We start from the raw sequence: 104,445 nt of genomic DNA on the forward strand, positions 1-104,445 counted from the left end.
GATTATTTTTAACAACGACTATAAAATACGTAGAAACAAAAAACTGCCACATTACAAATCCTTATGACAGGACGAGTCTGTCGGGTCCACTAGTAATTAAATAAGATTAAGTCTATAAAAAACATTTTTTGAGTTCGATATCAATGCGTAGCTTTGCATACTCTATGGGTAACGCAAGTTACCCATTATAAAATCTAACGCATTTTTCCACTTTTTTTCATATAACTGGTCGTATTTGTAACAAAAAAAGAACTCTTTCACGTTCACGGTGTTGGAAGTCTGGTCACAATAGCTTTAGAAAAGTCATTGAATAGTGTTGGAATTAAAGTACACAAGGTACCTTTTGTATGGATCGTACAATAACGTTTGTGCCACCTTATCGGTTGTGTTTTATCCGTAGAAACGAAAATCTTATCGTCGTCGTAAAAATGACAACTTTCATATATGGCTCGTAAAAATAATTGTTTCATAGCGTGTATTCATGGGATACTTTTCAATAAAGGATGAAAACTGTGAATTGCTTACCTTCTAAAGTGTATGTCACAAGCCAAATTCATCTTTGCTAAGCCCATATTGAACTTATTTTACTATTGCCAGTTTTTAATTTTTATTGTCAAAATGGTTCCTAATATATTCTTTTTATTGCAACATAACTTGTATCTTATTTTTATTTCTTTTGTAGCAATGTTTTGCCAAATATTCTTTTTATCTCAAATATTCTTTTTACTAATTACGTCGCTTCACATTTTTCATTTTTTTTTCCTTCTCTTACTGCCATTTTTACGAGCGCAGCTTACGGCCGGCATAAGGGGGGTCTCTGGCGGTAACATGGATAACGGATTAAAGTCGTGTTATTTAAACGCACAGAGTCTTTTCAATAAATTAGGGGTGTTAAGATGTGGACTCGAAGATACGAGTAGATGTCATTTCTGTGTCTGAAACCTGGTTTCAGCCAGACAGAAGTGATGACTTCTATTGTTTGAAGGGTTTTTGGGCCGAGCCGATAGGAGGTTTTCTTCTGGTGGAGGCGCCACAGAGTGGGGCACCTTGTATGGGAGAGCGGACAAAACTCTATAAAATCTAAAGTTATGAACCGATTTTGATGAAATTTTCAGGAATGATAACGAAAATTCCGCTCATTTCCACACCCACTTAAAGAGAAAATAGCTTTTTTGAGAACATATATGAAAACAAAGAATTGTTTACCAAACTTAACGTATGTATATTACGAATAAAATAATAAATAGCAAAAAAGGCATTGTAAATTACTTAAAATTCAGTTTTAAAATGCTTGAAAGTGGATGGTTCTGTGTAAAACAAATGTTTTCCAAGGATAAAATATTGCATTTATAATGATATAGATAGTGTTGGCGTTTTCAACGCTTATCGTTTGATTTATTAAAGAATACATACAAAATAATTAATTAAAAAAAAAAATCATTTAATCTTAATAAGCTATCTTATCTTAAATAAATTCAAATTCAAATTAGTTCAAATAAACTTAATTTGATGTGAGCAAATCTATGAACTTTTAATGGAAGGTATTTCTGATGGACATTTATTTATTAAATCCCTGGTACCATTAAAACTTGTTCAACGAGAAAATGAAGAACGAATTTGGAAAAATATTCGACCATTCTTAACCCATCATTGACCAGCTCCTCAAATTCCCCATATACCAAATCGTTTAGAGAAACATTGGAAAATACGTATTGATATTGTCTTACAAAGAAGTGGGACTGCAAACTCTTGGAAATAACCAAAATAGATGAAAGCTAAACTTGTTGATATAATTCTGTTAACTCAGTGCTGGGTTAATTAAGGGTTTTTTCACATAAGCGTCGTTTTACCATATAAGATCGTCAGAACTGGTAAAAAGGCATAAATATAAAATTCCATAATCTAAATTATTAATTTATTGTTATTTTTTATATGACTTCCCAACCTAAAATTACTCTAAAAACCGCATCATGACGTATCCGGATGATATTTTTATTGGAATATGTTGCTGAGACCTAACACTATCTATTGAAAAGTAGTCAAAACCTTATGCGAACTAAAAAAATCACTGAAATAGAGTGTTTCTTCTTCAAAAAATACCTTATCCAATTTTTTTTTTCAAAAAATAACATACGGTATTATTTTACTATTTATTTCAATCATGTTAACAGAAAAAATTGTTTAAAAATTTCAAATTTCACAGTATACTGATCATTTAAGGAATACTAATATTTTATCATTTTTCACGACATTTGAACATTGAGCGAAAATCTACTGGTTTACAATTTTTTTTTTGAAAAATGGTTTTCATTTTCTGATTCTACAACCAATTAACTATAAGAAACACTTTTTGTTTTAAAAAAAAATCCTACTTTCAGAAATATAGGTTTTGTCCGCAATTTCCCCACTGTGCACCGTGCTATCAATTAAAAAAAAACTTGTTTTAGGCTCAAAAAATGCAATACAAAAAAACTAGGGTTAAGTCCGAAAAGGAAAATACTTTTTTCTATGACTTAAAGTTGTGTCCTCGCCTTAATATTTAAAACATGTTCTACTGAGACCCCTACCTAGCTGTAATAAAAGATCAGAAGGAAATTCGTGCTGCGGTAATAGAAAGTCGCCCCTAAAAGATATTTTAAAAAGATCGTGGCGAAATGGATAGAGATCTATTTATCTGGGTATGTACACTAATTATTGCTTTGGAATTATTGTTCTTAAAATACTAATAATGTTATTATTTAGGAGATTCTGGCCTTCCTCTGCAGCCCTACTTGTTAACAGCATTCAGAAATTCAGATGCCAATCCTAGAAAAACATTATTCAGTTTATTGCACGCAAAAGCTCGAAACATTATAGAAAGAACCATTGGGCTTTTTAAAAGCCGGTTTCTCCAGAAAAGGCAATAATAATAGTGAACGATGCTTTTGCCTTGCATAATATCACCCGTAGATACAACGTAGCTCATCCGGAGACGATAGAAATAGAAAATATTAACTTGCAGGACATACCAGTCAAACCATTTCAAAATGAAATTTCCAACAACAGCCAAGAAGCTTCTAGAGTCAATATAAGTGATTGAATTATAGAAAAAGTATTAATAAACAAAGCCTTTTGACTTTATTTTACTTTATTCATGTTTTCATATAAAGGTACACTTGGGTAAAATTAAATGATAATTTATCACAGCATCACATTAGGTATAAATAGTTGTGAACTTTTCAAACATAAATACAAAAAAAGATACATATGTATATATCTACATATGAATATTGGGTCACATTTTAACTTATAAAATAATAAATATAAATAAATAAGATAAATAAAAAATCACTTTATTAAAAAAATAAGATACATAAATAATCAAATAAAGCAAGAACCCAAAACAAATGTAGAATTAATTTCATACAAAAGAGATTAATTATAAACTTACTTCAAACAGCCTTTTACATTTGTAATAACTTTTTAAGCTTTATTTCAATGTTTTCTTTGTGACGTTGATTCTTTCAATATTTTCCGAAAGATTGTTTTTAATTGATTTCGATACCTCTAAAAGATCTGCCTGGGTCCCAGTCTGAGTTTGCAACAATTTGAATCGTTCAGAGTCGCTTGCATTGGAATTGTTGATTCCTGATGATCTGTTAAAACTTGGCAGGGAACTTTGTTGTGCAGTTTCCAACAACAGCCAAGAAGCTCAGCGAATCAGAAATGGATTGCTAGAGTATATATAAGTGATTAAATATATAGAAAAAGCCAAACCAAAGGTGCATTTAGGTAAAATTAAATGATAATTCTAATTTTCTATTTGTATGTAATGTATCTATTTTGATTTCATAATTTTGTCTGATATACCTAGCAATTTCTGAAAATACTTTTAAATTGATAGCGATACCTTGAAAAGATCTGCCTGGGTCCCAGTCTGAGTTTGCAACAACTTGAATCGTTCTAATCCCTTGCATGTGAATTTTGTATTCCTGTAGATCTGTTAAGTCCACTATAGACCAAATCTTGGAAAAAACCCAGGAGCTTCAAATCGATACCCACCATTTCTTTATCGATTTTAAAGTCGCGTACAACAGCGTCCGTAGTTTTGGCATACCTGTCAAACTTATCCGTTTGTGCAGAATGACGATGGAGAATTCACGCTGCTCTATCAAGGTCGGAAAAGATCTCACCGATGCATTTGATGTCAAAAAATGTTTTAGACAATTCGATGCACTGTCATGCGACTTCATTAATATCGTTCTGGAAAGAATTGTGCAAAACTCAACCGTCAACACTAGAAGCACAATTTTCCAAAGGTCCATCCAACTACTCGGATACGCATATGATATTGACATAATTGGAAGATTAAAGCGTGATGTCAGTGGAGCGTTTTTGAGCATTGCGACGGAAGCGAAGAAGATGGGTTTAGTGGTCAATGAGGGCAAGACCAAGTATATGCTGTCGTCAAAACAAGACATTGAACAATGACGTCTTAGACAAAACGTCACCATGGACAGTTATAACTTCGAGGTAGTTAATTACTTTGTCTACCTAGGCACCGCTATGAACACAGACAACGACATTAGCACTGAAATCAAACGAAGAATAACTCTTGAAATCTTGAAATCGCTGCTTCTTTGGACTTAGAAGGCAATTGAGAAGAAAAGTCCTCTCTCGAACATCTAAAAGCACCATATATAAGACACTCATCATCCCGGTTCTCATTTATGGAACTGAGGACTGGAATGCTTCGAGAGAAATATTCTTCAGGTACGTATAGATGGAGAATGGAGGAGAAGATATAACGACGAACTGTACGGGCTGTACAGCGACACTGACCTAGTTAGCAGAAATAAAGTCCAACGGCTTTGATACAAGTCATCATGTAAATAGATGATTCTTGGCCATGGTCGCCCTCCGTTACACTTTGCACCAATAAGTTTTGTTCAACGTGTTCACATTCCCCAAGGTTATTACTAATCTCTTGTTGAAGTTGTTCAGAATTAGTCGTCACATCGTATGAAACTGAAACCTTTGAATTTATGCCAAAGCAATTCCCTTGTGGATTAACTACTTGGCTCAGACTAAGCAGACTGTTTGCTCCAAAGAAGACAAAGGTATCTGGCAGTAGCTGTGGTATTTTTTTTATTTTTGTTTAAGTTTTAGCTTCCAGCAAAACCAAACCTATTTTCAAATATATAATTTTAATGGAAACGAAAAAATGTATCAACAAACCTTATGCCAAACTTTTGCTAAACGAAGGTCCAAGAGTGTTCAGTTTTTCTGCATAACTTTACCAGTAATCTTTGTGATTCCTTTTTGATGAACCGAATATTCCTATGCACCTAGCCATATCGGGATTCGTTTTCATCCATTGGACCAGCCTTATTTAATTTGTAATTTCTTTTTTACTAATAATATAAAAAACTATTTTAATCATTTATTTTAACAAACAAACACAAGACTCTGAATTCGATAAAGTTATCACTAAATATTTTGATTCGATACAATTTGACGTTTTGGGCCTTTACATTGGTCGCATTCACAAAGCTATTGGCTACGTTGTCAAGGAATGGGTAAATCTAACTACAAAAGTAGTTGAAATTTCCCCTCCGACGTAGTGTAAAAAATTCGTCTACAAAGTTAGTGGAGAATGATTTTGACGTTTCAGAATCAATTCAGAATTCAAAATGAAATAAATTCAAAAATAAATAATTAAATACAAATATAAATCATTCAAAGTGTGTCTTAAATTTGATTTTAATGAATTTAAAAACACAAAAGATAAGTTAAAGTTATCAAATCAAAAATGTTTCTTATTTTATATATTTGCATTTGTTCCTGATTGACTAGCTTTGTAGTGTAGTTTTGCATTCACAAGTTGAATTTTGACTACGTAGAACGCGACCATTAGCGAACATTCGCTAATGATAATTCAGCGAGAACCATGTTCGATAATGTTTTGACATTTGCAGCGAATTTAATTTAAGCGAATCGATACTCACAATACAAAGTTATCGAATTCGCAAGTTTTTAAGCTCGCTTCGCTACCCATAGTGTGTGCCTATTAAGGCCCAACTATAATAGGCATAGCAAACATAAGCTTATGTCAAAAACCCAACGAAAATTCACTTTAGTTTGTGAAATTACTGCGATAGCCATAATGCAATTTTGCTCACGTATCTACAAGTCAGATTTTACTTATTCGGCGAGCGACTGGGATCGCTCTTGCTTTAATTAGCTTTAGTTAACGAAACTGAGAAAAATTGAACGAAACGGAGCTAGACTTCATTATGTTCACTCGTATTGAGATTCTTTGTATTCGCACGTTTACTTATGCGCGCATATGCTAACTTATGCCTATTTTAGTTGAGCCTTTAGAATTCTTTATTACCCTTCGTTTTTCCCTGTCATTACATTGAGCAATAATAATAAAACCAATGCATGCCCATCGATACCTTCAATGAAACCCCTCCTTGTTCTCTCATGCTCCCACTTGACTTCATGGCATATAGGAATACAAAACCCTTTTTGGTGCTTGTTTATAAAAAAAATCAGCATCAGAAGAGGTAAAAAAAGTCAGGACTGAGGGTAGGAAGCTTTTTTAAGAAAAATTATAAGGTATGGTATTTAAGATCCATGATATGACCGACGCTCATACTTACTTGCAGGGATATAAACCAATACAATTATTGCATTAACATTGTTTTATTTAAAGCACAATTTTTTTTTATTGTAAGTTGCTGATCAACGAATCTCTTTCAAACAATGAACCCGTGCTGCGATTCGTAAACAATGTAACCTATTTTAAACCACGAACAATTTCTTACAGACTTTAACCTAAAATACTGTTTACTTCGTTACAAACCAAACTAAATAATCAATAATACTTAAATTATTTTAGCAAAATAACTTAAACAATTTTGTATTAGAAGAACTCAAATAATAGTCCTAAAGTTAAATCGCTAAAGTAGTTTTCCCATAACTTTGTCATCTCCCACCAGTACCGAAAACAATAAAAATGCAAAATAGCGATTTAACAAGTTTTTTTTTTTTAAATCAGTTGATATGATTTAAACGATGTTGGAAAAATTGGCGAATAAATTAGTTTTTAAGCTTATATAGGTTTGTAGAGTGATTGGTAGGAGATGCACCAAGAGGCATAGATTTGTTGGTTACGTTAATATAAGAAAAAAAAAAAGTATATGAAGGGAGAGAAGGTAAGGCTAGAGGGGAAAACAGACTAACAAATATTTAAAAATAACGGTAACACTAACAGAGTCATGTTTTATTATTTTTAAAAGCCTGAAACAATAATTTTATATTTAACATTTTTCTATATTTATTTTATAAAGTTGGTTGAGTGAAAAGTTTTTGAAAAAATAAATGCAATCAAAACTAAAGAAGGAAAGGGAAAACAAAAAAGGTTTTGTTTTTTAGGAAATAGTAGTTTATTTTTGGTGCAGCTTATACCAATAGCCCCTTATTTGTACGAGTAGTTATATTTTGTCTGTGTAGCTTGAAAAATAATATAAAATACAATTGTAAGAGACTTCATCTGATAAGTTATTTCTTTCTTCTGAAGAAGTACGTATATTTAATAAGTTTCATCCTTATGCTAAGAGATACAATAAAAAAAATAATCAAGTTTAATATTTTTACAGATATATGATCGTTTTTATTGCTAATATTACTGGACTGTAATTTATTAAATTAATGTGTAGAGATACATTCATATACATACAAATTTTCACATTTATTTATATATGTTTATATGCGTTTATATACACACATGTATACAAATATATAATGCATATATATAAATACATATGAATAAATTCATATTATACACATACGCACACATAATATACTTATAGCTGTATACTTATTTATATGCATTTATTTATGCAAATAAGAATATACCGTATGTCCTACTTAGAATATGGTACTATTTTGTAGTTATTCTCCACAGTTCTTGTCTTGATTTTTATATATTTTTTCTTTATAATTAAATGAGTTTGTTTTCTTTTTATTAAAATACATATTCGTGTTTTAAGCTTACTATGCTTTAGTTTAAAATTTGAAGATTTTTTGTAAAACACATAAATATGATACGAAAATGTATGCACATTACACATACTTTTAATTTATTAGATTTTTAAAACCAGTCTAATATTGTTCATTTATCGTTTAAAATGCCTTTTTGTTTTTCATCTACATATTTTTTATATATCAAACTTTTATGTACAATCTTTAAATTAAATAATTTTACATTCTTGTCCTGTTTTAAAAAGGATGAATACAATAGGCGATAATTTCTATGTATAGTATACATATATTTAGTAATTGGTACTCGGTGCACCTGCATCGAAAAGCTAAAGGGAGTAAGTTGAGTTAAGATAATACAAAAATCATATGGGAAGAGCCTTTTCCTCCGTAAAGGAGAGGTGAAATTTATAAACAATTGATTTAGGGCAGGCAAACAAATTAAAAAATGACTGCAGCACCTTCAAAGAGACATAAGCAAGAGACAGATTCTATAATTTTGGTTTTAAATAAAGTAGTTTGAGTAAAAATTTTGTGAAAATTATTTTTTAAATTTCAAACTACATATTAAAATTTCATGTTATTAAGTATAACTTTTAATTTTAGAATGAAATTCTAATTGATTTTAAATAAAAACTGAAAACTATTTTCTAAATGTATCCTTGTTGTTCAGAAATAGAAAACAATAAAAAAAACTCTATATGTGTTCTTTCATAGCATAGTATACGGTTTTTTTAAGCAATACAAAAATGTCAAGTTTAAAAATTTATTTTTCACAAACTATTCACTGAAACTACTTGATGTAAAAAATTAATTAATTAGGAATTCGTTTTTTTCTTTTAAAATCTGTAGATGTTACCGTTATTTTCAAATATTCTTTTTTTTTAAGTAATCCCTACCTCCTAAACGAGGAGGAATAGACCGCCTCACATACGATTTTTATTGTCTTAACGCTAAATACTCGCTCTAGTCTTTTGGTGGACCTTACATCAATCATTATGTATAATATGTATGTTGATACAGTGTTACAAAATAGAAGCAATCTTCGCCTACAACTTCTATTGCTGTTTACGGAAAGAGTAAAAAAAATAAAAAAAAATACTTATCTACTCTCCATAGTTCAAGAAAAAAAAATAACACATACAACTGTCAACAAAACAACAGGAAGTAATTATAAAAATCTTAGATGGAAAAAATATTGAAAACGAAGGGGATCAATATAAAAAGTCATCTTAAGGTTTATGATTACAAAATTAATGGTATTCTTCACTTTTCAAGTTATATGGCAAAGGGGCAAAATGCTTCTATGCTACCAAAAATAAAGGATTTTAACCATATAATAACTCTATTAAAAAAAAAATAGTACCACTCCTGAATTGTTTCTATTATTTTTTCAAGAGCAAAACTGTAGAAAATACTTTTCAGAATTTTAATAATAATTTCCGTTTGGATAAACAATTTTATATCGTATTCTTTCCTTAAGATATAAAGAATTGTTAAGTATTCTTTTTTGTTGGTACTCTTCCCGTACGCTTTAAATACCAATAGAAGTTGTAGGCAAAGGATGTTACTATCATTTTTATTCAACAGTGTATATACGAACGCCACAGAACACAATAGGTTCCTGAGGTAATTTTTAGCCAAAAAACATATCAGTAAAATTGTTCGCTTCCTGTTCCTTTTCGAGTTATAACGGTTTTTTATGATTTTTGGAATTATTTTTTTAATTGGCTTTCTAAACTATTTTGTTTTACTTTTAAACGATATATTTTTACTTCTAATTACATAATTTTTGTAAGATCCTTATTTGTTTTCTTGTTAAAACCATGTATTTTTTAAAACAAAAATTCAATTTAACGTACATATTTTATGAGAAGAGTTATAAACCAATTGATAAAAACGTCACAAAAACAAATGACAAAGTTGTCATTAATTTTATTGAAATAAATTCTGAATCTATTTTTTTTTTTGTTAATATTATGTTTTAAATCTGTAATTAACTTATTGTAAACAAAAATTGAAATAGTTCGAGCTGGAAAGCACATCAAAAAAGGGTTAAAACTAGAAAAGGAACTGCAACGATCTCAGAAAATCAGATCTTCTGTGGCGAGGACTTTGGGAGATCCTGTATATAGACGGATTAAAAAAAAAAAACATAAGTCTTGAATTTTAAGTGCAACTAGTCTTTTGATTTGAACTTAGTGAAATAAAACACCTTAAAAAATTCAGATTAATATTAAGACTCCACTTATTGTGTTTTTCTATTTTGCATTTAAATTGTATGTAAGTTTAAAAATGTTTCTTTTCGTCTTTTGTCTTAAGAAATTAAAATTGTTTTCGGAAAGGTCTTAATTTTTTTCAAGAAAACTTTCTAAAGTTATAAAAGGATAAAGTGAAGTTAATGAATAATTCTACTTTTTTTGCGATTAAAATCTTGAAATTGTGAATGGTAATATGCAACTAGATAAAGAGACTGCAAGTGTCATGTTAAATAAATATTTTCACCTCATAGGTTTTATATTAAAGAAAAAAATATGTTGTGATTAAAAAATGAAAAATAATTATGGACTCCACTTTAATTAAATTTATTTAAGAAAAGGTGACACTTATCAAAATGACCAAAACACCTGTTAAATTGTGTGCGAAATAGAAAAACACAATGAGTGACCAATCTAAAAAGCTGAAATTTGAACAGGTGTCAAATCATCAAACCGTTTCCAAAACGCTATTAGCAAGGCATCTCAGATTTTTTGAATCAGTGCAATCTATACACATGTATATGTTTAAATATATTTTATTTTTATAACTAATCCATATACATGTATATATTTAAATATATTTGTATATTTATATATAAATATATATATATGTATACGCAGTGAAGAAAAAGTAATTACTTTTTACATATTTGGATTTTATATAAAACTCACATATTTAAAACATTATCTGTGATTAATTTACATTTTATAATTCCTTTATCTGTTTTGAATAAATCGTAAGAGAAATTGTTTAGTAAATAGGCTTAAAAAACTCTATATAAAGGCTTTGCAATTGAAGCCTACTAAGACCCTAAAGCTTACAAAGAGTAAAGTCAGAGAATTTTACATAGTGCATGAAGTTGAAATAGTGCAAGACATGCAGAGTCTCATGTTTGAATTCACCCCTATCAAGCTAACTAATTGGAGAGGAATTTTATCCGATTTTTCCGCATCGTACGAATGGGTATGATCGTAACCGATACACAAATCGAAGAAATCTCCGAAATAAAGTTTAATGGTGTTTATATACAATTTTTGTTCCAATTTTCGCTGAAAACAAAACACTGCGGATATTAATTAATTCCCTATGCAATAGAAAGATGAATGGTAATGGTGAGCAAGTGTTGCAGAGAAAAGTTATGTTAGTTTTCTTTGAATGTATTGTTTTTCGTGACTTTAATTGAGATTATTATAAATATTCTGGAAATAGAAAAAAAGGTCTCGACCGGCAGTTGATGCTCTGAATTATTTGTAATTATTTATTTTTACATTTTATTTGTTTTTTTAGTTTTTTGTGTTGAGTGTTTATGCAATAAGTGTATTTTCAGTTTATTTCTCTTTGAATAATTTGTATTTATTTTTTATCAACTAAGTTTTTGAAATAATAAAATTAGGCAATAAAGCTTCTTAGTATTTCATTTACGCTTTTGAATTAATGAAAAAAATAATCTGATTTTTAAGTCATGTAATCGTTGACAAATTGTAAAATGTCAAATTATATGTTGGTAAAAGTCAATATTTATTCTCGGAATCAGTTAGCAAGAACGCTCAAAATATTCCGATTCCGATCAGACCTTTTTCCACGATAGGGGGGTTTTAAAATACCCAACATTCTCCGAGTGCTGAATAATCTAAAAATATAAAACAATATAGAACTAAAATAAAAAACATTTAAAACAAACCAGTACTCTAGAACGACAGGCTTCTGCCGATGTGTATTTCAAGAATGTAAAAATACTTTTAATTAATAAACTAGGCTTCAGTGTGAAAAATTTAGTATTTTGCTATAAATTAAGCCATTTAATACTTAATTGTGAACTAAAGTCTTCATATTCTTTTGTACGGCTCTTTTAACAATTTATTTTCAAATATCTTATTTTTAAGAAACATTATCTTTTCGTGATTGTTTTATTTATTATCTTCAGTTCATGGAATTACAAAATATAAATGTAAATGATTTACAGATAATATTTTGAATGTATATAAATAGAGTGTTTATATAAAATCTTAACATATAAAAAGCGTTCATATTATTTTGTTCGTCACTGTATGTTATGCATGTATACATGTTTAATATAATCAAGAAAATTGATAGAACAAGGAAATATAATTGCCTTAGTAAAATTGGTTTGAAAATTTTTCAGAGAACATAATTATAAATACCTAGAAAACGATTGTATTTAAGAAGTAAAATTAATAAAAAATCATAGATAAGATAGATGGACATTTTCAGAATGAAATTATACTGTTCATGTAACTTTCCTTTTTTGTGGAAGAAAGTAAGCGGTTTCGTAAAGTAAAATATTTTTCGTTTACAAAAATATCACAATATTAAAAAAACTTGTAAAAATAGTATAACATAATTTGTGAGTAAAAACCAAACATACTTTGCTTATATTTTGTTTGTGTGTTGCTTTGGATGAAAATCAATTCTACTTAGAAAATATTTGTATTTTTTTCTTTGTTTTTGAATTAATATGATAAATGCTAACAAATACGAGATTAAAATAAGTGTATTGTAAATGAATAAATACAAAATAAATCAAAATAGAATTCAATTAAAATTTTAAAACTAAACATTTAAAATCGGCAGAGGTTCTTAATTGATCCTTTATGGCAACGGCTACTCCAGCATTAGATGATGTGTTGTACATGTTATTGGGAGCTGACATTAAGGGAGTGATCTCAATCAAGCTGTTGTTGTCATTGTAAATAAGATTTAAGTCTAATGTATCACCTGTCGAAGGAATAATTGTTAGAAGAAAAAATGCGTATTTTTAATTGAAAAAAAGAAGTCTACTAACAGAATGCACCGTCATCCGAACCAACTACAATAATCGGACAATATTACAGAAACTGGGAGTTGTCAGAGATAACACAAATATATATGGGATTTATACTTTCAAGAGCAACGCGAGAAAAGAATATAAAATGTAGTAAGCTCTTTTCAGCACTTCTCATCAAAAAAGAAAGCTTTTCTAAAATGTATGTGGTGGCACGGTAATATTTTGTGAATATACATACACATAGTCCAAAAAGTCTCCGTACAAAGTCCATGTTTGACAAATATGCTCGAAGAGACAGTCACGAATGCCGAGGAAACTTTAATTTTCTATTCAGTTATGTCTTATTTTCGAATTTTTTTCACCAGCCTATTTTAAAGAATTAATGTTTTGCCAAATTACTTTTTCCACTGCATTTTACAAGGCATAGAATAAATAAATAAACAAAATCCACTGTTTGATATTTTTTTTTCAAATCTTATTAAACATCATCATTACTAATTGATTTTTTTAATAAATTACGAGTTCCGATCATTGTCGTATTCATGAAAATGTAGCGAAAGATTGAATTTATATTTTTTTTAATCAAAATCGAAGTACTTGCATTTTTACAAGTACACAACTTAAATTTCTTATTATTAGGAGTTTCGTCGAAGTATCTGTTTCTTTTGTTTTAATTTTTAATGACGACGTATTCTGTAGCAGTATTGGAACATTTTTTATATTTTTGATTTCAGTATAAAACAAATATACAAATATCTTTACCCGAATTATAAGTTTGATGTCAGCAAGCTGATGTTTCTTCTCCATCTAAAGTGCATGCGACATTCTCCAATTTGTGAGCTAAATGCATTTTCTTACAATTGGCATCTACTTCCAACGTATGCATTATCTAGCAAAATCATTGATTTAAACAAATGTATAAATATTAGAAGAAATTGTCATACCTGGTCTCTATACTTAGTGACATATATATAGAGTTCCTTTAGCGCTGCTATCGTATCAAATTCCTCACTTTGTTGCACGGATAATTGCTGCATGGCTGTGTTCATTTCTTGGTCGCTTATCTGCGGTAGTCTTGCAACTTCACGATAAAATTGCTTAACCATTTTACGATATTGTGGAATATCCTGAATGATAAATACAACAAAATAATATATTTTAGGTAAATGATAAATGAGTAACAAACCTTTGCAAATAATAATTTGTTAGATGGTGAATCTTTGCCCAAACGATGCTCTGTTGTCGAACAAGCATCAATAAATGTATGCGCAATAACACTAAGGCAGGAATCGACCGTTGTCGTTTTATTTACATCGAATATGAAATCAGGATTTTTTATGAAATTCACCCAAAATCTCAATGGCAAACTATTTGACTTCCAAGCATGAACGATTTCTTGATCGCTTATATCATGACGTCGTGCAGCTTCGTCAAGTAAATCAAATAACCATTTGACTGCAGGTGGTAGCTCTTCATTTACTGTTAGAATGGTTGCAAAGAAATCATCGACAAATTTTTGTATTGTTCCTTTGGTTGCTAACAAACGTGTTAGATAAACTTCGGGAATTGTTTTATGAGTACGCTCATTTGAGCCAGCTCCACCACCTCCTCCTCCACTACACCCAACTCCACCTGAGATGGCCGAGTTCTTCATGTTCATATAGTGATCTGGTACAATTGGTTTGACGAGATGATAAAACCGAGGCTGTTGCAGACCAGATTCTAAGTCACTATTAATTATAATATGAGATTGAGAATTGTTGATATAGTAAACTAAAAATAAACAAAATTAGTTACTCGGCATTCTTAATTAAGAAAAACAAGTATTTACAATTATGGAAATGCTGTTGTTGTTTGCTATAATTAATATTATATCCATCATTTTGTCGGGCTATTAGTGACATAACTGCTGACTCTTTAACACCATAATGCGCAAGTGTGTTGAGACGTTTCCAACCAACTTTTGTTTTCGTAGTTAAATCTTCATCTTGCAGAGTTAAATGACCGCCGCGCCCATGTCGCCATTCTAAATCGACTTCATGAATGGATGGGCGCATAGAGAAAGGCGTGTTTTTAAAAAGTGCATCCAATATTTTTGATTTCACTTGCGAAATAGTATCCCAATCTAAAACTTTACACTGTACTTTTTCGTCTAAATCATCTTGCAGTATGTGTAACATAACAACCGAATGATCAATTTGTTCATGTAACAAATGCTCTTCAGAAAGCGAATAACGGGCCGCATGCGTTACTGCGTCAATAAGACCTTTTTCAATTTGATGTTTGATTGCTTTGAAGAGCAAAAATAAACTTGACCCAGCATATTCTTTTAAGTAATCATACATGCATATGGCCATGTAATTTGTAAGCATTTTCTCAACTACACTCTCCGTTCTGCGAAGCATCAATTGTGGATGTTTGCTCAGCACAGACTTGTCAATAAGGCGCAAAAGTAGACATTTAAGTATTTCTGTAGCGTATTCCATTTTATTCATTAAAACTATCATTAACAAAGATGCCACATTTACTCTGTATGAAAAAAGATAAAATTATTACTTTTTTAACTAAGAAATGCCAAATCATTTACTTATCACGAATGTTGAAAGACTTTTGAGCTTCGAGGGTCTCGATGAATGCCAACACAAAATATTTATTACTTATCAATTGTTCGAATTGTAACATTGCCGTATCATAATTTGTATGAGGAGTATTAATTCGAAGCTGCTTAAGAGAAGAAAAAAGTCATTTAAATTAGTTTAATATAGATTAATTGAAATCAATTTCAGTATAAACATTAGATACACATATTGGGCTTTCGTAAATATCAGGATTTAGTTGCTTGTAATTTAGAGTGATTTTCACAAATTAAATGTTCCACAAATCGTTCTAATTAAAATATACACATACGTTTTGATTTAAAACATTAATACAAAAATACATTCAAGCAAATCGGACTTGAAGAGAGACATTATCTTCAAGAGCTAATATCAATTTTTTCAAATATATATGTTTCTAAATGTTATCGGTGGCAGTTAGAGAACTAGGGCCTAGTGACTTACAACTCTCAACCAATCCTGTGTGCGATTAATATAAAGGATGGATTTGACTTACATTTTATATGCCGAATCCGAAAGCCTAATTTGAGAAAAATCTTTTCATGGCAATATTTATTCTTGGAGGATTTGTCAATTGTCACAGACAAAAAAAACTTTTGATGGCACAGGCAGGGATTGAACCAAAAACACTGGCACAATAGTCGTAAGCACTAACCATCACACCACGAGTACTACATATATACAATACACACTCTATATTCTCTCATTAGCAAATCTTCAAAAGTTTTTTTTTCAAAAGAAACAAACTTTACAACAAAGTATAGGCTTTTTCTATTATTTACGGGCTATTTTAAAATACTAACATTTGACATAAACATGTTACTTACCTTTGGAGAATTTAACACAGGATGATCAGACACGCCAGGGAAGAAAACTTTCATTATATAATTGACATGATCTAATGTTGGGATACCAGAACTTTCTAAATCCGCTGTTAGATCTGTCATATCAGTCTGGAGTTCAGCAAAAGCCTGTTTGCACTCAAGGCGCACATTGCTTTCCAACGTAATCATTTGAATTTGAATTCGTTTATACTCGCGTTCCGCCTGCGTACTTTTCCTTCGATAAGTGATTATCACGACAAAAAATATCACAACAACTACAATAGCAAAAGCAATACCAAACAATGCATGTGAAAAGGAATATGGTTTAAGTAAATCATATTTCAAGTAACCAATTTGAAAACGCAAGTTTCGGCCAACTTTTACTACCACTAATGGTAGATCACTATATGTTTCGACTCCATTTTCATCGGTCGCAGCGGGTTGTTGTTCAGGTGGTATGCATACAAGTTGAGTCAAAGCTAAGCTAGTTATATTACACTTGACAGTACCTATAGTCACATTAACATCATATTCATCAGAAGCAATGTTTAGCAATTCGCCTTCAATGACAAGTGTGTCACCTTTATACAACTTCTTTCCATTGGGAAATGAAAAATAATTCGGATCACCAACATACACAATAGTGCTACGTATATTTTGAAAATATTTGCTAAGATCCCTTACGATTTGAACGTTATCCATTATAAATCCAACTTGCAGGCTTAGTTGCGTTTCATGAATTTTCAAAGCAGCCATGTCACTAGCACCGCCGCCATAGCTCGTGGTGGTAAAATAAGAATTGTCTTGAATACTGCGACGGCGCCGAAGATTATGGAAACTATGGTACGACGAGCCTTGATACGAAGAATGACCTTGAATCCTTTCTATGGACATTTTGTAAGAATTAAATTTCGCACTCACTGATGGCGAAGGACATTCCATTTGGTTAGAATTTATTACAATACATGCAGTTTTATTGACTCGTCCATCGTCGAAGAACACCTCGAGTTCTGGTCGCTGAATTGAGTGTAAATTTGTGCCATGAACAGTTAACATACGACCACCACTTGCAAAACTTCTTAATGGTTTGATCTGCATTATTCCTGGATCTTGAGTATAGTTGTAGATAGAGCAGTGACCATTTGGACTATATCCATAATTGCCTCTTTGATCATATGTGCTACATCGTTCATAAGTTCGATTAGCTCCGTCTACAATCAGTCTTAGACGACGAATTGGTTCTGGTTGAGTTGCTTCGGATGTGATACACATCAACCTGTTGCTAGAAGCTTGAGTAATATTTATATGGCACTCGTATTCATCTAGAAAAGCTCTTATATTTGATCCAATATTGAGGTATCTACCTATCAATGTAACGTGGGTTCCTCCACTACGAGGACCCATAGCTGGATGAAGCCCCTCTAGTTGAATGTCCTTGTACTGAAATTGGACGATTGATTCCGCTACCCCTGCTTCGTTAGCTACTTTGACTGGAGCAATTAACTCATGACCAACTGGGCCAGTTCGACAAACAATTTTAACCGATATCTCATAGTTGACCAACTCACAGGGTATGTTACCAATACTAACTTTACCTCTTACATCTTCTTCTCGTATTCCCAAATTGCTGCCTTCGATAGTTACTAAAGTTCCTCCTTCGATAGGGCCACTCATCGGCCTTATCATATCGATTCGTGGTCTTGGACACTCATTTGAGCGTTGAATATTACACGTTTCATTATATACACACGAGTCACCACACCATGCACATTGATATTTCAAGTTTCTTGTCACGCACAAGCTGCAATCGGCATGATCGCGATGCGATCCTAAAACATCACATTTATAGAGCATTACAGTTGCAGTGTCAATGTAATGCTGTCGATTCCAAGTTATGTCAACTTTGGCCTCATACTCATGGGCATTGCTTTCATAGAAGTACTAGGACAGTGGAAGAAAAAGGGAATTTATTTTAAGATATATGTTATGTCATTTTCTAACCTAGTTTTTAAATCCAAAGTAAATCTTTATATGATCTATTTTGATTATTTGTACTAAGGCAAATTCGTAGTATTGAACAAACAAATGATTAAAAAAAATATAAAATTGAATTTTATGATACTTTGTAATCTGAAATGTTGGGCAAGCAAATTATTAAAAACTGAAACTGCCTTGGTATCGCAAAAAAATCTCTCACACAATTGACTGTTCTCATTAAGATATTACCTAAGAAAAAAATTAACCTTACCGGTGTTTTCTCACAAACAACTATTTTATTCGCCTCGATTCTAGCAGGAAGCAACATGTGAGCTTCTTCAATATGCACCGTACATAAGAAACCTGAGTGAGCACTTTTCGGCTTGGGCAAATTTTCAATCTCAAGTCGGATTTCTTTTGGCACACGAACGGGCAGCAATGTAGGATTCCGCTGTCTTTTAAGATGAGGACAAACCTATACAAACACAACAAATTTAGTAAGAAAAAGGTGAAGAAAATGCTCGAAAAAAGCTTACATCTGCAGAGCTTATAACATTTTCCATATTTCGACATTTCTCCGTGCGATGCACACATTTATTATCAAAAATGCACCAATTACAACTCCATTGGCTTTTTACACATTTCTGGCATGTGTTGTGTTTCGAACAATCGAAAAATGCAAACGACCGCGATACAAAGTCTTTATTGGTTTCAGAGCTTCTTACAGATAATGGAACTAAAACATGGTCTTCGTTTGGTTCGATCATAGGTCTCTGATCTATTGGTGGTGTCATACAAGACAAACCATTTTCAAGAACTTCAGCATCGATTGGCGTTGAATTACCAAACACGCAACGATACTTAGCATTTAATGGTTCAGGCAAAGTTCTTATTATCAATTGAACGTGACTTAACTCTTTTATTGGAATTTTGTCAGGAATTATTGACTCAAAATCAATGCACTGTTGCCCACTGCCTAGTGAAAGCCATCGCGCCGCACTGGTATCCTTTTGGCATGTACTTCGAACTGTACATCTTTTTTCCAGTGAACACCATCCGCAAAAAGGATCTCGCGATTCCAAACAAGATGAACAATTGGTATAAATCGAGCAATGTTCCACTCGGAGTTTAGAAATCTAAAAATAAGAAAAAAAATATTAAAAAATTCGACTTCAATTTTATTACTAATACGAAGAAAAGCTGAAACAAACCTTTTTCTTTGAAAGTACATAAAGAAAATCTTTCTTTGGTGACATCATTGTATCTTGAAGTATTCGATTTCCTGGGTCAACAACAACTTCTTCATATTCACCCAGTTGCTGACCCGATATCAAAACTTTTTTAATCGAACCAGTTTCAGTTCCAAGAAACGCCAATGAGTGGGGACCTGTTGTTGTGGCAGTTACTGATGTTATAGAAACATTATCAAAATGAAATAATGCGTGAGCTGTGATGGGGGAGACTCCACTTATTTTTAAACCCACCGAACAGAAACTAAATATATTGCCCAAAGACTATAAAGAATAAAATAAACAAGTTAAATTAAACAAATACATGAAGAACTTATAATTCGAATAAATGGCGTAAAAGTAATTAACTTCATTCTTTAATGAACCGTTTACAAATTTGAAACAAAGTATTAATCCAAAAATAAATATATATAAAATATATTCCATTCTATTTAAATAGTAACAAATTTTGTATATTTGGAGTTCATATCGATCAATACCTGAAATTTCAAATTAATTCGAAGTTTTTAGTATTTAAAAATAAGAGCTTGCATTAACTTTATTTAAGGTAAAGAAAAATCGACTCACGGGCACAGATGGAAAATTATCAGTGTGGGTCGCTTTCCAGCTTCTTTTTAAATTGGAATTCACACTTCCGGACGTAATCGTGTTCTCTTTTCGCCCTCTTCATGAGATCCTGAAGATTTTAAATAGGATTCAAGTCTCCACAGATTCTTCCCATTCAAATACGTCCACACTATTCTCCTTCAAAAATGTAGTCACTTTTTAGGTCTTGTAACAAGGTGCAAAATAAACTACCCGTAAATGCTACCCCGCTTATCGTTTGTCTAGACGCTTGGACCATACCACCATAATTTTAAGCGGCGGGGTCACAACCGAAAATAAAAGTCAACCGCACACTTCAAAGTCAAAATTTATTGAAAGTTCTTCAATGGAACATGAAAGGATACTCAAATAACTACGATAAGCTTAATATTTTTATAAAGGAAGGTGAATACCTAGTTTTATTTCTTTGCAAGAAACGCACAGGTAGCATTTTACTATAGTTTACTAGTCCTTGCTAAAGAAATACAATCCGCTGTTGGCCCACGCATTTATCAACCAACAGTACTTTAACACACATCGATATTAGCTGCTGCTCTGACTCTTTGCTACCAAAAGCATCTTCCAACACTTTAGACGACCATCACAATACCACTCTCCACTAATTACAACCTTTGCTTTAGGAACATTCAATACACAATTTATTAAACTCCTAAAATTTATAACAGATCGAGTAAGCTGGCCTAGTTTTGGCTTTAATATAAATAAATACATTGCAAATAAACCCGCATATTCAAACTTAAACAAGGAAGTCGCATCACTTATCAATACAGTAATCTAATCCTAAAATATATAAGAGTTGTACCGTGGTTGACTCCGGAAATAGCTTACCTTAGATTAGTTAATGTAAATGCTTGGAAAAAGTTTAAAAAAAACCATAATCAATCAATTAAATTTAATTAGTTATTAAAAGCAAATGCCGCTTTTCGACGTCAAGTTAAAATAAGCAATGCCAAAAATGTAAATGCAATTGCTTTATCAATAAATAGAAATTCAACCACATCAAAAATATGGAGCAACATCCGTTGTTTAACAGGACATTTTTTCGAAACTAATAAGATGTCACCCCAAGGCCCCATCCCCAATCCATCTGAAATTTGTAATTACTTTGCTAATATTCGGCCTGAAGACTCAAGTGATATTAAACTCAAAGAACTTGAAAGCTGCCTTACTAAACTAACTCAAAGGCAAAACCACAAGTCGGGATAGAGTGTCTTACCAGATGCTGAAATTCCTTCCCCTTGAAAATATAAAATGTAGGCTACTAAAGTTTTATAAAAAAATTTTTTTTCAATTGGAGTTAAACCTCTGAGTTGGAAAATTGCTTGCGTCATTCCGATTCCAAAATTTTAAAAAGACAGCCTCCATAAGCGGCTATCGTCCAATTCTCTTATCCCATGTATTTCTAAAATCATAAAAAAGATAATCACGAAGCGTCGTCAAAATCAAAGAAAAAATTTAATTAGCCCCAATCAAGTTGGGTTCAAACCAGAAAAGGTTTGCATCGCTGCACTTTTACATATTGATAACTACGCAAAATTGGGATGCATCTTGTTCCGAACAAGCTACATTCTTGGAGGGAAGGTTCTAAAATAATTCAATATGTAACATCATATTTAACTAGCCGAAGATTCTGTGCAAAACCAACAATTCCTAATCTTCAACATATAAGTTACAGTACGGGATTCCTCAAGGCTTTCCGCTATCAGTAGTCCTGTTTGAGTAAATACAAAGATGTAGACAAAGCTAAAAAAGCATTAAACTGATAAATTAAATTCTTGTATGGTTGAATACATCTGGTGGAAGACTTTCGCTTGAAAAATGTAAAGTATTGCATATTTTCCGAAAGCTAACTTGTTCTCAAACACTCACACTGAATATAGATAATACTAAAAGCAACTCGTTTGATAAACTAAATATTCTAGGACTCACTTTTAATACAAAATATAAACAGAATGATCACATAATTAATCTTAAAAAGAGCCTAGCTGACAAAGGAAATATTATAAGTTATTTACCATGCAAAAAAGTTGTGCACATAATAATACAATATGTAACGTTGTCCTAGCTTTTTTACTTAGTAAAATTGATTATGGTCTTTATTTATACGGAAGTTGTCCTTAGTCCGCACTAAAAATCATAAAACTGATGTATCATCATGCAGCGAGAAGGAGTATCAACGCTTTTGCCCCCACTCCAATTAAAAACATACTAGCGGAAGCAAGACTGCCCTCAATAGAAGAACAAATTATAATAACAAGATGAAAATGCTTTGTTAAACTCTCGTTCTCATCCGGATCTATAGCAGAAAACTGTTTCAAGTCTGCAATTCGCCTACCTATTCCTAAAAGAATAGCATCCGCAATATCAACAATTGTTGAAGTTATAACTGATATGAAACTTCCACTGAGACATTACTCCAAATATAAGGCCTTGTATCCACCTTGGACAATCAAAGAGTCTTCTTTTATTCTAGACCTTAACTTCAATCGAAAAGGTATTACTGACAACAGATACTACTGTCCTATCTGCATCGACATCTCCAGCGAACTAAAATCAAAAGAATGGTCTTTTATTTGCAACAATTGTACAAAAATAAGCGAAAGCGTCTCATTCACTGTTGTCGAAGAGAATTGATTGCTTATTAGCACGGTTCTACTGTGCGAACAAGCTTCTATTTTCACGGCATAGGCTCATGCTATATTGAAAGCGGCCAAAACTTCTTTAAAAAGAAAGGGAAAACACATTATAACAACTGATAGCATATCTGTTATAAACGCTATCTGTAATGATAAATACAATATTTCCGTTATAAACAATAAATACATGTCAAAACGTTTGTATTAAATTTTTTAATTTTTCATTTTTTCAAAAGTTAAAAACAAGTGAATTTTTGGACACTTTTTTACGGTTATGTTTTCATTAAAAAAAAAACAACTTAACCACCACGTTTAATTAAATTTGTACTAAGCAATTGAAAATTTATTCAACTCCTCGCTTAATTTGTTGCTTTTTTTATTCCTTGATTATTTACCTAACTTCATGTTAACACATATGATAGAAAAAAAGTTATGAATCTTTTAAAGATTATCGAGCAATATAAGTTACTAAATAGTTAGGTATCGTCTGCTATTAATTTCCATTGATAACTAAGCAAATTGAAGTAAAAAAGCTTAGGTGTAGTTTAGTTTTGTTACAACATGAAAATAAAAACTCAAACAAATACAATTCTCTTAATTGTTAAATAAATAAAACAATTGTAGTTTTGGAATTGCAAAAGAGGACTTTATGAGATCATAAACAATAAATTTGCCCGACGGTTGTCGTTCTACATACATAATGTATTCACCTTTAATAAAATCATTTGCTGTTACTTTTGAAAGTTTGAAGCGGAGGAACATTGGTATATTCAACAGTAAACGATTTTAGTATCGCTCTTGCACAAAGCACTAATCCAAAGTAGTTTTGGAAAAACAAAATATTTTTGAAGTCACGTTATGTTCCCTGTGGATAAAATGAAGTCTTCACTTCCTTCCTCTGGACAAAATTGGGTTTATTACTGCAGCTGATTAACAAAAATATCAGACATTGAACAAACAATTTTGTATATTATAGTTTTATCTTTGGCGGCAACAAATAAAAAAACACAAAGAGTGACAACAACAATAAACATCACAAAATAGTTGGCATGTTTATTAACAATACATTTTTTGCAAATATTCAAAATTTCGCAGAGAGAAAAACCAAGTTTAATAACATTTTCAAGTTATCGAACAAGCATTATCTTTCGTTGAGTTTATTTTGACATTTCAGTTATATAATACTGAAAAAGATGAACGAGGCAATAGTTAGAAAGTTACGTGAAGCAAATTATTGAGTATATTGTTAATGATAATCGTTTTGACTATTATCGTTTTAAATTACGGAATGACTCCCTAGGGTGTCCCGTAAAGGACATTCCAATATGATGATGATGGTCTAAGTTATAATATTGTTTATGCCGAATCAAAGCGAATTTCAAGTAACGGCTATTTAATGATATTTTGGAAAACACCTACTTTTAGTCGGGCTTTTACTGACCCTTTTTGTTTTTGGTATTTTGGAATAATCAAAGGTCAGGAAAATTATTTTTTTGTAAGGAAAAAAATACTGAGCGATATAAATCAAACTTAACTTTTGCATTTCAATCTTTGAAGTAGTAGCTGAAGTAGCTGACAAAAATGTGTAGCACTTGATGTTTGCTTTTCATTTAAAAAATTTGTTCTTACAATTTTTACAAATACAATTAATTATCTAATCCATTAAAAAAAATAATACAAAAATGCTTTGAAGTGAAAAAGTTGTTTTCTTATATTGCTAGATTATTACCTAAGCTAAAAATAAAATAGTGTTCAATATTAAGTCGAACTATTAATTCGATAACCAAAACACCCGTCATAATATTAGATAAACAAGTTTCAATCTTTCTATATTTCTAATCAAAATTGTGTGCAAACTTACCCCGACCATTGGACATTGTCCATCATTAATAGGTCCAGATATATAGCCCAAATTACGATCCTTTATAGATCCATTAAAGCATGTGTGGATATTTTCAATGAAAACCTCTTCGATTTCCTTCAAACTATAAATGCACATAGCCGATTTTGATTCTGGTTGCTTCGTAATTTCTCTAGACGGTGAAAAGACTGTGACCAATACATGATCGTCCTTTTTAATTCCTAGCTGTTGAGCTAATTTTTGTCCGGCTTCGGTGATTTTTGCATCCCTTAGTATGTTATAATCGATATTGTCATGTGTTGCTTGACATTGTATTGTTATCTCCGTATAACTATCATAGTTTGAATCGGTTATGCAAATTCTTGCCAACCGAGTAACATAGCCAGCCTCTTCGGCTAAATGAGATTTCTTTTGTACCAGAGCAAAATATGCATATTCGGATGAATTGAATCCATACACATAATCGACGAGGAAATGATCACGATATTTAACATCAATATTAATAATAGATTGTTGGATTGAGAATTCGGCGTAGTTTAAGTCTTCTAGCTTGCGCGAACTTATGGCAGGAACATCATGGCGATAATCACCGACATTTGTGAATGTCGTTCCAACATAAAGAATATCTTCTTTCTTCCAAGACTGATATTGTGACGGACCAATGAATGCGTAGGTTGAAGAGGTTTCGTCATTTGCGGCCAGTGGAATCGCTATGAATTGTGATGATTGAGGAAATTTGGAAAGATGATAAATCTCACAAGAACCTTGTCGTATACTTCCACAGGCTATAAGAATGTCATCTACATAGTTGACTATCAGTATCTTATTATGATTATTCATTTGCTGGGTTTCAACTTCCTCGGGACAACCACCAGCATGACACTGTGGACTATCATGCTTGGGGCCTGTTACAGCTTGAGTAAGTACTCTAAGATTTTCATTTAATTGCAGAATTTTATTGGTGGCTCCTGCATAGAAAACATTTCTTTTCTTATCGTAAGATAAATGAGTAAAATAATTTGTGTATGACAACGATAATATTGATGATGAGCTGGTATTTGCTAACGTAGATGCAGTTGATGTCAATGTACTTCCGGCTGAAGATTGCGCCAACGAAGACGGCAAACAAAATTGCGCAACAATATCATTTTGAACATGATTAGTGTCATTTATGCAAGACAAGGATCCAATAATTCTGCTGCGACCATTATTTACGTTACTATTACTGCTAACAGATTTTTGTTGCAAGCTTATTGCACTCAACGTTGTTTTACTTAGTATCAAGCAAGCCATCACATGCATAAGCAATAGTTGCCTAAGAACGGTTTTGGTCATGGTGGATTTCCTTTGTATTCGCTTTTAATATTAGATTTCTGATTTATTCGTAGTTTTATTTAGTTTGTATAGACTATTTTAAGCTATCTTTCAATTCCGAGGCAGTAGAACGTTAACTACAGTCTAATTGACCACATTTGATTTTTCAATTATGCCCATTTGTGTTTTAATTTTTTTGTTTAATGTAAACTTAGTTGCTTTTGCCTTCTTTCCAGATTCAACTGACCTAAAAAAATTAAAAATTAAATTAAATTATTTGAAATAGGACTATTGGTTTTTTGTAAGATTTTTAGCGAGTTTGCAAAATTCACTTTTATAGAAGTAATATTTTTTTTTACCACATCATCATATTTATTTCTAAAGGGACATATTTTCATCATACCACATATAATTATATTCTTTATTATTTGTGATAATACATTGCACATTTGAAAAAAAATTCCGGAACAGGAACAACTATAACAGATTTGATAAATACCACTTAGAATACAGCAAACTGAGTGTTGTTAACTGCGATGGTACAGCTACAAAAACTGGCTGTAGAAATGGGAATCCAGCTTATTGAAATGAACTTGTGTACACCGTTGCATGGTTCATATGTCAACTACATGCCAACAAATCGACACTGCGTCATTGATGTTTCCAATTAGATGGAGCTACATTATGACCTTAGCTTTATTCTGGGCCCATTGGGAAGAAATAAAGAAATTGTGATGACCTGCCATTGCTGAGTTTACACCAATTATATATAGGTAACTTACCATCTTTACCCATAAATGTTCAAGAGTCCCTAAGCACGGTTCAAAAATATTTCTTTCCACTCGAGAAATATTATCTTAATATTTATAAATAAATAACGTGTCCCGATGTTTAGTGCGATAGACTCCTCAACGACTTAACCGATTTTAATCAAATTTGTACACCGTATGTAGTTTTTTTTTTTTTTTTTTTTTATAATTAGCAAACACTAAAAGGGTTTTTTATACCTTTAATATGCCAAAGACACAGTGTGAGCATTAGGAAAAGAGGGAAGGGTTGGATAGGAGGTGTCGGTGTACATTGGTTTTAAATTTCTGAACATTGCAATGACAGGGAAAGATAGAGCGTGGCAAGGCGTTCCACATTCGCGTAGTACGGCTAAAAAAAGAATCTCTGTACTTCATAGTACGTCCGAAGTTGGGCTCAAGGGTAAACTGATGGGCATTCCTAGAAGCGCGGGTATTACGGTTAAATTGTTTAAGGGGAGGAATGCAACTGGCTATTTCACTAGAGCATAGTCCGTTAAAATAACGGTAAAAAAGGGTGAGGCAAGAAACCTTGCGTCGATGTTCGAGTGATGTAAACGAGTTTATGATATTAATGTCACCAATCATTTTAAAAGCTCTTTTTTGAATACTGTCCAAGAGGCTTAAATAAGTTACTGGAGCACCAGCCCAGAGATGAGAGTTATATTCAAGTTTCGGACGTATATAGGTTTTGTAGATTGTAGCCAGATCAGACGGAGAAAAAAATTTCTTGCAACGTCTCAAAAAACCTAGACATCTTGCGGCATTTTTGGCAACATCGCGTATGTGATCGCTCCACAATAGGTGGTTGCTGATGCACATTCCGAGGATGTCAAGATTTTCTGTTTCGTTGATGCAAGTGCCACTCATAGATAGTGGCAAAGACGGTTTATCTCGCTTTAACGATGCAAGACAGCATTGCGTTTTCGAAGCATTAAATTCCACACGATTTTTTATTCCCCATTGTACAATGCTGTGTAAGGATAGATAGGATAGCATACATCTCAATCAATGATCAATTTATATTATAGTAAATATATTACAAGCAAATACGCAATGCTTTAAACTGTCAGACTATTTCTGCACTGTTATTCAGGAAAAAAGTGAATTGATTCAGAGTATTTTTGCGGCTATAGTAAAGTAATTACTTTTTTTATAATTTACGCTCAATAGGTTATTAGTAACTCAGAGTTGACCATACTTCCACATTCTCGATGTGCTATTTTAGAAATAATCTCTATACTTGATAGAACGCCCGAAATTGAGCTCAAAGGTAAACCGATGAGCATTCCTGGAAGTGCGAGTATTACGGCTGAATCGTTTTAGGACTGGAATGCAACTAGCTAATTCGATAGATCATTGTTTGTAAAAGTATCGTTAAAACAACGAAAGGCAGTGTTCTAGCGATATAAATGTTTCATTTTCATCATTTCATATTATTCTTAAAGCCCTTTTTTATTTCTATCCAAAAGATTTAAGAGCCTTGCACATGAGAGCGAACAAACGTGATTTTATACATTTCAAAAAGTCAATTTCAAACAAAAACACATTTTAATTATAAGAAATCAATTTAAACTTATGTTAGGATAATAAAATTTGCATTTTGTTCTTTATAATAAGAGAAATTTGTAAAAACAATTTGGTAGTAACGAATTGCAGTGTTTGCTACGAACTGTCAAACTCTATTCGCGTTCCACATACCATCCACACTGCAACGAATAAATTGTTCGCTCTCAACTTAACCTCAAAACTATACCACTCTTGTTTTGTTTGTTGAAAAGGGTAATTATAAATTGACAATTCGTCGCTGTCTGCGAATAGATATAAAGCTCATGTCCATGTGAAAGGAATGTCAAAATATGCGAACATCCACAGTTCGCAGTTCGTAGCTCATGTGCAAGTTGCTTTAAACTTGTTTTTGGGGCACCTGCTCAGGAGACAGCATTGAGTTTTCGAAGCATTAAATTGGACACTGCTGCCAATATCAGAATTTAATGAACTTATCCTTCGCATGTGGAACTTTAATGGTAGGGTATGATAAACATATATGAAAAGCTGAGGCTACTATCATCGACGAAAAAGTTTAATGGAATAGAAGTGACAGAGAAGAGATGAATATAACGAAGAGAGTCGGGGACAAAACGGAGCCCTAGGAGACACCAGCATTTATTTTATAAATTTCAGACTTTAAACCATTCTTACAACTTGTGTTGGACGGCACGCATTTTCTATAAACTCTATTAAATGCTTTTAAAATATCAAGATTTGTTTCACTGTTCGGCGAGATTAACCATGAGATCACCAGTGGGCCTACTGCTAAAAAAGTCCTACTGTCGGTCATTAAGAAGATTCCGTTCTTCGAGATGTTTTATTAAGCTGGTAATTAATCAGCGTTTCCATGATCTTAGAAAGAAGGGACGTGAGTGCATTTGGACGATAATTGGAAGGAGGGGAGGATTCGCGTTTTTTAGGGACAATCTGGACAAATGCTATTTTTCATCTGCTCAGAAAGAGACCTGTAGAGTAGAAAAGATGGAAAAGCCAACGCTGTGGTTTTGCCAGAGTTGAATGTTCCTCTTCAGAACAATAGGGGGGAAACAAATGGGCCAGCAGATTTGTGTCTCTCCGGTAGCGACGAATTAACAGCAAACTGTGCTCCAAGCAATTTGGCTTTATCAATAGAGCTTATATAGGGAGTGTCATTGTGGATGAGCGTTGGATGATGTGGTTTTTCATACGTTTGACCAGCAATTTGTACTACCATTGGGGCATTGTACTATTTTTCGACATATTTTCTAATCGAATATGGCCATTACAGGTCTTTCAAACGTGTTTGAACTTATTTCGGTTTTCCTCAGTGAGATTAGCTCTATAACAACTGAAACTCACAACTCTGCACCTAATACCCTCTTTACAACTCGAATCAAACCATGAGTTCTCTTTGGGTTTGATAGATTTTACCTTATTCCGGATAAAATTTCTCATTCCACAAAGAATAAAATTTGTAACCATATTTGCGCATTGACACTATCGAGGAAGAATAGTGCCTAATTAAAGGCTTTCTCATATTGCCAAACGGTTCTCATCGGAGTGTTTTCTTAACTAGGTTTTTTTGTCATGAGAACTTTGCTGATACGATACAATGGTCTGATGTGCCCATAGGCGGTAATACACTGATTGTGTATTTATTAGAGTCAGAGTTAAGAAACAAGTCTAGAGAGTTGTCGGATTGGGCTGCAAAGTCAGGTTGGCTCGCCAACAAACTGAGTTAATTGGTTTAACTCAGCATAGATTTCAACATACCTTCCTTGGATTGTTGTGTGGCCAGAAAAGCGAAGCCAAAAAGAATTGTGCACATTGAAATCGCCCGCAATGAAGATTTCCGTGTGAGGTTAATTGGCAACAATTATGGGTTGTGTTAAAGCACAACCCATATTATGATATAAATAGGGCTAATCCATGATAGGAAAAAAATAATGGCACTACGCTATCGCCATTTAGATTAAATTCCAAATGATCGGAATCTTCGCCTATCTGTGTTTCACTTAATGCCGACACAGCGGGCACAAAGAAATTCGCTCCAAGACTACGAATGTTGTTGAAATCCACTCTGAATTCACCAAACATTCCAATATTTAAATCAAACAAAACTCAATTCTGACAATTACCTATGATATACGTTCTAACTAGAAACCAAATTGAACTTCTCGATAACAGATCTCCGCTAGTTTTATGCCTTAGTAAAAATCTGTGTACTGATCCGATCCTGCTTAACAAAATATCACATATACTAATCTATTCAAAAGCACGTGAGCTCAATTGTTGTACACCGTACGCAATGCCTACAGTAATTAAGCTAATATGACTGTGTTAAGTTGAGGGAAGAGAGAGACGGGTTACCCATTGCACTTATTTTTTATTTGCCATTTCTTTGGAACGAGGGTATTCGATTTTATTATTGGCGCACTGATAAGGTTTTCTCGTTGGTTTATTTTGATAGTTGGTAGGTATTGTTTTTTTTATTTTTTATGATTTTTTACGGCACAACACTGCACATGCATTTTATTCAAAATGAATAATTTGAATTAATTGATTGGGGTGGACTACATTTGTGTATTTATATTTTTATACGGGGTCTGTTTTAAGAACTTAAAAAGGTAGAGTAAGGACAAAAACAAAACAAGAACTTGGAGGCGCGACTCTCGCAAAACAAACAAAAATGCGTGCACTGCGGATAGAATGCAGATCAGGACTGGGGAGCAATGTATTGGTAGTCCGTTGGACCGATTAAAAAAACTAAGGATCATATCAAAGTCTTTTAGACTGGTCGTTTACAGTCCGGACCAAAACCCAATAATAGGATTTGGTTAGCTATACAACCAGAAGACGACATTGTGTAAATGATAACTGCGGTTATTTGGCAAAATGCCAAAAAATATAAATGTGTGTTACTACCTAGCCCTACAAACCAGTTTCGTTTATTTGTCTAGCTTTTTTATAAATAAAACAAAAAACCAAACGGCCGTTTCGTTTGGTGTTTGAATATATAGCTTACTAGTTTAAGTAAGTAATATTTAAAGCGCAACCCCAATTTAAATTTAATGTGAAGTTAATTTATGCAAAAGCTCAATTTTTTGTAACCATTTAACATAGAAAACGTTACAGGAATTGTATTAAATGCATTAGTAAGAACAAATTCTTTGCAAGAGATATTATAACATACACGAAGAATATAGTTAAAAAGAGGTAATTTTAATATCTAACTCGAGTACCACGGTGAAATTTAACATAAAAGTAAGTTTATGTAGTAAGAACTAGTTAGTAAATTCAGTAAGTACAAATTATTTCATTAAATTATTAAATGTTTGTATTATTGAGAGGAAATTTAAGATTTTAAGATCAAACAGCAAACAAGTTATTCTACTTACTAAAAAACGAACATGCCATTGCCTGTTTATTTTTCAAAAGTTAGAATTCTACAATTTAAAATAAATTTTATAAACAGTTATTTTATCCAATAGTTTTTGAAAAATTGAGTTTAAAGTCAAATGTATAAAAACAAGTCCAAAAAATTATTTGGAGCATTATTTTTCTCATGATTATAGATATCGATAGTAAAGTAATAGATTTAGTTAATTGTTCCCATTATTTTTTTAACCTTTCTTATATGTCTATACTTTTTGAGAAACCCAAAATTTTCTTTAATTTTAAAAGAAACTTTGCATATAATAAAATTTCCACCCACACCAGAGCTTATTGTAAGCCCAAGCAGGAGGCAGCATCTCATTGATTGCATCGTAAATTTCATATGCACTTTTGAGATTTTCATACACACATTTTTTCAGTTTTTTGGTATTTAATTTCAGAAGCAATTTTATTGATAAGTTAACCTTTGAGATTTAAGTAAAGAAATTCATTTATAGATAACCAGAAAGCACCACGAGGAGGCATTGCACGTCCACCTTACAGTCAGTCAGTTTTTAAGTAAGTTAGGAGTTGGTAAATATAGTCACGTCAATTTTCAATGTGTGAAAGGTATTCAAGTCTCGTCAATGAATTTATCGTCCGTACCAGTGTCACTGTAGAGTTCGTAAAGTTCGTCATTGATGGTCAAGAGCGTAGGTTGTTTTGGCGGCCGTAACACATATTTAATGTGTTCACTGCGAACGTCGGGAGGGTCGAAGTATATTAGTTGCAGACCAACACTTTCTCTTCCATCAATTATGGCTATACTTTTTTACTTCTTAAAAAATGTTCATTATTTAAGATCCAAGTTTATATTCTATAAAATAAAAGTGCCATAAAGTGATGGATGTGGAGGGTTGCTTTGCGCCTTTGATTTTGTTTGTTACTTAATGACTCGTAGAACTGAAGAAAATTACAGATACGACTAGTGCTGTTTTGGCCAAATACCTGACTGTATATTTAGAAAAAAAAGAGATTGAAATGGATATGGCATAAGTACATTCGTTTATATGCATAGTAACAAGCACAAAAGTATTTTTTGGTTTTTCAATTTTCTTAAAATCTAGAAAATATAGAAACGAATAGTTCAGAGTTTGATACAAAATTAATTACAGCAGCTTTTTACATCAATTAAATAATTATTGGTCGTTATGATCATTAGAAAAATAATGCTCAAATTTTTATTGTTAAGTCAATAAAATCAAAAACTATCGATTGAAACAATTTTGTATTATTTATAACTGTAAATGTTGCCGTTGTTTTATAATACTTTTTTTTAGATTTTAAGTCAATTTTTATAAAATTTCCCCTCTCGCTTAAACGAAGGAAAATAGACCCCCCTCCCACACTTAAGTGTACTTTAGGTAGGAAGCTTAAAGGAATACAATGTTTTTAAAGTATGTTCTATAATACAACCGCTTGAATTTAAAGGTATCCTATGAATTTAAGCATACTAATTAAAATAAATAAGTACCGTTGCATACCGTTGCCACCTAAAGTTTTTTTCTTCTCAAAGAGTAATTCTTGTCATGAAAAGTACTCTCTCAAATTTGCCGTTCGGATTCGGCTAAAAACTGTAGGTCCCTTCCATCCCTAACAACAATACTCGAACACAGGAATGGTTGAGAGTTGTCAGTCACTTGGCCCTAGTTCTCAAACGGACTGTTGCGCCACACAATTTATTTTTTATCTTTTAATTAAAATAAATGTAGTACCCGTGGCGTGATGGTTAGTGCGTTGGACTGTCGGGTATTTGAGCGGCAGTGTTTACGACGCTGTACCGGCTTATATCGAACAGTCGAATCTTCTTATGTGCATTACTATTCCAACGAGGTCCTATACAACAAGGCTCGAATCAACAGAATTGACAATTTCGTTATAAAACTCGTTCGAGGTCACATTGCAAGAGCTATGTCTTCGACCTACAATTTAATTTTGGGGCGTTCTATCCGACGAGTATTTTCAGAGTGCACGCCTGAGCGGCTTCATTCCCCCAGAGGCATTCCTCTTTTAGATAGATGCGGTCTGATACAGGATAGATTGGCAGTTCCGTTAATCTACCACGTCAGACGACGAACCGTGCAGAGCTCCTTCGGTTCAGTAGGGCTGTGTCCGAACGGGACCGAACTGATAGAGTGAAGCAGGAGAAACAGTTTTGGTGGCTTCAATCGGCACTTGATAGTGGGTAGTCGGGTTGGGGTTTTAAGCCTTGGCTGACTTACATACTTGTTTAATAGTGTTAGGGTTTAGTTTTAAGTATAATAGGCATGGTGGCACAAAAAAAAATATACAAAAAAAAAAAAAAAACATAAAAAAAAAATAAGAAAAAGACAACAAAATATGAAAAACAAAAATGTTAGATAGTTAGATTTGCTGCTGTGGTTGTTCTAGTTTTAAGTAGTTTATAGGTAGAATAGGTAGTTTAAGTAAGTTTTAAGCTTTATTTAAGGACCTAATTTTAAGTAGTTTGTAAGTAAAAATAAAAAAGGATATTGATATTAGTTTTTTTTTTTTAATTTTCTAATAAATACAAAAATAAATAAAATTTAAATGAAGTAAAATAGATCTTAGGGCCGAAAGGCATTAGTTTTAAGTGTCATAGTCTAACTTAGAGTGTTAGAGTGTCCGTATGGGACCATTAAGATAGTTGTAAGTTATGGTTAATAAGCTAGTTTTATGAATTTTTGTCTAGCTTTAAGATAGGTTTAAGAATGAATTAATAAAAATGATTTAAAAAAAAAGTGCGTTGGACTGTCATGCCAGAGGTCTTGGGTTCGATCCATGCCTATGCCATCTAAAGTTTTTCAACGGGTACTGAATCTTCTCCAAGAGTAACTCTTGTCCTGAAAAAGTGCTTTCTCAAATTTGTCGTTGGGATCCGGCATATAAACTGTAGGTGCCCTCCATTCCTGACAACATTACTCGCACACAGGAATGGTTGAGAGTTGTAAGTCACTAAGACCTAGTTCACAAAGGACTGTTGCACTACCCAATGTATTTTTTATAATTAAAATAAATAAGTTTGGTGGGGCAACGGTCAATTTAGAACTACGGCCTAGTGACTTACAACTCTCAACTATTTCTCATCTAGTTTTTAGCCGAATTCGAACTCTAATTTCAGAAAACACTCTAGGAGGATTTGTCAGTTTCTCGCAAGAGGTAGTACCCGTGAAATAAACTTAAGATGCCTTAGGCTAGAATTAAACCCAAGACCTCTGGCATGACAGTCTTACGCACTAACCACACACCACAGATACTACCAATTTGCATGTGAATATATGTATGTGGCGAGTATACAATTTATTTTGCAAGTATTATGTTTTATTTTTTTATTCGGAAGAGATAATGTTTTTGAAGTTAATAGAAATACTAAGGAATGTATTTGTTTGGAAAACTTTAGTAAATGTAAAGCATAAAAAAACTCACTTAGTTAGCAAGTATTAGTTTGAATAGAATTAATGTAGGTAAAATTCAATGAACATAAATGCTTTGTTATTGCCTTACTAATAGCCTCACTTGAAATCATAATATTATACCATAATAATAAATAGTAATTTTATAATAAAGTTACCAGTCAGTTCTTTTACTAAGTTCTATTTAAACTAATTCAAGTTTTTATTTAATATATGAAGAACTAAGAAGTTTAAAAACAAAAATGTTATAATTCAAGAAGGACGTATCATATATGTATACCAAAGTAAATTCCTACAGCTTGTTTCTTGTATAACTTACCAATTGGAGAAGCTTCAAAGGCAACAACCACTGATCAAAATAAGGGGGAATGGCTTTGAGAACCCTCTCTGTCAATCACGCATTTTCTTACGATTTTTTAAATGCAATTTTAATTTATTTTAAATTTTATTTTATAAAAAGACTTCAGTCTCATACTCGATTGAGCCAACACAAACTATTGTCCTTTTTTAATTTGTTTTCGTTTATCTTTGAAAAGACTCATACATTAACCATTCCTTCATGCCGATGATGCTCGAGATTGCACCAAATTTACCACCAAACTACAAACAATAGGATTCTTGCTTTATTTTCATATTCGTTTCCAAGCACAAAAAAAAAAAACAAATCTTTCCTTAATACTTTTAGGTTTTTAACTCACTGAAAAAGTCTATTTTGTTCATAAGCATTTAACAACTAAATTTAAAAAGAAATACAAATGACCTGTTTATATTAGAAAAACAATACAATTATGATGTTAGTTTATAATTTATTTTTGAGAAACAGGGTAAGCTATTGAGTGTATCCAGAATTATATAAATTAAAACACAAAACGACAGAAAACATAAAACTACATGTTTAGACTTGTTGTCTCGTTCTCGAACATATGATAACTTACTACTTTCTTTTATTTTGTAATATTTGTGTGGTGGGGCAAGTAATTCTGAACACAATTTTTACCAGAAACACTTGATTCGAAGATAAAAACCCAAGGTAGCCATTTTGTTTTGGCCTTAGCTCACCAAACAGCTGATTTAGGAGTTTCACTGCGGAGTTGTTTCTGTTCATCAAAAACATTCCAAGACAACATATGGTGTGTCTATGGTATAAAGAATACATGGTCGTACATGATGTCGCATGCATCTAGATTCATCATGTAATAGCAGACTATGCTATTCACGAGTTGATTTTTTTTGTTCTACGCCTGTACGTCACAGGTAGACGAAAGGAACAGCCGTCAACTGTCAGTTGAACAAATTGAAGGAAAATAATACCTAACAAAATTGAAAATTGCAAGTCTCAAAATTTGTTAAATCTAATTTTGTGTTTGTGTCCTAATAAAAGAAAAACAAAAAATACACTAAAGAGTTTTTAATTGATTATTTTATTTAATTTTCTCTCTTTTAATTTAATTCCTCTATTTTAATTTTGAAGAACAACTTGCATCGATAAATAGTTTTTTGTCTCGGGTTCAAGGAAATAATATTTTTTGAATTGGTCAATAACTGGTTAACAACATTTGTACAAGGCTTTAGTTTGTTGCCATTAAATACATCCTCCTGCAATTTTAATTTTTGAATGAAGATTTCATTTGCTTTGTAAAGAACTCCTTCAGACAACTGATTTGTCCAAGAAAATGAAGTCGTTGGCTGTGTCGGCGAATATTTTTCAAACATATCTGGAACTTTGGATTTTAATCGATGGATTATATAACCAGCTACGTGTTCCAGTGCATCGTATTCAACGTCGCTCAATTCTTCGGTTATATGTTGCCAATTAAACTCAGTTTCTTTAGTGATCTCTGAGATTAGTTTGTGAAGGGATTTGATAAAAATCCAGGGAATAATTAATGAAATGAAACGCTTTTAACTTTGTATTAAAAAATATTTTTAATCGAATATAAAATGATAGAGACAAATCTAGATCATTCCAAAAGCGAGCAGCCCAAAAAAGTGAATGAATAAAATGTAAATGTAAAAATACAAAAGAGTGTGTTCAAATAATAGATACTAAACTGCTTAAGGGTGATTTGCAGTTCATAATTTCAACACTCTTTCTTTTACAAAAATCTATAATTTAAAGAATTCCAAAATTATTTTTACAAAAATTAAATTTGTTACTACATAAGGGTTTCGTTAACACATTGACTGCCAAGCGATATGAACATTATGGCTTATGCCAGGCCAAAGCATTTTTTTTTCATTTTTCTGTATCTTAGTACCTAAAAAGAAGTTTCCAACTAATTCCTACTTTTTTGTCATCATAACTGTGAAATTTCAACGGTATTTGTGTGTCGCACGTTTTCGTACGACGTGGCCCCATAAAATAAATTATACTAGTTGGAGCCGCGTCGCACAAAAACGTACGACAGTAGTTTCTTCGTGTTGTCTCGTATTATCTCCTGTGTTTTTAGTAAGTGTTACATAAGTGATTGCGCAAGTTGTCAATAATATTCGTATAATAGGTTTCTGAAAAATAAGCATTTGAAATGCAAAGACAAAATTTGAATGAAAATGAGGTGGATAGGGAACCAGAAATGGAAGAAAGTGACGAAGATTTTTCAAGCGACGATTTGGACTTTGATGATAATTGGCTACCAAACGATGATCCTAACTCAGATACCGACTCGGAACATGAAGAGATTTGAACGCGGTTGATGCGGAAATTCTAGAAGGTGATGAGGAAGAGATGCTTGAAGAAACCGAGGAAACACCAACCCACGAAATTTAGACCAAAATATTCACCAGAAACCACACAATCCGAAACCCATACAAAATCGCATATATTGTCGCACAAAAACGTACGACATGGCCTGAACTGAAGTACTACTTGTCGCACGAAAATGTGCGACGTGGCTTCTGGGGAATTATGAGGTGTCGCACGAAAACAAACGACATGGCAGTCAAAGTGTTAAGGAGTCTGCGACCATTTGCTCCGTTGGAGGGTACTGTACAACGAAGTTCTGATTTTCAATGTGATCTCGAAGAAAAGGGTGACTAATGTCAATGTGTTTTGTGTGCGGACGAAATCCAGCTTTTGATGCAAGAAGGAGTCGTCACTAGTTTGCATTTGGTCATTTTAAACTTTTTGATAACTGCAGTCAGATAATAGGATTGGTCTACCCAGACTTTTCCTCGAACTAGATCCCTCGTAATCCTCATACACAAGCAGAATGAAATTTCGCCTGGATCTTTTATTTTTAATGCTGCCATCGCTTATCCTTGGTATGCTTCATTTGATCGATATCATCAGCGAGAATTAATAGGTCATCAACATAGACCGCAACTATTTGAATATTTGTACTTGATGTCCTGATATAAACACATTGATCTGTACGCGTCTGCATATTACCTACAGACTTAAGAACGGAGTCTATCTTCTTGTTCCATTATCTGCTACCTTATTTGAGACCATACATCGCCTTGTTCAAACTTTATTTGTCTGCGATTCTACGACGAAAGATTCAGACTACTTGATGTAGAAATCCTCATCTAAGTCCCCGTGCAGAAATGTATTCTTTACATCCATATGGTGGAGGGGAAAATCGTATCTAACGGAAAGAGCGAATAATAATCTGATTGCGTTAGTTCTTACCATAGGCGCATAAGTTTCTTGGAAATCAATGCCTTCGACTTGTCTACATCCTTTCGCTACCAACATAGCCTTGAACTTCCTTATTTGTTTGTCATCTCCGGGTTTGTTTTTTAATACCCATTTTGCGTTGAGTATCTTTCTATTCGGCGGGGGATCTACCAAGATTCATATTTTATTTTCAAGAATTGCGTCATACTCATTTTGCATAGATGTCTTCCAACATGACGCATTCGGTCCACTTAGAGCATCTTCAACAGAGATAGGATTGGCAGGATCATTTGTCACAGTAAAATTCATAGAGGAAATATATTATCTAGAGTCCCGACTTAATGGGTTTGCTCTCTTTCGGCCTACAAGCTAAATTGGGAGGATTTTGTCCATAAGGATAAGCATGTGTTAGTGGTCCCGTGCATTTCTTATGGGACCAAGCCATTAAGAATGTAGTTGTTATGGAATTTGTGCCCACATTGCTCGACCGCGGGGGAAAAAACTTTGAGGTGAACTTAGCCGTTCAAAAAAGAGATCCGTTGAATTCAAAAATTGAAAAATAAATGCAATATTTTAAGAAAAATTAATTTTGCAACTCCTTTTTAGTGAAAACAGTGCTAAAAATAATATTTAACTGCTTTTGGCAAACAAATTCTATCATTTTTGTGAAAAGTTTAGCTAAAAACAGAATAAATCATGCTGAAAGTATAGGCGCACCCTAGAACTGCAATGCGAACGTGGCGCAATTTGAGTTGTACCCAGTTTTGACACATCAAAAGCGAGGTAAGTATTTTGACAGCGAAAATTAAATTAAATAAATCAAAACAAATAAATCAAAACAAAAGTGAAAATTAATAAAACAAAGTTGTTAATAGTACTGCTGATTAAATGTTTTATCTATATTATATAAATAATTGTATACAAAATGATCCAGAGTCAACTAATTCATCGATCTAAAAAGTGACTTCATCATATCCGAAGAAGTATTTCCCTACGTAACTTGGCTCTAGCTGATAGAGGATTCTTTCAGGATCTCTTTCCAGACACCGCTGGGTAAGTTGTATATTGTAATGAATTATATTCTGTTCTTCTTAAAACGGTAGTCCGGAAATGGCAAAACTTTTCACAGGTAAACAACAATCAATCTACGCCGGCTTTGATCAAGCTGCCGATAGTCTAACGTTGGCAATCTCCTGGTAATAATTGGACTTCTGCATGGCATCGAGAAAGACACAATCCAATTGCGTTAGTTGGAATACGGGTCTTATCGGTAATCCTAGTGGCAAAACAAAACGAAATAAACTAGGGTTGTCGGTCATTGAGACAAATTAGGTAACTATAATAGAAACCTAATGCGCTTTAAAAACTCAATCGTTTTGATAATCATTTTTCAGAGTCGTCAACAATGCATCATGGTAAGAAAATCTGAATGTAGAGGACTTTGTTGCCAATATGGGAAGACACTTTCGAATGGGATTACTGCTCTCAATATCGTCAGTCCAGTCGCGACTTAATAGTGCAGCTAGAATGAGCTATCCGTGGCATGATGGTTAGTGCGTTGGACTGTCATGCTAGAGGTCTTGGGTTCGATCCCTGCCTATGCCATCTAAAGTCTTTTCACGGGTACTGCCTCTTGCGAGGAATTGACAAATTCTCCAAGAGTAACTATTGTCATGAAAAAGTGCTTTCTCAAAATAAGCCGTTCGGAGTCGGCATATAAACTGTAGGTCCCCTCCATTCCTGACAACATTACTCGCACACAGGAATGGTTGAGAGTTGTAAGTCACTAGGCCTTGGTTCTCAACGGACTGTCGCGCCACCCAATTTATTTATTTTTAGAATGAGCTTTACCGAATTCACATAAAAAATTTTTCAGGGTTATGACTTGTTGCATTTGCTTCAGAAATACAATTGTCGCTTTCAAATGGGAGGCAGTGAACAAATGGGTAACTTAATGACTGGCCACGAACTATCAGCAGAGTAGAAAAAAAGAAATCAGTATTTGGATTGACACTTCCAATAGTGATCAACGAAGGAGAAGACAAGTTCGGAAAATCTGCTGGCAATGGTATTTGGCTGGACGAAGAAAAAAGTCGCCATTTGTTCTTTATCAGTTCTTTTTGAAAATGCCAGATTCTGAAGTCGAGAAGCTTCTCAAGTTGTTCACTTTTATCCCACAAAGAAGAAATTGCATTTCTCATTGAAGAACACAAAAAATTACCAGAGAAGAGAAAATCACAAAGAAGATGTGACGCTTCAAGTCTATGGAGGTGATTTTTAATAAACAAATAAATCACTTCTTTTAGCTATTTAAATTTTTCTCATTCCAGAGGTATGTCTAAAACAAGACGAAAAAGTCACAGCGGCGCTCTATAAGGGAAATGTTGAAGGACTAGGTGAACTGAATTACAACGAAATCCGATCGTTGAGATTTTTTCAGAGCCTGGACTATCCATTCTTGATCTGGCACTAAAAGCTAAATGTTTTACAACTGAGAGTAAGTGAAAAGTGTTAAGTTTTTGCTTCAGGTAATTTATTTTAAAATTAAAATTCTTCTTTCAGCTGATGCGATCAGAATCATCACAACTGGAGGGTTCTATATCAATCAAAAGTAAATGTAGCTTATGTGTTCCGTTCCCATTTTCATATGTTTTGTATTTTATTTATTTATTACATCAATTAGAGTTAAGAGTATACTCAAATAGACTAATGAATATGACAAGTTTTATTTAAAATATTATATTATAAATTAAGAATGTAAAGTTAAAAAAAATAAACTAAGCATACATATATTTGAAGGTATTTCTATTAATATGAAAATTAAAGTCAATATTATTTGATAAGTTATTAATTTCTCTAACACTTCGAGTTAATGGTTCGTTGAAGGCATAGTTCATTCTATGAGCGTTCATTTATTTACTGTTGGTGCTGTTAATGCTTTGTTGCAGCTTAACTTCTGGCTTTTTGGATTTTCAAGTTGTTAATTTCTTATGTTTTCTTTTGTTCATAGTTTTCGATTTTGAATCGATCCGTTCAAAATGGTTAATGTTCCATTTTTGTTGGCAAGGAAGAGTATATGAATAAAAACAATTTGTTTAGATTATACAAATAAAATTCACATAAGTTAAAAGTCCTTAACAATAATATTGTATTCTTTTCTGTGATAAGGAATTATTTAAATCATGTAGACTTTTTAATCTAAATTCATGAAATAGCTTTTTTCAAAACAAAACAATTAGTTATGTACGTTTTTTCAAACCTACAAAATTTTTCCTCAGTATTTCGTTCAAATTTGTTTCGTACTTTTTATTACGAATTTGTAGTCTTAGGATAAAACATCAACTTCCTGTAGTAAATTGAAAAATGACAAAAATAATGTTGAAAAATAGTTTTTTTTTAAGCTAAAATCGAAGTTCGTATTCGTAATCAGCATCAACAATAAACTCACGAACTTTTTAAAACCATAAAAGTATTACAATTCAATACTTTAGGTAGAATCAAATGAAACTCATGAGTCTGTTAACCACATGGAATCGCGAAAGAATACACACGAACGTGATGAACCAAAACATAAGAAGAATAAGTATTACAAATGTTAAATTTGTATTCCTCAATAAAGAAAAATATACTTTATACAGCTTATTCGTTTTTCCAACGAACATTTAGTTATGTAAGTCCTCTGAAGCAAAAAGCACCAACATCTTTGAATTCAAAACAAATTCCTTTATTATTAAAGTAAAGTAAATCATAAATAATTTTGAATAAAAATGATCCTAGTCAGCAAAGAAACAATAGAATATACAATATATACAAAATTACAGTATAGCTCAAAATAAATAAACAAGTTTTTTGCAAAAAAGATTATTTTCTAGATATACATAGAAATAAATCTAGGCTTCAATTTGACCAACTTTTACAAAAACTTTCGATGATAATGCGTGTTTTTGACATTCTTTCTTTTCGGGCGTGTGTATGTATTCACAAAAGTATATTTCATCAAGAAACTAAGGGTAACATCATCGCCTGGTTTCAATCCTTCTTCAGGTGTGAAGTTCAATTTAATTGTTACGTTATTGGACTTTCTCCAAGGGGTGAATCTATAAAAAAAAATAAGAAAAACAACATAGAATAAGAATTTCCAATTCGATTTTTTTTGTTTTTTACTTTGGTTCCTTTCGTTGAACTTTTATTCGAAGTCGATCATTCGCCGTTTTTCTTCCTTGGTTAGCAGTTTCATAATTGTTGTGGTCATATGGTACATCGTTGGATTTGTTAGCTTGAGGATCAATTCAGTGGACGTGCCAGGCTTCAGTGGCTTTTCACAACGCACAAGCAGAACGTCTGGCATGGTAGTTAGCAAACAATTGAATGCGATACTTGATCGATCCTGGATGGTACTCCGGCTTGATGACATTGTGTTCGCATTGTCGACAACGCAGAGATCGCTTCTGCTACGAATAGAGGTTGTTCACTGTGAATGGTTGATCGGCAGGTTGACCATGACGCTGCTGAATTGTCGTGACTATAAAGAAATTAATTTTCATTATATAAGGAAATCTGAAATGGAAGTTGACTTACTTTTTTTGATGTTGATTTTCTGTGTGAAAATCGATGGATTTAATTCGCCGACATTGTCAGTAGCTGCCGAGAGACTGATCTGAATCTGTTTGGCTTCTTGGGGGATTCTTGTCGGGCCAGCTCATTTGCCTCCGAATGATTGACACCGTTAAGCCAGTGCGATCCTTAGGAGCAAAATGAATGGATTCGTTGTAGATTTAAAATTTGAACTCACTTACAGTCAGGGTTGGACATTTTTTGGAGTCTTCCTGCGATTGTATTCTTGTTTTGTTTGCGTCTCTTGCAGAACTGCAGACTGGTAGTACTCTTTACACCTACAAGATGAAGATTAAGCTAGTTGACTACGATATGAATGTTTCGATACGTACTTACACAATTGATGGAGAAGAGCGTCAGCGGTCGACTATTACATGGCAAAACTTCCACTTGCATCATTGACTTGGTCGTGTTGTTTCTAATGGTTTTGATGGTGACACCTCCGCCGTCAACACCTGCGGCAGCTATTGCAGTTGAGAAGTACATACAAAAACAATGGGCAGTATCTGTAGTTAAAAACATTGATATTATTTTGTTAAGAGAAATATAATATACAAAAAACTTACCTGCAAATCAGCGCCTTGTTTGGTTTGCTTTCCAAATTACTTAAAGGAAATTGCTTCCTGCATTTTGGCACTATCTAAAATGAAAAGAAAGAATATAAAATAAATCCATTATTGTTGCACCTCCTTCACTGCAATTTGACTTAATTTTTATTCAATGAAGTGAACTTGTATATACCCTCTTCATTATAAAGAATTTTGGTCTGAAAAATATCAAATTATATTAAAAATCAAAACAATTAACAAAAACTTACTCTAAAAATCCGAAACCCATTGTTTTGTTTTGCAAAATTGATTGTCATTTTTGACAGGTCACAAAAATTCCATAAGTTTCTTTTTAGCCCAATCCCCCATTTTGCTTTTTTTTCTCCACTCACATGTATTCACAGATAGAGAATTTGTGAGAGTTCACCTCGAATTTGGGAGAGTTCACCTCGAATAAAATTTGAGGGTGTTTCAGGTAGGACGGGTACCGGTCGGGACTCTAGATAATATATTTCCTCTATGGTAAAATTAGTGATGTAATCCGGAAATGTCTTGGGTTTTTGTGGTCCTCTTGATGACCTTTGTTGATTTTCTTTTTCTGCTGGTTCGCTTGTTTCGACTATGGTTCGGTCTTGATCATTACTGTCGTCTTCAGTTGAACTGTCTCTTTCTTGCTTCAAATCATCTGTACTGGCTGGTTCGATGTCATCTGGTACTATCATCGTACTGTTTTCAATAATCGTGTTATATTCTTCATCATAATTTTCATCAAATGAATCTTCACATACAACATTTATCTTCTCAGACAAAGTTTGAGTTACAATGGATTTTTCGGGTGTGTGATTAACATTTATATTTTCATTTTCGAAAAAAATGGATATCAAGAAATTCCATTGTACATAGCAGCTTTCGCTCCGCTCTCCCCTACACGCTTTTATACCTTTTCAAGATCCCTACTGCTATTTTTATACACAGGTATCTTTAGAAAATGTTCCTTCATGTCTATTCAGGTAAGATTAAACATATAAATACAAAAAGATACTGTTTAAAGTGAAAATACATTTATGGTCAAAACTTTAATTGAATGAATACAAAAATGGAGTGCACGCAAAATGTTGGTTAAACATTGCAATTTATAGTTAAAAAAACAATATCACACATCGATCATATTAATTCATTCACTATAACTCTAATCCGAGGGAAAACCCCAAGGCGCTGCACTAAAGATGTATGCCCCAGTATTGGTAGCAAATTTTCAGGAACTACTTTGAACGTCAACAACTCCAAATTATTTTTTATTATTATTTTTATTATTATTATTATTCTTTTCCGCTTCAGTAGATTCATGTTATTTATCAATGCTAATACTTCGAGGCTGATACAAGGCTTGAAATTAGCTGTCTATATTTCTTCTTGGTTTCGAATTGTTATTTAACGTATGAAAAAGTAAAAACTGGTTCGAAAGACATAATTTTGTTTATAAAATAACAATACTTCAAATCAAATCAAATGGGGTGGCGCAACAGTCCGTTGTGAACCAGGGCCTAGTGACTTACAACTCTCAACCATTCCTGTGTGCGAGTACTGTTGTCAGGAATGGAAGGGACCTACAATTTAAGGCCGAATCCGAACGGCTAATTTGAGAAAGCACTTTTTCATGACAAGAATTACTCTTGAAGGAATTGTCAATTCCTCGCAAGAGGCAGTACCCGCGAAAATTAATTTTTTAAATTAAGGTGGCACAGGCAGGGATTGAACCCAAGACCCCTTGCATGACAGTCCAACGCACTTTTTTTTTTTTTATTTTAATTCATTTTTATTAATTCATTCTTAAACCTATCTTAAAGCTAGACAAAAATTCATAAAACTAGCCTAATTATCCATAACTTACAACTAACTTAATGGTCCCATACGGACACTCTAAGTTAAACTATAACACTTAAAATTAATGCCTTTCGGCCCTAAGATCTATTTTAATTCATTTAAATTTTATTTATTTTTGTATTTATTAGAAAAGTTGAAAAAAAAACTAATATCAATATCCTTTTTTATTTTTACTTAAAAACTACTTAAAATTAGGTCCTAAAATAAAACTTAAAACTAACTTAAACTACCTATTCTACCAGTCCAACGCACTAACCATCATGCCGTCGGGTACTACAATACTTACTGACATAATATAAGACCATAATTCAGCCTCTGTGATTTTTTTGAAGGCAAACAAATCGCAAGAAAGCAACTCTTTTTATAAGTATTTATTACTGTTTCAAGAATCAAATTGATATCTTTTAGTTTTTACTTTTTTCTTGAGGGAAAAATGTTCAACGTTATATAGGCAAAATTGAAGATTAAACACGCTGACTGACAGCTGCCTTGAATCCAAGTCTCAATTTGTTTGTAATTATTTCTTTTATTTTATTATATTCTAAATTTTTCGAAAGCCAATAAGCTCACCACGGATCTAGCATCCAAAGCCACTAGGTGCCATGTCAATAAAGTCTGCTCGGGGTAGAAATGTAATTTTTGTATGAAGAGATGTTGTTAACCAATCCATTTTATGATTGGGTGCTAGAAACAAATGGCTTATTTAAAAAATAATGTCAAATTTTTTTTTTTTTTTTTTTTTTTTTTTGTAGTACTCGTGGCATGATGGTTAGTGCGTTGGACCGTCATGCAAGGGGTCTTGGGTTCAATCCCTACCTATGCCACCTTAATTTAAAAAAAATTAATTTTCGCGGGTACTGCCTCTTGCGAGGAATTGACAAATCCTTCAAGGGTAATTCTTGTCATGAAAAAGTGCTTTCTCAAACTAGCCGTTCGGATTCGGCATAAAAATTGTAGGTCCCCTCCATTCCTGACAACATTACTCGCACACAGGAATGGTTGAGAGTTGTAAGTCACTAGGCCCTGGTTCACAACGGACTGTTGCGCCACCCCATTTTTTTTTTTGAATGTCAAATTTTACATATTTTACATGGAAATCAGAAAATCCTTATTTTAATTCTATTTTGTTTTATAAGACAAATAAGCTGTCAGTTAAAATGAAGAAAAGTGGAGTCATTCAGATATATAAGCCAAATTCTACTAGTGGCAACTCTTTTTACTTTCCTTAAAATACTATTTCTTTTTGACAGAGCACTGTTGTTGCAAGCTTAAACGAAAGTGTAATAAAATATAAAAACAAAACTTATATAAATATATGATAAATTAAAAACGAAAAACGGGGTTTTGAATTTGGCACAGAGTATAATTGTTGCTGTCAGTTAAAATGAAGAAAAGTGGAGTCATTCAGATATATAAGCCAAATTCCACTAGTGGCAACTCTTTTTACTTTCTTTAAAATACTATATCTTTTTGACAGAGCACTGTTGAAGCAAGCTTAAACGAAAGTGTAATAAAATCTAAAAACAAAACTTATATAAATATATGATAAATAAAAAAAGAAAAACAGGGTTCTGAATTTGGCACAGAGTATAATTGAAGGTATTCCTAATTTGTATATGTATGTGAAAAAGACATCAAAATTCAAAAAAGTGTTTTACTTGTGTAAGAAAAATATTGCAATTAGTTACACAAACCTTACATTTAATTTCAAAAAAAGTGTAACAAAGCGTACAAAATATAGCAAAGTTACAAAATGTAAATATTAAGATAAATGGAAATTTTTTTTTTTAATTGCAAAATTCTGGCAACACTGATGCATCGGACGAAGATGCTCTAATAAAAATGAGCAAATTCGTCTTCACTAAAATCTGAGCTGTGAAATTTCTATCTCTCAAATAATAATTTTATGTTTGGCATTCTTTTTTTGAGAGAAATCAATTGCAGATACATATAAATCAACCATAAATAAGTAAAAGTTACCGGTAACGTAGTTGATTCGTTGGACACTTTTAAGTTGCTTAGTGGGCGGTAGGCCTTAAGAATGCCTGGTGAATGTTCTTCTTTATTGTGTTTATGATGACCGATCATTTGCATATATATTTATTTCTTAAGGTTGGTGTTATACCAGTTTTTCATATCTTAAGGTTGGCATCAACTTCATTTAGTTTTACTTATACCATCGTCGGGTGGGTTGTGTCCTGTTAGTAAAGACTTAAAATGTCATCCAAATTATTTAGCAGGAAACCACATTTTTTATTATAAAATATTGAAAAGCACTCATAAACTTGCTAGTTATAAATAAAGATGGGAACCCAAGAATTGCAACGAAGATGAACACTAAAATTTTCTTGGCATTCAAGCAAAAAATAACATTGATAATGTCTCATTTAGCATACAGACAATACATTTTCTTTTCGCATTTAAATAACTGAAGAGTGGGAAGTCTATCAAGAAAATGTATGGCTGCTGCGAAGCATTACTATTTGTCGATTTAAGTCATAAGTCAGCACATAAGACTTTAGTCATTCTTATATTATTGTGCACGCACAAATCAATGTGTTTTTTGTTAATAAATTATACTTAAATAATAAAAGAATGCACAGAACTGATCAAGTTTAAACTATGTATAAGGACAACGAATTTAGCTGTCAACTTATATTTTGATTTAAAAATAAAATAAAAAGCGAACTATTGTGTGTTTTGGTATGGGAGAATAATCTGGCAGGGTTATAATTATAACTTTATAACGAGAAACTTGAACCAAAATGTTTACAATGCAATAATCAGAAAACGTGTGTTAAAAACAAAAGAAAAACTAGAGAAATAGAATGCATAAACAAATTAGTGAATCCCAAGCTGCGACATATTTTTTTTAATACAAATTTGCATTGCAGCTTCAAGAGAAATCGGATGTTTTTTTTGTGATTTATTTTGGTGAGTTATTTTTTGTCATTTATTTTGGTGAGTTATTCTATTTTACAATTTTTACAAACGATTTATTTCATTTTGTATGTTGTTTGTATAGATTAAGGGTACTACGTTGAAGGGATAGAATGTTGATAAAATAGATTGTCAGAAAGTAAATATAATGTAGTAAACATGCTCGTCAAATTTGTATTTGTTATTCATAAAATACAAATAAACTGGATTTGGTTTCAATACAACTGTACTTCGTATAAAAAGATCTGTTGCATTAAAGTTGTAATTATATCTTTCTTATGTGCTTGAATTGCCATAACATTATTATAAAATTTCTATAATAAAGTTTTTTTTCTAACAAGGATTAATTCATTTATGTAGCGAAAAATTTGATTAACTTGTTAACTTAAATTTTGGGGTAGGTCAAACTTAAATAGATACTATTTCATTAAAATGTATTTGTGTTTATAAAGATATAAAAATAAATTGAATGGCACAACAATCTGTTGAGAACTAGGATCTAGTGACTTACAACTTTCAACCATTCCTGTATGCGAGTACTGTTGTCAGGGATTGAGGGGACCTACAGTTTTAAAGCAAATCAGAAAGGCTAATTTGAGAAAGCATGACAAGAATTACTCTTGAAGACTTGTCAATTCCTCGCAAGAAGCAGTACCCGTGAACAAAATTTAAATGGCATAGGCAGGGATTGAACCCAAGACCTCTGACATGAGAGTGCAACGCGCTTACCATCATGCAACGGAAGCTACAAAAAGATATAGCCCTTAACAAATTTTGAACGTCCATTATGCCAAAACAAAAGATTCTGAAGTTCATAAACACTTACAGGCAAAAAAAAAACTTGTCTTCAAATACTTTTTTCAAGTAAATAAATACAAATTAACCAATAGACACCTGCTGTCCCGAATAATTTTTACAAAGAATTGTTATGTTACAATGAAAATTTTGAGCAGTTTAAAACATTGTTACCATTTTTTTGAAAAATAAATACCAAAAACAAACCGGTTTCAAGCTGAACCTCTCTACGACACTATGCCAGAAATATCTAAAGCTGGTTTTCCTCATAATTATATAATGGCCAAAATAATAAGAGTGAAAACAATTTTTCCGATTAGTTTGCTATACCTAAAAACCCATGAACAAATTTAACAAAATACTTCTGTCTTATCGTCTTCAATAACTGAAAATCCTGTTCAATTATTAAGTTCAAAGTTCATTTGTATTCTGGTTAAAAAAATAATATTGTAGATTATCATTCACCTAAAAATAAAAAGTTTAAACACCATTTTTCAAAAGTTTTAGTATGTGGGCCAATATTTTGTAGAGTGTCCTATTTTAATTGCGTCATTAAGGAACTATATGTTAAGGGTTGCATTCGGGAACAAAATCGCGTTTGAAATTTTAATCATTTTTAAATCAAATGTCATTAAAATTTGTACAGGTACATTTTTTAACTCTCTTTATAAACATGTGCAAGTTCGTGCAACCCAGCCGTGCATTTTATTTGAGTACAGCATCACCTCTTTTTGTCATAGAGTCGATGAGACTTCGGCATGTTTCTACCGGTGAAAAATACCATGCTTCCTGCATTTGATTCTAAACGCCTTTTAAAAGACTATTGCATTACCGGCAAAATTATCCACTCTTATTACTTTGGCTACTCTATGTATATTTGGCACATGTCTCCACGGGTATGGAATTCCATTCACTTTAAATTTTCGACCACAACGAGTCCTTATTTTTGGATTAACAATCTCCGATCCTTCCCTTTAGGATGACCCATAAGTGCCCATTTGGGTTTAGGTCGGATTGTATTGATTTTGTCTTGTAAGTATTTTTTATCCAATTTAGAGGAATGCTTCGGGTCATTGTCCTGTACGAACTCCTATTTAATTGGCATCTCTTCAGATAATGGTATCATGACTAAATTTAACATGTGGACATAATCCACAGCGCAAATCTTATCTTTCATCCAAAATATTGGACCTACTTCAGACGCAGAAAAGCATCCCCAAATTATTATATTCCACCACCGTGTTTCACTGTCTTCTTTTTGTATTTTGGGTTAAATTCCTTTTTCTTTAGACTTCTTACAATACATTTTTCCATCGAAACCAACCAAATTTATCTTATTTATCTGTCGTTGAATTTTTAATCGCTTGCATAGTTGATTTTAGATTTTTGCAAACTAACTGTAAGATTCCAATTTCCAAAGTACAAATATTGAAAACTCATAGTTGAATCATACTCAGCAGGAACATATGTAAAAAGGGGTAGTTGTTTTTCTTTGAATCTTAGTCGAACGTCATTCAGCTGTCTTCAACTCACTCCACACATCATCATCATCATCAGAATGCTGTATTGTAAATAATACTGTATTTCATAATACTTTACAACTTTTAAACATCAACGAAATGCACAAACACGTTAGAGTTTTGATAGATTTATTAGTTTGGTGCAAATGTTTTTAACACTGTTGATTATGATTAAAATAATTCATGTACAAATGTGATAGATATACATGTACAAATGTGATAGATATACAATACAATAGTAGAACATTATGCTAATGAAAAATAATTATTACGTATTCTCTAAAAAGGGATTCCGTTTTTAGGATTCTGCATTTCAAAAACATAAAAATATATGATAATATAAAAAAGTGCGCACAATTCAAATCTGGAAAAAATTCATGTATGAAGTAAACATTCTGTGAATGCATCAGTTCTGTTTTTCCATCTAAAATTTTATTTTAAAATCTCTGGATCCCTTTTGCCTCTTTTATGTACAGTCCCTGGCCATATTATTAGACGCACTTTAGGTTTTATGCAAAATCTAAATTTTCAGCTATTTTAATGAGGTTTTTGAATATTTTATACATTAAAATTATTTTGTACGCAGAATATAAACTATTTCCTACTTTTTTATAAAAACAAAACAACAGATTTATAGAGTTTTTTTTTCTATAATATTTAAAAACATTGCGTATAACTTCATAGTTTTAAAAATTCTGCAGTGCGTCTAATAATAGGCCAGAGACTGTGTGTATGTTAAACAATAATAATAATACAAAATTAGGAAATATAATAGTGAGTAAATTGTTAATGCACCTTGAAATGTTTTTTCTGGCCCATCAGGATATAAAATGATTCCATATTATGTTGTGTGTTTAATTCTTTCAAACTGATTGTATGGAAATAAATCAAAAACTTTTAAATTATTTAATTAAATAAGTTAATTCAATATTGAAATATTTCTACAGTTTAAAAACCTCTTCCTTATCATATAACTTCCTATAAAAAGAAATAAAATATTATTTGCATTCGACAGATGAGTTTTATAGAAACTCACTGGGAATGACATCAAAATCTAGGGCGCAAAATTTTTCATTTCAAAAACAGCAAGTTCCACTTCATCAAAAACTATTTTTGAATGATAATGAGATATTTGTACACCATACAATGGGTTTCATCCAACTCCCACCAAACATTTTTAGAATACTTTCACTTGTTTTCTTATGAAACTAAACGTAAAGAAATCGCAATTTTATTGAATATCACACATTATTCCCCCTATCCGCATTACCACGAATATTATTTCTTACTGCGGAAATGTAGCTTCGAAATTTATATTTCAAATTAAAAAAAAATGAACTAAGTACTAATAAAAAGTATTGCAAATCTAGCATATTTAACTTCATCTTTATATACATACATGTATAGAATACATGAAAGAATGTGTCCTTTTTCAATTGTGTCCCCGAATAATTAAAAATAATCCAGAGATAAAAATGTTTCATCTGGCAACTTTGGTATATAGATGTTTTTATTTTAAAGACCGTTTCTTGTTAGAGAAAAAATACTACAGCAAATCTTTTCTCTCGTAGTTAGTTTTGTACTTGTAGTGTTTTCCTTTAGTTGGTTAAAAAAAATGAAGCCAAAGAAAAACAAAATTTTGTGTCTGCATCCATTATTATTCTATTTGAATTATATATATTTGCTCTATTCTTTTTAGATGTTTTTAGGAAGAGAAAGTAGAGAAATTATCTGAGCTATGTTTAGAAACATCAAAATATTAAAAGCGGTTCGAAACTATTCGTCTAGAGAAAAACACCCTACTTGGAAATATTGAGCGGATTGAAAAAAAGAAGGAAATTTATGCACATCTATTGTATCAAAATAGGTTAAAAACAAGCAACTCGAAAAAATTCCAAAACGCGGATACCTTGAGGTGAGAAAAATTGATATTGTACATATTTTCACAAAAGGGTGGTCGTGAAAAAAATCATCTTGAGATATACCTCAAGTATATTCAAAAAAACAAAACTAATGTAGAGTCAAAGGACAATAATAAATTTCGGACTGTACAGGTTACGAGCATAAAACATCATAAGAAAAAAACTAAATATAAAAAATTATTAATGTATTAATTGTTGTCGTTTTTTTTCATAACATTAGTTTAATTAAAAAAGTATGCTCACTCTAATTGACCGCCTTCAGCTTTGCATCGGAAGTGTTTTAATTCACAACTTTGTGAGAGGGGCAAATAACATTAAAAAAAATAAGATAAAATATCTTTAAATTTCAAAAAAAGTTGTCAAGTTCTTAAGGTGAACAGTTTTCTACAAAGTTCATTTAACAATCTAAATTTTGGATGTGAACATTTAACTTAATTTCCATGTCCGATATTTGAAGGATTTGTGACATGACAGTTTCTGAAAGAATGCAGAAACTAACCTTGTTTAAAAAAATATATTATGTAGGGTCCAACTTAAGGGGTGTTCTCTTTCGTTCTACTAACTGTGTTGAAACAATTTACTTTAGTATAGGGTGCGCCATCTTTTTTGACAGATAATTAATTTATACTTTCGCTGAACGAATTTTTGTTGTGTATAAGCTCGAACAACGCTTAGAGAAGATGCCGCTTTTGCCAAAAAAAAATCATCTTTTCAGATGAAGCGGGTATGCAAACAAGCAAAATTGTCGCCTTTGGGGCATAGCGTCACTGTTTGGTGCGGATTTTGGTCCTAAAGCATAATTGGAGGTAGTTATCGGGCCATGTTGATAGAATTTTTATTCACAAAAATTGAAGAGGAGGATATTGGCAACATTTGTTTTCAACAGGACGGCGCTACGTGCCACACAGCCGAAGCTACACTCGATGTTTCAAAAACAAAGTTATTTGACGGACCTTTTATTTGTGTTTAACTTCTTAAATCAAATGTACAAAATAGATATGCGTAAAATTTTGAAATGAGTACATTTTTTGATAAGATATTTGTGTTTGAAAAATGTGTTCAATATAACTTCATATTGCTTCTGGCATATAAATTCGTAAAGTTTATCCCAAAAACTGACAAAACGAAATCGAAAAAAAGATCAGACAGGAAGAGTACCAGTTGCGTATTATATTCTCATTTTAACTAAATTTATAATACTTAATACACTCAAAAATTTAATAAATCAAGTGGTTACAGTGACCTTTGAAACATGTATTTTGATTTAATAGCTGCAAAAATGTTTGTTATTTTAAAATATATAACTATGTATACGAATAGTTGTATATACAATTTGTTTCTCGCCCATGTACGAGAATTGCAAATATTCAAACAAATGTAGATCCAGAAAAAAACAACAAAATATTTAATTTTTTGCTTGTTTTACCCAATTATTTTATGTATTGTGTGTCCCTTCATTACCGATAGGCATAAATAAAAAAAAAACATATTATCAGACCACCCTATATTGTTAAACTTTTATATTCATATTTCTTAACAATATTCTAGGCAAAATGGCAAGCTTCATGATGTCTTCTGGAGACGGTGGTGGTAGCAACAAAAACAGCAGCTGCAATTCAAATTCCAATGCGAATGAATCAATTCAATTTACGATTCCTTCAACATCTGCTATCGCGACTGATTCTTCAGGAGCAGGAGTGTTAACAGCTGCGGTAACAATAGTGGGAGGAATTAATTATGATAATTGTGATGTAACTTTTCCGAATGCTTTAGCTTCTGTGCAAGGGCAAAAATGGAGCGAATACTGTGACTTTGAGAATTTGATACTAAATGTTAATCGACATCATGAAGAACTGCATAATTTAAATAGTTCCAACGTCACTGATGATTTGTCGACTATAAACGCATCAGCGAATTCGAACTTCAACACAAGCTACAAAGGTGAGGTTTTAAAATTGCCTGGAACTGATATGCATCATTATGGCATTGCACCGAAAACAGAAGCTCTAGTCTTGTCGATATGTAATATTTGTAATGCAATTCTAAAGGCCCCTGGTTTGGAAAGGCACATGAAAGCTCAACATTTATCAAATACATTCGGTGCTCTGCCTTCAACTATGACAATGAGTGCTTCTTTGGCACTTCAAAATCCTACAACAGAACTTGAGACAACCAAATCATCTTCATCATCTGGGCCTTCTTCATTAGCTAATATGGTTAATGTTTCTGAAGAAGATTTCCAAATAGCTTCTACAAGAAGCACCTTTGCAACAACATCGTCTGGGACATCTTCGGCAGCAGCACCAGGTTCTCCAAAATCAACACCAACACCAAACCGGTCATCAGCTACAATTGCTCGATCACCAACCGCAAATCGATCTCCAACTTTGGTTCCTTCTACATCGTCCACTAATGTCGTTGGCCCAATAATCCGTGCTAAAGGGCGTGCAGTTGGGCGTTCGCGTTCAAAAAGTGGAAAGGGCGTCAAAAGAAAAACATCCACAATCTCAGCAGTATCATCTGAGTCAACGTCAGTGACGTCTCCAATAGTTAAAGTAGTGACAAATGCCGCATCAACCGTATCAACCGCACCATGCGAAATTTCTTTAATTTCTGCTAACTCTAGCAATAATAATTTAGTAAACAATCAAGGCTCAAGTTCCTCTTCGTCGATTATCTCGTCGACGTTTCCGTCGCCATTATCAGTGTGTTCCTTATCGGCTTCGCCCCCTGCAGGATCGTCAATTACGCTAAGTCCATCTGGTAGTTCTAATGCTACAATCATATTAGATGTCACTTCTACGGGTGTTCAAACTTCGCCCACTGGCATTCCTATTAATAGTACTTGTCCAACACCAGTCACATTATCTCAACTATCGCTATCATCATCTTCATCATCGCTTTCGTCGTTCTCTTCATCGTCATCCTTTTCATCCTCATCATCATCTTCATGTTCTTCGGCTTCTTCTCACTCATCCACCTCAATGAGCTTACTATCTACAACTGTCGTCGTTGCATCATCGTCATCACCAACCGTTGTCCCATCACCAGTAGCATTTAGCAATCCATCAACTACGGAATCGACGAATACCTGCAATGCTATTACTATTCCTTCAAATTCTTCAAAGAACCAAATCAAAGCTATAGCTGCCACAGCAACAAAAGTTACAACACAATCCTTTTCTGCTGCCTCGCCAAACAACAGCTTTAAAGCAGCTATCAATGCAGCCACTCAAAGAGTAAGTGATTTTCATTTACAGCTAATATTTTTTGTACAGTTATTGTTCAATAAAGTTGAAAATTATTTTAGATTCCATTGCATTCCAATAAATTTCTTATATGTTTTTTGTCTGTTTTTCTATCCAGACTGTACCCGACTTTGATTCTTCCAATTCCGGCTGCAGCATTGATTCGGATAGACGTACAACTAATACCAATCAATCTTCACAGAAAAATAGCATTAACAATTCGCAGCCTGTTCAAATTGAGTGCAATCTTTTAAAGTCAACATTATCCCTCCTCTCTGCATCCTCGTCTGGAAACAATAGTGGGATGGTTGTAGCTCCTGTTACAACTTCACCTAGTCCAACAGTTGCTGGTACTGCTAGTATATTACCAAATATAAGTCTTATTCATTTGGGCTCACTACCACATCAACAAACAGAACAACAAGCATCCCAGCATCAACAGCAACAATTACAAGATCAATTGGAACCAAAACAACTTATGCATCATCAACCAAAAGAACAAAAACAGCAACAACAAGAAAAACATAAACAAACACATCAAGAACAGCATCAAAGTCTACAACAAGAAAAACAAGAACAAGAAAAGCAAGAAGAACATCAACAAAACCAACAAGAACAAAAGCAGCAACAACAACATACGCAAAACCAAAGCGAACAACTTGAAAACCTACAACAAGAACACCAATCACATGAACAACAAAATCAGCAACGTTCTCATCAACAGCAAATACAATTACAACAATCGGAACAAAAACAAAAAACACTAGAACAAGAACAATCACAACCGATACAGCAAAAACAACTGCAACTTGAACAGCACCATTCAAACCCACATAAAAAACAAGAAGAAGAACAACAACAACATAAACAAAAGGAAACTCAAATAGAACAAAAAGAATCGCAACAGGAGTACCAAGAAGAAGAACAATTAGCACAAATTCTACAAAAACAAGAGCAACAAGAACAGCAGCACCTTCATCTTCAACACCCAGTAGAACAACAACATCAAACAGAAACACACCAATATGATCAACAAGAGCAAAAGCAACAGACCCACCAACAAAAATCAAAATCGAAGCAAAAACCACAACCGCAAGATCAATTAAAAGCCACAAGCATTGACGATTCTAACGCATTGCCGGCCTTGTCCCTTGCTACTGGACTAAGTAATAACCAGACAGTGAACTCTCAGCAACAACAACAACAAAGATTAATGCACTTATGTGCGACTAATTTAGTTGATATGAATTCTCGCTCATTGCAACAACAACAACCACACCACCAACAACAACACCCATCTGCAGATTTGCAGTTTGATAGGACCGTAACTTATCAGCAACAACAAATAAATAACACAAATAATGCTACCGTCGATCCCAATTCTATTCTCACATTAGTCGATGGTTATTTCGACCAATTTTCCCAGCTAGACTTTTTGAATGATACTAAATTCCTCAATGAAATTCTTAACACAACAGATGCAGACGTTGGTGACAGTGTAGGGTGTAATAGTGGACAGCCTTCGGCAAAGAAACAACGTTTAGAAGAAGACTTCAGCAATTTGGCAGCAACTTTCGAAGTAGACACAATATGCCATCAGAACATGTCAATAAGACATTTGAATGGCGTTGGTGATTCAGCTTCGTCATCTTCATCATCATCAATATCTAGTTCCTCGTTGTCTTCTTCTTCTTCTTCTTCCTCCCAGATTATACCGACTTTACAAGTGCCACCATCAGCACAACAAACGTTGGAGAGTTTGCAGGGGAGTTCAATGTTAAGTGATATAAGTTCATTGTTGGGTGCTGCAACGGGAAACATTGACAACTCAAATTCCCAATCAATGACTATGATATCTACAGAAATATTTAACAATGGTCCTCCGGTTGTAAGTTGTGAAACTTCTCAGGACATGATAGGCTCGAGTATGACTTCATCGTCTCAAGTGGGCACTAACTCCAGTGAATTAAGAAATTTTACAAATATAAGTGCAACTCAATTTCCGGGGGTCATGTATCAGCATCAACAAGAACAGCAACAACAGTCTGAGAAACAACAGCATTTGGATGATCTATTGGGAAACGGGTACCAAATATATAATCTCCCAGCTCAAGGTTGCGAGAATGAGGAGTATGCTCAGCAAAATGTTATTGTACTACCTGGTGGAAACAATGGCAACAACACAACTACCACCGAAATGGTAGAAAGCAGATCCATCAACCAACACCATCAACAAATTATCTATGAAATAGCTAATAATAGTAATGAAAATTCAAATAATTGCCTATTTGATTTGTTTCAATCAGCCAATGGGGCCAATGCATCGCAACAACAAGACATATTTGCGGTGCAATACCCCCGACCTTTAATAAGCGATGACAATGTCAACATAAATTTTAGTGATATAGAGATGCTTAATGGTTCAAGTAATTGTGATATGAGAGTAATCCAAAGTTTCGGTCCAATAATTCCTACGGAGGAATTGTCTGTAGAAAATTCGGGAATACAAAAAATGCCACTTGCAAAACATAATTTTGTAGATTCGGCAGAAGAAACACAACAAATTGATGACGACACATACTCCGACCAAATGCAAGACATTTTAGATAAGTCATTACTAAGTTCAAATCCGGAAGTTGTAACAATAATCAGAGGTGGAATAACGTTTTTCGATACCACAAACAAGTGCAAGGAATCATTGGCGTTCGACTTGGAAGAAATGGAAGATGACTCTCAAGGGGAATATATCGAAAAGTCATTAATCGAACCATTGGAAAAGGAAAACGACGATACCGTTGTTTATAGACCTGTTTTCATGCAATCGAAGCTTTCTACATTATGCAGTAATTCATATTCAACTATACCTAAGCCTGTAACTTTGAATGCTTTTGGAATGCTAAGAACATCGTTTGATTCAACAGAATTTCGTAAGGATGTTCTATGCACACGAAAAACCAACAATTCTATTCCACTCGCCAACGGAAGCTGTTTAGCAGATGGTCGCATTAGTATTACATCTGGAGGCAACCCTTTAGTTTCTATGAATTCTCTTACCCGCCATACTGTTGCTGAAAATGGTGATACATCTTCTATTACTAGTGCTGCATCTTTTTCAACTGCACCGCTCGGATACAAATTAGAGATGGGAAAAACTCAACCTAATCAAGCCATTGTCAGCAATTTTATTAAAACAAGCAATGGTAATGTTTCTACTCGGGGACCGATTCGCCCAATTAATACTACTGCTACAGGTTCTGTAATTGCTGGATTTACTAAACCACAACCAAGGCGCATAGTTTCTTTAAATGCCTTAAACAGTTCAACTGGCTCACTAAAATGTCGTCAAATTGCCATTGGTAGTACTGCAGGAGGCGTAACTATTACACCAACAACGACGATACCACCTGCAGTCAATATAACGGCAACCACCAACGCAACAATTATGCGCTCTGCTACAAATAATGCCATACCTACCAATCTCTATTATAAATCAGTAATTGGTAATGTAGGAGTAGTTGCCCCAAGTAATAATAACATAAATACTATATATAATAATAACGATCATAACATAAACAACAACGTGAATAGTAACAATAAAAGTAACGGTAGTAATTGTAATACCACGAGCAATAACAATTACAGTGGTGATTCAAATACAACTAATAACAATAATACTAATAATAGTAATAATAATAATAATAATAATAATAATAATAGTAATAATAATAATAATAATAATAATAATAATAGTAATAATAATAACAGTAATAATAATAATAGTAATAATAATAATAGCAACAGTAATAACAATAATAATAATAATAATAATAATAATGATAATGAACATAAAAATATTAATACTAATACAAATACTAATACTAATACTAATACTAATACTAATACTAATACTAATACTAATACTAATACTAATACTAATACTAATACTAATACTAATACTAATACTAATACTAATACTAATACTAATACTAATACTAATACTAATACTAATACTAATACTAATACTAATACTAATACTAATACTAATACTAATACTAATACTAATACTAATACTAATACTAATACTAATACTAATACTAATACTAATACTAATACTAATACTTATAGTAACAATAATAGTAATAATAATAATCATAATAATAATAATGACAATAGTAATAATAATAATAGTCATAAAAGTACTAGCAATAATAATATTAATTATACTAATAATAATAATAGTACTAACAATAATAATAGTAATACCAATCCCAATAAAAACAGTGATAATAGTGCAAGTATTAATAAAAAGACTAATACTAATAACGATATTGCTTCTACTAACATTGATATTAATACTAATTCCAACCATAACCCTGATTCCAATACAGATGATATTAAAACTACTAACTTTACTAATATCACTAATACAAAAACGAATGCTTACACTCCCACAAACGCTAATGATAGTGATAATATCACTACTTCTAACTTCATTGCTAATAATGATACTAATACTAATATAAATAGTGAAACTGATGCTGATGCTAATACTAACACTAGTTCTGATACTAATACTAATATAAATACTAATACTGACACTAATATAAGTACTGATACTGATACTAATACTAATAGTAATACTAATACTAATGCCAATACTAATACTAATTCTAATACTAATATTTATAATAATACTAATACCGATACTAATACTAACACTAATACAAGTACTGATACTGATAATAATACTAATATTAGTACTAATACTTATACTAATACTAATACTAACGCATGTGCAAGTACTAGTATTAGTACAAATACTGATACTGATGCAAATAAAAATACTAATACAAATAGAACCGATAATAATAGTAATCAGAACAAGGATACTAAATTTAATAATGATGAAAGCACTGCCAACAGTTCTAATACTGATACTGATAGTGGCAATTCTAAAACTAATACTGATACTAATATTAATAATAATGATAATACTAATTCTAATATTGTTATTTATACTGATAATAATATAAGTAATAATTCTGGTACTTATAATAATATTGACACTAATACTGATATTAATACCAATACTAATGCTAATACGAGTACTGATACTAACACTATTATAATTAGTGATAATGATACTAATACCAATAATAATGCTTTTATTTGCATGAATACAAATACTAATAACAATACTATTGCTAGTACTAATACTGATACTGATACTAATGCAAATGCTAATATTAATACTAATGCTAGTACTAATCATAATTTAAATAGTAATACTGATATTAATATCAGTCCTAATGATAATACAAGTACTGATACGGACGCTAATGCTAATACCAATATTGATAATGATAGTATTAGTGATACTGATACTTGTACTCATATTAATATTGATACTAATGCTAGTGACAATGTTAATACTACTTCTAATACCTTAATCAGTACTAATACTGATGCTGATATAAAAACAGATAATAATTCTAATATTAATACTAATGCTAATACTATTACTAATACTAATACTTATGCTAATACTAATACTAATACTTTTACTAATACTAATACTAATGTTAATGCTAATACTAATACAAGCATTGATTCTGATGCAAATAAAAATACTAATACAAATAATACCGATGAAAGCACTGCTAACAGTCCTAATACTGATACTTATAGTATTGGCAATGCTAAAACTGATACCGATAGTAATGCCAATGCTAAAACTAATACTAAAACTGAAACTAATACCATTATTAATGCTAATACAAATACTACTAATGCTAATATAAATACTTATGTCTATAGTAATACTGATAGTAATACTAGTACTAATGTTGCCATTCATACCGATAGTAACACTGATAATAGTATTTCTAAAAGTAATAACAACATTACCAATACTAACTATAATGATAATAATAATGATGACCATCATCATAATGATGACCATCATCATATTGATGAACATCATCATAATGATGAACATCATCATAATGATGAACATCATCATAATGATGACGATGATGAAGATGATGATAATGATGGAGGTGATGATGACGATGATGGTAATGATAATGATAATAATAACAATAATAATAACAATAACAATAACAATAATAATAATAATAATAATAATAATAATAATAATAATAATAATAATAATAATAATAATAATAATAATAATAATAATAATAACAATAATAATAACAATAATAATAATAATAATCATAATAATAACAATAATAATAATAATAATAATAATAATAACAACAATAATAATAATAATAACAATAATAATAACTGTAATAGTAATAACAACAATAATAATAATAACAACAATAACAATTATAATAATAACAATAATGATAATAATTATGACAACAATAATATCAATAATAATTATAGTAAAAATGATGATATTGATAATGATGATGACGATGATAATAAAAAAAATAAGCATAATAGTTATGATAATAATAATAATGATACAGATAAAAATAATAATAATAATTATAATAATAATAATAACAACAACAACAAGAACAAGAACAACAATAACAATAATGATAAAAATAACAATAATGATAAAAATAATAATATTAATTATAATAATTCTTTTGTATTATTTAAAAATAGTAATTATATTAAAAACAATGATACTAGTAATGATATTAATTATAATAGTACTGATAGTAATGAAATTAATAGTAATAAAATAAGTAATAATCATAGTGATAATGATAACAGTAGCGATACGTATAATGAATTTAATGTTAGTAATAATAATATAAATAATTACAATGATATCAACATTCAGAATGAGAGTTATCTAAATATTTACAGTGATAATAGTAGTAGTAATAATAGTTACAATAATTATTGTTATAATATTAATGATAATAATAATATTAATAATAATAATAAAAATAATGGTTATAATAATAATAATAACAGTAATAATAATAAAAATAGTAATAATAATAAAAATATTAGTATGAATATTAATAATATAAACAACAGTTATAATATCAACAACAACAAAAACAACAATAATAATGCCAATTGTAGTAGTAATAATTGTTCTTATAACTCAAGCCATCGATTTAAATTACATAAACGATCACTCATAATGGGCAATAGAAGTTTATCAAAACCTGGTGCTACTCTTACATCAAGAACTATTAATATAAGTAATGAAATTATAACGGACCTTCTAGATTCAGCTAGAAATCGTCTAGACATTGGACGTAGCAGTTTAAACTTTACAAACAGTACAGGAGCAAATATATCTTCATCACTAACTTCAGTTATGAGTGGTGAAAGCAGTTACTGCAGTTACCAAAATTTAGGTAAGAAATTGTCCTATATATATCATTTCAATATAAAGCAATTTCTTTGAGGCGGATGTTTATATAATTTGTTAAATTTTGTTTCTAATACTTCAAATTAATTTTAAAATGGTGTCGTTTTCATTTAGTTATATATATTTTCTTAAGTATACAAACTTTGCGTCGTTACAGTACGGACCATAATATTGTCCGCATGATATTTTGTACGACTTTTCGCTTTTTGGGCTTTATGTCATTTTTCGATTTGGTTTATGTGGTTGGGTGATAAGTAACAACGATCGATAGAAACTATAATTGTCCTAATGCCCAGTATAAATGTATCAAAGCCCAACCCCTATGTTATCATTTTATTGTTTTAAGATTATTTTGTTTTTGTCTTATTCTTTTTTTGTGGTTCTTATTCTACTGTTCCAACCAAATGCCGCCGACCATTTTTTGCAGGTTCTTGCACGTGTTCGATTTTTTACGAATGCACAACTTGTCATATATGTAGTCCCAAAAAAATCCACTATACTTCATATCATATCATAAATAATTGTATTGCTGGCTTCAAATCGTTTTTCATTTAGAAAAACTATTTTTTTATATTGAACTCTACATGACTTAACTAATTACTTTTATTGATTTTAAAAAGAAAATTGTATTCTAATTAAGTAACTACTTTATGAACATTTTTGAATGTGACCATTGTATGCTAAATAGATAAAAAAAAACGAAAAAAAAACTATTTCAAAGTTTAATGTAAACCTGATTTTTTTGTATTTATTTCAATTTTTTAAATCAAAATTAATAACAATATTATAAGATATATTTTAGTCAAGCACTTATAAACTAAAAGCAATGTTATAATTAAAACTATTAAAGCATAGGTTCTTCAAATCTAAAACATGGGTTGATAAGAAATTTGAAAAACCTTGTTAGCAAAATATTTCTTGCTTCTACTGTTTTTTAATGGAATTAACCTACATTAGAGAGATACATTTTTGTAGCTCACTGATAGGTTCTGATAAGAAATCATGTATAATAGTTGTTACAATCAATATAACTCTATGGCTACAAGTAGATTATGTATCAGGAATTGAATACATTTCTTTAAAGCTGCATCAAAATAATTGATCATATCTTCCATTTGTAGAAGTAATTCGACCTTAAAAGCTAATACAATTCCTTATTTTAAATAACGTTATTTTTTTAATTCCAAAACGACTTTCCCAACTAAAAAAATATTTTTCTTAATTGATTTTATATTTTATTTTTAGAAAATTGGTGTAGCAAGGCCTCTTAAATAAAGGATAAACATATCTTCTCCTAAAACAAAAAACAAATTTGCGAAAACATGAAAAGTATAAAACGGGCAGTATAGAATTAAATTATAATAGTTTACCCAACAACAACAAACTTAACATCTTTATAATATGTCTAACCATTGTTTTAGTTTAAAATATTGTTTTCATAAAATTAGAGCTATTTTCTAAGACATGCATGTGTGAAATTTTTTAATATTTTAATATGTTAGCGTCTAAATAATGTAATTTATTCTGTGTTATTTTGTTTAGCTTGTAAGCTTTCTGTGTATAAAATATTTATAGTTTAATTATAATATTGAACTTACAATCTGAAATTCGATGTATAAAAATTAATATCTTATATTCATTTTTATTATTATAAACGATAATGTATTCTACAAACAAGAATAAAAATACCAATACCAATTAATTGAGAATTTTGTGTAAAGATCAAGCATGTGTGTAAACACCTTTATATAGTATAAGTATATAAGTATAGATATTTATGTATAGCATGATGCATAAAAAAAAATACATTTTCCATTGTTGTTGTACACACAAGTACAAGCTTAGCACTGTATAACGCATCTCTTCGAAGATGCAAACTTTTTTATATTTTAAGATTGTTGATTTTTTTTATACATTGAAATTACAAATTTAATTATTTAAATTATCTTTGCTATTTGATACCAAAAAAAACTATGGAAAAATGTTTTAAAAACAAGCTTTTGAAAACAAATACTACTTTTGATTCGAATAAAATATATTATAAAGTCTTTTGAAGGAACATTTTATCATTTAAAAAAATTATATTAATAGGATTTATAGGTATATACAAAATTAATATAATTTATCACCTGCTTTCACTTAACACACTCATGCATATAAATATCAATAGAGAAAGTAACGCTACATTCGATTCATTTGTTTCATAACTTTTTAAAAACCAATACAAAATTAACTATGAACAAAGAAATAAGAAGATTAGAAAAGTAAGAAAGAAATTAGTGTAAGATTGTGATAAGGATTATTATTTATGTGTAAATATGTATTAACATGTATTGTAAAACAAATTTACTGGCAAACAAATCATTATATTAAAAGTAAGCAACGAATAAACCAATTTCACTTCGATGTGCATCATAATATTCTGTTTTTGTTTTCTTTAATTTGGGTGCTTTAACTTTATTAATATGATGAACAGTCTACGTATAATAAGACAAAACTGAAAAACTAAATTTATAAAATATAATTAAATACATAAACATTTAAAAAAATTGGAAAATGGTACTTTGTATATTAAAAACATGGTACTCTTATAGATTTCCCACAAGCAGCCAGCAAAGAAGGGAGATAATTAATTTACCAGCCAAAATGACAACAAAATTTCCCTCGATCTATTTGATTCCATCTTTTAACATATCTATATATATACAAATCAATGCCACTTTTCGTTGTAATGTTATAACTCAACAATGCCTTTACCGATTTGGCTAATTTTCTACAGAGAAGGTTTGTACGTAGAGAAAATTAAAAAAAAAAAATATTGAAAAGGCGTAAAATCAACATCTTTCTATACTCCCATATACAAACAATTTGTACTAATACTTAAAGAATGGTAGTACCCGTGGCATGATGGTTAGTGCGTTGGACTGTCATGCCAGAGTACTTGGGTTCGATCCCTGCCTATGCCATCTTAAGTCTTTTCACGGGTACTGCCTCTTGCGAGGAATTGACAAATTCTCCAAGAGTAACTCTTGTCATGAAAAAGTGCTTTCTCAAATTAGCCGTTCGGAATCGGCATATAAACTGTAGGTCCCCTCCATTCCTGACAAAATTACTCGCACACAGGAATGGTTGAGAGTTGTAAGTCACTAGGCCCTGGTTCTTAATGGACTGTTGCGCCACCCAATTTATTTTTACTTAAAGAATTTACTTTGGAAATGTACAACGAAGCTGTAATAATAATTGAAGGTATGTGTCTAACGATTGTATATAAAGCATTAAAGCAATTGGGTATGACCGCACCAAATCTTGAGATACATGATTGTTTTGATAGTGAATTGCAACGTGAGCAGGAGTTCAATTCTAATAATTTACGTTTAATTGTACAATCGAATATAACCAAATTGAATATTCAACAAAAACATGTGTATGACACAATCATGCAAGCCGTTTCCAATAATACAGATTCATTATATTTCTTGGATGCACCTGGTGGTACATGCAAAACTTTCGTTGTTTTATTGAATTTAGCGACTATTCTATCGGCAATTGCTGCTACATTATAAAAAGGTGGTCGGACCGCACACTCTGTATTAAAATCGCCATTAAAAGTATGGGTGATTGAATCTCCAAATTGCTTCTTCGAGAAATTCTGCTATGCCAAAATTTCTGCGATTAACGTCAATTATTTTATGGGACGAGCGCACAATGGCTAATAAAAAATCAATAGAAGCATTTGATCGAACAATGCAAGATTTACGCGGTAATCAACAGCTGTTTTGGTGGTGCTTTGATATTGCTGCCAGAAGACTTTCGTCAAACATTTCCTGTCATTCCGCGATCAACTCGTACTGATGAAATAAACGGCTGTTTGAAGTTATCAGTTCTTTGGAGGTATGTATGAAAATTGATACCGAACATTAATATGCGTATTCACCTGCATAATGATGCCACTGCCCATGACTTATCAAAACAATTGTTAGAAATTGGTGATGGCAAAATACCAATCGACAGTACAAACGGATTGATCACTTTACCGAACAATTGCGCTATCTATAGATGAGTTCATTGAATGTGTCTTTCCGAATATTCTTCAGAATCACAGAAATCATGATTAGTTGAGAGAACACAGCATTTTAGCACCGAAAAACATTCATATCAATGCCATTAATTTTAAAATTCAAGCGAAACTGCCAGGTGTAGTCACGACATATGAACCAGTTGACAGTGTTATGAATTAAGGTGAGGCAATGAATTTTCCAATTGAATTTTTAAATTCATTGGAACCGGCTGGTATACCACCGCATTGCTTGAATGTGAAAATTGGTTCTTTTATTATATTATTGCAAAACATTAATCCACCAAAACTGTGTAATTGTAATGGCACCAGATAGGCAGTGAAAAAGTTATTGCCAAATTTGATTGAACCTACAATCTTAACTGGTAAATCAAAATGAGAAGTGTGTTTGATACCGCGTATCTATGATTCCAACTGACATGAAATTTGAATTCAAAAGATTACAATATCCTGTCCGTTTATTATTTGCGATATTCATAAATAAGGCCCTAGGGCAAACACTTCACGTTTGTGGTGTTAATTTGGAGGAATCATGTTTTTCACATGGCCAACTTTATTTTGCCTGTTCCAGCCTAACCCATATAAACCCATAGTAAGAGTACCCAATTCTTTTTCATTTTTTAGTTTTTACTCTTTGCTGATAAATATAATATAAGCAATATAATCATTTGGGTCATTTGGACTTTTAAATAGCTAGCAATTTAAAATATTTTTTTGTTTGAATAAATTAACATAATAATCATTTTTTTTTGTTACTATGCCTTATACGTAGCGAAGCACCTACCGAGCCGCTAGTGTTTTCATATACAGAACTTATACTACGAAGGTTGATTAATTTTGTTTTTGTTTTTTTATATTAATCCACTATTATATGAAAAACGGAAAAGTAAACCAAAAATGGCTTAATATTGTGTCTTATAAAAGAAAGAGAAATATTTGCATGTTTACATCAGGTGTTAAGGATCTTTTATCTATTTTATTTTTGCTTTTATTTACATTCTAGTCATAAAATGGTTTTCATAATACAAAGCAAAGATAAGATTTTTGTCATGCAGATCTTTGTCAAGGAGATTAATATGTGGGTAGATATACTTTTAGTTATAGTTTTGTATATTTTGAGTGGTAGGTATTTTGCTCTAACTTTTCTGCAGTATTTGAGGAGCAGGTTTATTTGAGCTTTAGTTCTTTTAGTATGTAGATATGATTTAGTAGGCGAAATTTTTTTCAGGATTTAGAATGTGGGTTTGAATTTAAATTCAAATTTTAAATACTATAAAATTTAAATTCAAACCCACATCGATAGGAAGGAAGTATTGACTAACTAATTTCGTGAACTTTCGTAGGGAATTCCTGCTAGTATCCGGACAGTGATAATATTCGGAGATTTAGCACTTAGATAGGTAGGTACATCATTTACAAATATGTAGTTTGAAATAAAAAATGCATTCTTTATGTCGGTTCACATACTTAGAAAATAATTTTCAGTGTCGGATCAATTCTATTTAATATCAAATTTGTGCCTTTCATTCACATTTCAATCCTATTTTTTTCTATCATTTTTAACTATTTTAACTGAATGTAGAAAATAAAGTTGTGACTTTAGATTGCATAAACAATATAAATATAAATATGCTTTACGTAAAGGTAGGTATTCTTTTAAAATTGTTTGTTTCTAACTCTTATATTGTTATCGTTATTGTCATAGTAGATGAATGCAGTAAACTTACTTTTGTATTTGTATTTTTATTTTTGAAGTGCTGTTTAACACCAAGGTTTTTACATCTAGGTACCTTGGTTATTTTCTAATGAGTTAGAGGAAACTTGAAAGAATGATATGTTTTTTAGTTTGAGCAGCTATTTTTAAGATATTTGGGATGTAAAATTAATTCAAAATCTTTATTTCTTCTCAAGATATTAATATCGGAAATCAATTTTTTACAAAATTTTATTATCTTTATTTTTTTTTTAAACAAATTTAATTGGATTTTACTAAGAATTATGCACATATCAGTTGTCAAAAATATATTGAAATTACATTTCGATCGATAATGTACATAAAATTAAAATTCAATAGGAAACTAGTTTCAATAGTAAAATTGAATGTTTTCAGTGTTTGATTACAAATAAATTGGAATATGAAATAAGTAAAGACAATTTAAAATTTATTTTCACGATTTGGAAAAATAGGGGTCTAAATATAAATTAAAACTATTGACATGAATAATTTAATATAAATGTATGTCATTTTTAATTAAATTGTTTAGTTCAATTTAAGTAATTTTTTTCAAAAATTGTCCCTGCATTCTAAATAGGCCCTAAATCCTCCTGTAACAAAAAATTCTTGCTTTCGAACGAATCGTTAGTGTCCGAATTATCCCTTTTTCATAGCTTTTGAGGCTTAAAGCAAAAATAGCTTTTAAATTTTACTTGTTTCACGTTTTCTCAAGCTTTGGTTTTTTCCTAAACTTGTCTTATAGTTTAATTTTAATATTATTATACATTCTTGTATTGAAAAATTGCTCTAGAAGAAATTGGATAGAATTTCGATATCTTAAGACTGAAGCCAAGAAATGAAAAAATGCTTATAGTAAATACTTACTTGTATCAAAAGAACATACAAATAAAAAAATAAAAATTTCCTTGAAACATTGTTTTGATCGGAAGGTACGAGTTACTTTATGCAAGTTAAAGTTAAAGAAAGTACTTGCATCCCATTTTAAAAATTCCTTAAAAAACGTTTTAAATTTTTTTCGAATCATAAGGCATTAGTTAGATTTATTATCTTTTTAAATTTGTACAACACTCATGATCCATCAAAAAGTTTTATATTACGAGCTTTTTCAATATTTTTGGAACCTACCTTTCAACCGCGCAAATATTTTATATTAATATCCTAAAAGAAAAGAAGGCTTTTAAAATTATAGTCGCAAATGCAACAACAGCATAATATACAAAATCATCGCTTGTCTAGTCTCGTTCGTAACCATAGAGTAAATATATATCTATAGTCCCGACCGGTACCCACCCGTCCTTCCTGAAACACCATCAAATTCCATTCGAGGTGAACTCTCTCAAATTCGCTATCATTGAATACATGTGAGTGGTGAAAAAAAAGCACAATGCACTGGGCTACAAAAAGAACTTATGGAATTTTTGTGGCTTGTCAAAAATGACAACTCCACAACTGAAGTGTTGCAAAACAAAACATGGTATTGGAATTCTAAGAGTAAGTTTCTGTCGATTGTTTTGATGTTTAACATTTTTTTATATTTTTCAGAGCAAAAACCTTCATAAGTAATAAAATTTAATTTCAATGAATAAACGATAAAGTAAGTTAAATTGCAGGTGTGGCAATATTAATTTTGTATAGTGTGTTTTCATTTTGGTTGCTCCCAATTAAATTGCACAATACAGGAAGCAACTTCCCTCAAGAAATCCGGGAGGCAAATCTTTGCTCAAAACAAGGGGTTTCATTACAAGTAATTTGTGTTTGTATCATATTTCTCGTAACAAAATGATCATCTTTCTGCCCTCAATTGCTGCTGTACCATCATATGCGATATCTGCCCCCATCTCCGCGGTCATAGCTGCCGCAGGCGTTGACGGTGGAGGTACCACAAAAAAACAACAATACCACCAAGTCAATGGTGCAAGTGGAAGCTTCGTCATTCAGTAGTCGACAGCTAACGCCCTTCTCCCAGCAGCTGAGTTTTGGTGCTGGAACGGATCAACGGCAATAACAGCAAATGCATGTTATACAGGCATTAACTTACGAGTGATCCAAGTAGGAATATTTTAAATTATATAATTCTTTAGGGTTTCCATTATCCTCGGCCAATTCATCATCCACCAAGAAATATAATCAAGACGCTCAAAATAAACGACTTGCAGCAGCAACAAAAGCAGCATGTTCTGATTCCGGAGAGGGCAATTGCGCATTAGTTGTGAAAGTAAAAGAATAGAATTTAAACATTTATAATGGGATCAACTCGCTTAAGGCTCATCTTCTTCTAGGTCTTAATCCGGAGTTTTAGCTCCAAAATGTCACGCTGACACTAAAGGACTACAACATGCACCTTAGTTGCCTGAGGTAGCGACTACTGCTGCCGCTGAGGCTTACACAGACGACGCATGAAGATAAGGTAACTCGATCTAATGTCGATCTCGAAGCAACCTGCTCTAGGAACTTGGCTAGAACTCATAATGCCAACAAAATTTCCATTATGATGTTACAACAGTAGCTGAGCAAGCCGGCAACCTTCTCCTACGAAAAATGTCCAATTGGGATTTTTGAATTTGCCTCGGAAAAAAATGTCAATGCAAATGATCTTAGAAGCCAGGATCGACTTACGAGTTCTATTCCAGTAATTCTATAATTGCAATCATGATGGCAGGACTACTTTAAAGAAAGTTTTACTAAAACCAAAAACTTATTAAGCACTAATTGATTTGTTTTTTCAGCAACAAATCAAAACGAAGTTTCGAAATCGATTTAATTTAGCATAGTTTTTTTTTAGCATAAGATAGAAATTCTTTTTCTTTATCTTCCGTCATAGTTAAAACACAACGTATCCCTTAACTTACAAAATGATTTGCAAAGTACAGATGTATCTTAGTTTCCGTTATTTGTGCATTAGTTATTAGAAGCCTCATGTGATTTCATTTGACTCTACCCAAAGTGCTGACAAAATTAAAAGGGAATATTGAAGATAGGTATTTTATTTATAGAAAATGATCACAAATTAAAAAAAAAATCTTCCTGAAATTAAGATATCCTCTTAAAACCTTATATGTATGGCACATAGCTATAACAAAATTTGTTGTTTGAATTTTGATATTTAAGGGAACATTAATAAAAAATGTACTTTTTCAATCATTGAAGGACACAATAAAATTAAATAACACAAAACGCTGATATTTCATTAGTTATTCGCTTTGTTTCAAAGCTTTTCTTTTAATAACTTATAGGCTTTGAAGGGGGTTATTAAAACCCTTTGTTTATTTTGTCAAAACACAGTGCGAGCGTTAGGAAAATAGGGAAGGATTTGTGAAGTGAATTGTACACAAGACACTTAAGGACACACATTCTCTTCGATGTGGTTTGAGGTAATATGGATTGTGGTGGTGTGAATTGGCAAAAAGAGATGTTCCGTTTTCCTGTCACTAAAAATTATAAAAATGTTAAATGATTCACTATTTTGTAACATAGGCTGAAAATTCTCCCCGTCTGGAAGGACAAAAAGTGCTTCAGCAACTGAAGATGCTTCAGCGTACGAAGGTGCTTCAATGACCGGTAGCCGACAGAGATTAGCAACTGCTCTTTTAAAAATTCCAGTGGCAGTTTTCAAAATAACCACTCGAACGATGTGATCGGTACCACGATGCAATTCTATGACTCTACCAAGCTTTCATTTCAGAGGAGGAAGATTATCATCTCTTATTATGACAATGTCATTTAATTGAAGCCCAAGTTTATCCCTTTTCCATTTATTCCGCTGCTGCAAAGTGTGGAGATATTCATTCTTCTAAGCAAGTTTTAATAATTTCGGATTTAGTCTGTTGATCTTTAAACTTCTTATAAAGCGTCCTCAGTTCGTTACGTACCCCAATATAATTTGTAGCCTTATCACTATATATGGTACGGCAAAGGCCTCTCCTGCTGTTGAAGCGCCGCAAAGCACCCAAGAACGAAGAAGTAGTGAGATCTCCTACAATTCAAGATGAACAGCTTTGTTAGGAAGGAATACAAATACCGCTACATATACTTTCACGGCCGCTGTCCCACGACGCCGAGAGTGAACCATAATGCTTGATTTGGGAGAAATTGATCTTTTTTGTTTTAAAAGTAAGATATCCGATCCATAGTTTGATTGCTGTATCATCTTTATAAGATAATGAAGAGCGTTCTCCATTTCCTCCGATGTAAATGGCCCACCTACTCTTTCCTTCTTTCTATATAACGCCAAAGCGTTGTGAAAAAATCTTAGAATATAAGCAGCTACTGTGAGTATTCTCTGATGATTATTGTTGAATTTCAAATTAATCACAAAATCAGTATGTTCTTATAATGCAAAGGTAAGTTTTGTAGGTCTGCGCTCAAGAAGGTTTTCATCAATTGTATCTACAGACTTCAAATTAGGTCAATGTTCGTTAGAAAGGTATACAAATTCTGGGCCATGAAACCACAACTTTGAGTTCATCAAGTAACAAGAAAATGCTCCTCTGGAAACAATGTCAGCCGCATTTTGTTTGGTGCTTACATGACGCCATTGATCTATGGATGAAAGATTTTGTATTGTTGCAACTCTGTTTACGACGAAAGTTTGCCAATGATGCGAATCTGAAGACAACCATGCGATGACTATACTGAAGTCTTTCCAATAATACACCCTTTCAAATTTATCTTGGAAGATATGACGAATCCTTTTTACCAATTGTACCATCAACTGTGCAGCACATAATTCAAGTCGGGGAAGACAAACGTTCCTTACAGGTGCTACTTTAGACTTAGCGCACAAAAGTCGTACCGAAACTTTTCTATTGGACATAATAGAACGCATATAAATATAAGTTCCGTATGCATCCTCGGAGCTATCAGAGAAGGCGTGTTATTCTACTTTATCAACGTTGACCCACATAGCCTGTCTTCAATTGATAGGTATTTTATTCAAATTTGATAATGCCATTCCAAATTGTAGCCACATTGTGATTGTGGAAGAGCTTCATCCCAGTTAAAATTCAGCTTCCAAAGTTTTTGCAAAAAAATCTTTGCCAATACAGTAACAGGATTTATAAGTCCTAAAGGGTCAAATAAACGTGCTATATCAGCTAACACAGTTCGTTTAGTAATATGCTTATTTTCACCGGCATTGGCTTTGTAGAAAAAAGTATCATCCTTTGGGTCCCACACTACACCGAGTGTCTTGATGACATCATTGTTTTTAAGTTGAAAAAGTTGTTCTTTTTCTTCATGTGGTATATCTTGAAGCAATCTATTATTATTAGAACTTAGAACACCATTTTTTAGCGTTAATCCACCACGTTCCAATATTCCCCTTAATTCTCTTTTGATACATTCGAGCTTCTCTAACGTGCTAGCCCCAGTGAGGATATCATCGACATAAAATTCTATTTTGATTGTTGATGCTCCTACTGGAAATGTATCACCCTTTTCCTTTGCTAAGTACAAAAGCGCTCTTGTAGCCAAAAATGTTTGCGAATCGCTCAGTTAACAAGTTGACATGAGAACCAGAGTCAAGCAAAACTCGTCAAGGAACTGGGGTGTTTTGCTTATCAAGAGTGGTGGCAAGAATGGTATGCGTGGAACGACTTTGTGTATCGTATGCAGCTGGAGACGTATTTTAATGAATATGGATATGGCTGGATCATCGGCGAAGTCAGGCTGTTGGAAGAACGTGCGACATTGTTTGAAGTAGGTCTTTCGCCATTTGAAGTTGATGCAATGTTAAATGAAGACGATTGTGGAAGTGGAACATCCTGAGGGATGCGTATTACGTTATCGTCATGAAGCAGCGTGTGATTTGCATTGTTGCACTTGCGACATTTTGATGGTTGGCAATTATTTGCATCATGATTGGGATAAATGCAATTACAACATAGTTGATTTCCGCTAACAAAACTTAGTTTTTTAGGAACAGGCAAAGTAAGAAATTGATAACACTTGTAAATATTATGGTTAGGCTTTTTGCAAAATAAACAAATTGATCTTGTGTTATTTTTATTATTTGAATGTTGAATAGAAAAGGTTTTGGAGCGATGAATTTGGTCAGTTTTAGCATGAACTGCAATACTTGCCTGAGGAATATCGTCATTGAGAATCAGGGTGCGTTTGGTAAGAAATTTTATAAGCTCCTGGTAACTGGGCATTCTTTCGGTGGGTCCTTTTTAGTTCCATTTGTTAAATGTTGCACTGTCGAGTTTTGAGGGAAGTATTTGAACTAGCAGGTCATCCCATTGGCTTACAGGACGTCCAAGCGTAGTAAGAGCACGAAGATGACTGTTAATCCCATCACAAAATTGACGTAGACTTTACGATGAAGGTTTTCGAATAGCTGGATACATCATTACCTTTTTAATGTCAATCACACGTTTGTTGTCGTAGTTTTCAATAAGAAGGTTGAGAGCGACTTCAGAGTTGTCATCAGTGATCTGCAACGATTGTATTGTCCGAGCGGCTTGATCAGATAGAGAGGAAATCAAATAGTGTAGCTTGGAGACATTGCTTAATGAGGAATTATTGTGGATTAGAGAATTGAAAATTTCGTGTAAGGATAGCCACTGGGTAACTTCACCTGAAAAAAAAGGAATGTTAAGCTTTGGAAGTTTCAAATGATTAGATGATTTAGTTTCGGTAGATACAACATTTTCTGTTCGCCAAGTAGATTTTCGACTTTGTATTTCATGAAGAATTTCGGATCTTGATTTGTAGTACAAATTCAAGGTAAGTGTGTTTGTAACATTCATTTTAAACTCAAATAATATGAATATTGTTTTTTTTTTTATTAATATTACACTTGTCAACAAGATTTTGTTCCTGGCAATCAAATCGCTCTATTCGGGAAGCTTCTTTGTCCTCACTTTTGAACCGACTCAACTGTAGAAATGAGAAGGGCTGATTACAGCAAAGAGATCGATGCAGTAGAAGACTGAAAACCTTCGCGATGTAACCGATTTGATATGCTTTATTTGTCGAGAGGAGTATACATGTCGAAAATGTGGCTTTGAAGGATCGCTTTATTTGTTCACACTTTTCCAAGCCATTCAAACCAAGCCAATTGGATCAAATAAAAGCTGAATAAATTAAACAATTTAATAACAATAGCACAGGTACATCATGTGTTATGATCTGTGCAATGCAAAGTACTCCTTACAGCCATCGACCGACAAGCGAAGGATTGTAGTGTTTACAAGCCATTCCTCATGATGCGAGTAATCGTTGATTTAATCTACAATCCACCGACAATTTTCCAATTGTTCTGTTTCGCCATATTCGCAAGCAATACTATTTTACAGACATTCGCAGATGAATATCTTCCTTGTACTTATTTTGGAGAATTTTGTGATTTAGCTGGTAAGGATTTTTAAATAATTAATATAATATGAACCATCCTAATTTAGTCTCTTTTTAATTCTAGGTCTCTTGAATTTAATTGAAATGACAAATGGAAACTTATGAGTCTTTCATTACTAATAAGATGTTACGAAAACTAAGATTTATACTTTGCAAAATAATCTTGCAATTTAAAGATAAACAAAACCATAAGAAAAATTGGATAAAAAATATTAAATTTTTAATTTTGAAAATCTACTTAAAACAGCTTATTATTTTATTATTATTATTTGCTAAAAACGCAACAAATAATGATCAATTCTCTATAATAATTGACCTGAACACATCAAATTTAGGAAAACCAAAATTTTTATATTTATTTTTGTATTTACTCTAGAACTTGAAATTACATTTAACATACAATTTTCTTTTTTAAGTAAAATACATTAATAGCATTTAATTTGCGAAACGAAACTTGATTATTAATGGATGGGATTTAAAGCATGTCGTCCACTTCGAATCATGTTCATTGCAGGATACGTTGCAATACAGCTTATTTTTGATTTGTTCTAGCACCAAACCTTAGTTGCTAGGAGAAGGGCGTTAGTGGTCGGCTATACTGAATGTTGAAGCGTCTACTTGAATCATTGAATTGGTGGTGTTGCTGCAGTTTGTTGCCTTGGAAGCACTTGGCTTTTGGTAGAGATGGTGAATACTCCACCTTCAACGGCTGCTATGGCCGCTGCGATGGAAGCAGATGTCACCAAACATGATAAAGCAGCAATTGAGTACTGGACAGAGAGATGCACCTTTAAGTCCACAATCCACAAAATTGCTCAGAAAAGTGTTCTTGCGTTTCGAACAGAAATTAACACACAATAGCCAGCGTCTGTCGGTAAAAACAATGATATTATTTTGTTTAGAGAAATATAATATAGCAAAAAAAACTTACCTATAAATCAGCGCCTTGTTTGTTTGTCTTCCAGATTTTTTGAGGGAAGTTGCTTCATGCATTATGGTACACAGCCCCTAAAATGAAGACACAGACTATAAAACAAATCTATAATTGTTACACCGCCTTCACTGCAATTTGACTTGCTTTTTATTCATTGAATTAACCTTGTATGTTCTTCATTAAAATGCCTTTTGCTCTGAAGAATATAAAATTATGTTTTAAATATCGAAAGAATTTACAAAAAACTTACTCTTCAAATCCGAAACACATTGTTTTGTTTTGCAAAATTGAATTTGTAGAATTGTCATTTTTGACGAGCATGTTGCATTGATGCCAGAGATTAAATAAAGTAAGGATATGAGAAACAAAGCTGTCAAAATAGATTTGGTTACAGATTGCAAAGATGTGTGCGTGTTTTCACTTATCCATTCTTTCAATTCGACTATTCAACAAAGGGGAATAATTTTGGCATTTAAATTTGAATTTTTGAGAAAAAAGGTGAGTTAATTTATATGTTCACAACCAGAGTAACATTGGCTAAGTAAAACGCTATAAAAAAAAAACAGGCGTAGAAATTTTCAAAGAGTTTCGTTGATAGAAATTGTGCACAAAACACAAACATGCTAAATCAGAATAATACATTTCTGTATTTCTTGGTAAAGAAAGAAAAATAATTGTCTTGTTTTCATCCATACTAACAAATAAAAGGGTTACTTTTTTTATTTTCTAACACTGAGGTAGAAGAGACGAGTTTTTAAATTTTTGTATGAAGCTTAGTATTATTATTAACACATAGAGGTACTTTTTCGCTATGTTTCTCATGGCTAAAAATGAAAAATTGGAAACAGAAAATGACCTAGTTTTACTCGTTTTTGTAACGATCTCACGGCTATTCGTGACACATTTGAAAAAAAATTAAATATCAAAACACCGAAAAATTGTTCGGTTAATTTATGTTAGTTTTATTATAAATTAAAAAAATCTTTTAATTTAAATTTTTTCACTTCGTGAATTGTGACACAAGAATATTTTAAAGCAAAAACAACTACCCTGTTTGCCTTTGTCGCATTTTTTTCTATTTTTCAAGAACAAGAATCAAGCCAGCATCTTGAACGTTTTAAATCTAGTGTTGGCCAGATGTTTTTTGTGACCTGACACGTGGAAATGTTGTACCACCTGGTGTTTGCCTTCTTCATAGCATCTTGTATTAGCAACAGTTAACAAGTAGCCCGTATGTGCGTAACGTGGTAGAATGGGCTGCACTGTACCGTTCCTGGCGAGTTCATCTCCCTTATAGAGTTACCTGGAATATCTCGTGAGCCTTGCACCTAGCAAAGGTGAATATTAAACAGTTGTGCCATTTCCATTATAGATGATCGACAGTTATGGACTGTAGTAGAGTCCAGAGATTTGATAGCAGTCTGACTACATATCTGAGAAAATACAGATATCCGATGTTGATATCACGTTTTCCAGAAAGATCTGGGAGGTATTGCAGTTGATGGATGGTGTAGTCTGTGTGCTTTGGAATTGATTCTAAATACCTAAGAATTACTGAGTGGCCAATGTTGTTAGTCCACAGCGACGAAGCTTTGAAGCGAATAGAAGAGCTTGCAGCTATTTGTTTGCTAAATATGTCATGAGGTGTTAGGTAGAGTAGGGTGTCCAGTGCCGCAGATGGGGTCCACCAAGCAGTCCACCATACTGCCACACCCTACATTAAAATCGGTCTGATAACCTATGTGTATAGCCAATGCGTGATTCTGGGTTTTAAGCCTCATTTATTACCAATAGCTTTTTTGCAAGAAAAGAGAGCTACAGTGTTTTGACTCTTTCCTGTACGTTGCGTTTCCAATTTAGTTTTTTTATCTTAGACAAGACCCAGGTGTTTGGCCTCGTCTGAGAATTTTAATTGGATTCGTTAAATAAATTGAGGTTTGATTAATGAAATTTTGTATCTCCCCGAATAATTAGACTAAATCGGTTTCGTGTGGGTTGACACCAAGTCCACACCGGTCAGCCCAAAGTATTAGTCTGTCAAAGGAATTTGGTAAGAGTTCTTTTAAGGTGTTAAGAAGCTTTCCTGAAATCGCTATAGCAACGTCATCCACATAGGCAATCACTCTGAAGCCCTGCGGATCCAGACTAGTTAGGATTTCACTCACCACTAGGTTCCACCACGTTAGTAGGATATCCCTCTACAAATAAATCTTCTGGCAGAAGAGTTTCCCAGTTTTGAGTTAATTTTTCTGCTAGTCAGAATTTACTCCCCAAGCGAACTCTCTACATTAAGTAATGTAAGTGCAGATGTGATTGCAGATGTGTCCACGTTGTTAAAAGAACCTTCGATGTCAAGGAAAGCAACCATAGTGAACTCTCTATGATTGATTCGATGCTGCATATGTAAAGCCGTCTACACTGATTTAGCTTTACTAATCTTTCCAAGGTCTTAAGAAGGAATGATGATAGACTTAGAGGTCGTAGATCTTTAGGATTGACTTGCGAGAACTTGCTTGCTTTGAATATAAAAGCAAACTTAACTTCTCTTCATGTCGAGGGAGTATGTTCCACATAAAGACACCTGGAAAATTGTTCAAGGATTGGTGCAATAATATCCGATGCCTTTTGTAGATTTAAATGGTTCGAAGCTGTTGAGAACGCATTGTAACTTGTCCGTTGTGATCAGACCTTGTGGATATGTTATATTGAAACTTGAACGAATATGATTGTTGCAAGTTGCGGTTAGAGAACTACCAGTAAAGTGAGTATACAATAGTAAGTTCAACGATTCATTACTTGAATTTGTCCAGAAGCAGCCGTCTGCATTTTTCAGGCAGCATGGCATCGATGGATTAGTTGAAAGAATTATCCGTAATCTGGAGGCTTTAAAAGTTTCTTCTATCCTGTAATAGAGTATTGCCACGAAGATCTCTTAGATTGTTCTAGTGCCTTCTTGTAAATTCTAAGGGATTTTTTGTAAAAATCGCAGTGATCGGTTCGGTTGAAGAGTTTCCTAAATTCTCTTCTGAGCGAGTCAAGCTCTGATGCCCACTATTGTGCTTTCCTCTTATGAGCATAAGTGGACAAGCAATTTCTAGCGATCTGTTCATAGCTGAGGTGAGGTTATTGACTTTGTTGTCAAGTTCGTTAGCGTTAGAGGAAGGACTAGATACTCCAGGTTTTAGTAAACTTTGTAATCAGTTCCTTTATGAAGCCCAGATAGTTCCGAAAAGTCAATGGACTAGGGTTTAAACCACATTGACATTAAACTGGATATATCTTTGATCAGAGAACGAGTATTCTCTGGATACTTTCCAGTGCAAGATCTTGTCGAGGTTTAGTAATAAAGGTTGGTTCATTCATTACAACATTACTTACTAAGAGGTTAGTTTCAAGAATATAATCATAAAAAGACTCACCTCTGTCGTTGATATCTGTACTTACTAATACCGTGTGATGAGCGTTAATATCACTCTCAATAATTAAGTGGATCTTCTGCCGTTCCGCTTCAGTGGTGATTCTCTCAAGGGTTTTAACAAGGTTGCTTACAGCCTAGCTACGGTTATATCACTTACACTGAAATAATATAGTAATAATACATTATGATACATGAGACCTCAAACAACGGATCTCAAAACCCATGTCTCTTGTATCAGGACAATGGTTTCCCCGTTTCTTGCCAGATGAAGAACACAAGACTTCGTCCTCACTCAGAAGAACCTTATTTTTTGTGTAGTCCTCAGTCTATGACGTCCTAGTTCTTTCAATCGCGAGTTCGCCTTCGAGTGTCTCTGGGTGCCCGCGATAGCGTCATCTTTTTTTGTATTCTCGAATTTTGATTGTTTCGAAACCATACTTAGCTGATCCATTTGTCAGGGCTAGAGGAGCAAGTGATTTTTCATTGAGTACCCCAATGGCACTCCTTTAAAGACTATCCTTCGCCTGCTCGAGTTTGGCAATTTTCCAATTATGAGTCGGCAGAGATGAATTGCACATCTTGATCATTTCAAGAATGTCCTCGATACCAGAAGGTGTGATTAAAATCCAAATGCGGGCTCTAGGTCTGCTAAAGATGTCTTCCTTAGGAATAACCTCGAGTTTCACACCTTGTCGAACTTCACCCGGTTGATAGCAAGTTGTACATATCAAGTCTTTGTTTATAAAGGCTTTTTGAGAATTTCTCCCTTCCATTTCAGGATTTGTGCAATGGAGATGTGCTCCCAGTAGTAGTGGTAGGGCCATTTTTCACAACCCTGCCACTATCGCTACCTTCTTACTCTCGTTGCTACCAACAGCAGAAGAGGGTCCATGGATTACTACTACTCCCATCTCTGTGTTGGCCGCATTAGATATGGCAACATGCTTCAGCGCCAAACTGCAGCCTGGTCTTGAAGAGATACCGGTCTCATAATTTTTTTCTTTATTGTTAAATTCATAACTTGGTCCCACTAGTTGCGAAGAAAGAAAGGTCCGTCTGTACAAAAATTTACCAGGTGTGCGAATACTCCGTTAAAGTATGAGTTTTTTTTCATTGGGCCCAAGCCAGGCTGATCATCGGTACGGCTCGTTTAACACATTAGATCCAGCTCAATGAAGATAAGAGGTGGTTGGAAGGAAAAAAAGCTGAAACGTAAGGAAATGATAAGGATCGTTTAGCAGCACCGGAGAGAGGAGCGCTAACTAGCTTTATCGCCATTACATTTTGGGAGGTGGGATGGGAGTTGGTAACATAAGCGTTGGATAATTTTAGAAACGTAGAGAGATATGAACGTCCTTTCATTTCAGGACTCATTTAGAGAAAGTTCTAGAGAATCATCGAATTTGCTCAGATTTTACAACTGGGCAAGATCGTCGTTTAAGCAGAAGGAGAATGCCCATATGTGAGACAATTTTCACAAACACGCATTCTCGGAACTACTTCTCAGCGTGGTGTTTGATATTGTCCATTGCCAAAAATTGCTGGCATTTTCGAAGGGAGTGCTTGTTTTGGTTGCACAATTTGCAAAGAACTTGGCTAGTTTGAAAATGTTTCGGAATTTGCTGAGGTTGCTGATTAAGACCCTTGAAGTCGATGGTTGAAACCATGGCCTTAAATTAACAAATAGATAAAGCTTCTTTGTGCCTGGTGGGGGTAGTTGGCTGTTGTAGGTCCACAACTTCAAGCATACGGAATTTTATCTCCAAAAATTAAGAAAATGAATCAAATTTTGGTAAGTCTTTGCTATTTCCTAATTTTTCCTCCCATAATTTTTGACTCGTACTAGGAAGCTTTCGTACAAGTAACCATATAATATCCCATAGGAACCTGCAAATTTTCAAGACCGAGAAGACATTATCTTGTTGTATACAAGACCTCCTTGAGATCATGAGCCATTTCGCGCGTCAATGAGGGTTGACCAAAAAGCGATTGTATTTAGATGTGCACGAGAATGCGTTTACAATTGTTGCACTCTTTAAAAAGTTCCCATGGTTTTTCGTAACTTGCAGAGTCAACAGCAAAGTTTGGCATAAAACGATGTGCATCACCTATTGAAACTCTTTTGTAGGATATGCAATTTGTCGATTTCCTCAAGGCTTGTGTTTTTAATGGACGAGAGGACGATGTAGAAGAATGAAGGGGCGGGAAACCCGCTACCACATGACCTGCGATAAGTGGTTTTTTCCATCGCCTCTACCAATTCTGCGCTATGGGTACTCGAGGTTAATATCATACATTTGATCATAGACCACTAATAATTCATCCTTTTTTAAATAATCTTCAAGCATACCACCGACCGTCAATGATTGCCTCGTGATAGGCTTTGGACGTAGCTAGATTTTCTTCTAGCTTTGAAAGACATCCCTATGCATATGCTGGTGTTCTACGTTTTTTTTTAACCTTCTTGAAATTAGTAAGGTCTTTCATAAGTTTTGTGAGTAACCCCTTTTGTAATGCACCATACTTATATGATTTTTCCATTTCAATAAATTATTTACCTACATTCGCACAAAATAAATAAGTCAGGTCTTATAAAGCATTTTATATTTAAGGCTATTAAGAATCACAGAGTTATAACGGATTTTATGGTACCAAAATTAATTTTTTTTTGAAGACGTGCTTTTTACATGGGGTATGTAGGACTAGCTTATATCATTTTACAGGTATTACTTTCACTTTTACTTTTCAATATTATATATTAATAAATTAAAGACAACTAATTTATTCGTCGCGAAAAAAATGTAGTTGATACGAACTGTCAAACTTTATTCCCGTTCCACACTATCCACACTCGCAACGAATTTAATAATCGCGCGTACTTAACCTAAAAAATCATTCTTGTTCATTCATTCGCGACGAATTAAAAACTCTCATGTAAAAAAATGTCAAAATCGAAGAATATTCTTTCGTTGGTCGTGCTCATGTGAATAGTGCTTAAAAGAGAAAAATGCATTTTCGAAACCCGAAAAAATATCACCTACCCCCTTCTTTATTCAAACGCTTTTATCGTTTTAATCTGAAGTATATTATCGTCGTCTTTCCATTTCTAACAAAGAATTAAGTTAGTCATAAGTCATCATGTCTGCGCCGGAATGCACGTCACTATCGAGGAAGCATAGTGACCTGTGAAGTTCCTAAAGAAGTCGTTGAAACCGTTCCTGTTTGTTATCTCATATTGCCATACGGTTCCCCTAGGGTTTTTCTCTTTAACCTGGTATTTTTTGGCATGAGAAATAAGCAGATATGACACAATGGTTGGATGTGACTAGAGATGATAATACACTTACCGCATATTCATTACAGATAAGAAACAAGTCTAGAGTGTGTGCGGACTGACCTGCAACGTCACCTTTGGACGTTGAATTTAAACCACATATAATTGAAATTTGTGTTGGTGCACTGACTATATTGTGGTAGAAGTTGATAGGCAACATCATTCCGTACAAATACAGCTAAACCATGATGAGAATAGAATAAAGGCACTAAGCTATAACCGTAAAGGTTAAACTCCGAGTGGTCAGTGGTTTCACCAACCTGAGTTTCGGTTAATGCCATAACTGCTGGCCTCTTCAAACCAGTATGAACGTATGCAGCATGGAAATTTGTCCTAAGCCCACGAATGTTGTTAATCAATTCAAAAACCATTTACAAATGAGGCAAAGCAACAGTATTGTATATATATTTACTATGGGCCTTACCAATAATCAAAACTAAAGCTCACTTAAATATTTAACTGGGTTTTAAATAATAATAATAAACATTTTGATAGTTAGGTTAAGGGCTAACGCCCAGTTAAATTTTATTGTTGGGAAACTCCAATATAGACGGACAGTTAAATTAAACTCCATGGTTTGCACTATCATTTTGACAGCACAAGCAACAAATACTTTTCAGGTCACAAGAGTTGAGATTTGTTGTGATTGTTGTCTGCAGATTGTGCATGGCAATATTTTATAAAAAAGTAAGTCGAATAATACGAATAATATACATCATTTTAGAAATGGCTGAAAAACAAAATTTAAAACGGAGCAGATCGTCAAATGGAGACGATGGCAATGAGGAGCTACTGGTCGAAGAACCTAGACCACTTGCGCATATTATAAATTCTAAGCGAAATGATGGCAAGTTATTAAAATTCAAAGCTATAGCCTGGCAAAATATTGCTGCAACGTTTCAGGCAAGTGGCTTTGAATTGACGCCGAAACAAGTAAGGGACCGATGGAGCCGCTTCAAGCAGGAGGCGTGGACCAATTTAAGTCAATTTAATCGAACACAGAGGGTGATCGGTGGTGGAAAACCTCCTGAGGAACCTTCTGAGATCGATTTTGAAATTGCTGAAATGTTCACTCTGGATTTTGTTGAAGATATCGCAGAATTTGATTGCGATGCAATAAAATAATAAACCACCCCCATCAAATCCACCAGAACCTGAATTTTATGGAAAATTGTGCCTTTAAATAAATTTAGCTTCATTTCCTACACTGGAATTTGATTGGTGGATATATATTGTCTGTAAAATCTTTCTGAATCATTCCAAGAGCCATTAATATTTTGTTTCAACAAACTGAAGGATTTTTTTTTATTTTGTGATAAGTACATAAGTATTATTTTGAATTTAGTTTATAAGCATTATGTTTTTTTTTTGAGCACGGACTGAACTTTATTTTTAGTGTGTTTTTCTTTGTAGCATTTTAAGTAGAATAAGTTTTTAATTTAGTTTTTAAACATGAACCAACGTATGTACCTTTTTTAAAAAGTCATTAATAAATAATTGTTTCTCAAAAATTAGTTTTTTCTTATTTTTTCTTTCAAAAATTTGGAACCCTTTATTTATCGAAATCGCAATAATTTTAATTAAAATATATATTGTTCAATTTTATTTTACTAAAATAATTTTGTTTTTTTTTATGTTGCAAAATTTACTAATGTCAATTCAATGCTGTCTTTTTGACAGAGAATGTAGTAGATATTGTAATAGAAGGTTAATTAGTAAAAGACGTGTTTACTTTGGTTATTAGTATACACGCAAATTAACTCGCTGTTAAAATTTAACTCAACGATACCTAAACGCGTGTTTAGCGATTTATTATTGGTAATTCCCTATGTCAATACAATACTATGGCAAGGGGCAATCATCATTTTATTATTTCTTGCCTTGGCAAACAAAACCAAATACTGATATACCAATTAGAGGTTTGAAAGGAGACAAAACTGTGATTTATTTGAGGGAATAAAAAAGATACGAGTATTAGATACAAATAATACTTTAATCTCAAATTAAATCACTACAATTCTATGAAGGATGCGGATGCATTTTTTTTTCCATTTCCACTTCCACACGAGCTTCGTCTATGCTGGCAACTGTTGGTAATCCTCCAGGCCATTGAAGTTGTTCTTGTTCACGTTGCATTATCATATCCGCTTCAGCTGCAATAATCAAAACCACAAATAAAAGGCGTTTCAATAAATTAATCGTATATATATAGTACAGTAAGAACATAAGAATAAAAATTCCAATCTCGTCAATAATGAAAATATTACCAACCCTTTCAAATAATTAATTCGTACACAAATCCAAATTCTTAATAGCCCAAGAAAATTCTAAATTCTTATTATATAAAACCAGTGTTTTGCCTAAAAAAATAAATTATATTGAAAAATCAAGTTTCAAAGAGATACGGCAAGAGGAACGCCGCCGGCCGCCGCGTACCACCATCTTAAAAAAAATAATATTTTTTTTTAATGCATTTAGTTTAAATTCTCCTAAGAATTTTTTTCTCAAAGTGATCTGAATATTAATTTTATAACTATGTCCTTTATTTTTTAATATTTTACATTATTCTTAAAAGGAGCTTAAGGCTACTATTTATATGTATATATGTAGTTACTATTAGACTGCCGATCCACTCATCATACAGTCTGTCTATTTGTCTTGCTTAAAAGTTTGTAGGTTTTCGTGTTGGGTTAAAAAAGTTGTTAGTTGAATTATTCTTACAATTACCAACAATATTTTTCATATAAAGAAATAGTTTAGTTGGAAAATTTAGTGTCAATTCGATTTTTCTCAAATTTTTTCGGAAAAATAAAAACAATATTTCTTATAAGTTAAAATTTGTTGGAAGCCATAATCTCAAATTTTTAAAAAAATGTTTGAGTCTAAAATCATTTTTACCAACTTTTCTTTTAAGTTTTTATTTTTTGTAAGAAAATTCTCAAAATTTTAATGAATATTAAGAACAATATTTTTTAATAGATAAAAGTAGTTTGAAGTCAATATCTCAAAGTTTTGAAAAGATATTTGATTCGAAAATGTTAAAAACTTTATTTTTGTTGCACAAAATTGTTTTTATATAATGCTGCGGGTGCTAACTCGCAAGACTCGGCATGTTTAAAAAAGTACTTTTATAAGATTTAAAAATATACCTGTAAAATAGATTTGTATTCAAAGATATAAATGCCATTTGATTTGTCAAAAAAGCTCCATTTTTCAATTTTTCTGTTTGAAAATCGTTTGGGTATTTCCATCAGTTGACTGCGTTCGTGTTCCATTTATCTATCAAGGTTGGCAGCAGACTGTTAGAATCGTTTAGTATGTTTGTGTTAAAGTTTCTCCTAAAAATAATGTTTGTATTTTTAAGGCTCATTGTAAATAAATATTAATTCAGGTGACTTTCAAATTCCCTAAACGAAGTTGATGGAGAATTATAACCCGAAACTACAATAATTTCGTCCACTTTGAATGAAACCAACTCATTGAGTTCCAAGTTAGTAGCAATTTGTCTAAATCTAGGTGCCGTTATATCTAAAATTTCTTAATTTTCTTTTTAAAGCACATAATACCTCTTGGCTTGCTGGAAGTGTAACCTTCATCTGACCTGTAAAAGCATCTGTATCCAGGTATGGTAACTGTTGTATCCGAAAAAACTGTATTGGTCTCAGAAAAAATAAGAATGTCAAAATTCAAGTACGATTTATCTGATAAAACACAATTCATATGCTTCTTTAGAGACTGAGCATTATGATAACGCAACAAGCAACTTTTTCTTCCTGGGATGAAATTATTAAAAGCAATATCAATACTTCGAAACGTTCTCATACGATAAAGCTCTGTTTAAATCGAGTCTTCTCCTTTTGATGCTTCGGGTGACTTAAATTTCCCCAGTTTGTGTAAGCCTGAAAGAGACGTTACCCGACTTAACTCAAAATACATATCATGGGCCTTCTAATTTTTCTGAACTTTTTTAAAAACGAGCAAACAGAGCTATATGTTTACCATTGGATCTTGTGCATTGTGAGAGGTTCTGCATGTACAAGCGGAAATTGTTTCCTTAATATTTGGTAAGCATTCGTAGTGTTTTTTCGGGAAATCGGTATTAGTGTTCTAGCGATGTTATTTTAAATCCATCCATTTTAAGTTTCTCTTTTAATCCCACAGATTGTTTTTCCAGGAACTCAAACCATAGATTATCAATTTCCGCATTGTCTTCTTTCTTTGTGATGAGCTTAAGGAGTCCAGTTGATCCGTTTGCAAGACCATCCATAACGTCGATCATATACTTTAAATTTGTTTTCAGTCTAACTATGTTTTGCATGCCACCAAGATCTGAGAGTTTCTTTTTAAGGGCTTCTAAAGCTCGAATCAAAAGCTATTGATTGAAATTCTGTACCTATTGCATGTTTTACAAATACAAGTCGAAGAATGGTTTTTAGCATTTTAAATGTTTTTATGACATCAGAATGAAAAGTGCTATTTAGCTTTTTGAGTGTTTGAAACACATTCTTTCTCAAAAACAATAAATAAATTCTGGACAATTTTGGTTTTCTTTCATAAAATTAATTTTTACCTGATTTTCACTAACTTTTGCAGGGAGTTTTGATATTGTTCTCTAAATTTCTAAATTTGTGAGATTTTGTTTTTTTTTTTCTTCGATGTAGTGTATTTGCTATTCTTTCGTTTCGACTTTTTTTCCAATTATTCTATCTTTTCACTTCTCTTTTGGGCATCCTTCTTACGTCAAATAACTCTTACGTTTTCGTATTGTCTTCTTTTTGCTTTTTGTGCATAATCTTTTTCGTTTTAGTTTCACGATACTTCTATTTGTTTCTTATTTCTTTAATAGCACGTAGAAGTTGCTTAGCTGGTAATTTTTTTCCACATTTGTATATCTTTTCTGCACTCGAAGATTTCTCTTAATTATCATATCCTTGCACTTTTCGATTGTCCGAATGTCTTTTTAACAGCACGCCCTTATTGCGCTTTGCTATTAGACTTTGTCTGTTGCAGTAAGAAATTAGTTTTCTGCTTCGCAGGATTTGGTTGGATGTTTCGTTTTTATTGTTTTCATAATTCTGTGTGTTTTCCGTGTTTACGGTGTTTTCACCAATAACATGAGTTTGATGTCCAAATGGAATTTTTTAACGCATGGATGCAAAAAATAGTTCTAGTCTTTATAGGGATTAAAGATTTCGTTTTTTGGGCCAAATCTTCAGCTGAAAAAAAACTGTGTGTGACAGCTACTCCATTTTGAACCCAATCTTAATTTTCATTTCTACTTACATACATATGTGGATGAAAAAGCCAAACTAATTGTCTGGACTTTGAAATTGCAACAGATATGTTTTAAAAGGTTAAAATCCCTTGAATTTCTAAATTAAAAAACCTTACCACTTCCTTTGAGGCAAACTATGCGTATCATGAATGAATCCTTGAAAGGGAACGATTGAATATTCAATATCAAAACTGTTTCCCTCCATTAAGCTTTATTTAAAACTTCATCAGCAGCAAGATATTGTGTTATTGGTGGATCTTGATGAAATCGCAACCTTTAGGTTCCTAAGGGATTCTTATGTAAAATATTTCCTAGATAAAGATTATTGTCCAGAATTGCTGACTCATAGATCTCAGAATTATTTTTGGGTAGGCAGTTTCGTTCAGGTTAACATTTACTTTTTGTCTTAAGTGGCTTTTTTGAAGTTCTTTAGTTTCTTTTCCATTTTTATAAAAGATGAATCAATGTTACAAAAGCTTAGCTAAACTGATTAAAAATAAAATTGTACGTGCAAAATATTTTCGTCAAATTGCTTGTAATTTTGTGCGGATGATTTTTGTTGCAAAATTTTAGAATTCTTGTTTTATTATTTTTAAAATCTCGACTTTGTCCCACAATATGTATAGATCCCAAGAATTGGACAATAACGAACGTAGGTATTTCGTTTTTGGTTTAAATTTAGAGAGCGGATATGTTGGGACTTGATATCAAATATGACTTCAACGTTTGAAATTTTATTTTGCATGCACGTTCTATTTAAATTAATTGCATCTTTTTCTTCAAAATATTACGACCGTATTGATATGAAGTGCATTTTTCTCGGGTGCAAAGCAAATAGTGCACTTATGGCTGAGGGAAATTTGTTTGTCGAGAATAGAAATTTCGTCTGGACGAATCATCATCATATACCTATATTATTTTGTTAGTATGTCTCCCTTTTTCGGCTCTCATACAGAACTAATTTTAACAAATATGCTGTCAAAACAAAGAGAATTTTCCGTAGACTATTTAAATGGTATTTTATTGAATATTAATTTGAAAAAAAATCTATTTTTATTATAATAAAAATATGAAATACTCGAAAAATATTATCTCTCATGAGCAGAAACTTTAAGAGCGACAGGATGCCGAGTCGTTGGCACTAGTATCGAAAGTGGAGAAGTTCGGCGGGAGCGAAAGAAAAATATTATTTCCATTCCCTTAAGAAGCCAGCAGAATAAGGGATATACTTAATTTTCCTACCAAAAAGTCAACACAATTTCCTTCATTCTACTATAGTCTATTGTTGTATAAGTTTTCATATAGCAAGATCTTCCATGCGAGGGTCGATGAAATTGTTTTCCTTCTTTTATATCAATGCACTTTTATATGAAAAACGGTAGGGGAAAACAAAAATGTCACGATATTTTGTCTGATAAAGTGATGAAAGAAATGTTTGTATGCTTACATCAGCTGTTAAGGATCTTGTACCGATTTTTGTTTTTATTTATGAATATGTAGGAACATTCATAAGGCTGCTTCTCATTGTGTACGATCTTTGTGAAGAAGAAAAATATGGGGGTAGTTATACGTTTGGTTATCGTTATGTATATTTTGGGGGGGGGGGGGGGGGTATTTTGCTTTTATTTGGCTTAAAGTTTTTCTACAATATTTAAAGATTATATTTGTTTGACCTTTAAAGTTTTTTTTTGTAGATAAATATCAATTGGAAGGTGATTTTTTTTTCAGGATGTGGGTTTGATTTTAAATTCAAATTTTAGGTATAAAGGGTATGGGTAGGTAGGCAGGTATTTCATACAATTTCATAGGGAATCCGTACACTTAGCACTTTGTTTGAGATGAGAAGATAGATAGGTACCTAACCTAAAGTATTTATTAATATGTAAATTGATTTATTTCACTAATAGCACAGATAATAAATTTATTTTGTTTGAAATAATTTGTTTTTGTTTTAACTATTAGCACAGATAATAAATTTATTAATAGTTAAAACAAAAACTAATTATTTCAAACAAAACTTAACGTTAGGTACAATACAAAAAATATAAAGAAAAAGAAACTCAATTATACAACTGGACGACTAGATTTTTAAGATGCTGAACGGAGTAAGTCACTTCGTTATTCTGGATCTGATGTGGTGTGGGTAAGGGATTGAAATGTGAGCCGATGCACATGTTTAGATGTCGTTCCGATGCTCATGTGGATTACGGGATAGCTTGGGTCATAAACAATTATGTTTATGGTTTCCAGATTGCATTATTGTTTGTGATGTTTTGTTCGTTTACCCAGTGTTTTTTATATGATAGGATCGGAGTGTTAACTTCCCACATGGTTAAGAAGATATTGCCCCGATATCTATGGTGATGTGTGGACTTTGTGCATGATGTCCCGTACTTGTAGGCTGATGTATTCATCTCTAGTTAGATATGGCTGACTAGATTTCTTAAATATAAGAAAGACATTATGATTGCGATTGTTAGTATTATACACCCGAATGTGGAAATGATTGGGCTATTTGTAACTTTTGTTTTGAAGTTCTGGAGTAGGTTTTTATTTTCAAACTTTAATTCTTCTAGGGCTTCGAAATATTGTCCAACATCGTATTCGTTGACGGTATAACTTTTTAAGAAGTTGTTGATTTGTCCTGTAGTATTCTCATATATTTTACAATCAATATTTGTGGAACTGTCGAAATGGATTAAATGGACTCCGTCCAGCGTTACCTTATTGACTGTATGATGTCCTGATACAAGAATGATGCCATCTTTGATATTTTTTAATGCTAGGTTTTTTTGTATGATTTTGTTACACCTAGGTTTTTGGTTGTAAAGCAACTCAGATAAGCAACTTTGGTTATTACTAACTTCACAATACACATGTGTTTATTTTACAATTTTTAATATTCAAGAATTTAGAGTTACATTTTATTATTTATTTCCCTAAAATTAGCTTACCGTCTTTCTGACTGATAGCCCTTGCTTCATACAGTTTACACTTATTGTATATAATAGGATATTTAATGTATATTACAATTATTTCTTCTCTTCTTTGTGCGGTTTAAAATTCTGAGTTATCGATTAAGTCGTTTATTGTAAAGTTTTTCAAAGCTTCATGATTGAAAATTTCTCTTATATATCTAATATTAAATATGGCTGGGTTCAGAATCTTTTATTTGGCTAACGTTAATGTGTTTATCATATTTTGTAATTCGAAAATGATCACTTTACATTTCTCTGTGACCCACTCGTCTCTAATACGAGGTGTAGCCGATCTGATCGCCTTAAATAATTTTGCAGTAGTAGCAAATTGTTTATAATTTTTTCTTATCAAATCTTTAATTTTATTTTCGATAGTCGGTTCATCGTCATGGTCAGGCGTACCAGTTATCCATTTCCATATGGTGCCTATGGTATATATGGCTCGGTTAGAGCGTGTGATCATTAATTGATCTAGTAATGTTTCTATTATGATAAGGTTATTATCATAATAGGGGATAGGCACCCTCTGGGTGTGTCTGGATAAGCTTCTTTATGGCTTCATCTAATGCTTTCACGTGTGTCATCGAGATATTTCCTGATTTCGTAAATGAGAGGCTCGCTAGTCTCTATCAGTAGGTAGTTTTCTCTTGTTGGATTGGGCTACTAGTAAAAGTAGAACGAATTTGATGTCCATTGTCTGGAAATAAATTTTAAGATTATCTTTGTGGACAATCTTGCCATTTCTAATTTTAACTTTGTTCCCTAAATCTTGGGACACCTTTCGAGGTTTATACTAATATTGCAATTTGCCCCAGTGGACACCAGTAGTCTTTTGATACACTGTATCATTGGGTTGGACTTCTATAGTTTTTCGTTTTTTATTATGAACCTCAAGCATTTTATCTTGGGCCATTGTTAATTTTAACGGAACGTCGGAATGATTAATTTTATTAAACAGTATATCTGCAGGTTTCTTTTCAGTCGAAGAGTGAAGAGTTTTATTATATTCCTTAGCTGTTATAATAATGATTTAACAATATCTATTAATTTATACTCCTCTTTAATGCATCTGTCTATCTCCTTAAGTGTTCTATGGGCTCGTTCTACTTGACCATTAGTCGTACTGTGACTGGCTAGAGTATAGTGTATAGGTACAAAAAAATATTTGACCTTTCCATAAGTGGTATGAAAGAAGCTGATGTAAACGTAGGATCTTAGTCGCATACTAAGTTTAAGAATTTATAATATGCATCAATGCATGTAATGAATTTTTGTTTTCGGCAAACATTACATCAATGTGTAAGGACTCTCCCTCTGTTTTTGGAATAGGTTCCTCACCAAGAGGCTATAGGGTAGAGTGTTACACATTCTCCCGGGCATTTCTATGCACTCGGTTATGAGTTTGTTCAATGATTATATTTGATCATCTTTACTTGCTATATCGTAATATTTGGGTTTTATGAGTTTGTTCTTAAAGTATTCCTTTAAGATAGCTTTTAATTCATTAACAACTTCTGAAGTTGCATGTCGTCTTCTTCACTACTCTCAGCCGAATTTATAGTATTAGAATCAGAAATTTGGTTTAAATTCTGCCTTGACAAAGCGTCAGCGACTACATTAGTGTGACCCGGTTTGTAAACCATTTTTGGTGCATGTTCTTCTGTAAGAGTTTGCCATCTCTTCATCTTCGCATTCGGATTCTTTGGAGAAAGTGCAAACGTGAGGGGTTGTTGATCTGTGTGAATTTCTAGATTTGTGACGCCATACAAATAATTTCTTAAGCGCTTTAAACCGAAGACGATTGCAAAGAGTTCTTTTTTGTTTGCGAAATCAGGGTGCGTGAGCTCGGTTTCGTTTATAAAATGGTTCTTTAGTACAATAAATGCTTCTAAAGCGTCCGCATATTATTTTATATTAGTCTTTTTTGCCATATGGGTAGATACTTGCCCACTATCACTTTGAAGATATTTAGTGAGTGGCTTAGTAATTCTCGTTTTAGCATACCCAGGAAACTTTTGAGTTGACGTAGAGTCGTTGGCTCAGGGCATTCTTTGATTGTTGCTAGCTTGTTTGGATTAATCTTAATAACGTTTTGTCAAACGACATAACCGACAAAGTCTAATTTGTCTAAATCTAGCGTAGAGAAGTATTAAGCCTTCCTAAGTTCGATAGAATAACATTAATATCGCGTATTGGATACTTATCCGAAACGGTACATTCGTTCAGTTTTCTATAATCCATAACTAATCGACTCTTTGGCGTACCTCATCGTTTGTATCTTTTTTTTGGTACAACCCATACAGGACAATTGTATGGTGATTTTGATGATCTAATCACTCCTTCATTCCTTCTTGATAAAGAATAAGGTCACTGTTTACTCCAGATAGGTTTATCGTGTACAGTGCGTATAACCGCTACGACATCTGTTCTGAATGGAAGTGTAGTGTCAATGTTTGAGTGAATACTTTTTATTTTCTTCATCATTGATTCCACTAGTGTACCATGCTCCTCAATATGATTTATTATTATGTTAATTTCTTTGTCAAAATAGATTTTATCTATGTTTCCATGACTAAGAGTATTATTTAAATTAATCTCAGCATTTATTGAGCTGAGCAATTTTGCTCCTTTTAATATTTCGTACTATTTACAAGTTTGCTGCTTCGTGGCATGTATTTATTATTATTTCCCAATTTACAGTGCAAGCGCGTTTGAATATTGCAAGTAAAATGGCATTATCTAAGATATTTGGTTGACAGTAGTATTTTAATATTTTTACCGTTTACTCTTAGCCGTAAGTGGGGGAGTCCTACTTTTGGTCTAAAAAAGTAGTCTTGTCTTCGTTAATATTGTACACTTTCTCAGTTTTTACTGGAGGCGGTTGGATAGAGTGCTGGACGCTATCCCTGTTGTTGTTGTTGTATAGTATTGCCAACGTGGCGTACCTGGGCTATTGTTATAATTGTTTCCTTGTCTACATGGATTTTGTGTGTTAGCGTTTAGATTTATTTGTCTGTACTGATTTACATCCTCTCTATTAATAGACCTGTTGGCTGAACTACCGGGAACCATTGGTTCGAAGAGCTGTGGTAGTTGCCTATAGTCATTTTGCTTGAGATGTGGGAAACTATTATTGCTCGGTTATTTGGCCAATATCATGTTTTCACCTTCACGTTGTGAAAACTGTAATGCAAAATGTGCTCTTACATTGTTGCTTTCCAGTTCTTGTGCCTTAGCGAGTGCGTTGCGCAAATCTGGTGGATTTAATGAAAATAGGATTTGAGGCAGCTGACCATTTATGCCAGTTATGAATATTCCAAGGGCATTACGCCTTTTCATAGCGTTTAATTCATTTGAGATCAGTGTATTAGAACCGTGCGTCATGATAGTTTTATTTGTCAACAAGTTTAACTTACAGTTAACCGCGTTGTAAAATTCTAATATTGTGGCGGGACCCTGTCTCAGTACACTTAGTTCTTGCTCAATTATGTGCATAGGCCGTTTATTGGTATACTGATGATTTTCCTTTCAAAGCTTTTTGTATTCCTCGAACTGCTGCCTGGTGTTTACTGCTTCTAACTGTTGTGTTGCTCCTTCTTCTGCCTTGTAGAATAATTTGGCGAATAGGTTTTGTCAAGAACAACTTAGCACTGAATTTAACTTTTTCCTTTTAAATCTTATTTTAGGCTGAAGGGATCCCGGTTGAACCCCCAATTAATTTATTGCACTTATAGTTAAAAACAATATTTCAAACAAAACTTAATGTTAGGTACAATACAAAAAATATAAAGAAAAAGAAACACAACTATACAGCTGGACGACTGGATCTCGATTGCCTTTTTTAAGATGCTGACCGGAGTAATTCACCTCGTTATTCTGGATCTGATGTGGTGTGGCTAAGGGATTGAAATGTGAGCCGATGCACATGTTTAGATGTCGTTTCGATGCTCAAGTGTTTTGTTCAGTGTTTTTTATGATAGTGTCGAAGTGTTTACTTGTTTATAGTTTACAATTAAACCAAAACTACATTCTTTATGTTGGTCCAGATAATTCGAATAATTTGAAAATTTTAACATTTCTCGTTTCAAGGTCACTAGAGTTCATATAAAAGATTAATAGTGAGATGTCTGTGCGTGCTATTGTACGTACGTTCGTACGGCCGGAAAGTTTTTTTCGTTGTCGATATTTAAAAACTTTTGTTAGGTATACAGATAATAATGCAGAAAGGACTCTCAAGAAAATTGAGTTTGAAACGGATGATTGGTTACTTCAAAGTGTAATTTTAGCACCTAAAAATGATTCTGGAACAATGATTCTGTTACAAGCATAAAATAAAAAATAAAATTCTTTCAATGTTTCAGACCCATGAACAAACGTATCTTTCTATTGATAATTTGACTGAACAAGATAATGCTATTGATATTATAATTGATTTTTTTAATTCTTTGAATACATCAGGACTTTCGCCCCGTAAACTGGACTTGAAAATAGGGGCTCCAATAATACTTATGAGGAATTTAAATGCACCGAAATTATGCAATGGTCCTAGATTACGGATAGTAACTATGCAAAGGAACGTGATTGAAGCTAAATTACTTCCGGCTCAGCCCAAGGTCAAGTCGTTTTCATTCCCAGGATACCTATAATTACTAAAATATACCCGTTCGAATTTAAACGAGTACAATTTTCTATAAAGCTTTATTTTTCTATGTCTATCAATAAAGCACAGGGACAGACACTGAAGGTTGCAGGCCTTGACGTCAAAAATTCCTATTTTACCCACGGACAATTTTATGCTGCTTGCTCCCTTGTCGAAAAAAATCTGCATGTGTATGCGCCTCACTAAAGAACACAAAATATTGTTTACAAAGAAGTATCATACCCGTAATAGAAATATGTGCAGAGATAATAAGTGGCGGAACAGACCGTTGAGAACTAAGGCCTAGTAAAATAGTAGTTTTTTCATCCTCATTTTTGTATATAAATAGTTTGAATACCTTCCGGGTGAAGCCGGGTAAACCAGCTAGTATATATATACAAATAAATTAAAAAAAAATCGCTCTAACGAGTTTCGAATACAAATCTTTAAAAATGATGGTTATTTTACGAAATCAATTGGCATTTAAATTTTTGAAAACAAACCTTTTGAAGGGAAATTTTGAAATCTTAAAGTAGAGGAAATGTTTTTTAAGAGACTCTTTGGATACATGAACAAGTTCGTGACTGGCACAGTCGTAAGGTTTATGTATTAAAGGAGATGATGTTTTACGAGATATCTCTACAAAATTCGTACACACCCCCATTTTGATGACAAAAATGAACATAATGATGTTTTCTACATAATTGATAGAGATCATTATGTGAAAAAATATGAACAAAATGCAAACAAAATAATTATTTTCTCGTAGCACTTTAAAACTTTTTTTTTTCAATATAAAAAGTTTTTGTTTTTAAATCACATAATAAACAAAATGTATCCATCTCAAATAAAGTTTTTGTTTTGACCAAATGCATTAAAGTGTCATGTACGAAATAAGCAATTTAATCTTGTTTGTGTAGAATAAAAAAAAACAAACAGTTTCGATTAATTAAAAAAAAAAACTTTTTGGGAATGTTTACAAAGTATAAATGAGGGTCTCCATCAAAATTCAACAATATGGGAATTTTTTCGAAGAAAATATCTATAATTTTCTTAGAATACGAGAAAACTTTTCATATTTTTTCAATAGCCATCCATTTTAAGATAAGAACTAAATACATTATTTTTAACGTTTGCACTTGTAGTTTAATTATTCAGATCTCTGAGGGATAAAATGTGTCTATAATTTTAAATATCCATTTAAAAAAAATAAAACAGTAAACAAAGTTTGAAAAGATAAAATGACTATACTTTATTAATTTCTTTAGTAATTACTTTTCTTAAGTTATGTACGCCTGAGACGTTACAAAAACTATTACCCCTCGTACTTCTCAAATTCCCGTTACATAAGTCATTTACGATTTAATACGTCCCTTTTGTGTAATTGTAAATAAATAAATTTAAACTCCAATATGCGTATTGTATCGAACGCCATAAGCTTAAGCTATACGTATATGTATATTATGAAAACAAAATTTGGTGAAAAAAAACTGTCACTGCTCATAAGAAGGGAAAAATCGTTTTATCTCGAAAATAATTGTATGCAACGAAGAATTATTATTATTATATTTTATTTGTAGCCAAATGTTGTGTTTACCTTTTTCATACTTAAACCTACAATTTACAAAGATTGGTATATATGCTTCCTTACTACTGCCGAATATATATTTTGTAATCAATTTTATAAAGCTTAAATTCGAGATTTGAAGGAAAAGCTACTGTTAAAAATCTTCATTAAACATAAATAAAAAATATAAAAGGCGTAGATGTGTAAATAAATAAATATCAAAAATAAATAAATAAATATATAAATGAATAAATAAATAATTACAAAATAAAAATATTAAATAAACGAAAATAAACTAAACTGGGTTTTGATTAAAAATCTCGTCACCTAAAATAGATTTTGACCCATCTTATGCGAAATAGTTCTAGACAATTTTTTTTAACAAATCACGAAAGCCTACAAAAAGAAAAACGGACAAAGAAATTGTTTTCGACTCAAGAGTATTTGGAAACAAAGAAAGATATTGACTTCAAATTATTTATCTGACACAAAATTTTGTTATTAATATTTTGTGAAAGTTATAAGGAAGTCAAATCAACAGACGGGATGGAAAGTTATCAGTGAGGGTCGCATCCCAACGTCTTTTTAAGTTTACTATTTTCTTGAAATACAGTCATGACATCCAAAAATGTATCTTTTTTAAATCTCCTTTAGTTAATAAGGCCACCATCATTATCATTGCTGATAAATGTTTGTATTCTTAAACAAAATAAAACAGCCTAAAACCTTTTAAAAAATGTATCTTTTAAAATATTTTATATTGTTTTTTTTTTTTTTAAACTATGGAATGCTTCATTAAATGTTTTATATAATTTTAAAAATGGATACGTAAAAGGAAAGGTATGTTCTCTAAATCTGTATACATATCCAATTTGGTCACGTATAACATAATATTAGTTATTTATCAGACAATTTTTAATCTCTCAATGAATATTACAAATTACAGGCATATTCTTTATTTATACCTATACATTAATTTGTGAATGTTGTATAGATATTTAAAAACGTAAACATATTCTTTATATATTTTATAATTTTTCTTAGGAACACGCCAATTATATTTTTATAAATATTTTTCCAATATTATTTTAAAATCTTGGTTATTTATAAAAAATTGTTTCATTACTGAAAACTATCCTAAAACCACAAACTCTTTATAAATACATATCTCTGTGTCTTAAAACTGTCCTGTAATCCTTAACAATTATCAATAATTAATAGCACTTGGCTTTTACTTTGTATTACGTGCATTATTACAATCATAATACGTATTTATGAGCATAAATATTTTGTAAAGTATGACCTACCAAGAATCCGATGCAACTTGCTACCGTACGCCAAGTCCGCATAATAGGCCGTTATAAACGTAAATGGAAGAATAGGGGCTAGGACTGTAACTCGTCGCACCCGTTGGTAGTACGAGATACAAGCTATAGCTGATGTTGTCCAAAATCCGGTAATCCAAAAGAATAATTCACGATTCCTAGCTAAGCTCATAGCTACCTCACGTTCTTTTATTTGATAGTGCATCTGTATCCATCGTTCAATCTTTACACAAACATTTAATGTGAATATTTCAAAAACAAATTAGTAAACTTTTATAATAAAACAAGCTTACTTTTATGCGATTCATTTCTGAGATAGATTCCTGATTCTTTTTCGGAGACATTTGTTGGTTAATATTCAAAGATTGTGCTCCACCCATTTTATTTATTGAAACTTTTTTTTTTCTAATTGTGTAACGTCAATATTGTGGGAAAGACGGTTAATCTAATTTATTACATATTATTAAAGAAATAATTTATTTTGAGAACCTTGTTTTAATTGAAGACTTATTTTTTCACAATACACCTGAACTTTTAAATAATTTCCGAGTAATTGTAGGGTTAAATGACAACAATAATAATAGAAAAGCACTTGATTGAGTCATAACTCATAAGAAAGTCATAAGCAATTTGTACCAAAGAATTAACCCAGCGCAAGCCAGAGAAAAATCAATAGACCAAAACAATCTCCAGAATTTTCAAGATTAGGAATCTGTTTATGTTTATGCATTGCAAATGCACATGTCAGGTCTCTCGTACCATAGACAACTAATATTATGTAGAGTCCCGACTCTTATTTGTTTTAAATTTATTTGAGGTGATATGAGATTCATTTCCTTGCATCCTTGCGAGTGGTGGGTAAAAATTGAAAGAGACGTTATGTGCTCAAAAGGGTAGTTTTGTTGTGTTTTTATGTAGGTATTTGGCAAGTTTATATTTCTGATTGACAGCTCACTATTCATTCTCACTTAGCAATCAAATAAGTTTGTTTGTATCGTTTTTGAATTGTGCGATTCTTTTCTAATATTTCTGACAGAAGAAATTTGTATGAGAAGTTTTGTTTATGTTTCGGAAAATACCGAATTAGAAACAATAACTGGTCAATTTATTAAAAGAAAACACCGAACTAGAAATAATAATTGGCCAATTTATTAATCCCTTTTATGTAGAGATTTGGCAACCAGCCTTTCAAAACCGGACAAACATGAAGAACAGAAGTGGTATATCCAAGGGCAGATAAAAACTTAAGACTAATAAAAACGATCAAAGAAGATAACGGTTTTCTGATTTGACGATCACTGATAAAAGTAGCATAAGCAAGCTTAGCGAACAACTGACGAGAGCCTTTTCTAAGATTAACACATGGGCTTGACAGTTTATACAATATCTAGAATAGAGAAAAACCCACTGAATTTATCAGATCAAGCCCAAATACATGAGAGAAATCCAAAAAACTGCTGCATGCGCCTTACGACTGAACGGGACCAGTTGCTGAAAAACCAGCCACATCGGACACGCGCATGTTCTACAGGAATACATAAATAGGACAATCTAAGCATAGAGTACATGATTCCCTGTACATGATTAATAAACTATAAACTATCAACAATATTTTGCGTATGATGAAATAGCGTGGTTTTAAAATCCATTTTTGTTAACGAGGTTTTAAGTAAAAAAAATTGCCAATTTTAGTAGCATTTCTTGAAAGTTTTGTTTTCTTATATAAAGAAATACATATTGAACTTCACTCAGAAAATGTATTACATAATGAAATCATTGTGAAGTCAATACCTTCATTTATTCACTTGATATCGGGAATTGATACCGGATTTTTAATTTTTTTTGAAAGTCGAAAGTAAGATTTTCTATAAGATGAAATTAGTTTGAAGTCAATATTTTTAATTTTTGAAAAGATATTTGAGTGGAAAATCATTTTTTGCCAATTTTAAGTATTGTTTTCTTAGGTTTTTAGTTTTTGCAAAAAAAGTGTCCATTTGATTTTTCTCACAACTGTACCAGATGTCAAAAACGCTATTCTTCTTTGCAAACAATAATATTGGAAATACAATAGTATGGGAGGCGATGGTCAAAGTACCTTCCTTAAAGAGTCAATGGAAAATTTGGTCATTGACCGCTGGCTGGTCGGACAGACTTTTTCCGGGCCTTTTGGCCGCAAAATGGTCACTTCCGGTTGCGTTTTTTGGTGTTGGGGTATACCATCAGGTCAATGGAAAATTTAAATAGTAGTTGGAAGAGATCTGGTGGTAGATTTAAAATCGTTTGGTCGGACAGCCACAATCCAGGACCAACCCTTTGTCCGACCATCTCAAAAAACAGTATTTTTGGTGTTAACCTACCTCATCGGGTCTTTAGACAAATGGGGTATCAAATGAAAGCTTGGACCGTCTATTTTAAGAATCTACTGGTCGGACAAACTTTTCATGGGCCAAACATACGCCTGACCGCTTTTAAAATTTGTATCAGATGAAAGTTAACCTTGTCACCTAAATAAATTAAATACAAAATTTTAAAAAATTACAATTTCTCAGGAAATTCATTTTTTATTATAAAATAAATAAATGGCATAAATGGAAATTAATTTAATGTTTCACATAATGTCTATATGGGGTGTATTTAGTCTATTTTTCAAATATAAGATGAATTAATTTTTTCAAAAAATATGTAAAATAAACATAATATCACATATCAATATTTAGAATAAAAAAAATAAACTTTACATGTATCCCAGTAATTATTCAACGACAATTAAAACAATAAAAAATTAAGAAATATCGTCTTCATCAGAATCTTCCTCACTCAAATATTTCAATTCTTCTTCATAAATCGTGAAATTTGAGACTTCTACTTCATTTCGAACGCAATGTAAATAGCGGTCAAAAACAACATGAACTTCCGGGGCATCCGTGTAACATACTCTTGTTAAAATCATCTCGTATATTTTTATAAATGTTTGAGGAACTAATCACCCTAAGAGATGGATTAAGTAAAAGCCATCAATTAATTCTATATCTTTTTTTAACGGCTCGAACGAAGAAATTCTAGATTTTAATATTTTTGCCAGAACTGCTTTGTCAATTTTGTGCATTTCACCAGTATAGTCACAAAGGGCTGGGGGGCTTGGAGGCGACAGTGGATATGATAAACAAACCTACATGTCAATTTTTTTTCTAAAGTTATTGCTAATAGTCTCCCAAAGGCATCCCGTTCCATTTTTATAAGGCTCTGTTAAAAAACACCCACTCAATTTTCTTAAAAGCTCTTTCTGCATTATTATCTGTATAACAAAATTAATTTGAAATCAATATCTTTTCTGGTAATTATGGTAGGTATGGGCGACAAAAAAAGCTTCTCGAACATACGTACACAAGCACGCACAGAGATCTCTCTAAAAAATCTTTTATCGAGAAATGTCAAAATTTTCAATTTGATATATTGAATCATTAATCCATGGGGACAACTTGTCAGTTGCTGTATAATATTCTCTCAAAATACCAACATACTGAAGAATGATTACGCCATTTATTCTAAAGCGTAGAGAAATCCAGAAGTGCACAAAGAGGAAGTTGAAAAGTAAATAAATCTTGAATAATAACCAAATCTACAATGCCCCTATATAGATTATTTAAAAAAATTGACAAATCAGTCCTCCAAAAATGGCAAATAGTGATAGATTTAAAAAAAAAGTAAATGAGGAAACTGTAGAAGACAAATTTCCCATTCCCTATATTGAAGACATTTTATTGAAACTGGAAAATGCCCCAAACAGAATTAGAACAAATCCCTGTAAATAAAGAAGATATAAAAAAAACCCTTGTAGTACCCGTGGCATGATGGTAATTCTTCTTTTGAAAAGTGCTTTCTCAAATTGGCTATTCGGATTCGGCTTAAAAACTCTCCTTCATTCCTGACAACAGTACTCGCAAACAGGAATGGTTGAGAGTTGTAAGTCGCTTGGCCCTAGTTCTCAACGGACTGTTTCGCCAC

General features: G+C 32.3%; 3 protein-coding genes, 3 long non-coding RNA genes and 1 pseudogene across 10 annotated transcripts; 3 read left to right on the forward strand and 4 right to left on the reverse strand.

Moving 5' to 3' along the window:
• Positions 1-7,535: 7,535 nt before the first annotated feature.
• LOC129953431 (plexin-B) lies at positions 7,536-36,233 on the reverse strand. 2 transcript variants are annotated; one of them, XM_056066666.1, is made up of 12 exons: positions 35,659-36,233; positions 24,842-26,402; positions 19,700-20,002; positions 19,025-19,624; positions 18,760-18,963; positions 16,515-18,452; positions 15,660-15,796; positions 14,904-15,601; positions 14,259-14,845; positions 14,017-14,199; positions 13,835-13,961; positions 7,536-13,023 (listed from the first exon to the last, which is right to left on the reverse strand). In XM_056066666.1, the coding sequence occupies exons 2-11, from the start codon at positions 26,174-26,176 to the stop codon at positions 13,854-13,856; spliced, it is 6,093 nt and encodes a 2,030-aa protein (XP_055922641.1). In that variant the 5' UTR covers positions 26,177-26,402; positions 35,659-36,233; the 3' UTR covers positions 7,536-13,023; positions 13,835-13,853. The 2 variants fall into 2 exon arrangements, with proteins under 2 accessions (XP_055922641.1, XP_055922642.1); XM_056066667.1 differs by having other exon boundaries at positions 15,660-15,793; positions 35,659-36,232.
• Positions 36,234-39,755: 3,522 nt separating this feature from the next.
• On the forward strand, positions 39,756-40,639 carry LOC129953323 (uncharacterized). Its single transcript, XR_008782490.1, has 3 exons — positions 39,756-40,011; positions 40,088-40,290; positions 40,353-40,639. It is a non-coding gene; the product is annotated as an uncharacterized LOC129953323 (long non-coding RNA).
• Positions 40,640-40,798: 159 nt separating this feature from the next.
• LOC129953226 (tyrosine--tRNA ligase, mitochondrial-like) lies at positions 40,799-41,688 on the forward strand (annotated as a pseudogene).
• Positions 41,689-42,660: 972 nt separating this feature from the next.
• On the reverse strand, positions 42,661-44,630 carry LOC129953317 (uncharacterized). 4 transcript variants are annotated; one of them, XR_008782488.1, is made up of 6 exons: positions 44,390-44,630; positions 43,909-44,338; positions 43,755-43,850; positions 43,537-43,700; positions 43,123-43,480; positions 42,661-43,055 (listed from the first exon to the last, which is right to left on the reverse strand). It is a non-coding gene; the product is annotated as an uncharacterized LOC129953317 (long non-coding RNA). The 4 variants fall into 4 exon arrangements; XR_008782486.1 differs by having other exon boundaries at positions 43,537-43,850; positions 43,909-44,078; positions 44,139-44,338; positions 44,390-44,629; XR_008782487.1 differs by having other exon boundaries at positions 43,537-43,850; positions 43,947-44,338; positions 44,390-44,629.
• A 3,397-nt stretch (positions 44,631-48,027) lies between these two features.
• LOC129953228 (serine-rich adhesin for platelets-like) lies at positions 48,028-66,433 on the forward strand. The gene is made up of 6 exons (XM_056066177.1): positions 48,028-48,938; positions 54,730-56,420; positions 56,548-60,348; positions 60,514-62,908; positions 63,659-63,790; positions 66,399-66,433. The coding sequence occupies exons 2-6, from the start codon at positions 54,735-54,737 to the stop codon at positions 66,431-66,433; spliced, it is 8,049 nt and encodes a 2,682-aa protein (XP_055922152.1). The 5' UTR covers positions 48,028-48,938; positions 54,730-54,734.
• A 10,867-nt stretch (positions 66,434-77,300) lies between these two features.
• Positions 77,301-78,290, reverse strand: LOC129953306 (uncharacterized). Its single transcript, XR_008782482.1, has 3 exons — positions 78,155-78,290; positions 77,902-78,100; positions 77,301-77,838 (listed from the first exon to the last, which is right to left on the reverse strand). It is a non-coding gene; the product is annotated as an uncharacterized LOC129953306 (long non-coding RNA).
• Positions 78,291-86,628: 8,338 nt separating this feature from the next.
• LOC129953426 (plasminogen receptor (KT)) lies at positions 86,629-101,494 on the reverse strand. The gene is made up of 4 exons (XM_056066656.1): positions 100,930-101,494; positions 100,734-100,845; positions 100,423-100,663; positions 86,629-86,809 (listed from the first exon to the last, which is right to left on the reverse strand). Exons 2-4 carry the CDS (start codon positions 100,818-100,820, stop codon positions 86,676-86,678), a joined length of 462 nt encoding a protein of 153 aa, XP_055922631.1. The 5' UTR covers positions 100,821-100,845; positions 100,930-101,494; the 3' UTR covers positions 86,629-86,675.
• Positions 101,495-104,445: the final 2,951 nt, after the last annotated feature.

Source organism: Eupeodes corollae, chromosome X (genome assembly GCF_945859685.1).
Source record: "Eupeodes corollae chromosome X, idEupCoro1.1, whole genome shotgun sequence".
NCBI classification, from domain to species: Eukaryota; Metazoa; Arthropoda; class Insecta; order Diptera; family Syrphidae; genus Eupeodes; species Eupeodes corollae.

What these genes read in the sequence shown, in the direction of transcription:
- LOC129953431 (XM_056066666.1), bottom strand. Translation starts at nt 26,176, where the DNA reads ATGACCAAAACCGTTCTTAGGCAACTATTGCTTATGCATGTGATGGCT. An exon ending in TCTTTCAACATTCGTGATAA is followed by an intron (nt 15,602 to 15,659) that starts GTAAATGATTTG and finishes TTTTTCATACAG; the next exon opens with AGTAAATGTGGCATCTTTGT. An exon ending in ACAACAGCATTTCCATAATT is followed by an intron (nt 14,846 to 14,903) that starts GTAAATACTTGT and finishes GTTTATTTTTAG; the next exon opens with TTTACTATATCAACAATTCT.
- LOC129953228 (XM_056066177.1), top strand. Translation starts at nt 54,735, where the DNA reads ATGGCAAGCTTCATGATGTCTTCTGGAGACGGTGGTGGTAGCAACAAA. An exon ending in ATACTAATACTAATACTAAT is followed by an intron (nt 60,349 to 60,513) that starts ACTAATACTAAT and finishes AATACTAATACT; the next exon opens with AATACTAATACTAATACTAA. An exon ending in AAAAAATAAGCATAATAGTT is followed by an intron (nt 62,909 to 63,658) that starts ATGATAATAATA and finishes CGGACCTTCTAG; the next exon opens with ATTCAGCTAGAAATCGTCTA.
- LOC129953426 (XM_056066656.1), bottom strand. Translation starts at nt 100,820, where the DNA reads ATGGGTGGAGCACAATCTTTGAATATTAACCAACAAATGTCTCCGAAA. An exon ending in CAGAAATGAATCGCATAAAA is followed by an intron (nt 100,664 to 100,733) that starts GTAAGCTTGTTT and finishes GTTTGTGTAAAG; the next exon opens with ATTGAACGATGGATACAGAT. An exon ending in CAAGTTGCATCGGATTCTTG is followed by an intron (nt 86,810 to 100,422) that starts GTAGGTCATACT and finishes TGATTATTGCAG; the next exon opens with CTGAAGCGGATATGATAATG.